Source organism: Capra hircus, assembly GCF_001704415.2.
Source record: "Capra hircus breed San Clemente chromosome X unlocalized genomic scaffold, ASM170441v1, whole genome shotgun sequence".
NCBI lineage: Eukaryota > Metazoa > Chordata > Mammalia > Artiodactyla > Bovidae > Capra > Capra hircus.
Window position 1 is genome coordinate 18,776,544 of NW_017189517.1, and position 144,179 is coordinate 18,920,722.

A 144,179-nucleotide genomic window follows, 5' to 3' on the forward strand; every position below is an offset into this window, starting at 1 on the left:
TCCCATGGACTGTATAGTCCATGATGTCACAAAGAGTTCGACATGACTGAGCGACTTTCACTTTCATTTGGGTTTCCCTTCTAGCTCAGTTGGTAAGAATCTGCCTGCAATGCAGGTGATCTGGGTTCAATCTCTGGGTTGGGAAGATCCCCTGGAGAAGAAATGGCAACACATTTCAATATTCTTGCATGGAGAATCCCCATGGACAGAGGTGCCTGGTGGGCTATAGTCCATGGCATCGCAAAGAGTGGGACACGACTGAGTGACTGAACAACAACAATATGTAAGTATATCCCCTGAGCATGAGGCCATAAATTAGTAAATAAATAAAGTTTTAAAAAGTAAGAAAAATGCATAAGTATAAAGTTGGAAGACAGAGGAAAATCCAGACGCCAATTTTAAAATTGTGTTTATGTAATGATGATTCTTACTCATACCCATTTACCATTAAAAGCTAAAATTCTTGGTAGTGAATTAGGAAAACAACTACAACAATATAGACAGTTAAGAGTTACTTTTATAATAAAAGTAAAAAAAAAATTGCTGGACAAATATATGTTGATCAAATGAAGAATATATTTTAAAGCAAAAACTACTGAAGAGATAAAAAGTATATATTCATAATGATAAAATAATACTATATAATATTAATTCATATTTACCTACCTAATAAAACCAATAATAAAAAATGAGTATGCAGAGAAATTGATATTTTTGGAAAACTAAAATAGCATTACTACTGAAGTATCTAAAAGAAATATAAGAAGAGAATATTAAAAATAGATTTAGTATGATTTAAGTATTATGTGGATATCTGTGGTAGATTGAATAATGGCCCCAAAAAGATATGTTCAGGTCCTAAACACCCAGCACCTGTGCATGTGATTTTATTTAGAAATAAGGTCTTTGCATCTGTAATTAAGGATCTCAAGATGAGATTATCCTGGAGTTAGTCAGCCCTATACACAGTGACAATGTACCTATATGAAACAGAAAAGGAAAAGACACTGAGACACATGGGGGAAAGGTCATGTAAAGACAGAGAAAGAGATTGGAGTGATATATCCACAAAGCAAGGAATGCCAAAGATTGTTTGCTGTGACCAGAAGCTGGGAGAGGCAAGGAATGAATTGGCCCCTAGAGCCTTCAAAAGGAGTGTAGTCCTACCAGCATCTTTTTTTTTTTTTAATTTTTATTTTTACTTTATTTTACTTTACACTACTGTATTGGTTTTGCCATACATTGACATGAATCCACCACGGGTGTACATGCGTTCCCAAACATGAACCCCCCCTCCCCCCTCCCTCCCCATAACGTCTCTCTAGGTCATCCCCGTGCACCAGCCCCAAGCATGCTGTATCCTGCATTGGACATAGACTGGAGATTCGATTCTTACATGATAGTATACATGTTTCAATGCCATTCTCCCAAATCATCCCACCCTCTCCCTCTCCCTCTGAGTCCAAAAATCCACTATACACATCTGTGTCTTTTTCGCTGTCTTGCATACAGGGTCATCATTGCCATCTTTCTAAATTCCATGTATATATGTTAGTATACTGTATTGGTGTTTTTCTTTCTGGCTTACTTCACTCTGTATAATCGGCTCCAGTTTCATCCATCTCATCAGAACTGATTCAAATGTATTCTTTTTAACGGCTGAGTAATACTCCATTGTGTATATGTACCACAGCTTTCTTATCCATTCATCTGCTGGTGGACATCTAGGTTGTTTCCATGTCCTGGCTATTATAAACAGTTGATTTTACACTTTTAGCTTCCACGATTGTAATTAAATCAATATCTGTTGTTCTAAGCCACCCAGCTTGAGGTAGTTTGTGACAGCAAGTATAGGAGACTAACACAAATTTTGGTAGTGGGATTTAGGACACTGTGATAACAAATACCTAAAAATGTGGAAGTGCTTTGGAACTGGATAATGACTGGAGGCTGGGGTTATATCGAGGTACATGATAAGAAAAGTCTAGATGGTTTGGAAGTGGTTGTTGGTAGAAATGTGGATGTTAAAGACTATTCTGGTTAAGGTTCAGAAGGAGGTGAAGAGTACTGTAAAGAAAGCTTCTATACATATGTCATCATGGACCAGATGGTAGAAATATGAATGTTAAGCATGTTCCCGATGAAGTCTCAGATGGAAGTGAAGATTATTGGAAACTATAGGAGAAGGTGATCCTTGTCCTAAAATGACAGAAAAGTCGACTGAATTGTGTTATATTTTGGGATGGAAAACAGAAATTATAAGTGATGAACCTGGTTATTTAGCTGAGATTTCCAGGCAAAGTGTTTCTCCTTGCTGCCTCTGGTAAAATGCAAGAGGAAAGAAATATATTGAAGAAGGACTGTTAAGTAAGAAGAAACAGCACTTGATGATTTGGGCTATTCAAATTGCAAAAGATGCCAACATTGGGAGATTCATTAATTGGAAAGAAGGTCAATTGTGTGGCTGGAAAACTTTACCAAAGAGATGAGGTGTATGACTCATGGATACAATCAGCAATCTCAGTAGAAGTCAGGGATAAAGATAGTTACCCAGGAATGATCTTTGATGAACCCTCGTGTCTAATGGAGTGGGCCCCTTTCACACACACAGAAGACTGATAAGATTTTAAAAAATCTTGTATTAGCAGAAACATTGTCTGCCTGAACTAAAGGGAACAGAGACAGAAAGAACTAAGTGAAAGAAAGCAGCTGGCCTTTCAAAAAATCTCAAGCAAGAAATGGACTGGTATATCCAGGTGGTAGCAAACATGTACTACCTTTCAAGAAAAAGAAGGAATGACTCTGAGGGAAGTCACAGATGCAGAAACAGAGGCCATAGAGACAGGTGCAAAATACATTAAGAATATAACAAACTTCCTTGACACGGGAAAGAGAAACTATTTTCAAAGAAGAGTAGTGGTATACTTAATATTGCTTATTTCTTGTACAAACCCTGGAGATATAGCCACTGGAAAATAGGAAGAAAACACTGCCATTAAAAAGAGGGAAAAAACCCCACTAATGCCCTTTTTTGAAATTGCCTGAAATGATTATTTCCTCAAGCCATGTTATTCCCTATATAAATTAACTATACATTGGAATCATGGGATTTAAACATTAACTCAATGATTGAGTAATATTAATGATGGTGTTATTGAAATAATTTACCCTAATGCCCCATATTTGCGCTGCACAAATATATCTGTCCAAAGTTTCAAAAAGTTCCTGTGAGGTTTTCAGGTCACTTTTCTCTAGATGTGTACTATTTATTAATGGTTTTTAGAATTCTGATTAATGCAGTGAGACTTGAAAAAATAAATACATGGAAAAATATTGTATTAGAAGAAACCAACATGTTCTTATTTGTTGATAACTTGAATGAAACCTGGAAAATCTAAAAGAATCATCTACAAAACCATGTCACTCTGATTTACATGCTAATGTAAATGTTAATTTACATGCTCATATGATAAGTGACTGAACAATAACAATAATGATACCAGTAAAATTTCAACAAAATTTGTTCTAAAACACAGTAATATTCTTCTCAAAATTAATTTTTAAAAAACCATGTGAGGTTTTAAAAATTAGAAAATACTAGAGCAATAGGAGTAATCTGCTGTAGAAGATGTTGGACTATGGTTATTATATTAATAATTTCAGTGAAATAGATTTCTCCTAAAAATCAACCTAATTATGTCATATATATAGGAAGTTGATATAAAAAATCATGCATCCCAAAATATTAATAACACACTAATGGGGAATTATCTAATGATTAGTATTAGGATAATTGGATAGTACCTTTGGGAGAAAAATTTGATTTAAAAGTCTGTTTAGATAAATATTTTATATCAACTCCAAGAAACTCCAGAAGAATTAAACATTACCTATTACATCATGCCATAGAACAGCTAGCAGAAAATATAATAAGATCTTTGGATAGATGATAACTTTCCACAATTTGAAGTAATAAATGTTTAAAGGGGAAGATTGACGAATTCAATTACACAAAGTGTGAAAGTGGCTCACTCATGTCCAGCTCTTTGCCACCCCATGGACTGTAGCCTGCCAGGCTCCTCTGTCCATGAAATTCTCCAGGCCAGAATACTGGAGTGGGTAGCCATATGCTTCTCCAGGATATCTCCCCAACTCAAGGATCAAACTCAGGTCTCCCACATTGCAGGTGAATTCTTTACTGACTGAGCCACCAGGGAAGCCCATTGTGAAACATTTATTAAATGGAACACACAAAATGAAAATAAAAGAACTATATGCTAGTATCAAGTATTGTAGATAGAAAATTAACATCAATAATGAACAAAAAGAGGATTCTAAATCATAAGAATATAATTAAGATGCCAGTGAGTAAAGGGAACCAACAGTCAGTAAAACAGAAAAGAAAAACCAGAGAGGGAACATATGGAAAAATGTTTAGCCTTACTAATAGGTTAAACAATGCAATTGAAACAATAATGAGGTGCCATTTACACCTATTAAATTAGGAAAGTTGAGCCTATCAAACTAGGCAATGCTAAGTCGCTTCAGTGGTGTCCAACTCTTTGTAATCCCATGGACTGTAGCCTGCCAGGCTCCTCTGTCCATGGGATTCTCCAGGCAAGAAGACTGGAGTGGGTTGCCATTTCCTTCTTTGGGGAATCCTCCCCCAAACTAGGCAAACCTGTGGTTAAATTAATGCACCCTAGCCTTGTTGATGGCAGGATTCCCTGGTGGCTCAGTTGGTAAAGAATCCACCTGCACTGCAGGAGACCTGGTTTCAATCCCTGGGTTGGGAAGATTCCCTGGAGGAGGGCATGGCAACCCACTCCAGTGTTCTTGCCTGGGGACTCCCCATGAACAGAAGAGCCTGGTGGGCTACAGTCCACGAGGTTGCAAAGAGTCAGACACAACTGAGCAACTAAGCACAGCACAGCACAGCCTTGGTGATGGCAGTGCAAACTAGTATAATATGTAAAGCAATTTGGCAATATATATAAAGAGCCATAAGTTTTTAACCACTTGTTTTACACTTGGGAACTGAGCCTAAGGAAATATTTGTTAGTGAATTATCTATAATAGCAGAAAGTTGGAACCCAGATACATGTCCAAAAAGAGCTGAATGAGTAAACAAATTATAGCACAGAAATTAGGCACTAAATTATAATTGTAAATATGTAATACCATGGGAAATACATACAAGACATTATTAAATGAAAAAAGTGAAAGTGAATTCGCTCAGTCGTGGCCAACTCTTTGCGACCCCATAGACTGTAGCCTACCAGGCTCCTCCGTCCATGGGATTTTCCAGGCAAGAGTACTGGAGTGGGTTGCCATTGCCTTCTCCAGAGGATCTTCCTGACCGAGGGATTGAACCTGGGTCTCCCGCATTGTAGGCAGATGCTTTACCGTCTGAGCCACCAGGGAGGATATCATTTAGAGGATAATAATGATATACATAAAAATATGAAAGTATAGATGCGGATTTAACAAGTATCTAACACCTTGAATTTTATACTTGGGAGTTTTGTCTAGTATTCAATTATGTATATACTATCATTTCTGGTCAAGATATAAAAATCTGAAAACCAACATTTAAGCTTTGTAAATATTCACATTAAACAGAAGAATAACACATTCTCTAACATATTCTCTTTCCTGCTGTAAGCTGTTGTTAGCTATATGTCTTGCCAATGAACATTAGAAATATCTCAATGAAAATATATAATCATTTCTAAGTATCAGTGGAAGCATTTTTCATTATCTTCAACTTAGTGCTTCAACATGTTGTTTGGCAGTATTAATTAAAACACCATTTTTACGAGTTGAGTGGAAACTTGGTTGTTTGATCATGGTCTGTTGATTTTGGCAATAGTTTGACAAAGGAGTTGCAACTTATATAGTTTATTTTAAAGGTGTGAATTAGTCTTCACTTTTTTCTCTTTGGAATGTTCATTTTTAGCGATGTGAAAATGTGAACTTAATATGTGCAAAGCAGCAGAACTCTTGGTGGCATGCATGGAAACATTTGATCCCATACCATTTGATTTGTAACATGAGGTGAGGTTAGGTGAGGTGAAGTCGCTCAGTCGTGTCCGACTCTTTGCGACCCCATGGACTGTAGCCTACCAGCCTTCTCCGTCCATGGGTTTCTCCAGGCAAGAATGCTGGAGTGGGTTACCATTTTCTTCTCCAGGGGATCTTCCCGACCCAGGGATCGAACCCAGGTCTCCCGCATTGGAGGCAGATGCTTTAACCTCTGAGCCACCAGGGAAGCCCATATTATTAGCTATTTAAAAGAGGACTCCTTTAATCTCTAGAAATATACTTTAAAGCAGACAGAACATTCAGTTGAATGACACATTTAACACATTAAAAATATTGTTTTCCTTTGATTTTTAAATAGAACAACAACAAAAGTAGCCCATTTGTAGTTTTTAACCTATGACAACATTTATGGCAGCTCTGGTACAGTTCTATGCCTACTAGTTTCAGACCCACCATCTCAACTGTCCTCAGCTCTTTCTGCTGCAAGTAAAGTTGCTGATAGATTCATGAGATAGTTACCATGTACGTCTCTTTCAGAGAAGAAATGAAACAAACAATGGAAGGAAAAAGAGAGAAAGCAGCATTATATACTTGTTAAAAGATATGGTCAGTTTTCATTCCAATCCCAAAGAAAGGCAATGCCAAAGAATGCTCAAACTACCGCACAATTGCACCCATCTCACATGCTTGTAAAGTAATGCTCAAAATTCTCCAAGCCAGGCTTCAGCAGTACATGAACCGTGAACTTCCAGATGTTCAAGCTGGTTTTAGAAAAGGCAGAGGAACCAGAGATCAAATTGCCAACATCTGCTGAATCATCAAAAAAGCAAGAGAGTTCCAGAAAAACATCTATTTCTACTTCATTGAGTATGCTAAAGCCTTTGACTGTGTGGATCACAATCAACTGTGGAAAATTCTGAAAGAGATGGGAATACCACACCACCTAACCTGCAACTTGAGAAACCTATATGCAGGTCAGGAGGCAACAGTTAGAACTGGACATGGAACAACGACTGGTTCCAAATAGGAAAAGGAGTACGTCAAGGCTGTGTATGGTCACCGTGCTTATTTAACTTCTATGCAGAATACATCATGAGAAACGCTGGACTGGAAGAAACACAAGCTGGAATCAAGATTGCGAGGAGAAATATCGATAACCTCAGATATGCAGATGACACTACCCTTATGGCAGAAAGTAAAGAGGAGCTAAAAAGCCTCTTGATGAAAGTGAAAGAGGAGAGTGAAAAAGTTGGCTTAAAGCTCAACATTCAGAAAACGAAGATCATGGCATCCGGTCACATCACTTCCTGGGAAATAGATGGGGAAAGAGTGGAAACAGTGTCAGACTTTATTTTTTGAGGCTCCAAAATCACTGCAGATGGTGACTGCAGCCATGAAATTAAAAGACGCTTACTCCTTGGAAGAAAAGTTATGACCAACCTAGATAGAATATTGAAAAGCAGAGACATTACTTTGCCAACAAAGGTCCATCTAGTCAAGGCTATGGTTTTTCCTGTGGTCATGTATGGATGCGAGAGTTGGACTGTGAAGAAAGCTGAGCGCCAAAGAATTGATGCTTTTGAACTGTGGTGTTGAAGACTCTTGAGAGTCCGTCCCTTGGACTGCAAGGAGATCCAACCAGTCCGTTCTGAAGATCAGCCCTGGTATTTCTTTGGAGGGAATGATGCTGAAGCTGAAACTCCAGTACTTTGGCCACCTCATGTGAAGAGTTGACTCATTGGAAAAGACTGTGATGCTGGGAGGGATTGGGGGCAGGAGGAGAAGGGGGCGACAGAGGATGAGATGGCTGGATGGCATCACTGACTCGATGGACACGTCTGAGTGAACTCCGGGAGTTGGTGATGGACAGGGAGGCCTGGCGTGCTGCGATTCATGAGGTCGTAAAGAGTCGGACACGACTAAGTGACTGAACTGAACTAAACTGAACTGAAAAGATATGGATTCTAAAGCTACATTGCTGCAATACAAATGGTATCTCTTCATTTTAATTGCTATTTGGCCTTGGACAAATTACAGTTTCTCACCAATATTTTACAGATTCAGTGAAAAAGGTTTTGTTCTTTCTAGCTGCATTTTTCACAGTTTGACCTTAATTGTTCTTTCATTTCTTTAAACCTCAGTTCGTTATCAGTGAAATACTACCTAATATACCCTGGAAATATGCTTTCTGTTATCACTAAAGAGAGGTACCTATAGTTAACGAAACTATATTATTTACTTAAAATTTTTCTGTCAAGGTAGATTTTATGTTAAGTTCTCTTATCACAAATAAAAAAATTTAAAAAGTGAATAGGAGGTGATGGATATGCTTATGGCTTTCATTGTGGTAATAGTTTCATAGGTATATACTTATCTACAAATTCACTGAGTTGTATACATTAATTATGTATAGTTTTTCACATGCCAATCATACCTAAAGTGTTTTTTTAAGTATCTGTTTAGATGTATTCCACAAGTTTTCATATGAAAAATTTTTATTATACAGTTTTATTTTAAAATTCTTATTATAAATTCTTCTTTGGTAGAATTTTAGCAACATGTTTTTACATTTCCAAATGTATAGGGTTTTGACCATTTCGTTGTGGTGATAGAACATGATCTGTATGATACAAAATCTTAAAGTGTTTTGAGTGTGCTATGTGATGTGATCAATTTTTCAAATATTTCATGTATATTTAGAAGATGGTGTGTTTGAAACTTGGGCACAGGATTCTATATGTATATTCCTTAAATTAAGTGCATTAATTGTGTCATTTAAATCTTCTATATTTTTGCTATTTTAATTTTATCTCTTGGTCTATTGATATTTGAGAGAGGTTTATTGATATCTCCTACTGTGATAAAACAATTATCATTTTTTATTTAGTTTTATCAATTATGTCTTTATACATTCAAGGCTATATTATTAGGCATTACAAGTTTAGATTTGTTATATCTCCCTGATGAATAAAACCTGTTATCATTATGAGTATTTTTTGGCCCTAATAATAATGTCATTCACCTCAATAGTTTTGATATTTACATAGTTACTCCCCCTTTCCTTTGGTTAGTATTTCCTAATATGCCTCAGTTTGCTGTTATCCTTGTCATCTCCCAAATTTTAGCTCTTGGTATCAGTATCTACACCCAGGACATCCTGAGAATTTATATTCTATTATTATTCACCTTTCAAATTTTAGCTCACTGGTATTCTCTTTCTTTTATAGTTTGCTTTGGCCCATGGTGATTTCATTTAGTTAAGGCTCAAAAATACATTTAAATAATATGTATTTGTTTTCATTTGTCTAGTATACAAATGTAGTATGTAGAATATCTTATTTGGTATTTTGCCAGAAGCAGATGTTCTAGCTAGACTTTTGACTTTAGTAATAATCTAAATAAGCTACTTTCTTAAAGCATATGCCCATAGGAGGCATTTTAAATCTCTTATGTTACTTCTTTTTTTAAAGTTGAAAACAGTGTAAAAATCTTCTCAATATAGAAGTCCATCACCAATGTTGCATTTATGAGCTAGCCCATGGATTCCATGTGTGCTCTGCTTTCCCTGTGTTCCACCCCTTGCCTTCAGTTCAGTTCAGTTCAGTTGTTCAGTCATGTCCAACTCTTTGCAACCCCATGAACCGCAGCACATCAGGCCTCTCTGTTGGTCATCAACTCCCAGAGTGTACCCAAACTCATGCGCCATGAGTTGGTGATGCCATCTAACCATCTCATCCTGTGTCATCCCCTCCTCCTCCTGCCTTCAATCTTTTCCAACATTAGGGTCTTTTCAAATGAGTCAGTTCTTCGTATCAGGTGGCCAAAATATTGGAGTTTCAGCTTCAACATCAGTCCTTCCAATGAACACCCAGGACTGATTTCCTTTAGGATGGACTGATTGGATCTCCTTGCAGTACAAGGGACTCTCATCACAGTTCAAAAGCATCACTTCTGCTGCACTCAGCATTCTTTATAGTCTAACTCTCATGTCCATCCATACATGACTACCAGAAGAACTATAGCCTTGACTAGATGGACATTTGTTGACAAAGAAATATCTCTGCTTTTTAATATGCTGTCTAGGTTGGTCATAACTTTCTTTCTAAGGAGTAAGCATCTTTTAATTTCATGGCTGCAGTCACCATCTGCAGGGATTTTGGAGCCCCCAAAAAATAAAGTCAGCTACTGTTTCCACTGTTCCTTCATCTATTTGCCATGAAGTCATGGGACTGGATGCCATGATCTTTGTTTTCTGAATGTTGAGCTTTAAGCCAACTTTTTCACTCTCTTCTTTCATTTTCATCAAGAGGCTCTCTACCTCTTGCCTACTGCATCCTATTACCTATAGTGAAAATCAGTTCAGTTCAGTTGCTCAGTCATGTCCGACTCTTTGTGACCCCATGAATCACAGCACGCCAGGCCTCCCTGTCCATCACCAACTTCCGGAGTTCACTCAGACACGTCCATCGAGTCAGTGATGCCATCCAGCCATCTCATCCTCTGTCGTCCCCTTCTCCTCCTGCCCCCAATCCCTCCCAGCATCACAGTCTTTTCCAGTGAGTTAACTCTTCACATGAGATGGCCAAAGTATTGGAATTTCAGCTTCAACATCAGTCCTTCCAATGAGCACCCAGGACTGAGCTCCTTTAGGATGGACAAGCTGGATCTCTTTGCAGTCCATGGGACTCTCAAGAGTCTTCTCCAACACGACAGTTCAAAAGCATCAATTCTTCGGTGCTCAGATTTCTTCACAGTCCCACTCTCACATCCATACATGACCACTGGAAAAACCATAGCCTTGACTAGACGGACCTTTGTTAGCAAAGCAAAGGCAGTCCTCTGAGTTATCAGTGTGAGTCATGTTCAAAGGTGTGTACCTGAAATCTATTAAATATTAGAATAATGTCTGTAGATCACTGGATAATACTATGTTTTAAATACTCAAGCTATTTATTTAATTGTTGCAATTTGAGATTTGAGCTAGAATTATGCTGTCTAATACAGTAGCCACTAGCTACATGTGGTTACTGAACACCTGAAATGTGGCTAGTTAGCATGATATGAAAACAAACCAAGGGTGATCAACAGGTGAACAGATAAAGAAAATGTGCTATATACACACAATGGAATATTATTCAGCCTCATAAGAGAAGGAAATCCTGACAATTTTGACAACAAGAGAAAACCTGGAGGGCATTATGCTAAGTGAAAAAAGCCAGTTAAAGGACAGATACTGAATGATTCTACTTACATATGTTAGGTAAAATAGTCAAACTCATATTAATACCTACTTCAAATATCTTGAAATAATTTTATATCACTAAACTGAAATCATTTATTATACTTACTGATAGATTTTATTATTTAATATGTTTGCTATTATTAGATAATTTAATTATTTAATATATCAATAAATAAGCACATTGTTTTACTATATGAGTCACATTATTACTGGATAGAACTGGGATTAAAATCATAACACATTAGACTAGACTCTGAATTTTTAACTTAGAACTTATGAATGGACTTTGGGAAGTCTGTAACCTTTCTTGAAATTATATGCAAAATCGTGTGAGATTGTACATATAGGTCCCACTCCAGTACTCTTGCCTGGAAAATCCTATGGACGGAGGAGCCTGGAAGGCTGCAGTCCATGGGTCGCTGAAGGTCAGACAGGACTAAGTGACTTCACTTTCACTTTTCACTTTCATGCATTGGAGAAGGAAATGGCAACCCACTCCAGTGTTCTTGCCTGGAAAATCCCAGGGATGGAGGAGCATGGTGGGCTGCCGTCTATGGGGTTGCACAGAGTCTGACATGACTGAAGTGACTTAGCAGCAGCAGCAGCAGCAGCATACATATAGGTATTTCTTTTTCATCAAGTTCACAAAGTGTTGCAAGGTTTCCGCTGATTAGATTTAGAACAATTAGCCTAGATTGCAAAACTTAGTGATTTTATATAGCCACAAACCAAATCATACAACGTGGACATTCTAAAATACATCTTAAAATTGGTTATAAGTTTAGAAATTCATGCATTCATTCAACTAATACTTATTGCAAACCTACCAGAGTAGCAATTACTGCAGTTACCTTTCATTTCCAGTAACATGTGATTGCATAGCACATCTTTTTTTGTGACAGGGGATATAGAAGTGAATGGTCAGATTCCGGGTTGTCAATAATGATATGGATATTTCAAATTCATGTCAATGTTAGTCAGTCAAGCTAACACTTATATAATGTCTCAAAAAGAGAATTATGCAGTGTGATGGGAAGAGAACAAAAGGAAGTTTCCTGATGGAGAACTGAAAAGGCACTTGTATTGAAACTTAGTTTTAGACAGTGCATTTTAAATAATACAACTCAGAATTCCCTGTGCTTTATTCTTTTTGAAGTGCTTTTAAATACATTATCTCATTTGTTCATTTGATTTTCACAATAAGCCTATGTACCTAAGCAAGGCAGATAGTACTACCTCCATTTGGTTTATGTAGCAGAGGCTTGAATCCTTCTCAAATGTCAGAGAGAAGCTTCTCCAGTCAGCTCAGAAGCAAAAAGTAGCTGCAATATTAGTTTTCTCTTTTCCCCTAATTTCCTCTATATCCTCTTAAATTTTAAAAATGGACTTCTATCTGCCTAAGTGCATCAGCTCATTTACTTGTTTTCTGAGCTTTCTTTTTGCCTCAAGCTCCAATCTGAGATTTGCTCCAAAGATAAACATACAAGGAGAAGGTCTACAGATAAATGTTTTGCTCCAGACAGAGGGGTATACTTAGCTAGAAATAGAGATTTCTACCAGATTTAGACTAGATTTACTGGGCACTGAAGTAGGTAATAAAGCAAAGTTGACATTAATAATTTTTTTTTAATATCCAAAGATAGGAGGAAAAAAAAAAAGAAATGAGGATGTTTAGAAAATGCTGTGACGTACTCCCCCGAACCTCCCTTTGGTAATGACAGCCCTCAGCTTTCAGCCATCTTTGGGAACTTCTTTGGTTACCTTTCCCAAGATCATCTTCCCTTCCTTAGGTGGCCTGTCTCCAATGACTGATGGATATCATCACTTGATCATCCTGCCCTAGCTCAAAACAGCTACAGAGGACCATTTCATCTTCACAATACCCAGTTGGGTTGGTTGGGGCTTCCACTGAGGCTGTTTCACAGCTCAACCTTTTTCTTTTGGCAAATTCTTATTTTTTACCTTCACTTCCACAGTTCTTGTCCCCAGTATCATTCCTTAATAAGCCTGCTAGGTTCTAGTTTTTCAAGCATCTGGTTCCTGGAGAGCTAACTTAGTATAGCTAAGGCCAGGAGTAGTCTTAGAAAGCAAATTTGGGGATGGGATTTTAGTACTGTATCACCTGCTGTCTGGCTGGCAATGAGACTTCTATCAGTGATCATAGATGGAGCTCTGGTGTCTCCTGGCACAGGCTAATGATATAATTGTTAAAAACTTTTACATGTGGTAAATTGGGATCGTATGTTATTAGAAAATGATTTAATGGGATATATCAGGTTTTTGAGAATAATGGGAGGAGATACTAACTGAAGAGTATTGAAATTTGGTTATCTAGTTAAGCTCAATTGATACTTTTGGGAAAAATACAAGAAAACGTTTAACGTGATTAATTGAACATTATCAACTAAGTGCGAATGCCAGAAGGCCTCCTTGACTGTGTTTAAAAGCACTCTGTTCTCCTTAAGCAGAAGGGTAGAGAAAGCTCAGAACGAGACTTAGGACTTAATTGTAAGAATAGCAGAGTTTCAGAGAAGTTAAAGTTTCAACCAAGGCAGGTCTGCTTTAAAAGTTAAGGACTGTGACTGGGAAAGAATGGGACTTTGACACATGGGATGGGAAGATCTGGATTGATGCTCCTGAAAGTCTTGAATCTACAGATTGCCGTGAATCCTGTGAACATGTAGAAGAGGGCCACTCCTTCCCATGAAGACCTGGTATTTCCTTCTTGTTTGGAGACAGTGCAGAAGCCTCTCCTTTACAAGACAGTGTGTGTTCCTTTCATCTTCTCCCACATTTCATCCTGGCCACTAAACTTATGACTTGGGTTATATTTAAACTTAAGCTGGTTAAGAATGTGACAGACCTAGTAAAGGAGAAAGGGGACAGGAATAAATACATATTTTTGGTATAAATTTGCTTCTTCTGCCTGCAGGGCCTCAGCCATCATTGTTATGCAAAGGCTTACAGAAAGTTTGATCCACCATGAGATACCACATAACAACTGCATCGGACCAACTGATCAATTTTACAGCAAAGGTATTGTGGCAGAAATACCTTTATATGATACTGTGTTACAACTGAAAGAATACTTGGGTCTTGGAACCAAAGTAAGAAAGTACAATTGGCCACAGTTACCATCAGACTTAGGGGACAGTTTGGCGAATTTATGCCTTCCATCCATGAAACCCAGGGATCTGGGGGTTTAGAGGTCCTGTTCCCTAAAGGACTGGAGAAGGCGATGGCACCCCACTCCAGTACTCTTGCCTGGAAAATCCCATGGAGAATGTCTCTGCTAGGGGACACAATAAAAGCTCCATTGAACTATAAGCTATGAGCTTGACAAGAAAAAGATCTGAGTTCAGGGAATAGACTGTGGTAGACACCATGATTCACCACAAAGTCCCCCTCCAGGAATGTAGATCTTATTACCCCAGCTGCTGGGAATGCCTTCAGCAGACAGCTACCAGTTATCACCCACCTTTTAGGATTGTCTCAGCTGAAGTGAGTTACCCTCCTTGAGATCACATCTTCTTCCTGAGCAGTTAACATCTAATGACTGACTGGTACAGAGGCATAAAGTCCTGACCCTCTTGTCCTACCTTTGGTTGGCTCTGGAAGATCATCCTATCTTTTTTTTTTTTTAATAAAAAAGTTAAAAATCTATTAACTTTTTATTATTTTTCTTGGTTATGATTAATTTTTTTTTGTTTTGTATTGTGGTAGAATTGATTAACAAACAGCATTGTGATAGTTTCAGATGAACAGCAAAGGGACTCAGCCATCCATGTGCATGTATCCATTCCCCTGCAAACCCCTCTCCCATCCAGGCTGTTACATAACACTGAGCAGAGTTCCATGTGCTATACAGTGGGTCCTTGGTGATCCATTTTAAATATAGCAGTGTGTCCACGTTGATCCCAAACTCCCCAACTATCCTTTCCCTCCGTCCTTCCCCTCAGGAACCACAGGTTCATTCTCAAAGTCTGTGAGTCTGTTTCTGTTTTGTCATTTCATCTCCATAGAGCTCTTTAGAGTCAGCTGAGACTTCCATCTAGGCTGCTCAACCTCTCCCACTGCCCACTCCTACTTCTCATCATTTCTGTAGGTAGGTGATGTTAAAAGCATTCCCTAAATCTTCCCTTATGTTTTATAACATATAACACTGTTTTACAATCTGCTTCCAAAGAAAGTCAGCTTGTAACAGAGTAATTGTAAATCAAGAGAGATAAGATGATATGTTACTTCCATTTAAACAGGAAATACAGGAGAGAAAAGCTAATACATCATGAGTAATTATTTCATGTAGTTCTTGCAATAACCCTATGAGGCAATATGGAAAAAAAATGTTAGTTTTATTACAAATTTAAGCGTTGAGAAGTGAACTTACATGATCAGAATTACATAGTTTGTTACAGAGCTGAACTAGGGTAAGCGCTGATGAGGAACAGTTCTTTTATTCAATTTCAAATGTTAATTACTGAGTGCCCTCTATATATCTGGTAATTTATACAGAAAATTAATATGATTATCTATATTTTATAGATAAATGAACTTAAAAAGATTAAGCAGCTTAATCAAACAATTAGTCATAGATCAAACAACTAGTCATCAAAATCAAACAACTGGTAAGTTGTAGAGCTGAGATTTAAACTCAGGACTCTCTTACTCTAGTCCAGAGCCTTTTCTATTAGATCACAGTTAACTGCCTCTGATTAAACTTTCCATATTTTTCAAAGGAAATGTTATTCAGTTTGGGTTTAGTGGCGTTTAACCTGGATACATTTCTTGATTACAGATCCAGTTACTAGAGTTCTCAAGGTGTGTGGTGAGGAGGTATATAGGTATATGAACACCTGTGGTAACATTTCAAAATACATATTCAAAACTTTGATACAGTTTTATCTTTGGAGACTGAATAGAAATATTGTTTTCATAAATGCTATAGAAAACAAAGCTTAACAACTTCCTTGGCTACTGGAAATATGCCAAAAATACATAAGGGGAATGAATTTCAGAATTTTCAAGCAGAGAGATGAAATTTTACATTTATTAAAAGCTTTTCAAAATATTGAAGAATGCTACTTTATATCATTGTGCTTTCACTTTTAGACAAGCTGACACAGCTTGCATGAAAATTTCACAAGACAAAATTACCATGTGGGTAATTAGTCAATGTTATATCTGATGTTATATCATGTATGTCAAATGTACCTCTTTATATTCTGATAGTAATTAATCCATTCAACAAGTATGTGTTAAGTTATATGCTGAGCCCAGGGCTAAGTGATACAGATACATGAGTGAAATGATCCATGATCTTTCTGTCCTTGTGTCTTCCCTGCGGTTATGCTTTATATATAAAAGTCTTTACAACTGAATTTGCTTAGCTCAAGGGCTATTCTTTTGACTTCTGTATCCCTCATTGTATAGTATAAAACTTTAACCTTTTGTAAGTCTTGGACTTACTGTATTCTATAATTTCTCAAAGACAGAAAAGCAGGGTTAAGCAAAACACCAAACAAAAATCTAAGATTCTCTAGTTCCCCCGCAAAGACCTAAGAAAACAATAAAATCAAACAGTAATTCTCATGAAAGCAAAGAAATTGGTTCAGGAAAAATTGATTCAGGAAAAAATCTAAATAAATTGCCAAGATTAACAGAAATGGATAATTACATTTTTTGGTGTGTCAGCTATACATGATCAGTGAAATTACCAGTACCCAGCACATGTTAGAAGGTGCCCTTTTTCCACCAATCAGATCTGACAATTTTCTTATATTTTTAAATAAAGAAACGTGTGCATTCTGACATACAGGATTTGAGATAAAACAGAGTAATCTAATTATAAAATTACTGTGTTTCCTATTTATTGTAGACTATAGAGTAGGGAGAATAGAAATAATATACTCTTCTGCTTTCAGAACATTTGAGGCAAGTATATTCATACTGCCATGCAGTTGTGGAATAGCTGCAGGAAGGAGATTTATCTGACAAGCAATATGATTAGACAGGTTGACTCCAGCTGTGAATTTGCAGCAGCTAGAGAATTTAGTGTAGCAGTTCTAAATTCAACCTGCACATGTTCTTAGAGAAGTTATTATGTCTCATCAGATAGATCTTTGGTTCAAGCTGGCCTTTGTGGTCTACCCTAATGATACAGTGTTGTAATGATTTTGCCTTCACAAACTATACATTTAGAGACTATGAAGATCACATTGTTCTGTTATTTCTTGAGTTTTCCTAACTCTCATTCACTGACTTTATGGGTTTTTTGTTTTGTTTTGTTTTTTACCTTTTGCACATTCTCCACATACATATAACTGATGGTCAGATGTCACATCATCTCAGAAAGAGAATTTTATAGCTTTATTTATACATTGACAATGTTGTACATTTGCCTTTCAACATTAGCTAATTAATTTTAACTTTAGAATGAAATAATATCTAATGATAAATATGTAGAAAAGACATGCTCAGAAAATGACTCTAGAGAGACATGGACACTTTAGAAGAGCTTAAGTTAAATTGAATTTATTGATATTGTAAGCATTTATTGTATATCAACAGTTTAAATGCACTCAGATGAGAGTACTGTACCCTATTCATGCATACAGATTTTAAAACTCTAAAGAGAGAAAGTATAATATATATTAAGTTGTTTCATCGTTTCCTCACTTTATGTCTCTTGGGCTTTCAATTTCCTGCTTGTCTCAATAAATAACCTTAGATGAAAATTTGATATATTCCCAAGAACATTATTGTGAAAGCAGTTCACCCATTTAGGAGTATAATGCTGACTGTTGTCTTGGTTTAAAGCAAAAGAAACAGAAATAATAAATTTTAAAAATATGGCATAACATGCCAGGGTATAAATTGAAGAGATGGAAAGCATTGGATTGCATGTTATCACTTCAGTTCAGTCGCTCAGTCGTGTCCGACTCTTTGCGACCCCATGAATCGCAGCACGCTAGGCCTCCCTGTCCATCACCATCTCCCGGAGTTCACTCAAACTCACGTCCATCGAGTCCGCGATGCCACCCAGCCATCTCATCCTCGGTCGTCCCCGTCTCCTCCTGCCCCCAATCCCTCCCACCATCACAGTCTTTTCCAATGAGTCAACTCTTCACATGAGGTGGCCAAAGTACTGGAGTTTCAGCTTTAGCATCATTCCTTCCAAAGAAATCCCAGGGTTGATCTCCTTCAGAATGGACTGGTTGGATCTCCCTGCAGTCCAAGGGACTCTCAAGAGTCTTCTCCAACACGACTGTTCAAAAGCATCAATTCTTTGGCGCTCAGCCTTCTTCACAGTCCAACTCTCACATCCATACATGACCACAGGAAAAACCATAGCCTTGACTAGACGGACCTTAGTCAGCAAAGTAATGTCTCTGCTTTTTAATATGCTATCTAGGTTGGTCATAACTTTTCTTCCAAGGAGTAAGCGTCTTTTAATTTCATGGCTGCAATCACCATCTGCAGTGATTTTGGAACCACCCAAAAATAAAGTCTGACACTGTTTCCACTGTTTCCCCATCTATTCCCCATGAAGTGATGGAACTGGATGCCATGATCTTCATTTTCTGGATGTTGAGCCTTAAGCCAAATTTTTCACTCTCCTCTTTCACTTTCATCAAGAGGCTTTTTAGTTCCTCTTCACTTTCTGCCATAAGGATGGTGTCATCTGCATATCTGAGGTTATTGATATTTCTCCCAGAAATCTTGATTCCAGCTTGTGTTTCTTCCAGTCCAGAGTTTCTGATGATGTACTCTGCATATAAGTTAAATAAGCAGGGTGAGAATACACAGCCTTGATGTACTCCTTTTCCTATTTGGAAACAGTCTGTTGGTCCATGTCCAGTTCTAACTGTTGCTTCTTGACCTGCATACAGATTTCTCAAGAGGCAGGTCAGGTGGTCTGGTATTCCCATCTCTTTCAGAATTTTCCACAGTTTATTGTGATCCACACAGTCAAAGGCTTTGGCATAGTCAACAAAGCAGAAATAGGTGTTTTTCTGGAACTCTCTTGCTTTTTCCATGATCCAGAGGATGTTGGCAATTTTATCTCTGGTTCCTCTCCCTTTTCTAAAACTAGCTTGAACATCAGGGAGTTCACGGTTCACGTATTGCTGAAGCCTGGCTTGGAGAATTTTGAGCATTACTTTACTAGCATGTGAGATGAGTGCAATTGTGTGGTAGTTTGAGCATTCTTTGGCATTGCCTTTCTTTGGAATTGGAATGAAAACTGACCTTTTCCAGTCCTGTGGCCACTGCTGAGATTTCCAAATTTGCTGGCATATTGAGTGCAGCACTTGAACAGCATCATCTTTCAGGATTTGAAACAGCTCAACTGGAATTCCATCACCTCCACTAGCTTTGTTCATAGTGATGCTTTCTAAGGCCCACTTGACTTCATATTCCAAGATGTCTGGCTCTAGATTAGTGATCATTTCATCATGATTATCTGTGTCGTTAAGCTCTTGTTTGTACAGTTCTTCTGTGTATTCTTGCCACCTCTTCTTAATATCTTCTGCTTCTGTTAGGTCCAGACCATTTATGTCCTTTATCAAGCCCATCTTTGCATGAAATGTTCCCTTGGTATCTCTAATTTTCTTGAAGAGATCTCTAGTCTTTCCCATTCTGTTGTTTTCCTCTATTTCTTTGCATTGATCGCTGAAGAAGGCTTTCTTATCTCTTCTTGATATTCTTTGGAACTCTGCATTCAGATGCTTATATCTTTCCTTTTCTCCTTTGTTTTTTGCCTCTCTTCTTTTCACAGCTATTTGTAAGGCCTCCCCAGACAGCCATTTTGCTTTTTTGCATTTCTTTTCCATGGGGATGTTATAGGTAGGGCCTTACCTATATTGTTGGCTAAATGTCATAAAACTGTTGGATGTGAAAATTGGATAAGGAGACAAAAGTTCAGGCTTTCAGGCCCAAACACTAATCAGTAATTAATTTTGGGGTGTCAAAGACAAAAGGCAAAATGTCAAAGGAAAAAGTATCATACTTCTGTTTACTTATTTAATTAATATTTAGAATTTGTTCTGCATTGAACAGTTATTCTATACCAGACACTATTTTAATTGCTTTGTAAATATTAATCCAGTCTTTATAATAACCCTCTGAAATAGGTATTATCCCCCAAGGCACATAGGTTATAAGAAAATTGCTAGATGTCACATGCTTAATAAGTGGAGGAGCCTGGATTTAAACCTAACTCTGAAATGGGTACCCTTAACCACTAAAAGTGAAGTCGCTGAGTAGTGTCCAACTCTCTGTGACCCCATGGACTATATATATAGTCCACCAGGCTCCTCCATCCATAGGATTCTCCAGGCAGGAATACTGGTGTGGAGTTGCCATGTCCTTTTCCAGGGAATCTTCCCGACCCAGGGATCAAACCCAGGTCTCATGCATTGAAGGCAGACACTTTGCCCTCTGAGCCACCCGGGAAGCCCTTGCCACTGTGCATTGTACTAATTTTAAAATATTACTATTTATCCATTTCAAACCACCCAATACTGCTTCTTATTCTTAGGAATAAAATGATATTAATGGAGAATCATTCTCCTTTATTCTCAGATTTTTATCAGAAAGCCCCAAAACTGAGACCAATATAAGTTCAGTTCTGTCGCTCAGTCGTGTCCGACTCTTTGCGACCCCATGAATCGCAGCACTCCAGGCCTCCCTGTCCATCACTAACTCCTGGAATTCACTCAGACTCACATCCATCAAGTCAGTGATGCCATCCAGCCATTTCATCCTCTGTCGTCCCCTTCTCCTCCTGCCCCCAATCCCTCCCACCATCACAGTCTTTTCCAATGAGTCAACTCTTCGCATGAGGTGGCCAAAGTACTGGAGTTTCAGCTTTAGCATCATTCCTTCCAAAGAAATCCCAGGACTGATCTCCTTCAGAATGGACTGGTTGGATCTCCTTGCAGTCCAAGGGACTCTCAAGAGTCTTCTCCAACACCACAGTTCAAAAGCATCAATCTTTGGCACTCAACCTTCTTCACAGTCCAACTCTCACATCCATACATGACCACAGGAAAAACCATAGCCTTGACTAGACGGACCTTAGTCAGCAAAGTAATGTCTCTGCTTTTCAATATGCTATCTAGGTTGGTCATAACTTTTCTTCCAAGGAGTAAGCGTCTTTTAATTTCATGGCTGCAGTCACCATCTGCAGTTATTTTTGGAGCCCCCCAAAATAAAGCCTGACACCGTTTCCATTGTTTCCCCATCTATTTCCCATGAAGTGATGGGACCTGATGCCATGATCTTCGTTAGATAGACTTGGATAACTGTGATATTGAATGGTTTGCCTTGGAGACGAAAAGAGATCATTCTGTCATTTTTGAGATTGCATCCAAGTACTGCATTTCAGACTCTTTTGTTGACCATGATGGCTACTCCATTTCTTCTGAGGGATTCCTGCCCACAGTAGTAGATATAATGGTCATCTGAGTTAAATTCATCCATTCCAGTCCATTTTAGTTTGCTGATTCCTAGCATGTAGACGTTCACTCTTGCCATCTCCTGTTTGACCACTTCCAATTTGCCTTGATTCATGGAGCTGACATTCCAGGTTCCTATGCAATATTGCTCTTTACAGCATTGGACCTTGCTTCTATCACCTGTCACATCCACAGCTGGGTATTGTTTTTGCTTTGGCTTCATCCCTTCATTCTTTCTGGAGTTATTTCTCCACTGATCTCCAGTAGCATATTGGGCACCTATATAAAGAGAGGCAAAAAGAATCTCTGCCTCCCAAAACAAGGTGTTAGACCATGTGTTGATCACGGGATGGCAGAGTAGAATGACATGTGCGCAACTTCTTAAGAACTCCAAAATTACAACTTGTTGCTGAACAACCATTTACAGGAGAATGTTGGATTCCACCAGAAAAAAAAACCATCCCATGTCCAAGGGCAAAGGAGAAGCCCAAGCAAGATGGTAGGAGGGGTGAAGTCACATTTAGAAATAAACCCTATACCCACCAGAGACACTTGGAGGGCTCAAACAAACCTTGTGCACACCAGGACCCAGAGACCCCACAGAGACTGAACCAGAACTGTGTTTGAGTGTCTCCTGCAGAGATATGGGTCAGCACTGGCCTGCTGCAGGGGCAGGGACTCTGGGTGCAGCAGACCTGGGTATGGCATAAGCCCTCTTGGAGGAGGTCACCATTAACCCCATCATAGAGCTGCCAGAACTTACAAAGGACTGAGGAAATAGACTCTTGGAAGACACAGACAAAACCTTGTGTGCACCAGGACCAGGAGAAAGGAGCAGTGGCCCCACAAGAGACTTACTCAGACTTGCCTGTGAGTATCCAGGAGTCCCTGGTGGAGGTGTAGGTCAGCAGTGGCCTGCTGCAGGGTAGGGGGCACTGACTGCCGCAGTGCCTGCATGGGACATTTTGAAGGAGGTCACCATTATCTTCATTACCTCCACCATAGTTTGGCCTCAGGTCAAACAATAGGGAGGGAACACAGCCCCACCCATTAACAGAAAATTGGATTAAAGAGTTACTGAGCATGGCCCTGCCCATCAGAACAAGACTCAGTTTCCCCTCAGTCTTTCCCATCAGAAAACTTCCATTAGCCTCTTATCCTTCTCCATCAAAGAGCAGACAGACTGAAAACCATAGCCACAGAAAACTAACCAATCTGATCACATGGACCACAGCCTTGTCTAACTCAATGAAACTATGAGCCATGCCATGTAGGGCCACCCAACGTGGCAGGTCATGGTGGAGAGTTCTGACAAAACATGGTCCACTGGAGAAGGGAATGGCAAACCACTTCATTATTTTTGCCTTGAGAACCCAAAGAACAGTATGAAAAGGTTGTGGATATGGCTGGTGATGAAAGTAATGTCCAATGCTGTAAGAGCAATATTGCATAGGACCTGGAATGTTAGGTCCATGAATCAAAGTAAATTGGAAGTGGTCAAACAGGAGATAGCAAGAGTGAGCATGGACATTTTAGGAATCAGGGAACTAAAATGGACTGGAATGAGTGAATTTAACACAGATGACCATATAATTATCTAATATTGTGGGCAAGACTCCCTTAGAAGAAATGGAGTAGCCCTCAAAGTCAACAAAAGAGTCTGAAATGCAGTATTTGGATGAAAGCTCAAAAGCAACAGAATTAACTGTCTTTGTTTCCATGGCAGACCATTCAATATCAGAATAATCCAAGTCTGTGCCTGGACCAGTAATGCAGAAGAAACTGAAGTTGAATGGTTCTATGATCCTACAAGACTTTCTAGAACTAACATCCAAAAAGATGTCCTTTTCATTATAGCTGACTGGAATGCAAAAGTAGGAATTCAAGAGATACATGGGGTAACAGGAAAATTTGGACTTGGAGTACAAAACGAAGCAGGGCAAAGGCTAACAGAGTTTTGCCAAGAGAATGCACTGGTCATATCAAATATCCTTTTCCAACAACACAAGAGAAGACCTTACACACGGACATCACCACATTGTCAATACCAAAATCAGATGGATTATCATCTTTGCAGCCAAAGATGGAAAAAATAAAGAAAGTGAAAGTGAACTCACTCATTCATGTCCAACTCTTTGCGACCCCATGGATTGGAGCCTACCAGGCTCCTCTGTCCATGGAATTTTCCAGGTAAGATTACTGAAGTGGGTTGCCATTTCCTTCTCCAAGGGATCTTCCTGACTCACGGATCGAACCCAAGTCTCCTGTATTACAGGCAGACATGTTACCATCTGAGCCACCCAAAGATGGGGAAGCTCTGTACAGTCAGCAAAAACAAGACTGGAAGCTGACTGTGGATCAAATCATGAACTTATTGCACAATTTAGACTTAAATTGGAGAAAGTAGGCAAAACCACTAGACCATTCAAGTATGACCTAAATCAAATCCCTTATGATTATACAGTGGAAGTGACAGGTAGATTGAAGGGATTAGATCTGCTAGACAGAGTGCCTGAAGAACTATGGGTAGAGGTTCATGACATTGTACAGGAGGCAGTGATCAAGACCATCTCCAAGAAAAAGGAAAGCAAAACAGCAGAATGTTTTTCTGAGGAGGCCTTATAAATCGCTGAGAAAAGAAGAGAAGCTAAAGGCAAAGGAGAAAAAGAAAGATATACCCATCTGAAGGTAGAGTTCCAAAGAAAAGTGAGGAGAGATAAGAAAGCCTTCCTCAGTGAGCAATGCAAAGAAACAGAGAAAAACAATAGAATGGGAAAGACTAGAAATCTCTTCAGGAAAATGAGAGATACAAGGGAACATTTCATGCAAAGATGGGCTCAATAAAGAACAGAAAAGGTATGGACCTAACAAAAGTAGAAGATAGTAAGAAGAGGTGGCAAGACTACACAGCAGAAATAAATAAAAAAGATCTTCACGACCAAAATAACAATGATGGTGTGATCACTCACCTATAGCCAGACATCCTGGAATGAGAAGTCAAGTGGGCCTTGGGAAGCATCACTACGAACAAAGCTAGTGAAGGTGATGGAATTCCAGCTGAGCTATTTCAAATCTTAAAAGATGATGCTGTGAAAGTGCTGCACTCTATATGTCAGCAAATTTCGAAAACTCAGCAGTGGCCACAGAACTGGAAAAGGTCAGTTTTCATTCCAATTCCAAAGAAAGGCAATGCCAAATAATGCTCAAACTACCACACAATTGCACTCATCTCACACAGTAGCAAAGTATTGCTCAAAATCCTCCAAGCCAGGCTTCAGCAGCACATGAACCATGAACTTCCAGATGTTCAACCTGGTATTAAAAAAGGCAGAGGAAACAGATATCAAATTGCCAACATCCACTGGATCATCGAAAAGCAAGAGTTCCAGAAAACCATCTACTTCTGCTTTATTGACTACACAAAATTCTTTGACTTTGTGGATCACAACAAACTATATAAAATTCTTCAAGAAATGGGAATACCAGATACCTGACCTGCCTGCTGAGAAATCTGTATGCAGGTCAAGAAACAACAGGTAGAACCAGGCATGAAACAGACTGGTTCCAAATCGGGAAAGTAGTATGTCAAGGCTGCATATTGTCACCTTGATTATTTAACTTATATGAAGAGTACATCCTGAAAAATGTCAGGCTGGATGAAGCAGAAGCTGGAATCAAGATTTCTGGGAGAAATATCAATAACCTCAGATATGCAGATGACATTACCCTTATGGCAGAAAGTGAGGAGGAACTAAAGAGCCTCTTGATGAAAATGAAAGAGGAGAGTGAAAAAGCTTGCTTAAAACTGAACATTCAGAAAACTAAGATCATGGCATCCAGTCCCATCACTTCATGGCAAATAGATGGGGAAACGATGGAAACAATGAGAGACTTTTTGGGAGCTTCAAAATCACTGCAGATAGTGACTACAGCCATGAAATTAAAAGACTCTTACTCCTTGGAAGAAAAGCTATGATCCAAAAATCTGCAAGCAATAAATGCTGGAGAGGGTGTGGAGAAAAGGGAACCCTCCTACACTGTTGGTGGGAATGCAAACTAGTACAGCCACTATGGAGAACAGTGTGGAGATTCCTTAAAAAATTGCAAATAGAACTACCTCATGACCCAGCAATCCCACTTCTGGGCATACACACTGAGGAAACCAGAATTGAAAGAGACACGTGTACCCCAATGTTCATCGCAGCACTGTTTATAATAGCCAGGACATGGAAACAACCTAGATGTCCATCAGCAGATGAATGGATAAGAAAGCTGTGGTACATATACACAATGGAGTATTACTCAGCTGTTAAAAAGAATACATTTGAATCAGTTCTGATGAGATGGATGAAACTGGAGCCGATTATACAGAGTGAAGTAAGCCAGAAAGAAAAACACCAATACAGTATACTAACACATATATATGGAATTTAGAAAGATGGCAATGACGACCCTGTATGCAAGACAGGAAAAAAGACACAGATGTGTATAACGGACTTTTGGACTCAGAGGGAGAGGGAGAGGGTGGGATGAGTTGGGAGAATGGCATTCTAACATGTATACTATCATGTAAGAATCAAATCGCCAGTCTATGTCTGACACAGGATACAGCATGCTTGGGGCTGGTGCATGGGGATGACCCAGAGAGATGTTATGGGGAGGGAGGTGGGAGGGGGGTTCATGTTTGGGAACGCATGTAAGAATTAAAGATTTTAAAATTAAAAAAATAAAAAACTAAAAAAGAAAAGAAAAGAAAAGAAAAGCTATGACCAACCTAGACAGCATATTAAAAAACAGAGACATTACTTTGGCAAGAAAAGTCCATCTAGTCAAAGCTATGGTTTTTCCAGTAGTTGTGTGTGAATGTGAAAGTTGGACTATAAAGAAAGCTGAGTGCTGAAGATTTGATGCTTTTGAACTGTGGTGTTGGAGAAGATTCTTGAGAGTCCCTTGGACAGCAAGGAGATCCAGCCAGTCCATCCTAAAGGAAATCAGTACTGAATATTCATTGGAAGGAATGATGCTGAAGCTGAAACTCCAACACTTTGGCCACCTTTTGCAAAAAAGTAACTCACTGGAAAAATCCCTTATGCTGGAAAGATTGAAGCCAGTAGGAGAAAGGGATGACAGAGGATGAGATGGTTGGATGACATCACTGACTCGATGGACGTGAGTTTGAATAAGCTCTGGGTGTCAGTGATGGACAGGGAGGCCTGGCGTGCTGCAGTCCATTGGGTTGCAAAGAGTTGGACATGACTGAGTAACTGAACTGTTAGTGATACTGATAGACCATATTTGTGGAGAATGCTAAAATGCTACATAGTCATTGAGGTTGTAGGAACACAAATAACAGGAGAAAACATTTGATGTGCTTGCCAGTGTTTTATGGAAAAAGAGAAAGCTGCATTTCTCCCTCTCTTTTAGCCAATCAGGAAAGGGGATCTATAATAGAACCACTCAGGGCGGTGGTCATGAGTCTCTCAGTGTCAAGAACGTCCTGGATCTGATGTTGGAAGCACACCTATATATGGCCAACAAGTTAAGTCTGAACCTAGGTGGTAATAAATGATGAAACTAAATGATGCAGCTGTATCAAGCTTTAATTTCCCAAAATGAAAAAGGTCAAATATAGAGCAATGGTTTTATTGTATGGACTAATTTTATGAATAAGGGGGTTATATGATGATAGATGTAGATATACATATAATACATATAGATAGATATAGATATGGTCTGGAAACGTGTCTAGTATTTTTGTTAAAAACATCTGTGCTACAAGAAGTTTTCCTGCATGTAGCTTCACTACACAGCTAAATGGCCATAAGGCAATTTGCTGTAAAATACAAAGGGCTCCCCAGGTGGTGTAGTGGTAAAGAACAAAAGCTATCAATGCAGGAAATGCAAGAGACTCGGGTTTGATCCCTAGTCAGGAAGACCTCCAGGAGTAGAAAGCGGCAACAATTTGAATATTCTTGCCTGGAAAATTCCATGGACAGAGGAGCCTGGTGGGCTACGGTCCATGGGCTCACAAAGAGTTGGGCATGATTGAGTACACACACACACACACATACACACACACATAAAATATTAAAAATAAAATAAAAGACTGGCAGAGACACGTGTGACCAAGGTGGTAGAGTAGGAAGACCCAGAGCTCACCTTGTCACACAGGCATACCAAAATTACAACTACTTACAGATCAACTGTCAATGAGAATGACCTGAGCAGAAACAATCTTCTACAACCAAAGATATAAAGAAGGAACTACAATGAGATGGGTAGGAGGGGCAGAGTTGCAGTATAGTCAACACCGTATACCCTTGGGTGAGTGACCTAAAAATGGAGGAATAATTACAGTTGCATAGGTTTTCCCCTAGGGCTGAGAGGTGTGAGCCCCACTCAGGTTCTCCAGCATAGGGTTTTGCACTAGTAAGAGGAGCCCCCAGAACATTTGACTATGAAGACCACTGTGACTTGCTTTTGGGAGAGTGAAAGGGTTGTAGGAAACCATGACTCTGCTTTTAAACTGTGCACACATTTTCCTTTGTTGTGCAGAAGCTTTTAATTTTAATTAGATCCCATGTGTTTATTTTTGCTTTTATTTCCAGAATTCTGGGGGGTGGATCATAGAGGATCTTGCTGTGATTTATGTCGGAGAGTGTTTTGCCTATGTTCTCCTCTAGGAGTTTTATAGTTTCTGGTCTTACATTTAGGCCTTTAATCCATTTTGAGTTTATTTTTGTGTGTGGTGTTAGAAAGTGATCTAGTTTCATTCTTTTACGAGTGGTTGACCAGTTTTCCCAGCACCACTTGTTAAAGAGATTGTCTTTACTCCATTGTATATTCTTGCCTCCTGTGTCAAAGATAAGGTGTCCATATATGTGTGGATCTATCTCTGGGCTTTCTATTTTGTTCCATTAAGGTGGAAAGACAGCCTTCTGAATGGGAGAAAATAATAGCAAATGAAGCAACTGACAAACAACTAATCTCAAAAATATACAAGCAACTTATGCAGCTCAATTCCAGAAAAATAAACGACCCAATCAAAAAATGGGCCAAAGAACTAAATAGACATTTCTCCAAAGAAGACATACAGATGGCTAACAAACACATGAAAAGATGCTCAATATCACTCATTATTAGAGAAATGCAAATCAAAACCACAATGAGGTACCACTTCACACCAGTCAGAATGTCTGTGATCAAAAAGTCAGCAAGCAATAAATGCTGGAGAGGGTGTGGAGAAAAGGGAACCCTTCTACACTGTTGGTGGGAATGCAAGCTAGTACAGCCACTATGGAGAACAGTGTGGAGATTCCTTAAAAAATTGCAAATAGAACTGCCTTATGACCCAGCAATCCCACTTCTGGGCATACACACTGAGGAAACCAGAATTGAAAGAGACAGTCTTTTCCAATGAGTCAACTCTCCGCATGAGGTGGCCAAAGTACTGGAGGTTCAGCTTTAGCATCATTCCCTCCAAAGAAATCCCAGGGCTGATCTCCTTCAGAATGGACTGGTTGGATCTCCTTGCAGTCCAAGGGACTCTCAAGAGTCTTCTCCAACACCACAGTTCAAAAGCATCAATTCTTCAGTGCTCAGCCTTCTTCACAGTTTAACTCTCACATCCATACATGACCACAGGAAAAACCATAGCCTTGACTAGACAGACCATAGTCAGCAAAGTAATGTCTCTGCTTTTCAATATACTATCTAGGTTGGTCATAACTTTTCTTGCAAGGAGTAAGTGTCTTTTAATTTCATGGCTTCAGTCACCATCTGCCGTGATTTTGGAGCCCCCCAAAATAAAGTCTGACACTATTTCCATTGTTTCCCCATCTATTTCCCATGAAGTGATGGGACCTGATGCCATGATCTTCGTTTTCTGAATGTTGAGCATTAAGCCAACTTTTTCACTCTCCACTTTCACTTTCATCAAGAGGCTTTTTAGTTCCTCTTCACTTTCTGCCATAAGGGTGGTGTCATCTGCATATCTGAGGTTATTGATATTTCTCCCAGCAATCTTGATTCCAGCTTGTGTTTCTTCCAGTCCAGCGTTTCTCATGATGCATTCTGCATAGAAGTTAAATAAGCAGGGTGACAATATACAGCCTTGACGCACTCCTTTTCCTATTTGGAACCAGTCTGTTGTTCCATGTCCAGTTCTAACTGCTGCTTCCTGACCTGCATAGATTTTTCAAGAAGCAGGTCAGGTGGTCTGGTATTCCCATCTCTTTCAGAATTTTCCACAGTTTATTGTGATCCACACAGTCAAAGGCTTTGGCATAGTCAATAAAGCAGAAATAGGTGTTTTTCTGGAACTCTCTTGCTTTTTCCATGATCCAGCAGATGTTGGCAATTTGATCTCTGGTTCCTCTGCCTTTTCTATAACCAGCTTGAACATCAGGAAGTTCACGGTTCACGTATTGCTGAAGCCTGGCTTGGAGAATTTTGAGCATTACTTTACTAGGGTGTGAGATGAGTGCAATTATGCGGTAGTTTGAGCATTCTTTGGCATTGCCTTTCTTTGGAATTGGAATGAAAACTGACCTTTTCCAGTCCTGTGGCCACTGCTGAGTTTTCCAAATTTGCTGGCATATTGAGTGCAGCACTTTCACAGCATCATCTTTCAGAATATGAAATAGCTCTACTGGAATTTCATCACCTCCACTAGCTTTGTTCGTAGTGATGCTTTCCAAAGCCCATTTGACTTCACATTCCAGGATGTCTGGCTCTGGATTAGGGATCACATCATCATGATTATCTAGCTCGTGAAGATTTTTTTTTTGTATAGTTCTTCTGTGTATTCTTGCCACCTCTTCTTAACATCTTCTGGTTCTGTTAGGTCCAGACCTTTTCTGTCCTTTATCAAGCCCATCTTTGCATGAAATGTTCCCTTGGTATCTCTAATTTTCTTGAAGAGATCTCTAGTCTTTCCCATTTTGTTCTTTCTCTCTATTTCTTTGCATTGATCACTGAAGAAGGCTTTCTTATCTCTTCTTTCTATTCTTTAGAACTCTGCATTCAGATGCTTATATCTTTCCTTTTCTCCTTTGCTTTTCACTTCTCTTCTTTTCACAGCTACTTGTAAGGTCTCCCCAGACAGCCATTTTGCTTTTTTGCATTTCTTTTCCATGGGGATGATCTTGATCTCTGTCTCCTGTACAATGTCATGAACCTCATTCCATAGTTCATCAGGCACTCTATCTATGAGATCTAGGCCCTTAAGTCTATTTCTCACTTAAGTCATACCTGAATGGTCTAGCGATTTTCCTTACTTTCTTCAATTTGAGCCTGAATTTTGTAATAAGGAGTTCATGATCTGTGCCATAGTCAGCTCTTGGTCTTGTTTTTGTTGACTGTATAGAGCTTCTCCATCGTTGGCTGCAAAGAATATAATCAATCTGATTTTGGTGTTGACAGTCTGGTGATGTCCATGTGTCGAGTCTTCTCTTGTGTTGTTGGAAGAGGGTGTTTTCTATGACCAGTGCATTTTCTTAGTGAAACTCTATTAGTCTGTGCCCTGCTTCATTCTGCATTCCAAGGCCAAATTTGCCAGTTATTCCAGGTGTTTCTTGACTTCCTACTTTTCCACTCTTGGCGAACCCATGGACTGTAGTCTACCAGGCTCTTCCATCCAAGGGATTTTCCAGGCAAGAGTACGGGAGTGGGGTGCCATTGCCTTTCCATGAAACCAAACTATCAACCAGTTATTTTATCATTTAGGACCAAATTGCCTTATGGCAAATTAATTGTGTGGAAAAACTGCTGTGGCAAAGATTTGTAATAATAGTGCACACTAATAATTATTCTCAATTGATTTCTTAGGTTACCTATCACATCTTCTCCCCTTAATAATACATATTTAATCATGAGATTTTTTCCTGCCAGTGTCAAAAATTATATATTGGTTAGCATAGCAGGATCTCCTAAAATCTGATAGAGCAGAAATCACTTAAAGAATTTTCATTAGAACATTAACATATTTAAATTATAACTCTTGTGTGATTCCATAGCAATTGTGATATTAGAAATGAAATTTCATCAGTATGTGTAAAATAGAAATCATACTTGAAATATGAGCAAGTTGTACATGATAAAAGAGTACTATTTCTCAAAATAAAAAAAATAAAAGAATGATGATGGAACATTTCTTGAAACCCTCTGCTTTCTATGGGAAAGACAGTAAGACTTGGTAGAACAAAATAAAAGCATTTATAATTCAAAATATGTCCAAAATATTAGGATGATTTGTTACTCAAAAAAAATCTTATGCTACATCCCAAATATCTATATTGAAAAATGGGTAGCATATACTTTCTGTCTTAAAGTTATGGGTGATTGCTCTAAAATTGAAACTGACTACTTGCATATACAATTGAACCAGTAAGATAGAGTTGTAATATTTAAAATGTCTGATTTTAAGAAGTGCTAATGGAGGCTTCCCAGGTGGCACTAGCAGTAGATAACCTGCCGGCCAAAAGCTGGAGACTTAACAGACATGGGTTAGATTCCTGGGTTGGAAAGATCCCCTGGAGAAGAAAATGACGACATGCTTGAGTATTCTTGCCTGGGAAATTCCATGGACAGAGGAGCCTGGTGGGCTACAGTCCGTGCCTATGTGCATGCTAAGCCACTTTATTCTTGTCTGACTCTTTGCGACCCTATGGACTATAGCCCCCCAGGTTCTTCTGATCATAGGAATCATGATCCAGGCAAGAATACTGGAGTGGGTTTCCATACCTTCCTCCAGCTGGTCTTCCTGACCCAGGGATTGAACCCACGTCTCTTATATCTCCTGCATTGGCAGGTGGGCTCTTGACCACTGGTGCCACCTGGAAGCCCTAGCACCACCAGCGTGCATGCAGTGGCAGCCCCAAAAATTTCTTGATTCAGAGTTACAAGACATTTTCCATCAATAATTTTAACCATTATTTCAACTTACACTACTGTAAAAATTCCTCCCTGTTTCAGAAGTTTGAATGATACCAAAAGGGGCACATTCCAAGTTTAAATTTCAAGGAACTCCATATTTCTCAAACCTCTCTCTTTCTCTCTCTGGCCCACTATACTAAAATTCCAAAGAACCTTATCACTTATAGTCACTTGTACAGTTCTACATCTAAATCTGAAATCCAGAAAATGATTCCTTTCCAGTATACCTGCTAATAATACATGTCTACTATTGGTGTTTATATATATATTTAATTTTTTACTGAATTGTACAAAGAAGTACACATGTAAGAACTCAATCAGTTATTAAAAAGTTAATACATTTATATGGCCACTTCCCGGATTAGGAAATAAAGCATTGCTAGCACATCAGCTTCCTTCTTCAGTACCTCCCAGTTACTACCTCCACCCTTTTTCAAAAGCAACCACCATTCTAACCCCATAGATTAGGTTTTTCTGAGTCATATGCTGTGGTTTGTTTTTCACTAAACATTATGTTTGAAATATTCATCCATATAATTGTATGTAGTTATTATTTATTCATTTTCACTGTTATTATAAACCATTATATGACTGCTGCTGCTGCTAAGTCACTTCAGTCGTGTCCGACTCTGTGCAACCCCCTAGATGGCAGCCCACCAGGCTCCCCCGATTCTCCAGGCAAGAACACTGGAGTGGATTGCCATTTCCTGCTCCAATGCATAAAAGTGAAAAGTGAAAGTGAAGTCGCTCAGTTGTGTCCAACTCTTTGCGGCCCCATGGACTGCAGCCTACCAGGCTCCTCCGCCCATGGGACTTTCCAAGCAAGAGTACTGGAGTGGAGTGCCATTGCCTTCTCCAATATTACAGCTAATCCCACACGAAATGATTAGCAGAAATGAGTATTAACAATTATATGTGAAAATATTTGACAATGTAGAAGAAATGGATAAATCTGTAGAAACATATGACCTACTAAGAGTAAATCAAGAAGAAATAAGAAGCCCAATGTCACAGGCAACAAAAGAAAAAATATTAATAGACAAATTGAATTCATGAAAATCAAAATTATTTTTTAAAATTTATTTATTTATTTTAATTGGAGGCTAATTACTTTGCAATATTGTAGTGGTTTCTGCCATACATTGACATGAATCAGTCATGGGTGTATATGTGTCCCCCATTCTGAGCCCCCCTCCTTCCCCATCCCATCCCTCAGGGTTGTCCCAGTGCACTGGCTTTGAGTGCCCTGTTTCATGCATTGAACTTGGAGTGATGATCTGCTTCACATATGGTGATATACATGTTTTAATGCTAGTCTCTCAAATCATCCCACCCTTGCCTTCTCCCACAGAGTCCTCTGTTCTTTATATCTGTGTCTCTTTTGCTGTCTCATGTATAGGGTTATTGTTGCCATCTTTCTAAATTCTGTATATATGCATTAATATACTGTATTGGTGTTTTTCTTTCTTACTTCACTCTGTAGAATTTGGCATCAAAACACTCTTAATGCCCCAGGCTATCCCTTCTTGAGCTGAGACCATTCTGTTTGAGTCTGCTTTAACTGCAATAAAAAGCCTGGTGACCTTTAAAAAAAATACTATCAACAGAGTAAAAGGATAACCCATAGAATAGAGGAGAATATTTGAAAATTATGAATCTGATAAGGGATTGATATCCAGAATATATAAAGAACACCAAAAATTCAACAATAAAAATAGAAATGACCTAATTTAAATATTGGTTTACTTAAATGGTTGTCCAAAGAAGATACACAAATGTCCAATAAGCACATGAAAATATGCTCAGCATCACTAATCACTAGGGAAATGCAAATCAAAACTACACTGAGATATCACTTCAGTCCCACTAGGATAGATACTATGAAAAAAATAGAAAATAAGAAAGTTGGTGAGGATGTGGAAAAATTGGAACCTTTGTGGACTATTGGAGTGTGAAGTTGTAAATCCACTATGGAAAACAATGTGGCAGAACTCTCCAAAATTAATAATAGAACTACTATATGATCTAGAAATTCCACTTTTGGGTATATATACAAAAAAATTGAAAGCAGAAGTATATTTATAGGGTATATTTGTACACCCATGTTGATAGCAGCCTTGTTTATTATAATAGCTTAAATGTGGAAGCCTCTCAAGTGTCCATTGATAAATAAATGGACAAGCAAAATGTGATATATACATACATACAATGGACTATTACTCACCCTTAGAAAGAAGAAAATTTTGACATATACTACAATAGGGATCATCCTTGAAGACATTATATTAAGTGAAATAAGTCATTCACAAAAAGACAAATGCTATATGATTTCCCTTATTTAAGGTAATTGAAATAGCCAAAATCATAGAGACAGAAAGTAGAATGGTAGTCCTTAGAGACTAGGGAGAGAGGAAAATGGGGAGGTATTGTTTAATGAGCATGGAATTTCAATTTTACAAGATGAAAAGAAATAGAGATGGATAATGGTGATGGTTGCAATTTATAAATGTATTTAGTGCCACTGAACTGTACAGCTAAAAGTGATTAAGATGTCTTTTTAAAGTAAAGTAAAAATCTATGTGTGTGGGAGGTTATACTTGTGATTCATATAACTGTATATTTATGAATCATGGAGTTGGTGATGGACAGGGGGGCCTGGCATGCTCCAGTCCATTGTGTCACAAAGGGTCAGACACTACTGAGTGACTGAACTGAACTGAACTGATACACCTTGAATACTTCTCTCTGAATTCAAAGAAAGGATAAAAAGGAATTTGTTATACAATTGCTGTATGATTTGTTGCTATTAATAATAAAACTGGCTTTTTAATTTTTCCCCAAATCTGACCTGAGTATATTCAGATTTTAAAATGTAACACAAAATATTACAATAAAACCACTTGAATTCCTAAATTGAAATACCATTTCTTCTCTTTGGTGATGGTGCATAGCATTTACATGGCACTATACAGAAAATGTTTTTTTCAAATATTTGCAGTAAAAGTTTCATATATTTGATTTAAAATGTACTAAAAATTAGTCCATTATAGAAAAATATCCAGTGAATTTTTCACTTCTTCCACAGCATTTAGCAAGTGTACATAGTGTTGCTGAGCAATATTCTCTCTGTTTTAACTTATGAGTGGAGGATCATGTTTTGTAATAAAAATGAAAAAAACTGAGAATGCAAGAACAGGGTTATTTAGTATAGTAGTGAAACTTGCAACAAAGTGAAATTGACATACTTAATCATATGCAAAGTTATTAAAGCTTGAATGATAATTATTCTGAAATATTATGGAAATGACAGTTACTGGTATTGCTTTCCCCTGATCAAATCACTTATTTCTAAAGTTGAGAATATTGTGGGACAACACATTATTTGAAGGTACTTTGTCAAACTGAGCTTTAAAGTTTCCATTGTAACTTTCGTCTAACCATCCATATCTACCTTCTACACTTACATAGACTCTGAGTCACTTAACTTTCTTCATAGCAGTTATCAAATACCTGAAGATATCTATCTTTGCCTTATCTCACCATCATGTTTTTCCTGTTCCAAGCAGAGCAACTCAGTTTCTCTTAACTGTTCATCATAGGATATTTTTTAAGCTCCTAAAACTGTTGATTAAATTCTTATGAATATTTTAATGGTATTTTTCTCTCCCCAAAGAGATATAATCTATTCATATCCTATATGTGATATGAAACTTAGAAATGGTGATGTGATTATTTTATTCCTTGATCTATATAATCTGTTTATTTGCATCTACTGCTTGAATTATACTATTTCCAAACAAACATTTTTTGAAGCATTATTTAACACAGCAAGATGTACCCATTTTAAGAGTTCATTTCTATATGTTTTGACAATTTATAGACAGAGGAACCTGGTGGGCTACAGTCCATGGGGTCGCAAAGAGTCAGGCACAACTGAGCAACTAAGCACAAGCACACATAAAGCATTATGCTTCTTAGGGACTGAATGTTTGTGTCCAGTTAGAATTCATATTTTGAATCCCTAACCTCCATTGTGACTATATCTGGAGATAGGGCCTCTAAGTAATTAAGTTTATATAAGGTAATAAGGGTGGGCCCTTAACCAATAGGATTAATGTCCTCATAAGAAAGGTATTCCAGAGAGCTGTCTCTTTGTGTCTGCATACATGCTTTGAGGAAAGTCCATGTGAGGACACAGCGTTATAAGTCAACTACATACTTCAGTAAAAAATTTTTAATTTAAAAAACAGTTGTGAATGTACTTGAAGTGAAAGTGTTAGTCACTCCATCATGTCTGACTCTTTGCAACCCCATGGATTGTAGACCTACAGGTTCCTATGTCTATGGGATTCTTCAGGTAACAATACTGGAGTGGGTAGCCAGTCCTTTAACCAAGGATTGTTCCTGACCCAGGGATTAAACCCAGGTCTCCTGCATTGCAGGAAGATTCTTTACTGTTTGAGCCACCAGGAAAGCTATTAATTCATCCATATTTTTTGTGTGTTTCAGTAGTTCAGTTCAGCTCAGTTCAGTTGCTCAGTCATGTCCGACTCTTTGCGGCCCCATGAATTGCAGCACGCCAGGCCTCCCTGTCCATCACCAACTCCCAGAGTTCACTCAGACTCACGTCCATCGAGTCCGTGATGCCATCCAGCCATCTCATCCTCTGTCGTCCCCTTCTCCTCCTGCCCCCAATCCCTCCCAGCATCAGAGTCTTTTCCAATGAGTCATCTCTTTGCATGAGATGGCCAAAGTACTGGAGTTTCAGCTTCAGCATCATTCCCTCCAAAGAAATCCCAGGGCTGATCTCCTTCAGAACGGACTGGTTGGATCTCCTTGCAGTCCAAGGGACTCTCAAGAGTCTTCTCCAACACCACAATTCAAAAGCATCAATTCTTCGGCACTCAGCCTTCTTCACAGTCCAACTCTCACATCCATACATGACCACAGGAAAAACCATAGTCTTGACTAGATGGACCTTTGTTGGCAAAGTAATGTCTCTGCTTTTCAATATACTATCTAGGTTGATCATAACTTTCCTTCCAAGGAGTAAGTGTCTTTTAATTTCATGGCTGCAGTCACCATTTGCAGTGATTTTGGAGCCCAAAATAATAAAGTCTGACACTGTTTCCACTGTTTCCCCATCTATTTCCCATGAAGTGATGGGACCTGATGCCATGATCTTCGTTTTCTGAATGTTGAGCTTTAGGCCAACTTTTTCACTCTCCACTTTCACTTTCATCAAGAGGCTTTTTAGTTCCTTTTCACTTTCTGCCATAAGGGTGGTGTCATCTGCATATCTGAGGTTATTGATATTTCTCCCAGCAATCTTGATTCCAGCTTGTGCTTCCTCAGTGAAGCATTTCTCATAATATACTCTGCATAGAAGTTAAATAAGCAGGGTGACAATATATAGCCTTGACGTACTCCTTTTCCTATTTGGAACCAATCTGTTGTTCCATGTCCAGTTCTAACTGTTGCTTCCTGACCTGCATATAGGTTTCTCAAGGGGCAGGTCAGGTGGTCTGGTATTCCCATCTCTCTCAGAACTTTCCATAGTTGATTGTGATCCACACAGTCAAAGGCTTTGGCATAGTCAATAAAGCAGAAATAGGTGTTTTTCTGGCACTCTCTTGCTTTTTCCATGATCCAGCGGATGTTGGTAATTTGATCTCTGGTTCCTCTGCCTCTTCTAAAACCAGCTTGAACATCAGGAAGTTCACGGTTCACGTATTGCTGAAGTCTGGCTTGGAGAATTTTGAGCATTACTTTACTAGCATGTGAGATGAGTGCAATTGTGTGGTAGTTTGAGCATTTCAGTAGTACATTCCTTTATTGGTTATGAGTAATATTCCATTTATGGAAATACCAAAATTGGTTGTATCCATTTGCCTGTTGATGAATATTTGGGTTATTTCCAGATTTGGGGTTATTATATTTAAAGCTGCTATCAACATTAATGTGCAAGTCTTGACTTTGATTTTATTTCCTTGGGGCTAATAACTAATAACAGAATTGATGGGTAGTATAGAAAGTGGAAGGTATGCACAAAAATTTGCCAAAATGGGAGTATCATTTTACACTCCCATCAGGAGTATGAGAACAGAAAGTTTTCCACATAGTCATGAATACTTGATTTTGCAGTCTTTTAATTTTATAAATTTTAGTTTGCATATAATGATAATGTATTGCAATTTAATTTTCATTGCTCTGATGACTGATACTGAACATTTAAAAATTTTCATGTCTGTGGGATGTTTATCTTTTTTGTGCAGCATCTGCTCTAATCATTTGCTCATTTTTAATGAGAATTTTCTTCTGTCTATTTATTATTATATTGTAAACATTATTTTTATACTCCTGATACAAATCCTTTATCTGATATACATATTTTGAGTATTTTCCTTAGTTTTGACTTGTTTCTTTTTCCAGATTGTGTCTTTCTAAAATCAGACATTTTGAATTCTATTCAAATTCAATTTTCTATTTTCTTTTCATAGTTTGTGACATTTGTGCCCTGTTTAGTAAAACTCTGCCTCACTTAGGCTCACAAAAACATTCTTGTTTATTCTGTTTTATAAATATAGTTTTACACCTAAGTTTATCATTGGAGCTCAATATTACCTTTATACCAAAGCCAGACAACAACATCAAAAGAAAAGAAAACTACAGGGACTTCCCTGGTGGTCCAATGTTTAGGACTCAGCACTTTCACTGCTGTGGCCCCAGGTTCAGTCCCTGGTCAGGGATCTAAGACACCATGAGCTGCATGGCACAGCTGAAAAAGGGGAAAAAAAAGAAAACTATAGACCAATATTCTTCTTGAGCACAGACTTAAAATCATTAATAAAATATTAGCAAATCAAATACAGAAAATAATATTAAATAGACAATATATCCTCAACTGGATTTATCCTAGAGATGAAGTTTTCATTCATATTTGAATATTGAATGATATAGTTTTCCATATTAATAAATAATAATGAAAACCCAGAAGGTTGTTTCAATTTAACAAAAGATGTGCAGATTCAAGATCATTGGTACACTGAAAACTAAGATATTGCTAGGATAATGAGAGAAAACCTATACAAATATAGAGATATACCATGCTCATGGATTGGAAACTCAAAGTTACAATATCAGTTCTCCCTAAATTCATATGCAGATTCAGTGCAATTCTAATCAATATTCCAGCAGTCTTCTTCATAGAGATTGACAAGTTGATTCTAAATTTATATGGAAATGCAAATTATTCTGAAAACAAAGGGAAAAGATGGAAGAATTATGCTACCTGCTTCATATTATTTTCCTACAAAAATTCCAGGTAGCATAATTCTTCCATCTTTTCCCTTTGTTTTCAGAATAATTTGCATTTCCATATAAATTTAGAATCAACTTGTCAATCTCTATGAAGAAGACTGCTGGAATATTGATTAGAATTGCACTGAATCTGCATATGAATTTAGGGAGAACTGATATTATAACTTTGAGTTTCCAATCCATGAGCATGGTATATCTCTATATTTGTATAGGTTTTCTCTCATTATCCTAGCAATATCTTAGTTTTCAGTGTACCAATGATCTTGAATCTGCACATCTTTTGTTAAATTGAAACAACCTTCTGGGTTTTCATTATTATTTATTAATATGGAAAACTATATCATTCAATATTCAAATATGAATGAAAACTTCATCTCTAGGATAAATCCAGTTGAGGATATATTGTCTATTTAATATTATTTTCTGTATTTGATTTGCTAATATTTTATTAATGATTTTAAGTCTGTGCTCAAGAAGAATATTGGTCTATAGTTTTCTTTTTTTTCCCCTTTTTCAGCTGTGCCATGCAGCTCATGGTGTCTTAGATCCCTGACCAGGGACTGAACCTGGGGCCACAGCAGTGAAAGTGCTGAGTCCTAAACATTGGACCACCAGGGAAGTCCCTGTAGTTTTCTTTTCTTTTGATGTTGTTGTCTGGCTTTGGTATAAAGGTAATATTGAGCTCCTAGAATGAGTTGAAAACTATAATTCACATCCCTTATTTTCTGTGAAAAAATGATAGGCTTGGCATTATTTCTTCCTTCAGTTCAGTTCAGTTGTTCAGTTGTGTCTGACTCTTTGGGACCCTATGGACTATAGCACACCAGGCTTCCCTGTCCATCACCAACTCCTGGAGTTTACTCAAACTCATGTCCATTGAGTCAGTGATGCCATCTAACCATCTCATCCTCTCTAATCCCTTTCTCCTCCTGCCTTCAATCTTTCCCAGCATCAGGGTCTTTTCAAGTGAGTCAATTCTTCCCATTAACTAGCCAAAGTATTGGACTTTCAGCTTCAGGATCAGTCCTTCCAATGAATATCCAGGACTGATTTCCTTTAGGTTGGACTGGTTGGATCTCCTTACAGTCCAAGGGACTTTCAAGAGTATTCTCCAACACCATAGTTCAAAAGCATCAATTCTTTGGCACTCAGCTTTCTTTATAGTCCAACTCTTATATCCATACATGACTACTGGAAAAACCACAGCTTTGACTAGATGGACCTTTGTTGATAAAGTAATGTCTCTGCTTTGTAATATGCTGTCTAGGTTGATCATAGCTTTTCTTCCAAGGAGCAAGCCCCTTTTAATTTCATGGCTGCAGTCACCATCTGCAATGATTTTGGAGCCCCCAAAATAAAGTCTTTCACTGTTTCTGTTGTTTCCCCATCTATTTGCTGTGTGATAAGACCAGATGCCATGATCTTAGTTTTCTGAATGTTGAGTTTTAAGCTAACTTTTTCACTCTGCTCTTTCACTTTCATCAAGAGGCTCTTTAGTTCTTTTTTGCTTTCTGCCATAAAGGTGGTGTCATTTGCATATCTGAGGTTATTGATATTTCTTTTGGCAGTCTTGATTCCAGCTTTTGTTTCATCCAGCCCAGCATTTTGTAATAATGTACTCTACATATAAGTTAAATAATCAAGGTGACAATATGCAGCCTTGATGTACTCCTTTCCTGATATGGAACCAGTCTGTTGTTCCATGTCCAGTTCTGACTGTTGCTTCTTGACCTGCACACAGACTTCTCAGGAGGCAGGGCAGGTGGTCTGGTATTCCCATCTCTTTAAAAATTTTTCACAGTTTGTTGTGATCCACACAATCAAAGGCCTTGGCATAGTCAATAAAGCAGAAGTAGATGTTTTCTGGAATTCTTGCCTTTTTGATGATCCAGCGGATTTTGGCAATTTGATCTCTGGTTCCTCTGCCTTTTCTCAATCTAGTTTGGACATCTGGAAGTTCACGGTTCACGTATTGTTGAAGCCTGGCTTGGAGAATTTTGAGCATTGCTTTGGTAGCATGTGAGATGACTGCGATTGTGCAGTAGTTTGAACATTCATTCGCATTGCTTTTCTTTGGGAATGAAATGAAAACTGACCTTTTCTAGTTTTCATTTCTTCCTTAAGTATTTTAAATAATTTACCTGTGAAGCAACTTGGTTATGGAGTTTTGTTTGTAAGAATGTTATAAATTATGAATTCAGTTTCATTGATAAATATGACTATCCAAATTTTCTAATTTTTATGTCAGATTTAGTGATTTAAGTGATTTCCAGAAGTGTGTTTATTTCATCTAAGTTGTCAAATTTATTGTTAAAATTTTTTAATAGTCTCATCATTATTTTAAATTCCATATGATTGATAATGGTACTCTTTCTTTTATCTCTCATATTTCTAATTTGTTTTCTTTCATTGACTAGATGTTTTCTTTCCATTAACTAGAGGTTTATCAGTTTATTCATATTTTCAAAAAGCCTGCATTTTTTTCATTAAATTTCTCTATTGTTTTTCTGTTTTCTAATTCACTGATTGCAATTCTGAAATTTATTTCCCTTCTTCTTTTTGCTCTGGTTTAACTTGCTGTTTTATTTCTTTATTTTTAGCTTCATGAGATGGCAATTTAGACAGCTGATTTTAGACTTTTGAAAAAAAGCATTTAATGCTATAAATTTCTTGCTAGGTATTGTGCTATCTGCATTCTACACATTCTGATATATTGTGATTTCATTTTCATTCAACTCAAAGCTTTTTCTAATTTCACTTGTAAATTTTTCTTTGGCCTATAATTTATTTCAAAGTATGTTTTTTAGTTTACTAGCATTTCAAATATTTTCAGATATCTTTTTAGTAATTAATTTGTAATTTAATATTTCTGTTTTCAGCAAACATATACTATATAATATGAATTCAGATTTATTGAGATTTGTTGGTTTAGCATATGGTATGTTTTAAAAATTTTTTATTGAAGTTCAGTTGATATATATATATATATATAATGTTACAGGTGTATAGTAAAGTAGTTTACAGTTTTTAATATTTATGCTTCATTTATAGTTATTATGAAATATTTGCTATATTCCCCACATTGTACAATATATCTTTATAGCTTATTTTATACCTAATAATCATGGTCATTTTTTTAAACTATTTGCACTACCATGAAGTGTATACTTAATGATCTTTTTCACAAAGATGACCTGAAAAGTCTCATCAAATTCCTTTTGAAGAGATTTACTTTGAGCAACCAATCAGAAAAATAATCTGACAGATTTTTAGTGTACCAGTGTTGGCTTCTAGGGGCCTCCATTTATTTTTCTAAGTGATCTTGAATCCTCATATTAATAATATAGAATAGTACTGAAGATTGAGGTCAGTCTCTCCAGACATTCTTAAATTTTTGATAAAGTGACATTCTGAGTCTGGAAGCATCATTCCCATTTTTCCTCTAGTCCTCAGCAGTCACTGATGGAGGTCTATTCAGCTTCTCTAATTTATGCAAATATTTAAAAAATACCAGGTAGATTTATATCCATTTTGACCATTAAGGAGAGCCACCCTCAACAAAGGAGGCTGAATGCAAAGGCGGGCAGTGTTTTTTTCTGGTTCTGAGAGGTTCCCAATCATCTCCAAATTATCTTTTTTTTCAAACTATGCTTCCTTTGGAAAGTTAGACATATAATTCTCTCCTTGTTACAGATGGGAACACAGTCATACTGTTAATTATGGGAATTTATCTATCTCTCAGGTATGTCAGAACAGAAAGAAAGACTTAACAAGGATCTTTCTTTGCCACTGAACAAGGATGATCACTTCCAAACTCCCTGTTGAAAGGAAAAGACCTGGGTTTAAGTGATAATTGTGACACTTCTAGTTGTGAAATTTCAACTACAGTACCTTCTCCACAGTTTGGTTTTCTTTTCCGTGTATGCAGGGTAACAATACTTACTTACTTTGCAAGGATATTGTGAGAATTAAAGGTTATTTATATAGAATGTTTTGCATATACTAGATGTTCAATAATAATAGCTCCTATCAATATTATCAACATCTATTGACTCTTAGAAGAAATGGAGTAGATATCATAGTCAACAAAAGAGTCCAAAATACAGTACTTGGATGCAATCTCTAAAATGAGAGAATGATCTCTGTTTGTTTCCAAGGAAAATCATTCAACATCACAGTAATCCAAGTCTATGCCCCAACCAGTAATGCTTAAGAAGCTGAAGTTGAACAGTTCTATGGAGATCTACAAAACCTTCTAGAACTAACACCCAAAAAAGTTGTCCTTTTCATTATAGGGGACTAGAATACAAAAGTAGGAAGTCAAGAAACACTGGACAGGCAAACTTGTCCTTGGAGTATAGAATGAAGCAGGGCAAAGGCTAATAGAGTTTTGCCAGGAAACGCACTGGTCATAGCAAACACCCTCTTCCAACAACACAAGAGAAGACTCTACGCATGGACATCACCAGATGGCCAACATCGAAATCAGATTGATTATATTCTTTGCAGCCAAAGATGGAGAAGCTCTATACAGTCAGCAAAAACAAGGCTGGGAGCTGACTATAGCTCAGATCATGAACTCCTAATTGCCAAATTCAGACTTAAATTGAAGAAAGTGGGGGAAAACCACTAGACCATTCAGGTATGAATCAAACCCCTAACGATTACACAATGGAAGTGAGAAATGCATTCAAGGGACTAGATCTGATAAAGTGCTTGATGAAGTATGGATGGAGATTCATGACATTTTACAGGAGACAGGGATCAAGACCATCCCCAGGAAAAAGAAACGCAAAAAAGCAAAATGGCTGTCTGAGGAGGCATTACAAATAGCTGTGAAAAGAAGAGAAGAGAAAAGCAAAGCAGAAAAGGAAAGATATACCCAATTGAATGCAGAGTTCCAAAGAATAGCAAGGAGAGATAAGAAAGCCTTCCTCAGCAATCAATGCAAAGAAATAGAGGAAAATAATAGAATGAGAAAGACTAGAGATCTCTTCAAGAAAATTAGAGATACCAAGGGAACATTTCATGCAAAGATGGGCTCAATAAATGACTAAATCGTAGGGACCTAAAAGAAGCAGAAGATATTAGGAAGAGTTGGCAAGAATACACAGAAGAACTGTACAAAAATGATCCTCATGATACAGATAATCACAATGGTATGATCACTCACCTAGAGTCAGACATCCTGGAATGTGAAGTCAAGTGGGCCGTAGGAAGCATCACTACGAACAAAGCTAGTAGAGGTGATGGCATTCCAGCTGAGCTATTTCAAATCCTGAAAGATGATGCTGTGAAAGTGCTGCACTCTATATGCCAGCAAATTTGGAAAACTCAGCAGTGGCCACAGAACTGGAAAAGGTCAGTTTTCATTCCAATCCCAAAGAAAGGCAATGCCAAAGAATGCTCAAACTACCACACAATTGCACTCACCTCACACGCTAGTAAAGTCATGCTCAAAATTCTCTAAGCCAGGCTTCAACAATACATGAACTGTGAACTTCCAGATGTTCAAGTTGGTTTTAGAAAAGGCAGAGGAACCAGATATCAAATTGCCAACATCTGCTGGATCATCACAAAAGCAAAAGAGTTCCTGAAAAACATCTATTTCTGCTTTATTGACCATGCCAAACCTTTGACAGTGTGGGTCATAATAAACTATGGAAAATTCTGAAAGAGATGGCAATACCAGACCACCTGATCTGCCTCTTGAGAAATCTGAATGCAGGTCAATAAGCAACAGCTAGAACTGAACATGGAACAAAAGACTGGTTCCAAATAGGAAAAGGAGTACATCAAGGCTGTATATTGTCACCCTGTTTATTTAACTTATATGCAGAGTACATCATGGGAAATGCTGGGCTGGAGGAAGCACAAACTGGAATCAAGATTGCTGGGAGAAATATCAATAACCTCAGATATGCAGATGGCACCACCCTTATGGCAGAAAGTGAGAAGAACTAAAGAACCTCTTGATGAAAGTGAAAGAGTAGAGTGAAAATGTTGACTTAAAGCTCAACATTCAGAAAACAAAGATCATGGCATCTGGTCCCATCACTTCATGGCAAATACATGGAGAAACAGTGGAAACAGTGTCAGACTTTATTTTTTTGGCCTCCAAAATCACTGCAGACAGTGACTGCAGTCATGAAATTAAAAGATGCTTACTCCTTGGGAGAAAAGTGTTGACCAACTTAGACAGAGACATTAAAAAGCAGAGACATTACTTTGTCAACGAAGGTCCATCTAGTCAAAGCTGTGGTTTTTCCAGTAGTCATGTATGGATGTGAGAGTTGGACTATAAAGAAAACTGAGCACCAAAGAATTGAAGCTTTTGAACTATGATGTTGGATAAGACTCTTGAGAGTCCCTTGGACTGCAAGGAGATCCAACCAGTCATTCCTAAAGGAAATCAGTCCTGAATATTCATTGGAAGGACTGATGTTGAAGCTGAAACTCTAATACTTTGGCCACCTGATGCGAAGAGCTGACTCATTTGAAAAGACCCTGATGCTGGGAATAATTGAAGGTGAGAGGAGAAGGGGACGATAGAGGATGAGATGATTTGATGGCATCACCAATTCAATGGACATGAGTTTTGGTAAACTCCAGTAGTTTGTCATGGACAGGGAGGCCTGGCATGCTGCAGTCTGTGGCGTCACAAACAGTTGGAGAGGACTGAATGATGGAACTGAACTGAACTGATTGACTCTTAGTTCCCTCATATAAATGTTTGTTCAGCTGCTGTTCTGCTGTTTGTTCAGTTTGTTCATGTCTGTTTGTTTCCCAGACATGAAAGGGTACAGTGAAAAATAAGATTGCTATGTGGCAATGAAGGACAAATTTCTCCAATTTTTCCTTTTTATTTGACCAGATGGCTGGATTCATCCACCTTCTCACTCATCAAAATGACTATTTTGCAACTCCTCTATCCTTTACAAACTTCAGTCACCTTCTCTCCTGGTCTCACTCTCATCCTTACTATCTCACTGAGAAAACAGAATCAATCAGAAATTAATTTTCACAAGCTTCAATTACTACATCTATCTGTGGACCTATACAAGCATCTCTACCCAGATGCCTTCACTTCTGTAGATGAACTGGGTTTCTAGAAAGGAATAAATTCTCAATTTGTCCGTTAGACCCTGTTCCCTCTATCTTGTTCAACAACAGGTTTTCAGCAGTTTTTCCTAGTTGTCCCGTATTATTAATTTCCCCTTTGAACAATATCACCTGCTTGAAACTAGATATCCTTTCCTCTTGCAAAAGAACAAAAATTAAAAACCTCTTTGACACCACATTCTTTGATACTCCTCCAGCTGCCATCATATTTTGTTACTTTTCTTGACAACAAAACTCTTTTTAAAAGAATGGCATTTATTTACTATTTTAAGTTTCTCTCATTTGATTCTGGATCCTAATCCAATGAGGCATTTGCCTTTACAACACCACTGTTATTTCTCTTATCAAGGTCACTTATTATCTCCATTTTGTTAAATTCATTGCTTGATTCTTAATCCTTATCTGTCTTGACATAACCACAGTATTTGACACAATTGATTTTCTCTATCCCCAAATCTACTTCTTCTCAGTAAATGATATCTTCAGTTCTATAAGACTTCCCTGGTGACTCAGACGGTAAAGCGTCTGCCTACAATGCAGGAGACTCTGGTTCGATCCCTGGGTCTAGAAGATCCTCTGGAGAAGGCAATGGAAACCGACTTCAGTATTCTTGTCTGGAAAATCCCATGGATGGAGGAACATGGTAGGCTACAGTCCATGGGGTTGGAAAGAGTCGGACATCACTGAGCGACTTCACTTTCACTTTCTTTTATAGTAAAAAACTTTATAGTCATCTTTGATTTCTCACTTTCTTTTTCAGCCCATATCTTACAAATATTTGCATATCCTGTTGGTTTTGCCTTTCAAAGATAATATAATTGAACATTTCACTATCTCTACTGTGCACACTCTTATCCAAGTCATCATTATTTCTCATCTTGATTTCTGTAATAGCATCTTAACCTTGCTACTTCTACCTTTTCCACCATAATCTAGTGTTATAACGGTAGTCAAATAATGCCATTTCTATTCTGAACACATTTAATAGCTTTTCATAACAATGAAAACAAAGCCATGCTCAACCTGGCTCCTTTTAATTTTCTGACATCTCCTGTTATTCTTCTTCTCCCCTCATTCTAATTCAGGCACATGGGCTAATGTATGTCTCCTTAAGCATACCTGGTACACTCTTGTCACAAGGCCTTTGCCCTTGTGTTTCCCTCTTCCTGAATACAGAAAAATGCATATCTAGTGCTCTCATCTCCTTCAGCTGTTTGTTCAAATGCACCTTCTCAGTGAAGCTTTCCTTATCTATGTTATTTTACATTTCAATCTTCAACTTTTGACTCTGTCAACTCTTTGCTTTATTATTCTCTCCAGCACTCATCAGCATCTGACTAACTGTCTAGTTTACATGTGTATGTGGTAATTGTGTCTCCTTTTTCTGGAATATAAGTCCAGAAGCTTGAAGATTCTTGTTTGCTTTATTCCTAACAACATTTTCATTGTTTAGAATAATACTTAACTTACAGTTGTTGTTGTTCAGTTGCAAAGTCCTGTCAGACTCTTTGTGACCCCACAGAAGCATGCCATGTTTCCCTGTCCTTCATTGTCTTCTAGAGTTTGCTCAAATTCATGTTCATTGAGTTGGTGAAGCCATCCAACCATCTCATCCTCTGTCACCCCCTTCTCCTCCTGCCTTCCATCTTTCTCAGAGAGCTGACTCATTGGAAAAGACAATTGATGCTTCATAAATACTTGTTGAATAACAAAATATTGTCCTAGTGTTACCTGGTTTTCCTCTTTTTTCCCCCAAATAAAGTAATCAGTGTGTTAGTTGCTCAGTTGTGTTTGACCAGGATCCTCTGTCCATGGGATTCTCCAGGCAAGAATACTGGAGTGGGTTGCCATTTCCTACTCCAGGGAAAATAATCAGTAGTAACATGTAAAATTTCTGAATTATTGTGCCATTTTCACCTATATCTTCTTAAAATAGTTCAATTTACATATAGTAAAAATTTCCCTGTTAATTGTGAAGTTCTGAGAATTCACAGACATGTAAGTTGTGTAACCACCACCACAATCAAGATAAACAATTGCATCATCTCCAAATTTTCCTTGTATCCTTTTGCACTATATTCTTCCTCCATATCCCCAACACCTGGTGACTAGTGTTTTTGTTTCTATTTTATATCTATAGTTTTGTCTTTCCAACAATCTCATAAATAGAATCATGATGTATGTAGCTTTTAGACTCCAGTTCCTTTCATTTAATTTAATTAGAGATACATCTCAGTTAATTCGTTTATTAGTAATTTGTTCTTTTCATTGCTGAGTAGTATTCCATCCCATTGGACAGATAAGCCACGATTTGTTTATCCATTTCCCAGATGAAAACTATTTGTGCTGTTTTCATATTTTGTTGATTACTAATAAACATTCATGTGTGGATTTTTGTGCAAATTTAAGTTTTAATTTCATTTGTGTGAATACTTAAGAGTGGGGTTTATGGGTTATGTGGTAAGTTTATGTTTAAGTGTATATGAAGTTTCCACTTGGAAAAATATTTTCAGTCCATCCAATGAATAGGAGTTATAGTTACTTCATATCCTTTCATTTGGTATCGTTAAGTTTTTTTTAAAGCTGCGACCCTATGGACTGCCAGGCTCTGCTCTCCATGGGATTCTCCAGGTAAGAATACCCGAGTGGGTTGCTGTGCCCTCCTCCAGGGGATCTTCCTGACCCAGAGATGGAACCTGTGTCTCTTAAGTAGTTTCCTGCATTGGCAAGTAGGTACTTTATCACTAGCACTACCTGGCAATTTCCTTAATCATTAATGATGTTGAGCATGATTACATGTGCTTATTTCCCATCCATATACCTTCTTTGGTGAAGTGATTTTTCACATCCCTTCTCTTTTTAAATTGTGTTGTTGATTTTTCTTTTACTGAATTTTGAGTGACCTTTATAAATTCTGGATACAAGTCCTTTATCAGATTTATGATTTGGAAAATATTTTCTCTTAGTCTGTTGCCTGTCTTCATTCTCCTAACATGACTTTCAAAGAGCATATATTTCTAATTTTGGTAAAGTCCAGTTTATCATTCTTTTTCTTTTTAAAGATTGAACTTTGGTGTTATATCTGAGAAATATTTGCCTAAGTCAAAGTCAAAAATTTTCTCTAAGCTTTCTCTTAGAAGTCAATTTTAAGTGTTTTGGTTTAATTGAATTTTTATAAAAACATCTATATCTTTGAGCTGAATGTGGCTTGTGGGCTGTATTTTGTCACCTTTAGTCTATGGTTTAATCTGGAAGCCATCAATAGGGAAAAGAATCCAACAACTCTCTTTCCTAGGGCAATCAAATAATGACCTTAAAAGCAAGTACTTTTAAAACAGTACATATTTTTACTTTTAAAATATACCTTAAAATATTTAACAACTAAAATCATAGAATGTGCACTTTTGTACATTGGGAGAAAAGCATTCAAAATCAGTAAATATAAATTAAGCTAACTAATGATCAGAAAGAAAGGTTTATTTTATAAACATGGCTTATATTTTTAAAAATATAGTTTTGTACCTGAGTTATTTTTCAGTACTGTTTTTTTAGTACTGTCCAAGTTTGTTTTGAATTATCATTTTATATGGATTATTTTATTGTTAACTTTTATTTTCCCCCAAATTGAAAAATGCCATTCTGTGTACCAAATGCATATAACAGTTTTCTCTTACAGATTTAAAAATTATTCAGTGAAGGCATCAGTCACTATCGAGGTGGTAGAAATAATAAAGCTTCTGATATTAGTTATATAGATACATGATAACAGGGGAGAGAAGATTGTAACTACAATTAGACAGTAACTCCATTGCTCCCATTCCTTACTATGGAGTTAATGACTATCTCGAGGGTCCATGAAAAGCAGGGAGCGAATGATGTTTAATGATCCAACAAGTTATTAAGTGCCTAAAAAGGAACCACAATGTCAGGTATCATTGCCCTTTTGAATGTACACTGGTACAAGAATAACATTTGAAGTTTACTTGCGCATACATTTCCATGTTAATATAACTCATTCTGTTGGAAAAAAATTTTAAAAAATATTTCTGGAGCTCTGATCTGTCTGTTGGCATTTTTGTTCCTCACTTATAATAAACCAACCAGTTTCACTGGGATTAAAGTGTCATCTTTATAATTAAATTTTAGGCGACACAGCAAAATCAGTAATGAATCTGAGCTAGTAGAAACTCTGCTTTCAAATGTTAAAGGACTAAAATTTAATTTTAAACATGTTCCAGAGATCTGAAAGATATATTTTATTTGAGAGGACAAATAATGAGAAGTTTAAAATGTAGGCATCTTAAAGTAAAGAGTAATTAATCAGACAGAGATAGCCATCCAGTCATAATAAATCAGTTCCTCCTTTACCGACCTCTTATTTCTCAGCTATCTTTTAGGGGAATGAGAGACAATTCTACCTCAGTTTAGACTAGATTTGGAAATGGATCAAATAAGGTAGTCCAGTATGTCTTGAATGTGACAAAATGATTAATATTGTAGTTTATTGTTCCAAGAATGGGAAGTTGTGATCTAATTAGAATTTACAGCCTGCTATATACATTAGATATCATCATTTATACATGAATATTGAAAAATGGCTAGATCAAGCAATAGGCAAAACACATTATATAAACTGTGTGCTTACTGGTCCCCTAAAAATTAGATAAACCACTGATGTCATTTTAACCAGCATTGGGGTATGTTCAGTTTATAAAGTTCTCCTTTACTCCTGTCTTGTTTCCTTTTATTATTAAGATTCAGTCTGTTTAACAAAAACATCTATAATTTATTAATATTTATTTGAAAAATGCAAGACAGATTTGGAGACAGATGGAGACAGAACTGTTCAAAGAAAACCATCAGCAGAATACATAGTGGATGAGTATTATTCGGCAAGCCAGGACCATTCAAATTATTCAAATCCAGTCAGGGAACAAAAGGGATAAAAGTTTTAATTCTTCTTTTACCAAAACTATCTGTGAATAATTTAGACATATTGAATTAAAATTTTAATATTCAACATTATTTTTAAATGGAAGTTAAAAAAGAAAAGCAGACAGAGATAATTCATTTTATCAAGGCATTATTGATCCAGTAAAATATTAAGATTTGTTATAAAGCCAAAACAGAGGTATTTCAGAGAGTAAAATATAAGTCTGTGAAAAGTTAAAATATTTAAATATTTGGATTGCACACTAAAGACAATTATGGATGAACAGATGATAACTTTAATGATTATTATATTTTGAGCCCTATTGTTTATTGGCACACTGGTTATTTACATCAACAATTTCTAATCCTATAGGTCTTATTATTCCAGAAGTGTTTTTATCTTAATGTGAAGAAAGTCAAGCTCAGAAATGCTAAACAAATTGCTCAAGTTCACATGAGCAAGTAGAATCAAAATTTGGTCTCAGATCTCTGTTGTCTTTTCTATTTCCACTGTGCCATATTATCCTTCTACAGATGGCATGCAAGTGAGATACCACTTTAATTATCCCAGAAGTTTATTACTCAGAAACATACAGCATTTTCTGTTGACAGGAAGAAAGCACAAAATGCATCTAGGAAATAAATGTGTCCATATAATAACATACTTTTTATTTTTTGGATGTGAGAATTCCTTATGATTAGGATTTAGTTCATAGTCTTATCTATTACTTTCCAGATTATTCTAAGAAACTTAGTAGTATGTTTTCCTAATTCATAGAATGTTAAGTATGATATAGTAAAAATTTGAGTGGCAAAACCGTGGAGAGACACATGGTTTTAGCAATAAATGTTAGCTGATAGCAAGCAAGAAAATAAGAAAATGATAGCCATAAGGATTAAAAAACCCCAGCAGTCTGAGTTCATTTACTAGAAAGACAAACTTCCTTAGATATCTTGATAGCTTCTAAATGCATCACTTTATTAAAGCACAGCATAAAAGTGACACATATTGAAGTTCCTGAGTCATTAAGGAAAAAGTGAAGACATCAACAGCTCACATTTATTGAATACTTACTATGTGCCAAGAACTTTTCTAAGTCTTTCTCATTTATTGACTTATATTGACTTCACAGTGGTGGTGGTGGTGGTGGTGATGAAGTCGTTCAGTCGTGTCTGACTCTTTGTGACCCCGTGGACTGTAACCTACTAGGCTTCTCCGTCCGTGGGATTCTCCAGGCAAGAATACTGGAGTGGATTGCCGTTTCCTTCTCCAGGGGATCTTCCCGACCCAGGGATCGAACCTAGGTCTCCCGCATTGGAGGCAGACGCTTTAACCTCTGAGCCACCAGGGAAGCACAGTACCTCTTATTAAATCTGTTCTCCTATTGTGTCCATTTTACAGATGAAGAAAATGAATCTTAGGAGAGTTAAGTAACTTTCACAAAAATGTGTGAACAGTATGTGAGAGGATAAGGCTCCAAGCTCAGTTTGGCTGCTCCCACAACACATGGTTTTTATCCAACAAGACCAGTAGAATTTACTGTCTCTTGCATTCAGTATTTTGTTTAATTTTTAAGAAGGGGAGCATAATACATTTTTAATAGAGTTTCATTGAATATATACATAGCTTAAAATAAAATTTTCCTGGAGTTAGAAGCAGTACAAATTAATTTATCTGGAGAAGTCATCATATCCATTTTCAAGCATTTATTAAATTTCTACAATGTTTCAGACCTTGTGCCATATACATGCATGCTAGGTCTCTTTAGTCACATCCTACTCTTTGTGACCCTATGGACTATAGCCTGGCAATCTTCTCTGTCCATGGAATTCTCCAGGCAAGAATACTGAAGTGGGTTGCCATACCCTCCTCCAGGGGATCTTCCTGTCCCAGGGATTGAACCTGGATCTCCTGCATTGCAGGGAGATTCTTTATTGCTGAGCCAGCAGGGAAGCCCATGTGCCAATAATATGGGATAAATTGGAGAAGAACAAGATACTGTCAACCCCCTTGGGGAAACTCGTAATTGTAGTAGAGGAAACAGACATATTTGTGCCATTTAGTAAGTTCACAAGGGAGAGCATGCTTAACTCAGACTGGAAATGAGGGAAGCCTGAAGTTCAGAGAAGACTTCTCTGAAGCAGTGGACTTTGATAGGGCGCTCAGTCTCTGCACTGCATAAGAAATCAGGTCATTGTGTGTGTGAGTGTGAGTCCATGTCCCTCTTACTATCTCCTATCCTATACCTTCATTACCACTGCCAAACCGTCACTTTGGATACAGGTCAGAGGACAGGATAAGGACAAAATGCAGGGGCAGAGGAGGTTCTGAGAAGGAGTGAAGAAGAGCACCAGAAGTGCGGGCAAAGGATGAGGAGGGTTGCTGTAGAAGTGTCTTTTCATGAAGGAATGGAAATAAGAACACTTTCTAAAATCCTACACAAAGATAAATTTGAGATGGATTCAAGACCTAAGTGAAGTCGCTCAGTCGTGTCCGACTCTTTGCGACCCCATGGACGGTAGACTACCAGGCTCCAGGTCCATGGGATTTACCAGGCAAGAATACTGGAGTGGGATGCCATTTCCTTCTCCAGGGGATCTTCCCAACCCAGGGATCGAACCCAGGTCTCCTGCATTGCAGACAGATGCTCTACTGTCTGAGCCACTAGGGAAGCCTAAATGTAAGACTAAAAACTATAAAACTCTTAGAAGAAAACATGGGCAGAACACTGTGTGACATAAATCATAGCAAGATCCTTTATGGATCCTAGAATAATGGAATAAATATATGGATATAAATGGAATAATGGAATATAATATAATTTGATAATGGAATATAATGGAATATAATAATGGAATAATGGAAATAAAAGCAAAAATAAATAAGTGAGACCTAGTTAAACTTAAAAGCTTTTGCACAGCAAAGGAAACTATAAACAAAGTGAAAAGACAACCCTCAGAATGGGAGAAAATAATAGCAAATGAAATGACTGACAAAGGATTAATTTCCAAAACATACAAGCAGCTCACACAACTCAATACCAGAAAAACCCAATCAAAAAGTGGGCAAAAGACCTCAACAGACATTTCTCAAAAGACATATATATGGCTAATAAACACATGAAGAGATATTCAACATCACTCATTATTAGAGAAATGCAAGTCAACTACAATGAGATATCACCTCACACCAGTCAGAATGGCCATTATCAACAATCCACAAACAACAGGTGGTGGAGAGAGTGTGGAGGAAAGGAAATCCTATGACTGAAGCGATGAGGCAGCAGCAGCAGCACTACTCAACCATAAAATGGAGACTGAGGTTAAATTTATTACAAGGAGAATGAGAATGCCTAACACTTGTTTGCTTAGTTACTCACTTTGAGATAAAAATGGTTATGTTGGATTCTGTTTTTAGTGTTCAGTAGTTTCTGAGAAAGTGACTATCCTCAATTAAGGAAAAAATCCTAGTTCAAATAATTTGTTGCACTATTCATTCGCTACTGGCTGCTTTGTCTATTGGGAATTTCATGAAACAATGTGGTCACGTGAAGCATGGGACTAATATTAATGCTAGTGGGCACCGGTATTAAATCAGGCCCTGTGCCTGTGATGCTGTTAAGGGCTTTCTGGGTTCTAGAAACAGTAAACTCAACCTGGTGAAAGTCCAGGCTGGGGAGAGGTGAGGAGAGTACCAGGGAAGTTTCTGTGGTAATCAGTAAAAGTGAACTGGTCAGGTGACGGGAAGACTAAGAATCAAGTTAGTTCCAGGGCTGGTGATCTTCCCATTTCCATCTCTGTCTCTTAGAGGGTATCTCATCTCTCAGAGTCAGCATCAGTGTCTCCATGTCCTGTGTCTTCATTTGTCTCTTTTTTTGTCTGTGGCTCTTTTTTTGTGTCTTTCTTTATCTCCTTTGTTTTTTGTCTGTCATATTCTATGTAGTCATTCTCTCTGTATATTTTTGTGAGAATGTGTTTTTTCTTCCTCTCTCTTTTTCTCCAGGTCTCTATTTTTCTGTTTCACTTTGTGACTCTCCCTTCTGTCTATTTCTGTTGCTTTTCCCTTTGTGTCTTTCTCCTATTTATGTCTGTCTCTTAGGCTGTCTGTTTCTGTCTCTTTCTTTAAGTCTGTGTATCCCTTTATGTCATTCTGTATGCATCGATTGTTTCTGAGTGTCTCTGTATGTCTTTGCTTCTCTGTATGTCCATCTCTCTGTGTATCTCTAAGTGGTCTCTGGGTCTGTTCTCCAAATAGCTCTTTGGCTTTCTATGTGAGTATTTTTCTGAACCCCAATCTGTATTTGTCTGTGTGGTCACATCTCTTTCTCTCTGTCTCTCTCACTCTACACACACACACACACACACACACACACACACACACACACACACAGACCTCTTTATATCTCTGTCTCTGTCTTCCCTTGTTTCTTTAGCCAGAGGAGCAGCAATGACAGAAAGATATGACAGATAATCAGTGGCCACGTAAGTAAGAGATATCTACCTGTTCTTCCTTTGTCTGTCTAACTCTCTCTATATCTATCCATCTCACATCTTCCTAACTTTCAACACTTCTGAAAAACCAGAGCCTAGGGGAGAAAGAAGGAGTAGATCTTCTAGAGGTTGACCACCTCAAGGCGAAGAAGAGGTAGGAAGAGACAATATCAGACTGTGCATTCCTCTCTGCTTTAGGTTCCTGTATGTATACTATATTGGTTAGCAATGGGAGATGTATATCAGTTATAAAATGGTCTAAACTGAGCTTTTAATAGCCACTCTTGACTGGGAGTTTTGTAACTTATTTTAGGTGTTTAAAGAAAAGGAAAGGGAGATATAACATAACTCAGGTGCAGGCAGAGTTTGGAGAAAAACTCCACAAAATCATTTAACATTTATATGTAACCAATTTGAAATGACTGAATAAATTACACTGGACCATAAGCAATACACCATTTCATTTTGTTTCAGTAGCCAAGCATAGTACCAGTCATACAATAAGAACCAAAAGTATTGCTACTTTTACATAACTTTATTCAGCAAGAAGAAATTTTAAAATTGTAATCATCAGAAAGACTTTTCTTTTGAATTACAAATGACAAGATAGATGAAAGAGATGAACTGAAATAGTCCAGGTATGTTGTTCAGGATGACCCCAATCAGGCACAGGACAGAGTGATATGAGAGAAAAATACCAGCAAAGAAGAGCTAGAAAATTTACTTTTGACATTTCTGACCTAATATTAAAATCAATATGAGATTAGGAAGAGAGGATCAGACCTAGAAAAATGTCCCCAGAGACCGTAATATCCAGTACCCTGCCTTTAGCCAGGTGAGAATCTTCAACATCTAGGGCAATGTATCATAGATATGAAATATTTATTTAAGGATGTTATACTGCTTAGGGCATCTTCTTGATAAGCATTTTCCCCAACATTTTTGATAGACAGCAGTTTTCTTTCTTGTACCTACAATACCACTGATATTCTGCATTTCATATAATTCAATTAATGTTCTGAGGATAAATTTCTCTTAAATTTTATTGAATCATATCGGCATATTAAAAATTAAGGACTTTGATGAACAGATCAAAGAGTACACATAGAACAAAATACTATGAGGTACAGCTAATACCCTGTACTTGTCATGTGGCTATGTTACTTTTCTAAGAATGGGCTAACTGAATCATATCTCATGAATGTCTTGTTTTAATGTTGTAGCATTTGGCAAAGCTACATTAAAGAAAAATGACTAATCTGTTTGGATATATTGTACTTTCAAAAAATATTTTCTAAACTGGAAGTCTGAGTGTGGTAGTAAAGAAAATTCATGTAACTCAACTGAAAACTAAACATGAATTTAAAAAAGGAAAAATACATTAAACAATATAAAATCTAGTTTTCATTTTTTCTCCTCCCTAAAATCACTACAGGAGAGGAATTAATTTTTAAATCTTATTAGAGTGGTAGGCATCAGTTGGATCTATTTGATATATAGGTCTATTCCTTTAAATAACATGTTTTCTGAAAACAGATTTTACACTAAAAGTTTCCTGAAAATAGATTTTAATATTTTGTTCATATCTATATACCTTGATCTAATTTATAATGCAATTATTTGGAAATTTGCAACCAAAGGGAAAGTGAACTGATGGTTTTTCTTACTTTGAAACTCTCCCTTAAATCCCCCACTCTTATGCTCTATGCCCATGAGTTTCAAAGGCCTTTAGGTCAAGGTTAGAATATTATGGCAAACCTGCCTCTACTTGGGAGAACTAAGAATATTGAAGAGTAAATTTAGAGTGACTAGGTGATCAGCAAAGCATGGAGAATAAACATATCTGGATATAGTTGATCATATTTTGATATATTGATCATCAATCAGGTGCCACCTTATTCAGGTTTTCCTTGGAAAGACCTTATCTTTCTTTCTAATGCTTTTCTGTTTTTTGGGTTCCTAGACCTGAAGAGACAAGTTTCTTAACCACATTGTGAAGGATAAATTTGGGTCAAACATCCCCTTCCAGTTTTAGTGATATGATTGGATGGGGCTGATCTCATGCTCTAGTCTCAGGGAGAGACATGACCCAGATCTAGAAATTGCTCCTCTTTCTGGTTGTTGTCATCATTTTAAAAAAGAACCTGTACCTATACTAGGCCAATGAAAGACATGACTAGAAAATAAGGTTCTAAGAATTGCTAAGTATAAAGATAATGCATACTGAAGGCTTCTGGTAACTATCTTTACTACTATATGGCAGCAGCCTGCCTAAGAATATAGCCAACAGGAAGAAAAGCAGAGCAAGGGTTGGAGAGAGAGATTGAGTCCTGCTGACCTCATTTGACCCAGTTTTTAGTCATGTAAATCAATATAGTCCTCTCTGAGTATTTGAGTGGGCAGATCAGCTTAAACTAATCTGATTCAAAAGAATCTTGAGCACTACAAGGCTAAAATCCATTAAGTGCTTACTACCTTGTACACACCATGCTAAATTCTTCATATCTATTACCTCATTTAATCCTTTTAGTGACCTAGAAAGGCAATTTAGTGTAGCTTGTATCCTGGACTGAGACCCTTTGGATTAAAATCTCAACTCTCTCTCTTCCTCAGTTTTATGATTTGAGGCAGTTTGTTCAAACTCTGTATGCCTCTGTTTGAAGGAGGGGGCAGGGTATTAACAGTACTCACACCAAAATTTATGTAGTTAGCAAATAGTTTAATGTATATACAGTTCTCAGAATAGTTTCTGACTTTTACTAAAGATGAGCTATTACTTCACATTTTACAAATGAGGAAACTCAGTACCAGAGAGGTTAATTTATCAACTTTAACACACTCAGAAAACATTAGAGATGTGATTTGAACTGAAGTCTGTCTGCTCGAATCTAAAATTCATTTTCTTAACCACTGTTAAAATTTCAATATTATGACTGCTTGAATGCATACTATTTGGTAGGGGATTTTCTTATATCATCTTTAAATCTACAAAAACTTTGAATTATTATCTCAATTTTTTATTTTTTTATTTTTATTTTTTTGCAGAACCTCTATTCTTATAATGAATATTTTCCCAGGGGATTCTGAAATTCATACTATAATTTTATTTTATTTTATTTTTTAATTTTTTATTTTTTTTTAAATTTTAAAATCTTTAATTCTTACATGCGTTCCCAAACATGAACCCCCCTCCCACCTCCCTCCCCACAACATCTCTCTGGGTCATCCCCATGCACCAGCCCCAAGCAAGCTGCACCCTACGTCAGACATGGACTGGCGATTCAATTCTTACATGACAGTATACATGTTAGAATGCCATTCTCCCAACTCATCCCACCCTCTCCCTCTCCCTCTGAGTCCAAAAGTCCGGTATACACATCTGTGTCTTTTTTCCTGTCTTGCATACAGGGTCGTCATTGCCATCTTCCTAAATTCCATATATATGTGTTAGTATACTCTATTGGTGTTTTTCTTTCTGGCTTACTTCACTCTGTATAATTGGCTCCAGTTTCATCCATCTCATCAGAACTGATTCAAATGAATTCTTTTTAACGGCTGAGTAATACTCCATTGTGTATATGTACCACAGCTTTCTTATCCATTCATCTGCTGATGGACATCTAGGTTGTTTCCATGTCCTGGCTATTATAAACAGTGCTGCGATGAACATTGGGGTACATGTGTCTCTTTCAATTCTGGTTTCCTCGGTGTGTATGCCCAGCAGTGGGATTGCTGGGTCATAAGGTAGTTCTATTTGCAATTTTTTAAGGAATCTCCACACTGTTCTCCATAGTGGCTGTACTAGTTTGCATTCCCACCAACAGTGTAGGAGGGTTCCCTTTTCTCCACACCCTCTCCAGCATTTATTGCTTGCAGATTTTTGGATCGCAGCCATTCTGACTGGTGTGAAGTGGTACCTCATTGTGGTTTTGATTTGCATTTCTCTAATAATGAGTGATGTTGAGCATCTTTTCATGTGTTTGTTAGCCATCCGTATGTCTTCTTTGGAGAAATGTATATTTAGTTCTTTGGCCCATTTTTTGATTGGGTCGTTTATTTTTCTGGAATTGAGCTGCAGAAGTTGCTTGTATATTTTTGAGATTAGTTGTTTGTCAGTTGTTTCATTTGCTATTATTTTCTCCCATTCAGAAGGCTGTCTTTTCACCTTGCTTATATTTTCCTTTGTTGTACAGAAGCTTTTAATTTTAATTAGATCCCATTTGTTTATTTTTGCTTTTATTTCCAGAATTCTGGGAGGTGGATCATAGAGGATCCTGCTGTGATTTATGTCTGACAGTGTTTTGCCTATGTTCTCCTCTAGGAGTTTTATAGTTTCTGATCTTACATTTAGATCTTTAATCCATTTTGAGTTTATTTTTGTGTACGGTGTTAGAAAGTGATCTAGTTTCATTCTTTTACAAGTGGTTGACCAGTTTTCCCAGCACCACTTGTTAAAGAGATTGTCTTTACTCCATTGTATATTCTTGCCTCCTTTGCCAAAGATAAGGTGTCCATATGTGTGTGGATTTATCTCTGGGCTTTCTATTTTGTTCCATTGATCTATATGTCTGTCTTTGTGCCAGTACCATACTGTCTTGATGACTGTGGCTTTGTAGTAGAGCCTGAAGTCAGGCAAGTTGATTCCTCCAGTTCCATTCTTCTTTCTCAAGATTGCTTTGGCTATTCGAGGTTTTTTGTATTTCCATACAAATCTTGAAATTATTTGTTCTAGTTCTGTGAAAATTGTGGCTGGTAGCTTGACAGGGATTGCATTGAATTTGTAAATTGCTTTGGGTAGTAACTCATTTTCACTATATTGATTCTTCCGATCCATGAACATGGTATATTTCTCCATCTATTAGTGTCCTCTTTGATTTCTTTCATCAGTGTTTTATAGTTTTCTATATATAGGTCTTTAGTTTCTTTAGGCAGATATATTCCTAAGTATTTTATTCTTTTCGTTGCAATGGTGAATGGAATTGTTTCCTTAATTTCTTTTTCTACTTTCTCATTATTCGTGTATAGGAATGCAAGGGATATCTGTGTGTTGATTTTATATCCTGCAACTTTACTATATTCATTGATTAGCTCTAGTAATTTTCTGGTGGAGTCTTTAGGGTTTTCCATGTAGAGGATCATGTCATCTGCAAACAGTGAGAGTTTTACTTCTTCTTTTCCAATTTGGATTCCTTTTATTTCTTTTTCTGCTCTGATTGCTGTGGCCAAAACTTCCAGAACTATGTTGAATAGTAGCAGTGAAAGTGGACACCCTTGTCTTGTTCCTGACTTTAGGGGAAATGCTTTCAATTTTTCACCATTGAGGATAATGTTTGCTGTGGGTTTGTCATATATAGCTTTTATTATGTTGAGGTATGTTCCTTCTATTCCTGCTTTCTGGAGAGTTTTTATCATAAATGGATGTTGAATTTTGTCAAAGGCCTTCTCTGCATCTATTGAGATAATCATATGGTTTTTATTTTTCAATTTGTTAATGTGGTGAATTACATTGATTGATTTGCGGATATTGAAGAATCCTTGCATCCCTGGGATAAAGCCCACTTGGTCATGGTGTAAGATCTTTTTAATGTGTTGTTGGATTCTGATTGCTAGAATTTTGTTGAGGATTTTTGCATCTATGTTCATCAGTGATATTGGCCTGTAGTTTTCCTTTTTTGTGATATCTTTGTCAGGTTTTGGTATTAGGGTGATGGTGGCCTCATAGAATGAGTTTGGAAGTTTACCTTCCTCTGCAATTTTCTGGAAGAGTTTGAGGAGGATAGGTGTTAGCTCTTCTCGAAATTTTTGGTAGAATTCAGCTGTGAAGCCGTCTGGACCTGGGCTTTTGTTTGCTGGAAGATTTCTGATTACCATTTCAATTTCCGTGCTTGTGATGGGTCTGTTAAGATTTTCTATTTCTTCCTGGTTCAGTTTTGGAAAATTGTACTTTTCTAAGAATTTGTCCATTTCTTCCACATTGTCCATTTTATTGGCATACAACTGCTGATAGTAGTCTCTTATGATCCTTTGTATTTCTGTGTTGTCTGTTGTGATCTCTCCATTTTCATTTCTAATTTTATTGATTTGATTTTTCTCTCTTTGCTTCTTGATGAGTCTGGCTAATGGTTTGTCAATTTTATTTATCCTTTCAAAGAACCAGCTTTTGGCTTTGTTGATTTTTGCTATGGTCTCTTTTGTTTCTTTTGCATTTATTTCTGCCCTAATTTTTAAGATTTCTTTCCTTCTACTAACTCTGGGGTTCTCCAACTCTTCCTTTTCTAGTTGCTTTAGTTGCAGAGTTAGGTTATTTATTTGACTTTTTTCTTGTTTCTTGAGGTATGCCTGTATTGCTATGAACTTTCCTCTTAGCACTGCTTTTATAGTGTCCCACAGGTTTTGGGTTGTTGTGTTTTCATTTTCATTAGTTTCTATGCATATTTTGATTTCTTTTTTGATTTCTTCTGTGATTTGTTGGTTATTCAGAAGTGTGTTGTTCAACCTCCATATGTTGGAATTTTTAATAGTTTTTCTCCTGTAATTGAGATCGAATCTTAATGCATTATGGTCAGAAAAGATGCTTGGAATGATTTCGATTTTTTTTGAATTTATCAAGTTTAGATTTATGGCCCAGGATGTGATCTATCCTGGAGAAGGTTCCATGAGCACTTGAAAAAAAAGTGAAATTCATTGTTTTGGGGTGAAATGTCCTATAGATATCAATTAGGTCTAACTGATCTAATGTATCATTTAAAGTTTGCGTTTCTTTGTTAATTTTCTGTTTAGTTGATCTGTCCATAGGTGTGAGTGGGGTATTAAAGTCTCCCACTATTATTGTGTTATTGTTGATTTCCCCTTTCATACTTGTTAGCATTTGTCTTACATATTGCGGGGCTCCTATATTGGGGGCATATATATTTATAATTTGTTATATCTTCTTCTTGGATTGTTCCTTTGATCATTATGTAGTGGCCTTCTTTGTCTCTTTTCACAGCCTTTGTTTTAAAGTCTATTTTATCGGATATGAGTATTGCCACTCCTGCTTTCTTTTGGTCTCTATTTGTGTGGTATATCTTTTTCCAGCCCTTCACTTTCAGTCTGTATGTGTCCCTTGTTTTGAGGTGGGTCTCTTGTAAGCAGCATATAGAGGGGTCTTGTTTTTGTATCCATTCGGCCAGTCTTTGTCTTTTGGTTGGGGCGTTCAACCCATTTACGTTTAAGGTAATTATTGATAAGTATGATCCCGTTACCATTTACTTTATTGTTTTGGGTTCGAGTTTATACACCCTTTTCGTGTTTCCTGTCTAGAGAATATCCTTTAGAATTTGTTGGAGAGCTGGTTTGGTGGGTGCTGAATTCTCTCAGCTTTTGCTTGTCTGTAAAGCTTTTGATTTCTCCTTCGTATTTGAATGAGATCCTTGCTGGGTACAGTATTCTGGGCTGTAGGTTATTGTCTTTCATCACTTTAAGTATGTCTTGCCATTCCCTCCTGGCCTGAAGAGTTTCTATTGAAAGATCAGCTGTTATCCTAATGGGAATCCCCTTGTGTGTTATTTGTTGTTTTTCCCTTGCTGCTTTTAATATTTGTTCTTTGTGTTTGATCTTTGTTAATTTGATTAATATGTGTCTTGGGGTGTTTTGCCTTGGGTTTATCCTATTTGGAACTCTCTGTGTTTCTTGGACTTGGGTGATTATTTCCTTCCCCATTTTAGGGAAGTTTTCAACTATTATCTCCTCAAGGATTTTCTCATGATCTTTCTTTCTGTCTTCTTCTTCTGGGACTCCTATAATTCGAATGTTGGAGCGTTTCATATTGTCCTGGAGGTCTCTGAGATTGTCCTCATTTCTTTTAATTCGTTGTTCTTGTTTCCTCTCTGATTCATTTATTTCTACCATTCTATCTTCTATTTCACTAATCCTATCTTCTGCCTCCGTTATTCTACTAATTGTTGCCTCCAGAGTGTTTCTGATCTCATTTATTGCATTATTCATTATATTTTGACTCTTTTTTATTTCTTCTAGGTCCTTGTTAAACCTTTCTTGCATCTTCTCAATCCTTGTCTCTAGCCTATTTATCTGTGATTCCATTTTGATTTCAAGATTTTGGATCATTTTCACTATCAATATTCGGAATTCCTTCTCCGGTAGATTCCCTACTTCTTCCACTTTTGTTTGGTTTGGTGGGCAACTCTCCTGTTCCTTTACCTGCTGTGTATTCCTCTGTCTCTTCATCTTGGTTATATTGCTGCGTTTGGGGTGGCCTTTTTATATTCTGGGAATTTGTGGAGTTCTCTTTATTATGGAGCTTCCTCACTGTGGGTGGGGTTCTATCAGTGGCTTGTCAAGGTTTCCTGGTTAGGGAGGCTTGTGTTGGAGTTTTGGTGGGTGGAGCTGGGTTTCTTCTCTCTGGAGTGCAATGGAGTGACCCGTAATGGGTTACGAGACATCAAAGGTTTTGGGATAATTTTGAGCTGCCTGTATATTGAAGCTCAGGGGAGTGTTCCTGTGTTGCTGGAGAATTTGCGTGGTATGTCTTGTTTTGGAATTTGTTGGCCCTTGGGTGGAACTTGGTTTCGGTGTAGGTATGAAGGCATTAGATGGGCTCCTATTGCTTAATGTTCCCTGAATTCAAGAGTTCTCTAATGTTTTCAGGCTTTGGATTTAAGCCTCCTGCTTCTGGTTTTCAGTTTTATTTTTACAGTAGCCTCTAGACTTCTCCATCTATACAGCACCGATGATAAAACATCTAGGTTAGAGATGAAAAGTTTCTCCACATTGAGGGACACTCAGAGAGGTTCACTGAGTTATAAGGAGAAGAGAAGATGGAGGGGGTAGTTAGAGGTAACTGGAATGAGATGCGGTGAGATCAAAAGAGAAGAGAGCAAGCTAGCCAGTAGTCACTTCCTTATGTGCGCTCTATAGTCTGGACCGCTCAGAGGTATTTACAGAGTTATACGGGGAAGAGGAGAGGGAGGAAGTAGACAGAGGTGACCAGGAGGATCAGAGAGAGGAATGAGTAGGAGCGAGACAAATCCTGCCAGTAACCTGTTCCTTAGGTGTTCTCCACCGTCTGGAACACACAGAGATTCACAGAGTTGGATAGAGGAGAGATGGGGGAGAAAAGAGACAGAGGCCACCTGGTGGAGAAAAAGGAGAGTCCAGAGGAGGAGAGAGTGGTCAAGCCAGTAATCTCGCTCTCAGGTAAACTGGGATAGTGAAGTTTGGGGTTTTTAAATGTACAAAATTGACCACAAAAACCTAAGAGCAAAGATTAAAAATCTGTTTTTGAAGACAATGATCTGCTTTTCTGGTTGCCTGGTGTCCTCTGCCAGCCTACAGAAGTTGTTTTGTGAAGTTTGCTCGGCGTTGAAATGTTCTTTTGAGGAATTTGTGAGGGAGAAAGTGGTCTTCCCGTCCTATTCCTCCGCCATCTTTCCCTCTCCCCTATCTCAATTTTTTAGATAAGAAAATGAAGGCTTCTAAGTAACTTGCTTAAAGTCATACAGTTTAGACTTCTACATAACCCATTCACTTTCAAAGCCCAGTTGTGCAACATGGTAGCCCTGGAACAGTAGGTAAATGTACAGCATCTTATTGCAAACTAAGCCTAGCTGCTCCCACGTTTATATTCTTTTAGTTGCACTGTCTTTTTCTCCCAAGGGCTAAATATTCCCACATCAATCAACTGTTATAGTTCATAGTTTCAGCAGATACTTCATCAGCATTCTCAAGGCATTCTAATTAATCAGTTTTGCTCTTAAAATGGGGCATCTGAATATAAAAGACATAGATATATAAGGTCAGAAGTAATTGATGCTATTAAATCCTGTGATCTAGACAGTGTGCCTTTCTTAGCTTAATCTTAAATTTTTATTAGCATTTTTTCAAACTCATGACATAGTTGGTTATGTGGGATTCATCACAAGTCTTTGGAGTTGGTGCACCAATTTATACTCCAACCAGCAGTGTACAAAAATTTTTTCTACATCTTCCTCAATACTTGGATCTGTCAGACTTTATAATTTTTGGCAATCTCAGGGGAAAAATAGTATCTTATTTTTATTTTAGCTTCTATTTTCCTAATTCCTAAGAATAATCCAGATTTTTTTTTAACCTTAAATTGCCATTTTCCATTTCCCTATTGGTTTTTTTTTTTCTTATTGGTCTGTAGGAGCTCTTCACATCTTCCAGATACTAAAACTTTGTTAAATAGGTTATAAATATTTCCTCCCAGTATCTGACTTATCTTTTAATTTTTAAAGTGTATATTCACCTTATTTTAATTGTCCTTTACTCAAAAATCAGAAGTTAGCCAAATATGTCTGACTGGGTCAAGTTCAGGCAACCGTCTATTTAGAATGGCCCATGATGATTTTTTTTTATTTGCAAAGATTTATATATATATATATTTATATATATATATATATATAATACAACCTGTGTGTGGTATATAAACCCAAAATATTTATTATCTAGCACTTTACAGAAAGTTTGTGGACCTTTGTTGTTGATTATAACAATATTCTTCAAACATTTACTCTAATAGTTTTTAATTATTTTTCATATGTAAATCTTTGAAGCCCCTGTAATTTATTTTGGGGTATAGTTTGAGAAAGGAATATTTTTTTTAGATGGGGAACCAATTTCCATAATACAGCTTATTAAATGGTTTATACTTCCCTTTTGACTTGTGATACCACTTCTCTCATATGTTCATATACTTTCTTCCATATGTTCATAAATTTGAATCTATTTCCAGTTCTTCATTCTGCTCCATTGGTCTATTTGCCCATTCTTGTACCAATACCATATTTTAAATTACTATAGCTTCATAATAAATCTTTTTTTAAGCAGATTTAGTAGATTAAGTAGTAAAATTAAAAAAAAAATTTTGGTGTTTATTGCTTGTGTGATTATATATCTACCCCAAAGAAGTTAAAATCTACTTGAACAAATAGGCAAATTTAACAGACACAGATTGCAAGATCAATATTTACTTATAATGGGTGTCAAGAAAATCAACTTAAAATATTCATAATAGTATGAAAGTAATCAAATATATTGGACTAAATATAAAATATGTACAAAGTTTATACTAAAAATTATAAAGTAATGCTGAGTGAATTTAAAGACATAATAAATCTTGATATATGGTAGAGTCAGTCTTCCATGCATGTCGTTCCTTTTCAAAATTGTTATTGACATTTTGGATCTTCACTCTTCCATATGATTCAGTTTAGAATTAGTAAAGTCTTGTTCTGTGAAAAGCCCTGTTAGGATATTGAGTGGAACTGCATTAAACTGTTAAATAAACCCATTTGGGGAAAAAAATACCATCTTTATAATATAGAATCTTTCCAAATTTAATTCAAAATGTATTTCATACTTTTTTTCCCTCTCCTATTATAAAATGGAATGTTTTAACTATTACATTGTTTAATTGATCATTGGTGATATATATTGCTGTGATTATTGAGTTTGCATTCAGCAAATTTGATCAAGGTTTTTATTAGTTATATTATATATCTGTAGATTCTTAGATTTACAATATAGAAAATGACTTCCACTACAAAAAACAATTAGGTTTTCCCTAATTCTTAAAAATCTTATGTCTTCTTTTCTCTCATGTAGAGGCTAGACTATCTACTAAAACTTTATTTAGTAAGTATGTTAGCAGGAATCCTTGTCATATTCTGATGTCTATGAGCATACTCTTACGTTTGGGGGGCTTCCCAGGTGGCTCAGTGGTAAAGAATCCTCCTGCCAACGAAAGAGAATGCTGGAGACACGGGTTCAATCCCTGGGTCAAGAAGACCCCCTGGAGAAGGAAATGGCAACCCACTCCAGTATTCTTGCCTGGAGGATTCTATGGACAGAAGAGCCTGGCAAGCTACAATCCATATGGTCCCAAAGAGTCAGACATGCCTGAACAACTAGCACTATTTGTTGAGGGACATGAAGCTTACAAGGGAATTCTCCCACGTGTTAGCTGTTTTTCATAACAGTGTTTTTCTCCCTGCTGTGAACTTTTATTTTACAGTCTCATCTTGGGTGGGGCTTTCTTTTGTTTGAAAATCTTTTGATGAATGAGTTTATCTCCACTTTCTGTCCTCTTCATGTCTAGGGATTTTACATTTGCCTCCACCAAGGCCATTAGGCTTCTCCTGGATTAAAACCAGGTTTCAATTTCTTGCCTGGAGATCTCTCACCCTGAAAGAAAATTACAAAGCTTATTCTAGAACAGAAGGTAACTTTCTCCCTCCTACCTCTTCTGGAAACACATCGACAATGGGTACAACCACTGGCAGTGACCCCAGAATTTTGTAGCCAGGGACCCAGATACCCAGCTTCCAGATACCCCAGTCAGCATGGGGAGGCTTCCATTTCAGGAGTGGAGCTCTGTGCCATCTCTTTCTGGTTATAGCTTCAGAGACCAAAGAGTCCAGGTATTGAATTTAGAGATCTAACCTCTTCTTGCTAAAGTATGAATCTATTCTCTACTCAATAGCCAGTTTTCCTGTGAAAATATAATTCAGACCCTGTCACTCCCCGAAGTTCTTACATTGGCCTACATGGTTCTGCATGATCTTGCCCCCAGGTTTATCTCTCTGATCTCATCTCCTACACCACTCTTACTTTTGTTCTTTGACCTCAAACTATGCAGGCCTTGATGTCTTTTAAGTACACTAACCAAGAAGGATTCTATCTCAGGGTTTTGAAATTGTAGTTCTCTCTGTCTAGTAATCTCTTTCACCGATATTTGCATGGCTCAAACCCTCTTCTCATTCAGATCTCTGCCTAAGAGATCTGTCACCTTGACAGAGGAACTTTCCTTGCTTCCTCTTCATTCTCTCACCCAGCTGCATGAAACCAGGGCTTCCTAACAGTCACTGCTATATCCTCACCTCCCAGAACCATAGCTGGCACACAATACAGTAATGACTCGAGAAGTAATAACTCATTGTTGAATTAATAAATACAGTATAAAATTTAACCCTCAACCACTGTGAGGTCAGTGTGATTATTTCCAGTGCTTCAGAATCAATGAAGTTGCTGATATTCAGAGAGATTAAGTAGCTTGCCTAAGGCTTCACTGCTAATATGTGACAACACTGACTTTATGTTACATACATGTCTTTCCAGAAAGCAAAGAGTATGAAAATTTGATTAAAAATAATGAGTATCCATAGGTATCCCTCATCAGCTTATTTCGACTTTCGTCTCATTATAAATTAGTTCCTGTAAACATTTTGCTTAACAACCTTTCAAGAGTTTTCCATTGCATTTAGAATAAAATCCAAACTTTCAAAATGGCCTTCAAGGCTTTACTTGATATGCAACTTCATCTGGCTCCGATTAAAAAAGTAATTAGACATAGTTCCAAATTAACTACATAGATGAACTAGGTTATGATTAATCACATAAAAGTTTTCTTATAAATTTGTAACTATTCCAATACATTTAAGGTATAATGTATTTGCCTACAACTTTTCAGGAATTCACCTACATGTACAAAACAAAGTACATCTTTAAAGACCTACAGAGGGTGCATTAATGACCAATTTTCTAAGTAATGAAGAAATATTATTTTACACTATATTGCAACTCTAACTTTTCAAGTATAGTTTTACTTTAGTTGAATGACACAGTATTTAAAATGAGTACTTTATTATTTTTTTTTTCTAAGTAGAGGCAATATCTAGATTGGAGTATAATTTGGGCAATTGTTGTAGGGATCAGAATACACTATCAGGCAGTTGTTCTTGTTGATTTTATTATGCCTATGTTATGCATCTCATTTTCTCCTCAGTTGTTTGAATAATTTTATGTAAATAAGCATTCTTTATTCATCCTCCAATTCTCATTTTCCAGTCCAAGTCTATATTTTGGCACAAGTACAGCTTTTGGAAGCTTTTAGAAGGAAGTTGAGATACATACATGATTTTAGGAACTACCTAAATATAGATAATTACTAGATGCACATCTCCAATGCTAACCTCTCTTGCTCTGTTTGTCCCACATCCTCAGTCAACCCCATGACATTTCTCTTTGGAATCTAAATGATACTTCAAGTTTACTATACTCCCCAGTCTCCTGCCAACAGTCAACCCCTTAATAATTTTCTCATTAAAGCAATTGGCTGCACTAAATCTCCCAGCTTCCCAAATTCTACTGTCCTTCATCTTTTCACACTAGCAAGATCAGCCATTTCCTCCCCTGAAATATATTTTGACTTCTGTGCTTCCATTCTACATTTATGCCATCATTCTGGTACTAATGGGCTTCCTTGGTAACTCAGATGGTAAAGAATCTGCCTAGAGTGCAGAAGACTTGGGTTCAGTCCCTGAGTTGGGAAGATCCCCTTCAGAAGGGAATGGCTACCCACTCCAGTATTCTTGCCTGGAGGATTCCATGGACAGAGGAGCCTGGCGGGCTACAGCTCATGGAGTCACAAAGAGTCGGACACAACTGAGTGACTAACACTTTCACTTCACTGTTTCTGGTCCTTCTAGCAGTTAAGTCATCTCTAGCATCTCTTCACTCCAATATATGTTACATAATTGTGAAAAGCATCTTTGGCAAATTAAATTTATATCAACACACTTTGTTTCCATTATTCTGAATATAAAATTTAATAATAACAACAACAACCAGCATTGGCATGATACTTAATTTTCTAGGGCATCTTAAGTGCTTTATATGTAATGATTCCATTAATTTTCAATAATGATAAATAGGTTACTATTATTATTTTCAATTTAAAAGAAACTAGAGGAACAGAGAAGTTAAGTAACTTGCTAGATTTCAAAATCAATCAGTACATTTTTCTGCTTTATCAAACTCTTCTGCTTATTACTTTTGACCACTTACCACATTTATTCCCCTCACTACCTCATGGATCTTATTTCTTCAGGACTGAATGCACATCCCATTGAAAGACTATTCAAATGGAAGATTTCATCAATAAAGAAAGGGCCCATAAATGGAAATTATGAGAGCCACCCAAATTGTTTAAAACACAAGCACACCTACACTTACTCTAAGGGCAGCAATATGTTTCTGTTTTGGTCATGGCATATTTATCCCTTATTTAAAGAGAAGGGAAAACACTAGATCGTCACACTGATTTACAAATGGGGAGCTTTCCTCGGTGGATGTTGACGGAGTCTTAACCCTCTCCAGGCTTAGCAGCTGGACTCAGACACAAATGATTGCTGTGTCACTCTCCAGTTTGTTACTAATCCAAACTGCCTCCTGTTCTTGGTGCAACCAGTTATCTTTGAACTTAGTGATTGGTCATATCAATCTTTTGTTACAAAGCTCTCATTTGCAAAGACCTATCCCTGCCAGCTCACCTAGAGAAAGCTGTCAGAAGTCAAACTCCTACTCCAAACTCCCCAGAGTCAGCATTGCCAACACAGATGAGTCCTTACTTAGCTCTCTGCATACCCCCTTTGTGCCTCCTGTCATTTCTAAAAAATGTTAGATTTCTTACCAAATAGCAATACAGGAGATTGGATACTAAATTCTCTGAACTCCTGAAGAAAAACAATATAATATAGCAAGGAGGATAAATAACAAAGAAACATGAACCAAGCAGACATAGCTTTGATTTCCAACCCTTGTATTTACTGGCTCTACCATCAAGAATAAACTGTATAATTTTCCTCAACCTCATAAACTCATCTGTAAAATGGGGACAGGTCCTGTTTTTTGGACTGCTATGTGGATCAAGTGATATAACATGTAAAGTACCTTGCACAGTACCTGGCATTCAACAAATGAAAGATGAAAGTGAAAGAAAGTATTAGTTGCTCAGTCGTGTCTGACTCTTTAAGACCCTATGGACTTTAACTCTCCAGGCTCCTCTGTCCATGGAATCCTCCAGGCAAGAATACTGGAGTGGGTAACCATTCCCTTCTCCAGGAGATCTTCCCCACCCAGGGATCAAACCCAGGTCTCCTGCATTGCAGGCAGATTCTTTACCATCTGAGTCACTATACTACATGCAAAAAGTACATTTAAAAATCTATACGGAACTTCTGGTCTCCATTTGGCATGTAAAAACCTGAGGAGAGCATCATTTATACTCTATGACACCAACAATAAAACTGAACAAAATAGAATTCACAGTTTTCTTGATCTCATTATCAAGCTGAGGTCACAGGGCAACCAATTAATCTACTATCTAAGAAAACCAAGACATTTTCAAGAGTAGACAGAATACAAGTTCTTTTTTCTTACCTGGAGCAGACATAGACCCTTGTAAGAAGATTTCAGCTAAAATTGCTAACAAACTTGTAAAAGCCAAGTCTGGGTTAGCAAAGGAATATAGAATCTTTTAAGGCTACACAAGTAAGGGGAATGTGGGCTCATTTAAAGGCTACTCTTCCATGAACCTAACTGGGTTAGAATAGCAAGTGTCAAAAGAAGCACTCCTCATTGTGAAGGCCTCAGGGAGGAGAACAGCAGCCATTGTGGAAAAAGCAGGAGAAAAACAAAACAAAACAAAACATAAGATCCCTCTCCCCTATAAAACAGAAGACTCAAACAGTGGGCAAAAGCGACAACCAACACTGTCAACCATAGGGTACTCCTTCTCTTTGGGAAACAGGGAAAGTTTATGAGGATTTGAGAATTTTCAGAGGAATAAATATGATTTTCTTTGTGCATGTTTTTAATTGGGCTATTTTACTATTGTTGAGTTTTGAGAGTTCTTTGAATATTTTAGATGAAAACCATTTGTCGGATAGGTGATTTGAAAATATTTCTTCTCAGTCTATTGTCTTCTCATTTTCTTTTTTTTTCATAAACAAATGTCTTTTAACTTTTATAAATCAAAATTTATAATTTTTCTGTCATGGACTGTGCTTATAGTATCATGTCAAAAAAACAATGCTTGCCTAACATAAGATCACAAAACTTTCTCCTATGATTTATTCTGTAAGGTTTAGAGTTTTACATATTTAGTTATGTGGAGGGAGTGTGTAATTTCCTCAGTTCTGCCTTGCAGTAGCAAAGATTTGAAATGGCAGACCAGTATTACACCTCAGTTACAGCTCAGTTTTATTTGGCAAGCAAAGGAAAATACATCCTCGAGGTGTGAGGGTGGGCTGACCTAAAAGAAGAGAGAGGCTCAATCTTGGCTCCTCTTTTTATGTTTTGTCTCCTCCCCCTGATCCTGCCCTTTGTAAATTGGGCTAGCCAGGAGGGCTGTTTGTTTCACCTGAGTTTCTCACTCTGGTCCTTGGATTTTCTTTTGTTCCATTTTTGCAGGCTTTTTCCTTTCTTTGTCTTTTAGCCACCGCCATTTTGGACTCTTTTTCCTATTCTAACTACATAACAGTTATATCTGTGATCCACTATGAGTCAATTTTTTTAAGGTGTGGAGTTAAAGCTTAGGTCAGTGTTCGTTTTACTCATGTGGATATCCAGTTTGTTGAAATGATTGTCATTGAATTGCCATGGATGATATTTTTGTGTGCCTATTCCTGGGGTCTCTTCACTTTCATTGATCTGTGTATCTATTGTTTTCCCAATATCACACTGCTTTTGTTACTGTGTGCATATATATATATTTCTATATATGCATGTGTGCATGCTAAGTTGCTTCAGTTGTGTCTCACTCTTTGTGACTCCACGGACTGCAGCCCACCAGGCTCTTCTGTCCATGGAATTCTCCAGGCAAGAATGCCAGAGTGGGTTGCCATTCCCTTCTCCAGGGGATTGTTCCCACCCTGGGATCAAACCTGCATCTCCTGTGTCTCCTGCACTGCTGGCATATCCTTTACCATTGCGCCACCAGGAAAGCCTGTGTATATGATATATATATTTATATACATACATTATGTATATGTATGTAAATCTTAAAATCACAATTGAAATCAGTTAGTGTGAGTCCTCCAAACTGTTTTGGTTACCCTATTTCTCTTAATTTCTGTATAAATTTTAGAATCAGCTTATTAAAATCTGCCAAAACTCCTTCTGGGATTTTGACTGAGATCACATTGTATCTGCAGATCAACTTGGGGCAAATTAGCACCTAAATAATATTGTCACACAACATATGAACATTGAATATATCTTCATTCATTTAGATCTTTGATTCTTTAATTCATCATTTGTAATTGTAAGCATTCATATTCTATTCTTAGGTTAGAATAAGAGAAGATTTGGTTAGATATGTAACTAAGGATTTTATTTTTTGGTGTTATTGTAAGTGGTATTGAAAAACTTTTGAATTCCAAATGTTCACCATTAGTTTAAAGTAAAAAATAAAATGTTTTTATATATTGACCATGTGTCCTGTAACTAACCTCCCAGTTCTAGTGGTTTTTGGTAGATTCTTGGAATTTTTTTTTCCATATGGAATACTGTGTTATTAGCAAAAGGTTACATTTTTTTCTAATTTCTATATTATTGATTCATCTATTTAGCCTTGTCACACTGGCTAGGATTTCTACTACAATGTTTACTAGTAGAGGTGAAGGAACATTTTTGCCATTTTACCAATCTTGGTAAGAAAACAATTAGTCTTTCACCATTAAGTAGAATGTTAGGTGAAGCTTTTTGTAGTCACCTTGTGTGATACTGTGATATATAATAAATATACATATTGATTTTTCTCTACATTCTGGTATAGAGCTCCTAATACTCTTACTAAGATGTGTGCTAGTTGTTCAGTTGGTTAGAGGGTTGGAAGTTTCAATTCCAAGCTCCAAGCTCCAGGGAGTTGAGGGGTGGGGGGCATAGATATTGACTTAATCTCCAGTAGCTAATGATTTAACCAACCATGTTTAGGTAGTGAATTCTCTATAGAAAGGACTAGTTTTGGAGAACTTTCAGGTTAGTGAACATGAACCCATGTACTCCACACTCCCTGGGAAAAGAACTCTGTTCTCTGGATCCTTCCAGATCTTACCCTAGATATCACTTCATCTGGTTGTTTATTTGTATCCTTTAATATCCTTTGTGACAAACCAGCAGGTAATTTAGTAAATAAACTTTTCCTGAGTTCTTTGAGCTATTCTAGCAAATTAATTGAACCTGAAGTGGAGGTTGTGGGACCCTCTAATTTATAGTCAGTTGATCAGAAGAACCAGAGAAGGCAATGGCAACCCACTCCAGTATTCTTGCCTGGAAAATCCCATGGACGCAGGAGCCTGATAGGCTGCAGTCCATGGGGTCGCTAAGAGTCGGAAACGATTGAGCGACTTCATTTTCACTTTTCACTTTCATGCATTGGAGAAGGAAATGGCAACCCACTCCGGTGTTCTTGCCTGGAGAATCCCAGGGACGGGGGAGCCTGGTGGGCTGCCGTCTATGGGATCGCACAGAGTCGAACACGGCTGAAGCGACTTAGTAGCAGCAGCAGCAGCAGCAGCAGATCAGAAGAACAGGTGATAATCTGTATTTAAAATTAGCATCTGAGGTGGAGACAGTCTTGTGAAGCTGAAATCTTAGCCTGTGAAATCTGGTGCTCTCTCCAAATGAACGATGTGAGAATTGACTTAAAATGTAGGGAACATGGCTTGTATCTGTTGGAATTGCTCTATTTGGGAAAAAACCCAACACATTTGGTGACCAAAAGTACAGAAGTGAAGTACTGAGGGTGAGTATTAAGGAAAATGCATGAGTGTTTTTCCATATTACCCTCTACTAGATTTTAACATGTTTATTTCTAGTTGTTTGAGAATTTTTATAAAGTATGGCTGTAGGATTTTGTTTACTGCTTTTGTTGTATTGAGATGATCGTATGATATGTTAATATGGTGAATTACATTGATTTTTGAATGTTAAAACAATCTTGCATTTTGAGACAAACTCCATTTCACTGTGATGTATTATTTTATTTTACCTTGCTAGTTTCAGTTTACTAATACTCTGTGGAGGATGTGTGCATCTATGTTAATAAGAGGTATAGATCTGAAAATTTGAGACTTTTTTCCCCTTCAATTCTATTTGCTTGTTTCTGTTTTAAGGTAATGGTGACATCACAAAATGATTTGGGAAGTGCTTCCTTCTATATTCTGAAAAGATTGCATAGAAATGGTGTTGCTCTTAATTAAAATTTATCGTGGTAAAAACTTAGAATATCTATTTGAGATATATTTTTCTTTTTCAATATAAGCACCTAATGCTATAAATTGTCTTCTAAGAACTATTTGAATATTATGGTATCCAAATTTTGGCATTTTGTATTTTATTTTCATTTAATTGAAACATTTAAAAATTTTCCTTTGATAGTCACTTTTTGACCTTTAGGTTATATAGACATGTTATTTACTTTCCCAATATTTGAGGATTTCCAGAATATATTTATTGATTTCTAGTTTCTCTTATAGTCTAAAAACTAAACAGGACATGACTTCTATTGTTTTAAATTTTCTAAAGTTTATTTTGTTACCCAAATAAGATTTATCATAATGACTTTTCGATGTGCTGGAAAATAATGTGGATTTTGCTGTGGGTTTTTTTTTTTTTGTCATTGAATTCTTGATATATATCAATTAGGTCAGGTTGATTGATACTATTATTTGGTTCTTCTATATCTTACCTGGTTTTCTGTGTATTTTTCTATTACTGAGAAAATTATGTTGATGTCTAAAAGTATAATTACAAATTTTTCTAATCTTTATTTCAGTTCTATAAGTTTTTGCTTTGGGTATTTTGAAGCTCCATTGTTATGTACATACATAGGTAGGATCATTATATCTTTTTGGAGAATTGATCTCTTTATCCTTGTGTGATGCCTCTCTTTATTCTATCGTAATATCACTTGTTCTGAAGCTTGCTATGTCTGATAGAAATATAGCCTCTCTCATTTTCTTTTGGTTAATGCTTTCATGATATATTTGTATATCTATGTCTTCATAGGTAAAGGGGGTGCTTTTAGACAATATTTAGTTGGACCTTGCTTTTTGAATCCAATATGGCAACCATTTTAAAACTAGTTTTTAAACATTGACATTTAATATAATTTTTGTATGACTGAATAAAAATCTACCATCTTGTTAGCTATTTTCTGTTTGTTCCATGGATTGCTATATTTTTCCCCTGTTCTGCCTGCACTTGATCTAATTTATCATTCCTAGGACTCTATTTTATCTTCTTTATTGGCTTATTGATTGTATATATTAAGAAATAATTTAGTGGTGCCTTAGGGTTATAATATACACCTTTAATTAATCTGTATCTGCCTTTAGGTAAGACATTTTCACATGTAGTGTTAGAACCTTTCAACATTGTGTTCCCAATTCCTCCTTCCCATGCTTTGTGCTATTTTGTGTTATCTGTGTCATTTTCACTTATGCTATGAACAGAGAAGGTATTGATACTACTTTTGTCTTAAACAAACAGTTATGTGTTAGAGTAGTTAATGCAGGAAATATTAATTTTATTTCTATCTTCATTTATTCCTTTTCAGAGACCCTTATTTCTTCCTATAGGTCCAGTTTTCTACCTAATATCATATTTCTTCTTCCTAAACAAATCCCTTTTAAACTTCTTATGGTGCAGGTCTGCTGGCAATGTTTTGTTTTTCAATATTTATTTATTTTGTTTGTTTTTGGGTGCATCATGTCTTAGTTGTGGCACGTGGGCTACCTAGTTATGGCGTGGGGCCTCAGTAGTTGTGGTGCATGAGTTTAATTGCCCCACAGCAGGTGGGATCTTAGTTCCCTAACGAAGGATCAAACCTTGCATTGGAAGGTAGATTCTTAACCACTGGATCACCAGAGAAGGTTCTCTCATTTGTTTTTTGTTTGTGTGTTTTTAGAAATTCTTTGCTTCTCTTTTATTTTAAATAACATCTTTATTCTGATAGAATTCATACAGTATAAAAGTTAACCTCCAATTAAAATAAATAAATATATATTTTTAAAAAATTCACCATTTTTAAAGGGTATGATTCAGTGGCTTTTAATATATTAGCAAAATTGTGCAATCATAACCATTATCTAGTTCCAGAACATTTTCATCACCTGGAATAGAAACATGCACCCATTAGCAGTCACTCCTTATTAGCAGCACTCCCCATTTCTCTTTCCCTTTATCCCTGGGAAACTACTAACCTACTTTCTATCTCTATGGATTAGCCTGTTCTGAATATTTCATATGGCCTTTTCTGCTAGCTTTCTTTACTTAGCATAATGCATTCAAGTTCCATCCATGTTTTAGTGCTGAAGAATGTTGGTGAAGAGACTAACTGTTAACCCGTTATTAACACTGCTATTTGGGGGTCAAACCTATTTTATAGTTCCAGTAGTATCCTACATGGACTTAATTGACTTTCTCCTCAAACCATTAAAATATGTTTCTTCATGCTCAATCTACATAATGTCTTGGTCATGGAGTAAAGTTAGCTCATGGAAGGAAGGGGTAGAAATTAAACAGAAAAAAAAAAACACTTATTGAACACATTGAAATGGAAAAAAAATTAATTGAGGACCTATTATTGCTCAGGACTTGCATATATGTGATTTTATTTAATGCCATAAAAACTCTGAGATAAGTACTAAGTATATCTGCATTTGTATAAAACTATGCCCAAATTTGCACAGCAGATAAATGAAGGTTTCAATCTCAGGTTTCTTGGAATACATGCAATATTCATTGAACCTACTTGAATAGAAATTTTTAAAAGGAACAATGATATTAATAATAAATAAAATTACTGAAAGTACTATACTTCTCAGTAGGCTTATAGTACCTAATTATGCATAACAGTTATAAAATAGTTATTTATATACACTTATTTCAAATAATCATGATAATTTTGAATATACCAAGTTCTGTGCTCTTAATAAACATTGATAGTCAAATAAATTTTCTCGTTCTTTGTCATTCAGGAAGGGATTTGAGCAAAGACCCACATTGCACAGTGTGACTTAGATAAGACTTTTGGATAACTCCCCTCTTTATTGAGGACAGGGCCTGACAGATCTTCCAAATTCCCTGGCTTTTCCTCATAAATGATAGCCAAATTGTTTGTGTTGACTGAAAAATGAGAAGAAAATGCTTGTAAACTTAACCAAAACTTAAGCTTCGCTCCTTCCCTTAGGGACCTTAACTTTGACTCACTCTTAACCTGAACTAGCATTGGAAAGTGGACTACCTCCTTGTATTAGGGCTCTCCAGAAAAAAGAGCCAATAGAATGTATGTGTATGTATACATATATGGGGGTGTGTGTGTATATATATGTATGTATGCATGTATTTGTTTATAAATTTTAAGGAATTGGCTCTTGCAACTATGGAGGCTGTTAAGTCTAAAATTTTTAGGGTGGACCAACATGCTGGAGACCCAGGAAAGAGGCTGTTTTACAGTTCAGAACCAAAGGTGTTCTGCTGGCAGAGTTCTCTATTTCTTAGAGGTCAATCTTTGTTCTAATTAGGTCTTCAGCTTATTGGATAAGGCATACTCCCATTATGGAAGGCACTCTTCTTTATTCAAGGCCCATCAATTTAAATGTTAATCCCATCTGAAAACATCCTCATAAAGATAGCCAGAGCATTTGTCTACATTTTTTGTCACTATAGCACAGCTGATTTGACATGTAAAACTAACCATCGTCCATCTCCTTAAGGACCTCTCCTGGAAGTTGACCATAAAGAGAGGCATTCCTTGATTAATTGTGAATCTTGATTCTTTCTAGCCTTGTTTTCTCCTCCTTGTAAAAGAAAAGTCCTTTACTGCCTGACCTTTGAGAAGTTTACAGATCTTATGATTAGAGAATTTTCCATATTGCACTAGTCCCTCTGCCCTATTGCAATAATCTTTTTGAGTAAAATCTCTCCTTACCTAAGTCCACATGTTTTTTTTTTAATTTGCCAATATCATGTAGCACATAAAAACTTGTGAATTCCAAATTAATGGCAGGATTATTATCCTGGTTTGTCTATTTTTTGGTGATCCCTGAATGTGCTTCCGAAGTAGGCAGCTCCATTATTGATTAGAGACAATTGCTTAAAAGTGGATGACTGCATGAAATCAATAGTTCTAATGATTTTTTGAACTGGGTTGCAAATAACGTCTGACTAGACTTTTGTACACTAAAGTTCTTTTTGAAATTCTGCTGATGGGAAATGAATATAAACTAGAATTACCAATTTTAAGGCCTCTGCTGAGATTTATTCTTTGACAGTTGACAGAAATACTCAGAAATTAGCATTTTGGTAAAATCCTTTATTTGTTTAAGATGCCTCTTAGCCAAAGAGACTGTCTGTACAAAAGGATTAACCTATTGACAATGACTTTCTAAATCCAAACCCATTGAATAACAAGCACTAAAAGTGTTTACCTTCCTAATGCACCACAATTCAGTATGAAGCTGGCTTTCTTGAAAAGGTCAAAATGCGTGAAGAGCTGAATTTCAATAGAAATACATACAGAAATTTGAAGCTGAATGAAATCGGGTTTGTTGAATATAAAGAGAAAATAAATTATATGAATTGGGGTCATCTAAGTGGATAGTTCAGTTCAGTTCAGTCGCTCAGTCGTGTCCGACTCTTTGCGACCCCATGAATTGCAGCACGCCAGGCCTCCCTGTCCATCACCAACTCCCGGAGTTCACCCAAACTCATGTCCATTGAGTCGGTGATGCCATCCAGCCATCTCATCCTCTGTTGTCTCCTTCTCCTCCTTCCCCCAATCCCTCCCAGCATCAGAGGCTTTTCCAATGAGCCAGTTCTTCACATGAGGTGGCCAAAGTATTGGAGTTTCAGCTTTAGCATCAGTCCTTTCAAAGAACACCCAGGACTGATCTCCTTTAAAATGGACTGGTTGGATCTCCTTGCAGTCCAAGGGACTCTCAAGAGTCTTCTCCAACACCACAGTTCAAAAGCATCAATTTTTCTGTGCTCAGCTTTCTTCACAGTCCAACTCTCACATCCATACATGACTACTGGAAAAACCATAGCCTTGACTTTGTTGGCAAAATAATGTCTCTGCTTTTGAATATGCTGTCTAGGTTGGTCATAACTTTCCTTCCAAGGAGTAAGCGTCTTTTAATTTCATGGCTGCAATCACCATCTGCAGTGATTTTGGAGCCCAGAAAAATAAAGTCTGACCCTGTTTCCACTGTTTTCCCATCTATTTCCCATGAAATGATGGGACCGGATGCCATGATCTTAGTTTTCTGAATGTTGAGCTTTAAGCCAACTTTTTCACTTTCCTGTTTCACTTTCTCTCAAAAAAAAAAACCAAACTTATTTTTTAGGCTATTTTATTTCATTCCATTGTCAAGCACATTAGTCTCTTAAATAAGTCTCTTAAATAAAACACCTTATATTGTTCCAGGGACCTCAAAAACTGCACTGCTATTCTTGCAAACCAAGTCTCAAAAATTCCCTACATAAAAAGACCAATAGCCTCTTTATGTACCAAACACTTCCAAGTATACTAAGTATATTTTGATGTTCACTACAGAGAAATATTACTCTTACATAGGTAGACCAGGAAAAGAAGAGATTGATGAAACTTGTAGAATTACGTTTTGGCTTTTTCCTGTGTGTGCACCCTCAGCCGCTCAGTTGTGTCTGACTCTTTGTGACCCACAGACTTTTACCCGCCAAGCTCCTTTGTCCATGGAATTTTTCAGGCAAGAATACTGGAGTGGGTTGCCATTTCCTCCTCCATGGAATCTTCCTGACCCAGGGATTGAACCCATGTCTCCTGCATTGGCAGGCAGATTCTTAACCGCTGAGCCACCTGGGAAGCCCCTGCTTTTTCCTGGGAAACATTTTTTCTGACCTGACTTTTGTGGTTCTTCTAGAACTGTTTTTTGGCACAGGTAAATCATACATATACACAACGTGACTCCTATTGTGCATTCAAAACAGGTTTTTATCAAGACTGGTGACTTAGATTTATAGTGACCACTTTAAAGTAGGAAAAATGAGTGATTTTTAATTTCTATAACCGACCTCTGGTGCAGAAACACTACCATTTCTCAGGGGGGAAAAAAATTCATTTTAAGGACTGTAAACATGTCTTCTTCCTCTGACAGTTAAAGGCCTGTAGTGCTTCTACAGCTCATTGGTAACTGACTTAGTGCTTATGTGATAAGATCCAGAGTTCTGTCTTTGAATAATAATTTTTCAAGAGTTTTACAAAAAATAAATCAGACATACTTCCCCATCTTTGTAGACTCAGTTGTGAGAATATATTGGAGGTTACATTATATACCTAGCTAGTGCAATTATTTTTTCTTAAACCTATTGGATGCCTCTATGTAGACAGGACAGAGCTCATTTTCCACTAAAAAACAGATACCAATAAAATTAAAGACAGTGAGAACTGCATGTAATATTTACTAATCAAGTTGTGTATCTTGTCCTTCACATATAAACATGGTATTATGCAACCCCTCATTACAAAGGCATGCACTTTGAATTATTTTGTAGGTAAGGAGATATGCCTACACCAAGCCCTCCCTGTGAATAGTAACACATTGTTTTGAACAAGCTGGCTTATATGAAGAGTGCAATCTATAGTCTTGGAGCAGGGATTATTTTCTTTTTTCTTTTAATGTGTAAGCAAACTAGCTCACATAGAAAACAAATACAGAATTTTGGGTTTCTTTGGCACTGTGGCATAAGAGTTGCACTAATTGGTTCAGTTTATGGTCATTAGGTGACCAAAGCATCCTCTGGTCTTCTGTTTGGCTGTTAATATTTTTTAAAACAGGTATACCTTAACAATACTTCATAGATTCTGTGACTTTTATTTTTTAATTTGCAATTTTTTGGTATATGCCATTATTTTTGTTAAGATAGTTGATTTACAATATTATATTAATTTCAGGTATACAACAGAGTGATTCAAAAAATTTAAAGATTATACTTCATTTAAAGTTGTTTTAAATATCGGTTATATTCCCTGTACTGTACAATATATCCTTGTAGCTTATTTATTTTATACACAGTACTTTGTATTTCTTAATCTGCTACTCCTACCTTTCCCCTTTCCCCACTGGTAATCACTAATTTGTTTTCTCCATGAGTGAATCTATTTCTTTTTTGTTGTGCTCACTACATTGTTTTAATTTTTAGATTCCACATGGAAGTGATATCATACAGTATTTGTCTTTCTCTTTCTGATTTATTTTACAAACGTGATGCCCTCTAGGACTATCCTTGTTGCAATCCATCCATCTTCTGATGTACACTTAAGTTTCTTCCATATCCTAGCTTTTGCAAATAATGCTCTTGTGAACCTTGGGCTGCATGTATCTTTTTGAATTACTGCTTTTGTTTCCTTTGTATATATGGCCAGGAGTGGAATTGTTGGATCGGATGGTAGTTCAGTAGTTCTATTTTTAGTTTTTTGAGGAACCTTTAAACTGTTTTCCACAGTGGGTGCACCAATTTATATTGCCACCAACAGTGTACAAGGGTGCTCTTTTATTCATATCTTCACCAACATTTGTTATTTGTAATCTTTTGATGCTAGCCATTCTGACAGGTGTGAGGTGATATTTAATATTTCATTGTGGCTTTGATTTGCATTTCTCTGATGATTAGTAATGTTGAACATCTTTTCATGTGTCTATTGACCATTTGTATGTCTTCTTAGGAAAATTGTCTGTCCTGGTCTTCTGCCAATGTTTTATTTGAGTTGTTTGTTTTAATACATTGAGCTATATGAACTGTTTATATTGTTTAGATATTAACCTCTTATCAGTCATATCATTTGCAAATATTTTCTCCCATTCAGTAGGTTTACTTTTTCTTCATCTTGTTGATGGTTTCCTTTGGTGTGTAAACGCTTTTAAGTTTAATTACATCCAATTTCTTTATTTTTGCTTTGATTTCCTTTGTCTTCTGAGACAGATCCCCAAATATATTTGTATACTTTATGTCATAGAGTATTCCACTTGTGTTTTCTTCCAGAAGTTTTATGGTTTCACTTCTTACATTTAGATCTTTAATCCATTTTGAGTTTATTCTTATATATGGTGTAAGAAAATGTTTGAATTTTACTCTTTTACATGTAACTGTCCAATTTCCCCAGCACTACTTAATTGAAGAGACTGTCTTTTCTCCATTGTATATTTTCCCTCTTTTGTCAGAGATTAATTGACCGTAAGTACATTGGTTTATTTTTCAGCTCTTTATTCTGTTGCATTAATCTATGTGTCTGTTTTTGTGTCAATACTATATTATTTTGATTATTGTTTAACTTTGTAGTATAGTCTGAAATCATGATGTATGAAACCTTGGGCACTTTTTTTCCTCCTCAGTATTGTTTGGTTATTTGGGGTCTCATCTGTTGCCATAAAAACTTTAAAATTATTTGTTCTACTTCTGTGAAAAACCGTCATTGGTATTTTGATAGAAATTGCACTGAATCTGGAATTTGCCATGGGTATTATGGTTATTTTAGCAGTATTAATTCTTCCAATCCATGAACATGTTATATCTTTCTATCTGTGTCATCTTCAAATTCTTTGATCAAAGTCTTATAATTTTCTGAGTATGATCTTTTAGCTCCTTAGGTAAGTTTAAGGTTTTTTTTTTGACACTATTTTAAGTGAGATTGTTTCATTAATTTCTCTTTCTGATATTTTGTTGTTACTGTATAAATGCCACAGATTTTTATATATTACTTTTGTATTCTGAAACTTTACCAAGTTCATAGATGAGCTCTGATAGTTTTTTTACTAGTGTCTGTAGGGTTTTCTATAGATATTATTATGTCATCTGCAAACAGTGACAGTTTTAGTTCTTGCTTTCCAATTTGAATTCCTATTTCTTTTTTGTATATGATTATTGCAATGAGGATTTCCAATACTATGTTGAATAAAAGTGGTGATAAGAACATCCCTGTCTTGTTCCTGATCTAAGAGGAATTATTTTCAGTTTTTAACAATATAATGTTAGCTGTAGGCTTATTATATATGGCCTTTCTTATGTCGAGGTATGTTCCCTCTATGTCCACTTTATGGAGAGTTTTTAATCACAAATGGATATTGAATTTTGTCAAAAGCTTTTTGATGCATTTATTGAGACAATCATGTGGTTTTCATTTTCAAATCACTAATATGGTATATCACATTGATGGATTTTCAGACAGTGAGCCATCCTCGCATCCCTGAGATAAATCCCACTTGATCATATTGTGTGATCCTTCTAATGTATTGTTGGATTCAGTTTGTTAATATTTGTTGAGGATTTTTGCATCTATGTTCATCAGTGATATTAGCTTATAATTTTATTTTTTTGTGATGTATTTGTCTGATTTTACTATCTTGCTGATATTGGCCTCATAGAAGTAGTTCAGAAGAATTTATTCCTCCACAATTTTGGGGAATATTTTGAGAAGGATAGATGTTAACTCTTCTCTAAATATTTGGTAGGATTCACTTATGAAGTCATCGGGTCTTGGACTTTTATTTGTTGGTAATTTTTTAAAATTAATGATTCAACTTCATTAATGGTAATTAATCTGTTTATATATTCTATTTCTTTCTGGTTTAGTCTTGAGTGATTGTACATTTCTAGGAATTTGTCCATTTCTTCTAGGTTTTCTATTTTATTGACATATATCTGGTTGTATTGATCTCATAATCCTTTGTATTTCTATGGTATTGGTTATAACTTCTCCATTTTCATCTTTGATTTTCTTGATTTGGGCCCTTTGTTTTTCTTGTTGAATCTGACTGAAGTTTATCAACCCTGTTGATCTTTTCAGAGAATGAGCTCCTAGTTTCATTGATTTTTTCCTATTGTTTTTTGAGTCTCTATTTCATTTATTTCTGCTTTGGCCTTTATGATTTCTTCCCTTCTACCAACTTTGGGTTTTGTTTGTTCTTTTTCCAGTTCCTTTAAGAGTACAGTTAGAGTGTTTATTTTATATATATATATAGTTTCCTGAGGTAAGCTTATGTTGCTATAAATTTCCTTCTTAGAACTGCTTTTGATGTTTGCTATAGATTTTGGATCAATCATATTTTCATTCTCATTTGTCTCCATGTATTTTTAAATTTCTTCTTTGACTTTCAAGGAACCATTGGTTATTTAGTGACACACTGTTTAGCCTCCATGTGTTTTTTATTTTTGCAGTTTTTTTCTTGTAGTTGATTTCTAGTCTCATAGCATTGTGATTGGGAAAGCTTTTGATATGATTTCAATGTTCTTAAATTTATGAAGTCTTATTTTGTGACCTTACCCATGATCTATCCTGGAGACTGTTCCATGTAAACTTGAAAAGAATGTATATTCTGCAGCTTTCAAATGGAATATTCTCTCTATTTCTATTAAGTTTGTCTGTTTACTTCCTTAATTGATTTTCTGTCTGGATGATGTGCCCATTGATGTAAGTGGGGTGTTAGAATCCCCTATTACTCTTGTATACTGTCAATTTCTTCTTTTATATCCATTAATATTTGCCTTGTATATTTAGGTACTCCTATGTTGGGTGCATATATACTTATACTTTTTATGTTTTCTTCTTGGCTCAATCGCTTATCATAATGTAATGTTCTTCTTTGTTTATTATAACTTTTTTTTTGAAGTCTATTTTGTCTGATATAAATATTACTCTACTGGCTTTATTTTGATTCCCATTTGCATAGAATACCATTTTCCATCCTCTCTTTCAGTATGTGTGAGATGGAGTTGTCTCTTATAGGCAGCATGCATACAGGTGATGTTTTTGTATCTGTTCAACCACTCTATGACTTTTAATGAGAATAACAGTCCATTTATATTTAAAGCAGTTGTTGATATGTATGTAGTTATTGCCATTTTGTTAATTGTTTTGTGGTTATTTTTGTAGCCCTTTTCTTCCTTTCCTCTTTTGCTCCCTTCTGTTGTGATTTGATGACTATCTTCAGTGTTTGGATACCTTTCTGTCTTTTGTGTGTGTATCTGCTATAGAAATGTGCTTTGTTTGGTTGTTGCTGTTCAGTTGCTAAGTCATGTCTGACTCTTTGTGACCCCATGGACTGCAGCATGCCAGGCTTCTCTGTCCTCGACCATCTCCTGGAGTTTGCTGAAATTCATGTCCATTGAGTCAGTGATGCTATCTAATCATCTCTTCTTCTGCCAACCCCTTCTCCTCCTGCCTTCAGTCTTTCCCAGCATCAGAGTCTTTTCCAATGAGTCAGCTCTTTGCTTCATGAGGCCAAAATATTGGAGCTTCAGCTTCAGCATGAGTCCTTCCAGTGAATATTCAGGGATGATTTCCATAAGGACTGACTGGTTTGATCTCCTTGCTGTCCAAGGGATTTTCAAGTATCTTCTCCAGCACCAAGTGTTCTGTAAATCATTGTAATTTTGATGTGTCTGAGAGAGACAGTGAGCTTGTTGTCTTTCTACTCCACCATCTTGGCTGATCTCTCTATGCACTTTAATATTTTAAATAATATAACATCTTTTAAAAATTATAAAGTATCCATAAAATTGTTTAAAATATCCATAAAATTGTATAAAATTTAATAAGTACTTCAAATAACTGCTTTTTAAAATTTTTTATAGTTAAAAATTTTTTTTTAGATTTTACTTTACAATACTGTATTGGTTTTGCCATACATTGACATGAATCCGCCACGGGTGTACATGAGTTCCCAATCCTGAACCCCCTCCCACCTCCCTCCCCATACACTTGATACAATTAGGAAGACTCAAAATTACCAATTATATTTCAATTATAAACCTTATTTGAGATATGCAATTATATGCCTATGCACACATATACATATACACATATTCTCACACACACACACACACATACAAACAAAAGAGTGTTTTAAATTTTCTACCTGGAACATTGGCAGGTGAAGAACTGAGTAGTGGAATTTTCCCTCAGGTGTTCTGATGTAGCTGATCTCAGCCAGATTTTCTGTCTGCACTGCAACCTACTGTACCTAAGGGGGTAAATAAATATGAAGTGATGCACTGCCCAATTTAGTTCTTCTGAGGCTCATATTCTAAAGAAGAGTATATAGCTGGTCTTGTTACATTGTTAAAGTCAGTCGCAGTTTTGCTGACAAATCAGCACAAAACACCAGTAGCTTATAAGTCTCTGCCAGTGTATAAACATACATGAAATATATTTGAAAAATATAAAAAAATTTTATCAATGAAAAACTAGGTTTTCATTAGACAAAAATTGGCAAGTTTCTTCTTATCTATTTATAATTACCTAAAAGTTATTTTAATGTCCTCAGATATCTATATAAATATAATATATAAATGTCTTATATGAGTAACAGAACCCAGTTCTCTTTTTATTTCTGGCATCTATATATTCTGTTCATTTAAATGTTTTCTTGTTATGAAATGCCAACCAATCAATCACATTGGCCTGGTTTATAATATCTATAAGGGTGCCATATAAGTGCAAAAACAATATGAGAAAGAATGCTAAAATGCATGCATTAGGAAAATTTAAAATTATGTTTAAAATACTAAAATGCTATAGGTAGACTTATGAAATCTTTGGAAATAATAGGGCCTATTGGGTCAGACGGAGAAGGCAATGGCACCCCACTCCAGTACTCTTGCCTGGAAAATCCCATGGGTGGAGGAGCCTGGTAGGCTGCAGTCCATGGGATCGCCAAGAGTCGGACACGACTGAGCGACTTCACTTTCACTTTTCACTTTCAAGCATTGGAGAAGGCAATGGCAACCCACTCCAGTGTTCTTGCCTGGAGAATCCCAGGGACGGGGGAGCCTGGTGGGCTGCTGTCCGTGGGTCACAGAGAGTTGGACATGACTGAAGTGACTTAGCAGCAGTAGCAGCAGCATTGGGTCAGAAATAAAAACCCAAAAAGTACTGAACTCCAGATGGTAGATGTTTCAAAGCAGAATGCTGTAGTTACTGCCCAGTAATTTATAAGAACTATCTTTGCCATCATCTCCACCAACATATTCATTTCAGAATAAGAAGTTGACATTGGGCTTCCCTGGTGGCTCAGATGGTAAAGAACTCATCTGCAGTGCGGGAGACCTGGGTTTGATCCCTGGGTTGGGAAGATCCCCTGGATGAGGACATGGCATTCTTTCCTGGAGAATCCCCATGGACAGAGGAGCCTGGCGGGCTACAGTCCATGGGTTGCAGAGTCGTACATGACTGAGCAACTAAGCACAGCACAAGAAGTTGACATTACTCTTCAAACTTGGAGGAAAAAGACTGAAACAGGTAGCTCCTTCAAGGTTAGATTTTAACATACAATCATCTCAAAACAAGAGTATTGCTATAGTTAGTGACAAGTATAAACTATAGAATTTAGGATTACAGTCAAAAGTATTTGTTTAATCACTTCTGTGACTATGGGTCTGCATTTCACTCACTTTTGGGAGAACCGGTTGTTTTAAAATAAATTCTAAAAATTATTTCTTAGAGGTAAATTTCCTCTTTGTGATTAAAAAATTATATAAAATCATAAAATTAAAAATTGTTCATATGCCAGCTGGTAACCTAGTGGCTCCAATTATTGTAGAAAACTAATAAGACTTAAATTACCTTCTTGTCACTAAACATAGAGTTTGATTCAAGGTATACACTGAATTTTCTAATGTGGGACCTATACGTAAGGAGTCAACTTATATTTTCATTTATTCTGCAACTCAATAGTATGGAAAAAGCACTGGGAGGCAGAGAACCTTGATTTTATTCATATGTGACCCTCCTGGAGATTTTGAACGAAACACTTTAGGTTTCTATCCAAAGAGTGATTCAGAGGCTCTGCTAAGCATGTCTCCATATTAAATCCATTAGATCTGAAGAGCGTTCTTTTGGTTAAGATGTTCCACATCGCAGGCTCTTTACTTTTCTTAGAGAAACACTAAAAAATAAATGGTCTTTTCTACATTTTTCTGAGATAATTCTTATGAAAATCATCCTAACCACCTAAGGTTGGTCTCTGCCTGAGGTTAAAATAGAGAAAGATAATTTTGTTTCCCCTTGATATAATTTCATTCTGACATATCTCTCAAACTGTTTGCATACAATAGCCAGAGGTTCAATTTTAGGACATAGATATATCATCTTTTATCACAATGAATTAAACAGAAAGTGCCCATCTTAAATTTTGCTTGTTGCTTGTCATGACAAAGATGTGAAGAATGAATTAGGATTTATTATCCCATATATTCAACATCTATCTTAATATACCCAGAAAGAGCTAATGCACAAAGCATGATTAACATTTATACTTAAACAAGAAAAAAACAAATTTCCTTTCTTCCCTGCAACACTGCTTTAACACCTCCTCATGACACATTCTTAATTCTGATGTTCTGTTTTCATGCCATATATAGAATAGGTCAATCAGATTTTGGAAAGAGTTAATGAAAACTATAAAGTATTACAATAAAAATCTGATATAATCTCCTGGGAAGTTTGCGATTCAATGAGGAAGGCACAAAACATACAGCCACAAAGAAACACACACACACACAATCAAAAATAACAAAGATAAAAAATACACCTAGGAGTATTGGCTGCAGAGATGCATGCTAGGCTAAGTCACTCAGTTGTATCTTACTCTGCAACCCCATGGACTGTAGCCCTCCAGGCACCTCTGTCCAAAGGAATCCTCCACTCAAGAATACTAGAATGGATTGCCACGCCCTCCTCCAGGGGGTCTTCCCAACCCGGGGATTGAACCCGTATTATCTCCCATATTGCAGGCAGATTCTTTACTGACTGAGCCACCAGGGAAGCCCAAGAATCCTCGAGTGGGTAGCCTATCCCTTCTCCAGGGGATCTTCCTGACCCAGGAATTGATGTATACATGGATTACATATGAAACTAAGTTAAGATTAAAGTATTCCCAGAAAATACCACATATAATCAACTAATCAAAATCTCTGCTAAAATACCAATAAAAGGCAATTTAAGAAATGACATTTATAAGCTTATGTAAGACCTACCGTGTATTTATAATAGGTATTGGTTTGTGAAAATATTGGCTAAGGCTTTGCTAAGAAATGCAAATTGTGAAATTCTAACATAAGTTGTGAACTGCAAACAGATTATCATTCACTAAAAGTCACTGTTGACTATAATAAAAGGAGATGTTCAAACAATAAATGATTTAAGTTCATAGTGAAGATGAAAATGGGGCCCTAACTGATGGACTTGATAATAGTATAAGACTGCATGAAGAGATTCACTTCAATGAATGTTTTAAAACAAAGAAGAAACATAGGACGCTGCTATGAAAAAAGAGATACTATTCTAGATTAGTAAAAATGTCAGATGGGGAGTCCATTTGTAATATACTAGAGAAGGAAAGTAGTTGTGTTTTTAAAAGAGAGTAAAAGCATATGGATGTAAAAGCATATTTGCCACTTCATGGCAAATAGATGGGGAAACAGTGGGAACAGTGGCTGACTTTACTTTTTTGGGCTCCAAAATCACTGCAGATGGTGACTGCAGCCATGAAATTAAAAGATGCTTACTCCTTGAAAGAAAAGTTATGACCATCCTAGACAGCATATTCAAAAGCAGAGACATTACTTTGTCAACAAAGGTCTGTCTAGTCAAGGCTATGCTTTTTCCAGTAGTCATGTATGGATGTGAGAGTTGGACTATAAAGAAAGCTGAACGCAGAAGAATTGATGCTTTTGAACTGTGGTGTTGGAGAAGACTCTTGAGGGTCCCTTAGACTGCAAGGAGATCCAACCAGTCCATCCTAAAGGAGATCAGTCCTGAATATTCATTGGAAGGACTGATGTTGAAGCTGAAACTCCAATACTTTGGCCACCTGATGTGAAGAGCTGACTCATTTGAAAAGACCTTGATGCTGGGAAAGATTGAGGGCAGGAGAAGGGGACGATGGAGGATGAGATGGTTGAATGGCATCACTGACTCAATGGACATGGGTTTGGGTAGACTCCAGGAGTTGGTGATGGACAGGGAGGCCTGGCATGCTGCGGTTCATGGGGTCGCAAACAGTGGGACACGACTGAGCGACTGAACTGGAACTGGAAAAGCATATGGATACTAAAACAGGGTAACATTTGCTACTTACCCTTTAAATACTTTCCTTCATTTTAACTACATAAGCCAGTGATTAAAACCGCATAGCCAGGGTACTCAGGGCTGGTACATTGGGATGACCCTGAGGGATGGGATGGAGAGGGAGGTGGGAGGGGGGTTCAGGATGGGGAACACACATACACTCATGGCTGATTCATGTCAATGTATGGCAAAAACCATTATAATATTGTAAAGTAATTAGCCTCCAATTAAAATAAATAAATAAAAAAACCACATAGCCATATATATATATATAGAAAATCTTAATGATTTCCTGTTACTTGAACTATTCCCTCCAAGGGAACCAGTGATAATATTTTTTAATATAACCTGTTTAGGTTATACATTGTATTGAATATAACCTGTCTTATAATTGCTTATCTATGAAAGTGAAAGTTTTAGTCACTCATTCCTGTCTAACTCTGCGATCCCATGGACTATAGCCCACCAGGCTCCTCTGTCCATGGAATTCTCCAGGCAAGAATACTGGAGTGGGTAGCCATTCCCTTTTCCACTGGAATCTTCCCAACCCAGGGATAGAACTCTGGTCTCCTGCATTGCAGGCATATTCTTTACCATTGGAATCACCTCTGAGCCACAAGGGAAGACCATCCTGTAATTGCATATCTATATCCATACATTTTCTTTGTATTCTTAATGCAATCAGAGCATTAATTTTTTTGTGATTTTTTTTTTCTTTTTACTCAAGATGTCCAGGATATCACTTTGGGTAAATTCTTACAGATATAGCTAAATCCAAAGAATGAATGTACTGCGCCTTTTTAATATTATGTTCCCTTAGAAGTGTCTTCATGGGATTATTTGGAGGGAGGGAGGAGTGATAGTTTTGACACTGACAAAGTAGTTGCTGAGTTTGCTACCAGTGTTGAGAAATGCATCTAATGGCAACAGATGCTTAAGGTGATTTTTGGCCTGTCACTGGCAGTTTGGTGTGGCAATGTAGAAATGCTCATATTCTATGCTGTTTTCTCAAATAATTGTCTGCCAGATAGAAGTTGCTGTTTATTACCTGAAACTAAAATCTTGAATATAATTATTTGAAGAGTGTGAAGAGTTTCAGTGACATAAAAATGGAATGGTATGAATGGATCATCAATGTGGAGGCTTTACCTTTTTTTTGAAAGAGGGTAATACTGAATAATGGCATGATTTACTGAAAGAGCATCTGAGATTGAACATGAAATTCAAATTGCAGAAAGCTTGTAAGTTCATGAATTACAAGAATATAATTTGAAAAACAGAAGGGAAAGCTTTGGAAAAGGGCTAATACAACATGAATGCTGTATAGTACATGGTCGATCTCTTACATTATTCTAAAAACTCCCACTAAATGGAACACTCTTTAGAAATGAAAGCTGGGACAAAGAATAAAATTGAATGCATGATTACAAATGATATGGTATTCTTATCTGTGACTTCCAAATGAATAGCAACTGATTATACCTGTGGATTTCACTTTTAAGAATAGTAATATCACTGTGTAACATTTGAATGAACTTCTATTCCAACCATGAATGATTAAAAATGAAAAATGAAACCTCAATACTAAAAAAATAATAAAAATCACCAACTAGCCTTACATATAAAACAAAAAGCAAATAAATTTGCCTTTAATGCTTTGATATATCATACTTTTTTCTTCATTTATTCTAAAAGAATTCAAATTCTCTAATTTAATATTGACAAACCAATTAGGAAACCCATCATGGGATCAAGTATTTAATACATCCATAGTAAGCAATAAAACCTAAGTATCACATGATTGTAAAGATGCCACAGAACTAAAAGAACCATACAAATGTTATGAATACAACTCAAGGTTCATAGGAATAGGAAAAAGAAAACCTCTATTATATATAGAAAAAATTATCAAAACTAATTTTTGACATTTCTAAAGAGATCAAATAGGAAATTTTTTCATTATTTCAATATCACTTAATTTATATGTTTACTTAACCAACCAAGTAATAAATCAAGAAACCATCCTCAAGTAAAAGAAATACACAAAGGCAAAATGGTTACCTGAGGAGGACTTACAAGTAGCTGAGCAAAGAAGGGAAACAAAAGGCAAAGGAGAAAAAGAAAGATATGTTCAGCTAAATGCAGAGTTTCAAAGAATAGCAAGGAGAGATAAGAAAGCCTTCCTCAGTGAACAATGCAAAGTAATAGAGGAAAACAATAGAATGGGAAAGACTAGAGATCTCTTCCAGAAAATTAGAGATACCAAGGGAACATTTCATGCAAAGATGGGCTCAAAAAAGGACAGAAATGGTATGGAGCTACCAGAAGCAGAGGATATTAAGAAGAGGTGGCAAGAATACACAGAAGAACTATGCAAAAATGATCTTCATGACCCAGATAATCATGATGGTGTGATCACTCACCTAGAGCCGTATATCCTGGAATGCGAAGTCAAATGGGCCTTAGGAAGCACCACTATGAACAAAGCTAGTGGAGGTGATGGAATTCCAGCTGAGCTATTTCAAATCTTAAAAGATGATGCTGTGAAAGTACTGCACTCAATATGCCGTCAAATTTGGAAAAATCAACAGTGGCCACAGGACTAGAAAAGGTCAGTTTTCATTCCAGTCCCAAAGAAAGGCAATGCCAAAGAATGCTCAAAGTGCCGCACAACTGCACTCATCTCAAATGCTAGCAAAGTAATGCTCAAAATTCTCCAAGGTAGGCTTCAGCAGTACACACACTGAAAACCTCCAGATGTTCAAGCTGGATTTAGAAAAGGCAGAAGAACCAGAGATCAAGTTGCCAACATCTGTTAGATCATCAAAAAAGCAAGAGAGTTCAAGATAAACATCTACTTCTGCTTTGTCTACTCCATAGCTTTTGACACTGTGGATCACAACAAACTGTGGAAAATTCTTCAAGAGATGGGAATATCAGACAACCTTACCTGCCTCCTGAGAAATCTGTATGCAGGTCAAGAAGAAACAGAGCCAGACGTGGAGCAGCAACAGACTGGTTCCAAATTGGGAAAGGGGTGCATCAAGGCTGTATATTGTCACCCTGCTTATTTACCTTCTATACAGAGTACATCATGAGAAATGCTGACCTGGATTTAGAACAAGCTGGAATCAAGATTGTCGGGAGAAATATCAATAACCTCAGATAAGATGACACCACCCTTATGGCAGAAAGTGAAGAGGAACTAAGGAGCCTCTTGATGAAGGTGAAAGAGGAAAGTGAAAAAGCTGGCTTAAAACTCAATATTCAAAAACAAAGAGCATGGCATCCAGTCCCATCCCTTCATGGCAAGTAGATGGGGAAACAATGGAAACAGTGACAGATTTTATTTTCTTGGGCTCCATAATCACTGCAGATAGTGACTGCAGCCGTTAAATTAAGACGCTTGCTCCTTGGAAAAAAAACTATGACCAACCAAGACAGCATATTAAAAAGCAGAGATATTACCTTGCCAACAAAGTTCTGTATAGTCAAAGCTATGGTTTTTCCAGTAGTCATGTATTGATTTGAGAGTTGGATCATAAAGAAAGCTGAGAGCAGAAGAATTGATTCTTTTGAACGGTGGTGTTGGAGAAGACTTTTGAGAGTCCCTTGGACTGCAAGATCAAACCAGTCAATCCGAAATAAAGTCAGTCTTGAATATTCATTGAAAGGACTGATGCTGAAGCTCCAATAATTTGGCCATCTGATGTGAAGGGCTGACTCATTTGAAAAGACCCTGATGCCGGGAAAAATTAAGGGTAGAAAGAGGAGGGGATGACAGAGGATGAGATGCTTGGATGGCATCACCAACTCTATGAATATGAGTTTGAGCAAGCTCAAAGTTGGTGATGGACAGGGAAACCTGTCGTGCTGTAGTACATGGGGTTCCAAAGAGTTGTACACGACTGAATGACTGAATTGAACTGAATGAATCAAGGTTGGCTACTAGAAAAAAAAATTTTAACAATGCATTTCCCTTGATTTCAAGTAGTTGCAAATTAGTGGGAAAGAAAAAGCTGTGGAAAAATTGCCATAAGTGTATTATACTATGGAATGCAAGCACCACCAAGACAGAGGTAAGAAATCCCAAGAGGAGGAAAATATTACTTCCATTTAGTTGAAGGTTGGTCTCCTTGGGAAACAGTCTCTGAGGCAAAGATAAGCATGCTGGGATTATATTAGGGAGTTCTTTCAGAATTAACACCTTTTGGATAAAAGTGAGAAAATGAGATTAGTCAGAGATGTTAACTAGACTTATTGTGTTGATCATTTTGTTATCAAATCATTAGTGTACACATGAAACTAATGTAAAGCTATATATCAGTTCAGTTCAGTTCAGTTTAGTTCAGTTGCTCAGTCGTGTCTGACTCTTCCCAACCCCATGGACCACAGCACGCCAGGCCCCCCTTTCTATCACCAACTCCTGGAGTCTACTCAAACGTATCTCCATTAAGTCGGTGATGCCATCCAATCATCTCATCCTCTGTCATCACCTCCTCCTACCCTCAATCTTTCCCAGCATCAGGGTCTTTTCAAATGAGTCAGCTCTTCGCATAAGGTGGCCAAAGTATTGGAGTTTCAGCTTCAACATCAGTCCTTCCAATGAATACCCAGGACTGATCTCCTTTAGGATGGACTAGTTGGATTTCCTTGCAGTCCAAGGGACTCTCAAGAGTCTTCTCCAACACCAGAGTTCAAAAGCATCAATTCTTCAGCACTCAGCTTTCTTTATAGTCCAACTCACACATCCATACATGACTACTGGAAAAACCATAGCCTTGACGAGATGGAACCTTGTTGGTAATGTCTCTGTTTTTTAATATGCTGTCTAGGTTGGTCAGAACTTTCCTTCCAAGGAGAAAGTTTCTTTTAATTTCATGGCTGCAGTCACCATCTGCAATGATTATGGAGCCCCCAAAAATAAAGTCTGCCACTGTTTCCACAGTTTCCCCATCTATTTCCCATGAAGTAATGGGACCAGATGCCATGATCTTAGTTTTTTGAATGTTGAGCTTTAAGCCAACTTTTTCACTCTCCTTTCACTTTCATCAAGAGGCTCTCTAGTTCTTCTTCACTTTCTGCCATAAGAGTGGTGCCATCTGCATATCTGAGGTTATTGATATTTCTCCCAGCAATCTTGATTCCACCTTGTGCTTCATCCAGCCCAGCATTTCTAATGATGTATTCTGCATATAAGTTAAATAAGCAGGGTGACAATATACAGCCTTGACGTACTCCTTTTCCTATTTGGAACCAGTCTGTTGTTCCATGTCCAGTTCTAACTGTTGCTTCCTGACCTGCATACAGGTTTCTCAAGAGGCAGGTTAGGTGGTCTGGTATTCCCATCTCGTTCAGAATTTTCCACAGTTTATTATGATCCACACAGTCAAAGGCTTTGGCATAGTCAATAAAGCAGAAATAGATGTTTTTCTGGAACTCTCTTGCTTTTTCCATGATCCAGCGGATGTGGGCAATTCGATCTCTGGTTCCTCTGCCTTTTCCAAAACCAGCTTGAACATCTGGAAGTTCACAGTTCATGTATTGCTGAAGCCTGGCTTGGAGAATTTTGAGCATTACTTTACTAATGTGTGAGATGATTACAATTGTGCAGTAGTTTGAGCATTCTTTGGCACTGCCTTTCTACATGTCAATTATACCTCAATTTTTTAAAAAAGGATCGGTTAGGCTGCAAAAGTTGCCCTCAGAACAGAAGCCTTACCCAACCTCACAGTAGTCTGTGAAACTAGGATGGCTTCAGCATATTGACAATATTATACCACTTTCCTTTGATTTGCATGATTTCTGATGAGAATCCACAATTAAAATTTATCTTAGTTTGATAGGGCTTCCATGACAAAATATCACAAACTGGATTGCTTGAACAACAGATTTATTTTTATCACAACTTTGGAAGCTAAAAGTCTGATATCTGTGTCGTGGCAGAATTAAACTCTTCTGAGACACTTCTCCTAGGCTTTAAATTGCTGTCTTCCCTCACTGTCTTTACATCATCTTCCTCTTTATGTATGTGTATTTAAGTTTCCTTTTATAAGGACACCAGTCATCTCTATTGCAGCATGCATAAGCACTTCATTCCTTTTTGTGACTGAATGATAATGTATTATATGGCTGTACCACCTATTATTTATCCATGTATCAGTTGATAGGCATTTGGATTGTTTTACTTTATGGCTAATACGAATAATGCTACAGTGAGCATTCAATGACAAATTTTTTGTGCATGTTTATTTTCAGTTCTCTTGGTAGTAAAGTTGCTATGTCATATGTTTAACTTTTTGAAGAGCTTCTGGGCTGTTTTTCAAAGTGGCTGCACCATTTTACGTTATCACCAGCATATATGAGGGTTCTGATTTCTTTTTTTATTATTACCATCATAGTGGTTGTTTTTTCCTTGCTACTCTATAATGCTCACAATACTTCTTTTTAATGGCAACTTCCTCCCCCCGCCCCCCATATTCATTAAAGCAAACATTATGGCATGAGTATCCTGGAAACTGGAAATAAATGTTGACCTCTGTTTACAAAATGTCCTGAATCACTTCTGGATAGGCAGGCAATGAAATGTTAAATGGGCATGTTTATAGCCATAGATATGCAATTGTATGTAAAGGAAAAGAACATCACAAATTCCAACATTTTCTGACTTCTAAAGGGAGTTGATAGTTCCTAAATAAAGTTTTCAGCACCTCTATTAACACTTCACATTTTCAAGAAATTTTAAAGTTCTTTTTCAGAGATTGGGAATTATCATCAATAATCTCATTTTAAACTAAGTCTTGCTTCTATCCTCTTATTTTCATTCCTTTCTCTAATTCATTTCATTGCCAGCACCCAGTTGTCTAATATTGTAAGCAAACAGCTATATCACATCACATTTCTGGAAAATAATTATTTTTGTCTAGCTTGTGTTACCTCTAATTTGTGGAAAGAGGAGAGAGTAGGGGTTTTATGATGCAGATTACTCAAGTATAGTAAATTCAACTATAGTAATTAAATTTCTATTTAATTCAGTGTGTTATAAAGGAATAGCTGATGCAAGTGTTTTCTATCTATGGCTGTGCTGTGCTGTGCTTAGTCGTGTTTGACTCTTTGGAACCCCATGGACTGTAGCCCACCAGGCTCCTCTTCAATGGGGATTCTCCAAGAAAGAATACTAGAGTGGGTAGCCTATCCCTTCTCCAGGGGAATCTTCCTGACCCAGGAATCAAACCGGGGTCTCCTATACTGCAGACAGATTCTTTACCAGCTGAGCTACCAAGGTAGCCCCTGTCTATGGCTCTCTCCCTACCATCTATCTATCTGTAATACCTGAGAACTACTGAGATTAGTATAACCTCAGATTATAAATCAATATAAGATTCTATTCATTAGTGTTTTGTTGGTTTTGGTACACTCTGTCTATAAATTCACCATAAGGTTTTGAAATATGAATGAGAAAAAAAGGAGGAGGCATTTTCAAAGTTACTGTCTGTCTGTTTTACCTAGTAGTGGCAGCAACTTAAATCATCTTCAGAGAAGATGGTTTCTGAGTCTTTTAAGTATATAAAGTAGGTGCACTTCCAAATGTCTTTAGAGAGATTGTAAAGTCCTGGTAACCTGAATATAATCCCAAGTATTCCATTTTGGTCATGTAGATTGTTGTGCATGCTTGAGATTATGCAGAATTATGTAGCTTTCTTTTTCTTTTTTCTTTTCTTTTTTTTTTCTGTAGCTTTCTTTTTGAAAGGAAGATGGAAGTGGGGAAAATAATGTCCTGGGTGCAGACAAATGGCAAAGTGTTTTAACAGATTATGAAAATAGTGATGCTTTAGGAGTACTGGGAAATAGCACTGTGACATGGACACTGCAGTCGCAATGGAGGCTTTAAGTTAGGAAGAAATTGGCTGAGGGGAATTAGAACTGGAGAGGAAATATACTGCAGGCCCTCCTAATAGGTAAACTGTAACATAAAGCACCCTTCTGAGTACATGTATGAATAACAGTAAAATCCTAGAGGTGAAGAGATTTGGATGAGTCTCGAGGAGTTCACTGGTAGAGTTTAGAGCTGTGCTGCTCAAAAGAGATTTTGGTAATAATGGAACAGCTCAGTTCAGTTCAGTCGCTCAGTTGTGTCCAACTCTTTGTGACCCCATGGACTGCAGCATGATAGGACTATCTGTCCATCACCAACTCACGGAGTTTACTCAAATGCATGTTCATGGAGTCGGTGATGCCATCCAACCATCTCATCCTCTGCCGTCCCCTTCTCCTACCACTTTCAATCATTCCCAGCATCAGGGTCTTTTCAAATGAGTCTGCTCTTCGCATCAGGTGGCCAAAGTATTGGAGTTTCAGCTTCAACATCAGTCCTTCCAATGAACACCCAGGACTGATCTACTTTAGGATGGATTGGTTGGATCTCCTTGCAGTCCAAGGGACTCTCAAGAGTCTTCTCCAACACCACACTTCAAAAGCATTAATTCTTCAGCGCTCAGCTTTCTTTATAGTCCAACTCTCACATCTATACATGTACTGGAAAAACCATATCCTTGACTAGACGGACCTTTGTTGACAAAGTAATGTCTCTGCTTTTTAATATGCTGTCTAGGTTGGCCATAACTTTCCTTCCAAAGAGTAAGCATCTTTTAATTTCATGGCTGCAGTCACCATCTGCAATGATTATGGAGCCCAAGAAAATAAAGTGTCTCACTGTTCCCACTGTTTCCCCGTCTGTTTGCCATGAAGTGATGGGCCCAGGTGCCATGATCTTAGTTTTCTGAATGTTGAGCTTTAAACCAACTTTTTCATTCTCTTTTTCAGTTTCATCAAGAGGCTCTTTGGTTCTTCTTTGCTTTCTGCCATAAGGATGGTGTCATCTGCATATCTGAGGTTATTGATATTTCTGAGGTTATATTTGGAATAGTAGAATGGATAAAGATAATGGAAAAGACTAGATCTATACTGTCCAATGCAATCTGGTAAACGCTAGACACTGGTGGCTATTGAACACTTGAAATATGCCTGGTATGATTGAGAAAAAAATTTCAAAATTTGACTTAATTTTAATTACTTAAATTTAAGTAGCCACACTTGGCTAATTGTTATTTATTGGACAGCACAGGCCTAGAATATAAAAAATAACTAAGACATCATATACTTAAAAATAGTAGAAATATGAACATTTCAATTACACATCTAAGACTACTGAGTCATAAATTGAACTGAAGATGCATCTTTATAGTATAGTTATTGGTGAAAAATATTTTTAAATATGTCATTTACCACTGCATGTTAAAAAATTCAAAATCTTTAGCTGAATATAGGAAGCTCTCTAAAATTCACTCCCAAGTCACTGTTCCAACCTTAAATCCAGCAATCTTTTAATACAAAACCCCTGTTGATGAAGCCACTCTGTACTATCTGCCATTTCCAAATAAATGAAGAAAGTGCAGTTTAGAGAGATTAGATTACTTATCCCCAGGTTGCAAAGGTGATAGATGTTCAACTCTAGGCAGTATGATCCAGAGCTCTTGCTTATCACTATACCAGTTTCTTTATTTTCAAAATAAACATAATAATAGCATTGACTCCATAAGATTGCTTGAAGATTAATGAAATATTCATATGACAAGCTTGACTTTCACCTAATACAAAGCAAGTTCTCAATGAAAATTAGCTATCATTGTTGATGCTACATTGGCATTGTGGCTTGCAATCATTATTACTTGCATCACATAGAATGAAACAAAGGAAATGATTTTTCTTGTTTAAGTCCAATAAACTATTTTTGCTTTTGACATATATTATCTTGATGAGCATTATAGCATTTACAGAGATTTCAAATAAAAGTTAGTTCATGGATTAGTTTTATATCACTCTGCAAAAGTTCTACCATCCCAAAGCCACCCGAATTACAAAGAAATGAAATGGCCTAGCAAAGTGCTACAGTGCTGAAATAATACAGTTTCAAAATGTACACTTGTGCATAAACAAACAAAAAAAAAGAATCAAAAACTAAAAACCATAAAAAACCCAGAATAAATGAAGAACAGTCACTGAAAGACATAGTGGACTATAAACAAAAAATGAGTCTCAAGCAAGATCATTCCTCATGCCTTTTTATCATGGAAAAGACAAAATGTGAAAAGGAGACAATGAAATGCAATTGCAAGAAGCCAGACAAGTAAGGCTATTTAGCTTGTATCTCCGTCAGAGAGGCAATAGCCTAAATATGCTCTTGAGTATACACAGTAAAGTTATTATTTGCTTTTTGAAAGTATGTGGCTCTGGCCATAAGAAAATGCAACATAAAAATAGAATTTATTATGAAATATAATTTAAGAATGCTGTCATCAGTTTGGAAATTTATCATTAAAATTTTTCCTACAAAAAAGAAGGGATTTAAGAAAAAATGTAGTTTCCATTGAGATTTTTGTGCTCATGGGATTTATTCAGAAGGCAAATGTTTATAAAAAATGAAAATATAAAAAGAGAACATGCACATTAATAGTTTCTAATATTCATTAATTATTTTGAATGCTCCATATGTATCTTAGAAAACTGAGGCACTGCTTATGAGATTGTGCTATATGAATATTGATTGTTTTAATAGTAGAATATAATATCTAAAAATATGATGCTTGGTAGGTAAAATTTATGAAATAAAGAATAAATCTATAATATAAATAAAATCTAAAAAACAAGATGCCTTTCATGCATGTCATGATTTATTTCCTGAAAACTTCTACTTCTTTACCAACTGGTATAAGGAATTTTATTTCTCCCAGATTGCAAGAAAAATAAACCAGATATTGTTAAGGCTTTCATAGCTAGACACAAAATTCAATGAACTCATTTGAGTCAAAGTTAAACAATTGGATGAAATTTTTTATGTTAATGTTACTTTTATATTCTTCTAGATATTATAGAATACTATTTTATGGATCTGATTGCAGTAGATTCTTGAATAAATAATATCAGAGGAATGATTTGATCTTCATGTTATTTTACAAACTTTTATTATGTAAGGGATTGAATTAAATCAAGATAATACTTTGTATAATATTAATTGGCTTTCTTGTACTTTTATTTGTAATTTTAAAAAATAGGAACACCGCAAGAAGTTGGTTTAATAGTATAGCATTGTAAAGTAAAAGGAATGAAAAGAATCCTTCTTTGGGAGAATTTCAATTTCTATATATTATTTAAAAGTTTGAAGCTATCTGACTTTTTTCTTTGTGACCTTATTTCTGATTTTGCAAAATCTTTTCCCAAGTCTTCCATAAAGCCTCTCAAGATAAATCAAAGGATAACCTAAAGTTAAGAAGTCAGTGCTTTTGACCTTTGGACTCCTGAAACTGTAAATATAAGAAATTTGTTACAATGATGAATTTAGATCAGGTCAAAAAGGTAAGGTAGCTGAATGTGTTTATTTTTCTTTACAGTTGTGATATAGTTGAATGTTTTTTTTTCTTTAAGCTCTTTGCTTCTATCACATCTTATCAGTTGAGAGGATTCAGGAATTTTAGTACTGAGGGTCAGACACTACTAAGCACTAAGAGTCTTTATTTAACTAAAACAGGGAAAGGAGAAAATATCCAATTTAATTCAGACATTTGTGACCTCAACTTACATCCTCATTTTTATGCTCAGTTCAAATGTGTTGAATCTAAAATCAGAACAATATATTTTGTTCTGCTCTAGATTAACATAAATTGTGCTGGACATGATTTGTAATAGTTTTTAATATGTGTCTCATATCAGCCTACCTCCTGTTAATAGGTTAGTAAGCTTCTATTTCTCTTTACCACTGTAACCAATAAACACTACCTGTTATAAGAATATAGTACTAATACAAGGCAACCTGCCTTTCGTGCTCATGATAAAAAATTTCTAATATGAACATGTTGTGTACATAATCAACCCTTCCATTCTAGGGGAAAAAGGGAGGAAAGATGATAAATTGGTGCATAGAAGTCTTTGTGGCACTAAATGACTCAAAGTAATGAGATATTATAATTCAGGACACAATAATAGCCCAACTGTTTGAAATGTCATAATATACTATATTAAACTTTTTAGTATCTGCTATTGGTTTGGATATTATCTAAGATTCAGAGTTAGCATTCACAAGGAAGCACCCAAGCATACAGATCTAAATAAATAAATAAACTGCAATAGTACAAGTTGATTTCCCAAGGATGCAAAGAGAATAATTTTCTACAGATGAAGCATACCTTTATGTACTCTATTGAAAATTAGGCATAGTGTTATACATTCATAATACGTCTTGTAACTCCTCAAGTACAAAGAGTGGGTTAGAGCTAAAGTGTAAATCATATGCTTGTTTTTGGATTGCTTTATCTAATCCTTTATACATATATTAGTCCCATTGTAAAACAGAGATGTGATTTTCCTTTCAGAAGTCTAACTAAATCTTCATATTATGCAAATACACATCTGTTCAGAAAACAAAGCTAAAGAAACAATCCACATTTACTACAAAACAACAAAGATTTCAAGGATATTGGAGTATAATTTTGTTTTTGCTTTGTTTGTTTCAGTTGCCTCAAGGTCTAACGGTGATGTACTTTACTACTGTGCTCCAAACCACCACAACAAAATTCCTTTAGACTGTATCAATCACAGTTTGAGCAACATACTTAAAGATAGCTATTTTAAACCAACAAACCTCAAAGGCAAACTAATTAAATATATTTTACATATCAGTAACCTGTAAAAAGGGAAATCTAATATAAAATACAATCTTGAATACACAAGATCAACTGATTTTATCAATTCTTAATCCCATCAACAGTGGGTTCAACTATAAATGTTATTCATCAATAGGGTTATTTAAAATGAGACCCCTAAAATATTCCACTTAGAGCTTGTTTAGATTTGGCAAATGTTTAATTTCTTGACTTCACCCTCCTCCTCATGTTTCTTCACTTGAGTAATTTAGTTTAGTGAGAGGCACTTTGATCAAACAATCAACATATACATAATTCCTACTACTGTAAGGCATTATATGTAATGAAGACAAAGTAAATAATTTTATTAATGAGTCTAAACAAGGGAAAAGAAGATACTTGGAGAATAACATGTACCTGGAAAATGAGTAACAGGAGAGCTTTAGAGTGTGTAATCATATTCCCTTTGGGGATATTTGTCTAATAAAGAAATATTGTGTTTTCTTTTCAAAAGATAACCTCTTTATTAAAGGAATTAATTTGTTCCTGAGATCAATTAAGAAGGCAGTTTTATGGATTTAATCAATTGTGTTCTCTATCATTCATTCAACAAGTATTTATCAAACATTGCACTGTGCTAATATTTAATTTTATCTTTCAAATTTTAGCACAATTATTCAGCTTGGTATGAAATGTTATTGTTATAAAAGATATTTGTAGTGAAATCTACTCTAAAAACTGAATTTCCTGAATATGTCAAGAAAATTACCACATTCTTTGATTTTCAGAAAGATCAGAAACCTCAGTACAAGCAGACTGTTTCTACCACATGCCCAGCAAAAGGTTCTAACTACTAAATTCCACTATATATTCAAGATCCACTTTTAAGAAGAGGCAATACAAAAAAAATCTGGGCTTATAAAATATTAGGAGTTAATTGTGCACATTATAGAAAGGTATTTTAATTTTACAAAATTATAGTATAAGACTTATATGTACTACTTACTGAATAAATGTATTGTATTATTATTCTCCCTTTCAGTATTAAAACTTAAGCAAGACACCAATATCTAAACTTAGATGAAACCCAGACTAACTTCCTGAACCATGCAATAAATATTTAAATGTTCTTTACAGTATTCATTTAACTTTAGTTTTTTAAAACACTTTTAGTGCAAGAGAGCATGTTTTGTTTTAGTTTGGTTTCAATTCTTTTAATTTTTTCAATCTACTGGGCATTGTTCAGCAGCATTAAGTACAACAAGATTAGGTCTTTGAGAAACACAAATATTTTTGCAACATTTTTTGCTAATGTCATTTTCATGAACAGCAACACCCTCTTTGATTTGGAAAGACAGTTCTATTTTACACAAGGGCACATATACACACATATATTTCAATAAACAAGTATTTAAATAAAGACATAGAGACACAAAGATTGAGTTAGAGTATTAGGTTTCACATGCTCATGAGTTAGGACGTACTGCACCTACAGCTTTGATAAGTAATGCATGTATCCGTAAGATTAAATCAGTCTTTGCAAACTGAGTAATTTACCAGCAAAAGTGACAGTAGCCATGACTGTCCAGTTTGTTTTAATCCCCTACTGGAACCACTAGGGGGATGTCTGTCCATGAATCTAAAGATCAACAATTGACTTGACTTTGGAAGACAAGTAAATTTTTAATTTCAATGGGTCAAAAATTCTATGCTGTAAATGATTTAGGAGTTTAGTCAAATGCATTCCAGATACTTCCTGGATAAAATGGCAGACCAGGCAGATTACCATGCACAGAAAAATATAGACTAATTGAAAAAAATAATTTTAATTTTAATAGGTATCTCAGTAGTAGTTACTCAGAAGAGACACATGTTTTATCTAATATAAAATAATCTATTCTATGGAAGAATATTGTACTTTCTTTATTGTATCCCCACAGAATTATGTGTATATTTTTAGGCACAAAAGACTACCTCTAGTTGATTTTCTTCTAGAGAGTTTGATTTGAAAAAAAAAATGATAAATATAAGCCATTTAACATTGTTTTTGGATTTCAATTTAGAAATGGAATTAGCAAGATCAAGGTTGGTGCATGCTTAAAATACAGCAATAACAACCAACATTGCATCAAAATTATACTAGTTACTTTTCTGACTTTTTTCATCATTGTGTCTTAATAATTTATAATGAGTGCATTTTTCCTGATGACTTGCTTAGTCAAACACTTTTAATCATATCATTCTGTAAGTAGAGATTCTCACTTTAAGTATAGATATTTAAAAACAGTAATATCACTTCTTTATACTCTAGGTGCCTATAGATATTTGGATCAAAGTCTCAGAATTAATGCAATGGGACTGATTCTGAAAAGGGGTGAAATAAGAGATAGTAAGGCAAAAATACAGAAATTCCATTTTATTCTAGCTATTATGTGTGTGAAATTATAATTTGGAATTATTGGATTCAGTATCCTAACTCTTCAATGAAATATAGAATCTTTACCTTCCAATTAGGTTCCTATAACTTCTGCACTTCTAAAATATAAATATCTTAAGAATTTCTTCCTTAAGCATTGAGTACCACATAAGATGATGTTACTGTGTTTGCCTTAATCATAAAATATTGCTAAAGAAATTCATGTCATAAAATATAGTCTATCATTTCTCTTTTTACTTAGTCCACTATTCTGTCATTAGTGAAGGATCAAGTCTTAATTTATTATCATTATCCTTCTGTTTGGTGAGGTTCCTTTATCCTTCTTTAAGAGTAGAAATGATAGCTTTAAGGGTAGAAATGATAGCAACACATTCTTATTATTCTTTCATTTAAGAATGTCTTTATTTTCTCTTCATATTTTAAGGATGTGTTATAGTTTTATATTGATAGTTTTTTTCTAGGTCTTCTCCTGTATTATATTTTAGAAGTTCCTTAGTTTAGTTTTATATTTAGGTATGTATCCATTTTGAGTTAATTTCTGTGAAGGCTGTAAGGTCTATAGTTTGATCCATTTTTATACATGTGGGTGTCCAGTCATTATAGTTCAGTTCAGTCACTCAGTTGTGTCTGATTCTTTGCCATCTCATGATCAGCAGCATGCCAGGCCTCCCTGTCCATTACCAACTCCTGGAGTCTACACAAGCGCATGTCCATTGAGTCAGTGATGCCATCCAATCATCTCACCCTCTGTCATCCCCTTCTCCTCCGGCCCTCAATCTTTCCCAGCATCAGGGTCTTTTCAAATGAGTCTGCTCTTTGTATCAGGTGGCCAAAGTATTGGAGTTTCAGCTTCAACATCAGTCCTTCCAATGAACACCCAGGACTGATCTCCTTTAGGATGGACTGGCTGGATCTCCTTGCAGTCTAAGGGATTCTCAAGAGTCTTCTCCAACACAACAGTTCAAAAGCATCAATTCTTTGGCACTCTGCTTTCTTTATAGTCCAATTCTCACATCCATACATGACTACTAGAAAAAGCATAGCCTTGACTAGATGGACCTTTGTTGGCAAAGTAATGTCTATGCTTTCAATATGCTATCTAGGTTGGTCATAACTTTCCTTCCAAGGAGTAAGCGTCTTTTAATTTCATGGCTGCAATCACCATCTGCAGTGATTTTGGAGGCCCCCCAAATAAAGTCAGCCACTGTTTCTCCATCTGTTTCCCATGAAATGATAAGACTGGATGCCATGATACTCGTTTTCTGAATGTTGAGCTTGAAGCCAACTTTTTCACTCTCCTCTTTCACTTTCATCAAGAGGCTTTTTAGTTCCTCTTCACTTTCTGCCATAAGGGTGGTGTCATCTGCATAACTGAAGTTATTGATATTTTCCTGGCAATCTTGATTCCAGCTTGTGCTTCTTCCAGCTTAGCATTTCTGATGATGTACTCTGCATATAAGTTAAATAAGCAGGATGACAATATACAGCCTTGATGTACTCCTTTTCCTATTTGGAAACCATCTGTTGTTCCACGTCCAGTTCTAACTGTTGCTTCCTGACCTGAATACAGATTTCTCAAGAGGCAGGTTAGGTGGTCTGGTATTCCCATCTCTTTCAGAATTTTCCACAGTTTATTGTGATCCACACAGTCAAAGGCTTTGGCATAGTCAGTAAAGCAGAAGTAAGTGATTTTCTGAAACTCTCTTGCTTTTTTGATGATCCAGAGGATGTTGGCAATCTGATCTATGGTTCCTCTGCCTTTTCTAAAACCAGCTTGAGCATCTTAAAGTTCACAGCATACATATTGCTGAAGCCTGGATTGAAGAATTTTGAGCATTACTTTACTAGCGTATGAGATGAGTGCAATTGTGTGGTAGTTTGAGCATTCTTTGGCATTGCCTTTCTTTGGGATTGGAATGAACAGTGACCTTTTCCACTCCTGTGGCCACTGCTGAGTTTTCCAAATTTGTTGACATATAGAGTGCAGCACTTTCACAGCATTATCTGTCATTATAGCACTATATATGGAAAAGACTATGCTTGTTTCATTGAATTGCCTTTGCTCATTTGTCAAAGATTGGTTGACTATATTAATATGGTTATATTTCTGCTCTCTCTGTTCTAACCCATTGATCTGTTTTTTTGTGTTCTTTTGCTAATACCACACTGTATTCTTTTGCTAATACCACAGGGCTTCCCTGGTGGCTTGGAGTGTAAAGAATCTTCTGGCAATGTGGAAGACCTTGGTTCAATACCTGGGTCGGGAAGATCCCCTGGAGAAGGGAATGGCAACCCACTCCAGTGTTCCTGCCTAGAGAATTCCATGAACACAGGCTACAGCCCACGGAGTCGCAAAAAGTCATGACTAAGTGACTAACGCAATTAATGTGTGTGTGTGTGTATATATATATATGTGTGTGTGTGTGTGTGTACACACACCATATCTTTATCCATTCATCTCTTATCAGACACTTAGGTTGCTGTCATATCTTGGCTGTTGTAAGTAATGCTTCTATGAACACTGGGGTGCATGTATCTTTTTGAGTTAGTGTTTTGTTTTCTTCAGATATATACCCGAGTGGAATTTCTCAATCATGTAGTAGCTCTATTTTTAGTTTTTGAAGAGCCCCCATAGTGTGCTCTACAGTGACTGAACCAATTTACATTCCCATCAACTGTGTCCTATGGTACCATTTTCTCCATATGCTAGTGAACATTTATTATTTGTGGCCTTTTTGATGATAAACAGTCTGACAGATGTGAGGTGATATCTCATTGTTGCTTTGATTTGTGTTTCTCTGATGATTAGTGATATTTAGCATCTTTTCACATGCTTGTTGGCCATCTGTATGTCTTCTTAGGAAAAATGTCTATTCATGTCTTCTAGCGTGTGAACATGTTAACTGTTTAGTCACATCTGACTCTTTTGTGATACCATGGACTATAGACCACCAGGTTTCTCTGTCCATTGGATTTCCCAGGCAAGAATACTGGAGCAGGTTGCCCTTTCCTTCTCTGGAGGATCTTCCCAACCCAGGAATCAAACCCAGGTCTTCTGCATTGCAGTCAGATTCTTTACAATCTGAGCTACCAGGGAAGCCTATTCAGGTCTTTTACCCATGTTTTAATCAGGTTTTGATTTTTTATTGAGTTGAATGAGATATTTATATATTTTAGGTATTAATCTATTATCAGTCATATCATTTGAAAATATTTTCTCCCATTTAGTAGATTGCCTTTTCACTTTATAGATTGTTTCCTTTGATATACAAGTTTTTAAGTTTAATTAGGTCCCATTTATTTTTGCTTTTGTTTCCTTTGCTTTAGGAGACAGATCTAAAGAAATATTGCTATAATTTACATCAAAGAGTGCTCATCCTATGATTTTTTTTCAGGAGATTTATCTTTTTAGGTCTCACATTTATGTCTTTAATACAGTCTGAATTAAAAAAAAAAGCTGTCCAAATATCATTCTTTTACCTGTAGCTTTATGATTTTCATGGTACCACTTATTGAAGAAACTGTCTTTTCTCTATTGTATATTCTTGCCTCTCATACTGTAGATAATTGAGCATAAGTGCATGGGTTTATTTCTCAGCTCTTTGTTCTTTTCCATTGATCTATATGTCTATTTTTATTTTTTTGCCAGTGCCATGTTGTGTAGATTAATATAATTTGTAGTAAAGTCTCAAGTCAGAGAGTATAATGTCTCCAACTTTATTCTTTTTTCTCAAGATTGCTATGGGTATGCAAGGTCTTTTGTGGTTCCATACAATTTTTAGGATTATTTGTTCTAGTACTGTGAAAAATGTCATGGGTATTTCGATAGGGATTGCATTCAGTCTGTACATCTGTTTGGGTAGCATGGATATTTTAGCAATATTAATTCTTTCAATCCATGAACACAGGGTATCTTTAATTTTCTTCATCAATATATTATAGTTTTCATAGTGTAGGTTTTTCAACCATTTGGTTAAGTTAGTTCCTAAGTAGATGTTGCATTTTTTAATTTCAAATTCCACTTGATCATTGCTGGCATATAGAAAAGTAAGTGATTTTTATATATTATCCTATATCCTGCAACTTTGCTATGATTACTTGTTAGTTCCAAGAGTATTTTTACTGATTCTTTTGGAATTTCTGTAGATGATCATGCCATCTGCAAACAGACTATTTTATTTCTTTTTTCCTAACCTGAAAATATTTCATTTCCTTTTCTTGTTTTATTGCATGAGCTAGAACTGTCAGTATGATCTTGAAAAGTAATGGTGAGAGTACCTGATCTTAGTGGGAAAGCTTTGTTTCTAACATTAAGTATTATGTTAACCATAGGATTTTTGTAGATTTTTGTTTTTATCAAAGAAAAGAAGTTCCCCTCTATTCCTAGTTTATATTTTATCCTGAATGGATATTGAATTTTTTCAAATGCTTTTTCTGCATCTGTTGATATATTCAAGTAATTTTTCTTTTTTAACTTATTGAAGTGATGGGTTACATCAATTGATTTTCCAGTGTTGGACCAGCTGTACATAACTAGAATAAATTTCACTTGATGTTGGTATATAATTCTTTGTATATATTGCTGGATGTAATTTGCTAATATTTTATTAAGGGATTTTATAGCTATATTCATAAGAGATAGTCATCTGTTGTTTTCGTTTTTTAATGTCTTTGTCTGGTCTTGGTATTAGGGTAATGCTGGCCTCATGGAATGAGTATTAAAATATTCTCTCTGCTTCTGTCCTCCATAGGAGATTGTCAAGATTTAATATAAATAATTTCTCCCTTAAATATACAGTAGAATTCACCGGTGAACCCATCTGGGCCTGATATTTTCTATTTAGGAAGTTTAATTATTGATTTGATTTCACTGATACAGGTCTATTCAGATTTTTCTGCTTCTTTTTGTGTTAGCTTTATCAAATTGTATCTTTCAAGGAATTGGTCCATTTCATTAAATTTATCAAATTTGTGCACATAGAATTATTTGTAGCATTCCTTTATTATCCTTTTAATGTCCATAGAATCTGTGGTGATATATCCTCTTTCATTTCTGATATTTGAAATTTTTGTCTTCTTTCTTGTTTTATTAGTCAGCTTCTCTAGATACTTCTCAATTTTGAGCTATTCAGAAAATGAAATTGGCTTTCTTGATTTTCTCCACTCATGTTCTGTTTGCAACTACACTGACATTTAACTAAATCTTATTTCTTCACTTATATCTACTTTGGATTTAATTTGTTCTTTTTCTAGTTTCCTAAGGAAGAAGCTTATCTTATTGATTTTAGATCATTTTATCTTTTGTAATTTGTGCATTCAGTGCTATAAATTTCCTTCTAAGCTCTTCTTTTGGCTCATCCCACAAATTTTGGTAAATTATATTTCCATTTTCATTTCGGTTCAGTTCTGTTGCTCAGTAGTGTCCAACTCTTTTGTGACCCTTTTGATTGCAGCATGCCAGGCCTCCCTGTCCATCACCAACTCCCAGAGTTTACTCAAATGCATGTCCACTGAATCGGTGAGGCCATCCAACCATCTCATCCTCTGCCGTCCCCTTCTCCTCCCTCCCGCAATCTTTCCCAGCATCAGGGTCTTTCCAAATGAGTCAGTTCTTCACATCAGGTGGCCAAAGTATTGGAGTTTCAGTTTCAACATCAGTCCTTCCAATGAACACCCAGGACTGATCTCCTTTAGGGTGGACTGGTTGGATCTCCTTGCAGTCCAAGGGACACTCAAGAGTCTTCTCCAACACCACAGTTCAAAAGCATCAATTCTTCAGTGCTCTGCTTTCTTTATAGTCCAATTCTCATATCCATACACGACCACTGGAAAAACCATAGCTTTGACTAGACGGACCTTTGTTAGCAAAATAATGTCTCTGCTTTTTAATATGCTGTCTAGGTTGGTCATAACTTTTTCCCAAGGAGCAAGCATCTTTTAATTTCAGGGTTACAGTCACCATCTGCAGTGATTTTGGAGCCAAAAAAAAAAAGAAGTCTCTCACTGTTTCCATTTTTTCCCCATCTAATTGCCATGAAGTGATGGGACCAGATGCATGATCTTAGTTTTCTGAATGTTGAGTTTTAAGCCAACTTTTTCACTCTCCTTTTTCACTTTCATCAAAAGACTCTTTAGTTCTTCTTCACTTTCTGCCATAAGGGTGGTGTCATCTGCGTATCTGAGGCTATTGATATTTCTCCCGGCAATCTTCATTCCAGCTTGTCCTTCATCCAATCTGGCATTTCACATGATGTTCTCTGCATAGAAGTTAAATAAGTAGGGTGACAATATACAGTCTTGATGTATGCCTTTCCCTATTTGGAACCGGTCTGTTGTTCCATGTCCAGTTCTAACTGTTGCATTCAGTTAGATGTTAAATAAGTAGGGTGACAATCTGGCATTTCCATTCTGCATAGAAGTTAAATAAGTAGAGTGACAGTCTTGATGTATGCCTTTCCCTATTTGGAACCAGTCTGTTGTTCTATGTTCAGTTCTAACTGTTGACCTGCATTCAGATTTCTCAAGAGGCAGGTCAGGTGGTCTGGTATTCCCAGCTCTTGAGGAATTTTGCAGTTTGTTGTGATCCACACGGTCAAAGGCTTTGGCATAGTCAATAAAGTAGATGTTTTTCTGGAACTCACTTGTTTTTTTGATGATGCAGTGGATGTTAGCAATTTGATCTTTGGTTTCTCTGCCTTTTCTAAATCTAGCTTGAATATCTGGAATTTCACAGTTCACATATTGTTGAAGCCTGGCATGGAGAATTTTGAGCATTACTTAACTAGCATGTGAGATTAGCACAGTTGTGCAGTAGTTTGAGCATTCTTTGGCATTGCCTTTCTTTGAGATTAGAATGAAAACTGACCTTTTCCAGTCTTGTGGCCACTGCTGAGTTTCCCAAATTTGCTGGCATATCGAGTGCAGCACTTTCACAGCATCATCTTTCAGTATTTGAAATAGCTCAACTGAAATTCTGTCACCTCCACTAGCTTTGTTCCTAGAGATGCTTCCTAAGGCCCACTTGACTTCGCATTCTAGGATGTCTGGCTGTAAATGAATGATCACACCATCATGATTATCTTGGTTGTGAAGATCTTTTTTTTATAGTTCTTCTGTGTATTCTTGCCACCTCTCCTTAATATCTTCTGGGCTTCCCTTGTGGCTCAGCTGGTAAAGAAGCCACCTGCAATGCAGGAGACCTGGGTTCGATTCCTGGGCTGGGAAGATAGCCTGGAGAAGGGAAAGGCTACCCACTCCAGTATTCTGGCCTGGAAAATTCCTTGGACTGTATAGTCCATGGGGTCACAAAGAGTTGGACACGACTGAGCGACTTTCACTTCACTTCTCCTTAATATCTTCTGCTTCTGTTAGTTCCATACCATTTCTGTCCTTTATTGAGCCCATCTTTGCATGAAATATTCCCTTGGTATCTCTAATTTTCTTGAAGAGATCTCTAGTCTTTCCCATTCTATAGTTTTCCTCTATTTCTTTGCAATGATCACTGAGGAAGGCTTTCTTATCTCTCCTTGCTTTTCTTTGAAACTCTGCATTCAAATGGGTGTATCTTTCTTTTTCTCCTTTGCCATTCGCTTCGCTTCTTTTCACAGCTATTTTTAAGGCCTCCTCAGACAACCATTTTGCCTTTTTGTGTTTCTTTTCCATGGGAATGGTCTTGATCCCTGTTTCCTATACAATGTTACAAGCCTCTGTCCATAGTTCTTTAGGCACTCTATCAAATCTAATTCCTTGAATCTATTTCTCACTTCCACTGTATAATCATAAGGGATTTGAATAGTCTTGGGCTTCCCTCATAGCTCAGTTAGTAAAGAATCTGCCTGCAATGCAGGAGACCCCAGTTCAATTCCTGAGTTGGGAAGATCCGCTGGAGATGGGATAGGCTACCTGCTCCAGTATTCTTGGGCTTCCCTTGTGGGTCAGCTGGTAAAGAATCTGCCCGCAATGAGAGAGACCTGGGTTCGATCGCTGGGTTGGGAAGATCCCTTGGAGAAGGGAAAGGCTACCTACTCCAGTATTCTGGCCTGGAGAGCCCCATGGATCAGTCCATGGGGTCGCAAGGAGTCGGACATGACTGAGTGACTTTCATTTTCACTACACTTTCACTGAGTGGTCTAGTGGTTTTCCCTACTTTCTTTAGTTTCTAACTCATTGAAACTATGAGCCTTTTTCATTTAGTTCAAAATATTTTAAAATTTATCTTGAGATTTCTACTTTGTATGTGCTATGCTTAGTCACTCAGTCATGTCCAACTCTTTGCAACCCTTTGGACTGCAGCCCTCCAGGCTCCTCTGTCCATGGGGATTCTCCAGGCAAGAATACTGGAGTGGGTTGCCATGCCCTCCTACTGGGGATTTTCCCAACCAGGGATGGAACCCAGGTCTCCCACGTTGCAGGCAGATTCTTTACCGACTGAGCTACCAGGGAAGCCCAAGAATACTGAAGTGGGTAGCCTATCCCATATCCAGGGGATCTTCCTGGCCCAGAAGTAGAATTGGGGTCTCCTGCATTGCAGATAGATTTTTTTTTTTAACCAGTTGAGCTACCAGGAATATTTAAAAATTTATCTTGAGATTTCCTCTTTAGCCTATGTGTTATTTAGAAATGTGTTGTTTAATCCCTGTCTTTCTGTTTTTGATTTCTAGTTTAACTCCATGGTATTCTAAGTAGACATTGTTTAATTTCTACACTTTTAAATTCTTTAATGTGTTATGATGTTAAATGCATACATATTAAGAATTGCTATATCTTTTTTGAGAACTGACCCCCTTTATCATTATGTAATGGTCCTCTTTGTCTTGATAACTTTCCTTGCCTTAAAGTCTGCTCTAAAATTAATATTTTTACTACAACTTTATTTGATTAGTGATAACATTTTATATATTTCTCTATCCACTTGCTTGCCATCTATATGCATTTATATTTAAAGTGGGTTTCTTAAAAAAATCAAGTTCATGTATATACAAAGAACAGATTGGTGACTACAGGAGGCAGGGGGTGTGAGAAATATAAATTTTTTAAATTTAGTTTAAATGGATTAACACATTTTAAAAATAAAGTGATTGTACCTAATGCCACTAACCTTTATACTTAAAATCATCAAGGTGGTAAATTTTATGTTGTGTGTATTTTACTATAATTTTTAATAAGAAACAGATCCCCAAATAATACATACAATAAAATTCCAGTTATATAAAATTCAAAACCAAGCAAACTTGCTTTCTTAGATTCCAAAATTGCAAAGAAATGTAAGAAAATGATTCTTAGAAAAGTAAAGATAAATGGATATTGGGGACAGGAATGCATGAGGTTGGGACTTTTGTGGTGCTGGCTGTATTTTGTTTATTGGTTTGAGTTGTTATGTGGATGTATTTTTATTACTCTCTTCAACTGTATACGTATTTCAGATATTTATATATTTCACAGTTAAAAAGGGAACAAAAAAGTTTAAAGCACTTAACTGCTATAGATTATTCAGTCACACAGTACCGTGTAAAGACCAACTGATGGTTTGCTGGAAACCTTTCAGCTTCCTACCAAACGGTGTTAAGATTTCTTCTTTTTGTTCTCCACGGTGGGTTTGGAATTGACTGCTCTTCAGCAGTCAGTATAATGCAGGGCTGGTCAGGCAGTGTGGGAGGAGGTACAAGAAGCTGCAGGGATCACCAAAAGACTGATTTTCAAATGGATCTGGGGCTTGACTTTGATTTTATACCTCTCATGGCACTACTACAGTCACAATTTTTCAGTTGTTAAAAAGCATCAGATAAGTTTTTTAACATTAATAATTCAGTTCAGTGTGGAAAAGAAAGATATGCTTTAAAAATATATAATTCAAAACTCTGCTTTAAAGTCATTCTCATGACTGACCAGGCATAGTTAGTATTATCACCTGGAAGAATTTGCTGGCCACTGACTATGTGCCTTATCTGAGACGAGTGCTGCAATTGCAGGGAAAAAAAAAAGTCTTTAAAACAATTATTCATTAGTAACCAAGCAACTCTTCACATTCCAAGAACTTTGAGCGTGTATAAATAACTCCAGATTCACTTGAGTGCAGAAGACAAAAATAAAATATGGCCTGTGCATAGCTTTTAAGGAGATGGATATTCACCCCTGTGGTACAGGGGTTAGGAAGCACAATGGTAAATATCAAGGATTTGGAGGAGGTAATTGTCATAAAATATGGTGGAACAACAATAGAATAAGTAAATAAATCATGCTATAGTCATAGGGTGATTACTAATAAATGAATTACAGCTACACTTAACAATCAGGGTGAACCAATGCTAAGGCAAAAACAAATCACAAAAGAATATAAACATCATTATGTTATTTGAAATTCATGTAAAGTTCACAAAGAAATAAACTGTTTTGTTTATCATTTAAAATGCATGGGGGAAATAATGAGAGTAGTGACCTACATAGGGAGAGAGGAAACGGTGGCCAGGAAAGGCAGACGCAAGTGCATACGCACACACACATGCATGCAGACAAACCCACACTAAATAAATAAAGTGGGGTTTTTGTAGACAACATTTAGTTGAGTCTTGTTTTTTTTCCTCTCTCTTTTTTTTTTAATTTCTAATTTCACTCCATTGTGATGTGGTATGATTTCAAATGTTTTGAGATGTGGAGTTTTTTTTTCCCTAACAGTTCATCTGTCATTTAAAATGTCTGTATGTATTTGAGGAGAATGTGTATTCTGTTGGTGTTGGGTGGAGTGTGCTATTTATATCTGTTAGTTCTTGTTGGCTTATAAGTGTTGTTCAGTTCTTCTAATTCCTTACTGATTTCCTATCAAGATTTTCTACTTGTTATTGAAAGTGGGGTTATAAAATCTCCAACCATAATTGTAGAATTGTTTCTCCCTTTAACTCTATCAATGTTTGCCATATGTATTTTGAAACTCTTATTTGATGTGATGTGTTATAGTTATTGAAACTTCTCAATGAGTTTACGCTATTATCGATATGCTGCTACTGCTGCTGCTAAGTCATTTCAGTCGTGTCTGACTCTGTGCGATCCCATAGACGGCAGCCCACTAGGCTTCTCCGTCCCTGGGATTCTCCAGGCAAGAACACTGGAGTGGGTTTCCATTTCCTTCTCCAGTGCATGAAAGTGAAAAGTGAAAGTGAAGTCGCTCAGTCGTGTCCAACTCTTGGCAATCCCATGGACTGCAGCCTTCCAGTCTTCTCCGTCCATGGGATTTCAGGCAAGAGTATTGGAGTGGGGTGCCATTGCCCTCTCCATATCAATATGCTATATCCCTCTTTTTCTTATAATAATTCTTTTATTTAGTCTATTTTTTTAATTACAGTCCCTTTAGCTCTTGTGGTTATTTGATTAGAGCATCTTTTCCCATCCTTTCACTTTCAAGCTACTTGTATCTGTGGAGTTAAAGTGACTCTCCTATAGACAGTAATAGTTAGCTTCTATTTTTTAAATCTACTCTTCCTTTTATATGTGTTTTAAATATATTTTCTTAGTGTGTACATTTAATACCCTAAATTTAAGAAAGGTGCAATATTCTAGTTTGAATTGATATCAACTTAATTTCAATAGCCTTCAAAATATCTGCTCCTGGATAGCTCCACTTCTCCCCCTTTTGCTGTTATTGTATTAAGTATGTCTTTATTGTTTGGCCATCAGTGGCAAGGAACCCACTTGCCAATGCTGGAGATGTAAGGAGACATGGGTTTGATCCCTGGGTCGGGAAGATCACTTGGAAGAGCGCATGGCAACCCGCTCCAGTATTCTTGCCTGGAGGCTTGGGCAGAGGAGCCTGGGGGCTACTGTGCATAGGGTCGCAAAGAGTCAGACATCACTGAAGCAACTGAGCATGCACAAGCACACATAGTTTCATATATTTGTGTTTTATATCATGTAGGAAATAAAAACAGAAGTTATGAACTAAAAATACAACAATACTGACTCTTTCCTATATATTGGCCTTTATTTCTTCATATAGTTTTGAGCTACTGTTTAGTTTCTTTTTATTTCAGTCTGATAGATTTCCTTAGCATTTCTTGTGGGGTAAATTTACTATTAAACTCTCTCAGAGTTTTTTTCATCTGGGAATATATTGATTTCTCCTTTATTTTTCAATGATTACTTTATCAGATATAGTATTCTTGATTGACAGTTTTCTTCTTTTAGCACTTTAAAAATATCATCCCACTGCATCTGTCCTCTATGAATTCTATTGCAAAATCCAATGTTAATTTTATTAAGGATCTCTTGTACATGACAAGTCACTGGATAGTTTCAATTCACATATTTTCAAGTTCATTGTTCTTTCTTTTGCCTTCTCAGATATGCTTTTGAAAGCTTCTAGAGTGATTTCACTTCAATTATTATGCTTTTCATATCCAGAATCTATTTAGTTCCTTTCTTTGTAATTTACATCACTTTATTGATATTCTCTACTTGTTTATGCATTTTTCTACTGATTTCCCTTAATTCTTTGTTTATATTTTCCTTTAGTTATTTGAGTATATTTGAACAGATAATTTAAAGTCCTTTTCTTCTAAATCCAATGTGTTTATCTCCTTGGGGACAGTTTCTCTTTAGTTTCTTTGAATGGGCATCATGTTGTTTCTTTACATGCTTTGAAATGTTTTCTTGAAAACCAGATATTATGAATAATATTATTTTGTGACTGAAATAAGATTCTTCCTTAGTCTTTGATTTGTTGCTGTTTAGTGAATTTTTAAAATCATTTTTGTAATATCTGAATTATTTGTCATGTGTAGTCACAAAGTCTCTGTTATTTTAATTTGTGTTTTGACAGAGACCTGCTTGAATGCCAATAGCCAAATAAAAGGGGAAATAATTTTTAAAAATCCCCTAGTCTTTGCAGATTGGTTTTGTGGTTTTAGTGTGGTTATTTACAATTTTGTCTTAGTTCTCACTTCCTGCTTGTACTGAGCCTAATGATTAGTCACAGTTGAATTTGTAGGATCTTATCAGGTCTTTTCTGAGCATGCGTCCTAACCTGGACATGCACATGGCCTTCCAAATTTCCTGGTATATTAGGTATGTCTTCAGTGCTCTAATATTACAAAGAATATCTCTCCCTTGAGCTTTCTTCCCTGGTTTTTGGTGTATTTATTGTTTGCTTCAGCTGCAATGTGTGCCTCAGGTGGCAGTGGATTATTCGTTTGCCTTTTGCTGTTTTTAAGGCATGCTTTCTGGGTGCCCACTTTTACGCCCTAAGAAATTCTAAGTTAAGAAAAGTAAGTCAAGTCTTTCAGGTAGCCATCAGACATGTAAGAAAACATAAACGCAGTGATTAGAAAATAAAATATGCTCTGCTCCATCTGGAATTAAGGACCAGTGTCTAATCTTGGAAACTTGACAGCTGTCTTAAGACTATTTCTATGCAGGAGAGGAGAGTGGGTAAGAACAAGTAAAATATTACAAAGCTTTCCTACCATTTTTAAGTTGACTTTTCCTTGATTCCTCATTTGCTTGCTCATTGTAAACCTTTGACTGCTTCCCAGAGTTCTAACAAAGTTGATTCTGTTTTGCTGGGTTTTCCAGTGTTTCTGTGGAGAGATGGCCTTTTGGAGCTACCCACTCTGCAATGTTTGTTGACAACACTCTCAAGGGTTGTTTTTTTTTTTTTTTTGTCTTTGTTTTTCAGAAGTTTAACTATAATGGGTTTCTGAATTATTTTGTTTCAGTGTATTCTATGTAGAGTTCATTCAGCTTCTCAGATCTATAGGTCTATATCTTGTTGCTAAATTTGGGAGATTTTCTGCCACTGTGTGCCTTACTCTTTTAGCTCCACTCTTTTCCCTCTCATTCTGATAAAATTTTAAATCAATTTTTTAAAATGTTTTGAAAATCATTGTTGTGCTCATTTTTTCAGTCTGTTGTTTCCTCTGTTGTTTATATTGAATACATCCTATTGATCTATCTTTAAGTTCACTGTTCATTGATTCAATTTTCTGTCCTCTCTAGTCTACTACTGAGTAGAGTTTTAAAAATTTTGGTCATTGCATTTTTTTTAATTCTATAATTTCTATTCAGATATTTTGCAATTTCTGGTTTCTTGCTAAAATTATCTATTGTTCTTTTAAGAGAATTTGTAATTAATGGTTGAGGCATTTTTATGACTTCTGCTTTAAAATGCTTTTAAACTAATGAGAAGTTAAGTGTATAGCAAAGGGAACTCTACTCAATGCTCTGTGGTGACAAAGAGGGAATCTATGTATATGCATTGTTGATTCATTTTGCTGTACAGCAGAAACTAACACAACATTATAAAGCAGCTAAACTCCAATACAATAAATTAAAATTCTTTTCAGATAATTTTAACATGCAACTCATCTCAGTATTACCACCAGTTAACTGTTTTTTTCTCATTCAAATTACAAGTTTCTTGGTTCTTGGTGTAATGAGTGATTTTTAATTGTATCCTAAATATACTGATTATTATACTAGACTTTTGATCCTATTTAAAACTTTTGTTTTAGCAGGCACTGACCCTCCTTTGGTTTAGTCTGTAGATTCTTTCCACTTTTGTAGACTTTAGTTCCAATGATAATTTAGTTTTCTAAACGCTTGCAATGTTACCTGGCCTGCATCATTCATCCAAAGCCACTGGAACTCCCACTCAAATCTGATAGTGCCTCTATCAGGACAGAAGGTACTTTCCTGTACCTGCACTTTGCTATTTACCCGTTATAAAGACAAATAGAAATTTAATTTTCTGTGTTACAGAAATGGAAAGAATGTTTTCCTCTTACCATTTTTTCCCCTCTCCTTTATAGCTTTTCTATGAGAAACCTAGTAGTTGTAAATTCTTTCTCTAAAGTAACCTTTCGATATGCATGTGTATATTTTTAGAGGCTTAGTAACCCTATTGTCAGGTTTACAACCTAAGATTTTTTTTTCCTTTTTTTAGTGTCTAAGAGTTATTCTTCTGTAATGTAAAAATTTACAAAGATAGCATCTCTGCTACCTGTCATGGTGGGAGTTTCAGCTAGGCATAAGTTGCTCTGAGCTATAACCATCTGCTTGTCATAGAGATAAGAAGTTTTAATATATCTTTGGAGAAATGCAATTAATGGTTACCTTAATTCCTAAGTAAACATAGAAGAAATGTTATGAACAAATTTGTAGCAAATGATGGTGTTAAGTCCTATTAGAGGGACTTGAGAACATATGCACATAATGGGTTGTGACTGTTTGGCTGTATAAATAAGGTGGGAATTTCTTTGGCTTACTTATGAGGCAGTGTAATCTGGATGTGCTTATTCAATAATAAAACTTTCTGTCTTTTCTACATTTTGAGGGAAAGACTCTCTAGGTTGGCAGGATTGTTATTTCTCCAGAACTATATATCCATGACCTGGCTATGATTCTATGAATATTGAAATGACACATTTGCCAGAATTCAGTCAGGGAGAGTGCTTTTCATCTCCAGGTGTTTAATTAGTTGGCATTCCAAACCCATTGAATCCTCCTGAGTGATCTCCTCCCTAAACTACAGTGTTCCAAATTCCATCTACTGTGTTATCCTGGGATTCTGCCAATATGAAATGGAAATACCCTGTACCAGCAAAATAACAGCCCAATGAATAAATACACATCTGAAAGGAGGAAATATAAAACAAAAATGCCATTGGTTAGAAGAAATATATTTTTGTACTCTTACTCACACTGGATCAAATTAACAAAATCTATTCCACTTTTCTTGTTTTATTTGTTCTACATTAAATTAATTTTATTATACTCTCAGTAGTACTTTTAACTTTTGACTCATAGTCTTGATTGAATACAGGTGATACATGGGAACATGTGAGCTCGTATATAAATTGAAATTTTTGTAAAATTTCGCATAGATTTTGTATTATGCAAGTTGATGCATATGCTGTGTTTTACATCAGAATTCCTGGGAAAATCACTTTGAATTTTTGGTACAGAAATGAATGGAAAATGAGTTGTTATGTAAAATTTATATTTTTTTCGAATGAAGAAAATGTACAGTTTGCCTTACCAATTTAAGGAGAAATACTCTTTTTTGTTTGTTTGTTTTAATAACTAAAGATAAAATGTGCTTGTACCCTTCTCCCCAAGAACTGAAAGTCACTCAGTTGTGTCTAACTCTTTGCAACCCCATGGACCATGGGATTCTCCAGACCAGAATACTAGAATGGGTTGCCATGCCCTTCTCCAGGGGATCTTCCAGACTGAGGGATTGAACCTGCATCTCTTACATCTCCTGCATTGGCAGTCAGGTTCTTTACCACTAGCACCACCTGGGAATAGCTAATGCCAACTTTCAGGGTCTCTTAGGTGACTATAAAATCAGTGCTCATTCAAATTGAACTACTTGTAACTTCCACATGCATAGTGCAATCAGAATTTAGGATTACAGTGAGTACTATGAAGCACTGCAAGACTATGAAGTGACTTGTGAATTTTGAAAAGGTTTAATTTATATTTAGTCTAGTTGCAGAGTTAAGTGTATTTAAATACTTTCTAATTTTATTAATTGTATACTCTATTGGAAAGATTGTAGAATGTGTTCAGGTGCTAAGAATCCCATTCTTGACTCCCCTACAGAATTGATGTGAAAAGAAATTCTGTGTAGTCCAGTGCATTGAAAAAAAAATAGAAACTTATTTCTGATCCTGGCAGAAATTGATAGCCTTTTTTTATGGATAATTTGGATATGTTTACTTTCTGAAGCCTACATAGTCCTTTATTCCAGCTCTTAAAGTAACTCAGGTTGCTATCCTGGGTTACTCTATCATTGATAATAACTGTTCTTCAGTGGTCATCAAAAGGCCACACCCTGAAACCTTATTTGCCTCAGAATTTTTTAAGCAGTGTGTTTGAGCCACTAACGACATTCCATTTTTTTAGTTAAAACGAGGTTCTACTTATCAAGGATGCTTCCAATGGACCATACCCTAATGTGCATTTGAGTTGCTTGGTCTCACACTTGGAGAAGGAAACTAGCATTTGCTGAATCACTGCTATCTGCCAACAATCTATGCATGCTGCAGGAATCTGCTTTGATAGCGATAAACAATAGACTTAACACTGGAGAAAGTTGAATCAGTGATACAAAGAAAAAAATTTTGAACCAATGTGAGAATACAGGAGAAAATAAAGAAAGGAAGGGGCAAGAAGATAATGGGCACAAAAGATAGATTATATAGGTTCAAATGGCAAATAATATGTATTACTAAAGATGAGAGAAGGATGGATAAAACCAAATAATCAGAGAACAAAACTGCTATTGCATATTAAGACACATGAGGCAAGTGAAATTTATGGATAAGAATCTATAGTATGAATGTGTGTTTCCAGTATAATTTAGAAACATAATTTGATAAGGCCACAGGACTAGGTGGGAACCAAGCAGAAACTAAACCTTTGGGGAAAGGTAGATAGTAGGAAGACAGTAGAAGTTTCAGTTCAGTTCAGTCGCTCAGTCGTGTCCGACTCTGCGACCCCATGAACCGCAGCACGCCAGGCCTCCCTGCCCATCACCAACTCCCGGAGTTCACTCAGACTCACGTCCATCGAGTCAGTGATGCCATCCAACCATCTCATCCTCTTCTGTCCCCTTCTCCTCCTGCCCTCAATCTCTCCCAGCATCAGAGTCTTTTCCAATGAGTCAACTCTTTGCATGAGGTGGCCAAAGTACTGGAGTTTCAGCTTTAACATCATTCCTTCCAAAGAAATCCCAGGGTTGATCTCCTTCAGAATGGACTGGTTGGATCTCCTTGCAGTCCAAGGGACTCTCAAGAGTCTTCTCCAACACCACAGTTCAAAAGCATCAAGTCTTTGGTGCTCAGCCTTCTTCACAGTCCAACTCTCACATCCATACATGACCACAGGAAAAACCACAGCCTTGACTAGACAGACCTTAGTCTGCAAAGTAACATCACTGCTTTTGAATATGCTATCTAGGTTGGTCATAACTTTTCTTGCAAGGAGTAAGTGTCTTTTAATTTCATGGCTGCAGTCACCATCTGCAGTGATTTTGGAGCCCCAAAAATAAAGTCTGACACTGTTTCCACTGTTTACCCATCTATTTCCCATGAAGTGATGGGACCAGATGCCATGATCTTCGTTTTCTGAATGTTGAGCTTAGGCCAACTTTTTCACTCTCCACTTTCACTTTCATCAAGAGGCTCTTTAGTTCCTCTTCACTTTCTGCCATAAGGGTGGTGTCATCTGCATATCTGAGGTTATTGATATTTCTCCTGGCAATCTTGATTCCAGCCTGTGTTTCTTCCAGTCCAGCGTTTCTCATGATGTACTCTGCATAGAAGTTAAATAAGCAGGGTGACAATATACAGCCTTGACATACTCCTTTTCCTGTTTGGAAACCATCTGTTGTTCCATGTCCAGTTCTAACTGTTGCTTCCTGACCTGCATACAGATTTCTCAAGAGGCAGGTCAGGTGGTCTGGTATTCCCATCTCTCTCAGAATTTTCCACATTTTATTATGATCCACACAGTCAAAGGCTTTGGCATAGTCAATAAAGCAGAAATAGATGTTTTTCTGGAACGCTCTTGCTTTTTCCATGAATCAGCGGATGTTGGCAATTTGATCTCTGGTTCCTCTGCCTTTTCTAAAACCAGCTTGAACATGAGGAAGTTCACGGTTCACATATTGTTGAAGCCTGGATTGGAGAATTTTGAGCATTACTAGTGTGTGAGATGAGTGCAATTGTGTGGTAGTTTGGGCATCCTTCCTAGTTTGGGCATCCTTTGGCATTGCCTTTCTTTGGGATTGGAATGAAAACTGACCTTTTCCAGTCCTGTGGTTACTGCTGAGTTTTCCAAATTTGCTGGCATATTGAGTGCAGCACTTTCACAGCATCATCTTTCAGGATTTGAAACAGCTCAAGTGGAATTCCATCACCTCCACTAGCTTTGTTCATAGTGATGCTTTCTAAGGCCCACTTGCCTTCACATTCCAAGATGTCTGGCTCTAGATGAGTGATCACACCATCGTGATTATCTGGGTTGTGAAGATCTTTTTTGTACAGTTCTTCTGTGTATTCTTGCCACCTCTTTTTAATATCTTCTGCTTCTGTTAGGTCCATATCATTTCTGTCCTTTATCAAGCCCATCTTTGCATGAAATGTTCCCTTGGTATCTCTAATTTTCTTGAAGAGATCTCTAGTCTTTCCCATTCTGTTCTTTTCCTCTATTTCTTTGCATTGATCACTGAAGAAGGCTTTCTTATCTCTTCTTGCTATTCTTTGGAACTCTACATTCAGATGCTTATATATTGCCTTTTCTCCTTTGCCTTTCACTTATCTTCTTTTCACAGCTATTTGTAAGGCTTCCCCAGACAGCCATTTTGCTTTTTTGCATTTCTTTTCCATCGGGATGGTCTTAATCCCTGTCTCCTGTACAATGTCACGAACCTCATTCCATAGTTCATCAGACACTCTATCTATCAGATCTGGGCCCTTAAATCTATTTCTCACTTCCCCTGTATAATCATAAGGGCTTTGATTTAGGTCATACCTGAATGGTCTAGCACTTTTCCCTACTTTCTTCAATTTAAGTCTGAATTTGGCAATAAGGAGTTCATGATCTGAGCCACAGTCAGCTCCTGGTCTTGTTTTTGCTGACTGTATAGAGCTTCTCCCTCTTTGTCTGCAAAGAATATAGTGAATCTGATTTTGGTGTTGACCATCTGGTGATGTCCATGTGTAGAGTCTTCTCTTGTGTTGTTGGAAGAGGGTGTATTTGCTATGACCAGTGCATTTTCTTGGCAAAACTCTATTAGTCTTTGCCCTGCTTCATTCCGCGTTCCAAGGCCAAATTTGCCTGTTACTCCAGGTGTTTCTTGACTTCCTACTTTTGCATTCCAGTCCCCTATAATGAAAAGAACATCTATTTTGGGTGTTAGTTTTACAAGGTCTTGTAGGTCTTCATAGAACCATTCAACTTCCGCTTCTTCAGCATTACTGGTTGGGGCATAGACAGTAATATTGAATGGTTTGCCTTGGAATCGAACAGAGATCATTCTGTCGTTTTTGAGATTGCATCCAAGTACTGCATTTCGAACTCTTTTGTTGACCATTATGGCTACTCCATTTCTTCTGAGGGATTCCTGCCCACAGTAGTAGATATAATGGTCATCTGAGTTAAATTCATCCATTCCAGTCCATTTTAGTTTGCTGATTCCTAGAATGTCAACGTTCACTCTTGCCATCTCTTGTGTGACCACTTCCAATTTGCCTTGATTCGTGGACCTGTCATTCCAGGTTCCTATGCAATATTTCTCTTTACAGCATCGGACCTTGCTTCTATCACCAGTCACATCCACAGCTGGGTAGAAGTTTACGAGCACATTATATGAAAAGTGTTCTTGAGAATGCAGCTTTAATCAGAGGTTGTGTGCATGGGTAGGAGGAAAAAAGCATATACTTAGTTCAGCTTAGCCAAGTATGGAGACGTGATGGGCATTGTAAGACAACACATAGCATGTTGCAATCACAGTCTCCGAAGTAAGACTCAGATATAAAATACTGTCTTTGTTTGTCAGCAATACTGTCTTTATTTGCCACAAATACTGTCTTTATTTGTGAGATCTTGGAAATTTACTCTCTCTAGACTTCAGACTAGAGCTTTGATTGTATGTCTATAAAATTCAGATAATACTGATGCAGCAGCAGTTCTGAAGACAGCAGCCAGCATTCTAGTTGTGAAACCTGCTTTCCTTCTTGCTCCCAAAGAATTGTGTTCATCTGTTTTAAGTTATATCTGTTCAGTTCATTCGCTCAGTTGTGGACAACTCTTTGCAACCCCATGGACTGCAGCACACCAGGCTTTCCTGTCCATCACCAACTCCCAGAGCTTAGTCAAACTCATGTCCATTGAGCTGGTGATGCTATCCAACCATTTTATCTTCTGTCGTCCCCTTCTCCTCCCACCTTCAATCTTTCCCAGAATCAAGGTCTGTTCCAATGAGTCAGTTCTTTGCATCAGGTGGCCAAAGTATTGGAGTTTCAGCTTCAGCATCAGTCCTTCCAATGAATATTCAGGACTTATTTCCTTTAGGATGGACTGATTGGTTCTCCTTGCAGTCCAAGGAACTCTCAAGAGTCTTCTCCAACACCACAGTTCTAAAGCATCAATTCTTCGATACTCAGCTTTCTTTAACTCTCATATCCATACATGACTACTGGAAAAAGTTCTCTGGGGGTTCCCTAAAAGACTAATGCAAGACGTTTGCCTTTGTTTCACCTATCTCAAAAATTTTTCAGGTTAGAAAAGTAGCTAAGCAGAGGACATTCATTGAACACAATGAAAGGCAGATAGCAATCTGCTGCCACCTGTGGCACAAGATTACACTAGGTGTGAACAACTGACCTTATGAAAACCTAGTAGAAACACTGAAAAAAGCGTTCCTTTTAGGAATAAAAGATTTGAAGTGGTCTTGTGTATTGAGTTGGCAAAAAAGTTTGTTCAGGGTTTTCTTATGGCAAAACCTGAATGAAAGTTTTGGCCAAACCAATGTAACAGGGAATCCAGAAAGTCAAGTGAACACCCAGCACAGGAAGAATGGTCAGAAAGTCAGAGGTGATCCTAAGCTTCCACCTTGGGCTGAATTTTAAACTCATGGTAAGTGGGAAAAGAAGGGTAAGGTAAAATTATAAATGGCATGGCTAAGCCTTGAAAGAATGCCCCCAAACAGAGGCATTCTGCAAAACTGTAAAGTTTTTCTTCATTTTTCTTTTTTTCCCCCTCTCCCTTTCCTTTTGTTTCCTTGCTTTTCTTTTCTTTACTCTCTGCATTAAGTGAATATCTGTCAAATCACTAGCTGACACCTAGCTAAAGGAACCAAGACTTGATACAACAAACACACCAAAAATATAATCTTTAAAATTTTGAAAATCATTAAAAAAAAAAAACACCTAAAACCCATAGCAAGCAACAATAAACCCTGAAGACAGGATATATCCTGATTTCTAGAGATACCAAGTTATAATATTTATTTTTTATGAGCTGCCACTTTATTAAAGAATACAATCTGAGGCAAGGAAGGGTGAGGAAAAAGAGGATGAGGCAGATATGTTACTAAGGTGTCTACTGCTTGGGATTAAATCAATTGATGTCCACAGAGAGTTTGTTGTTACAGTGGCAACTGGATTGGAACAAGTGGTCAAGGGTTCCCAAAACTGGTGAGGTTTAGAGACTCTGAGGTATCACAAAGTAAGTATCTGACAGTGTAACATTTGCATCATTAAAGTCCACCAAATCATATTTAAAACTCCAATTTTCAACAAAAATTATGAGGCATGTGAAGAAACAATACTGTGGAACATTCAAAGGAAAATAAGACATTAACAGAAACTTTTCCTGAGAAAGTAGATATTTGACTTACCAGATAAATACTTTAAATCAACTGCCTTAAATATACACAAATAGTTTTAGGGAACTATGTACAAAGAAATAAAGAAAGTAAGAGCAATGTTTCAACAAATAGAGTAGATCAATAAGGAGATCAAACCTATGTAAAAAAAGAATCAAATATAAATTCTGAAAATTAAAAGTACAATAAGTGAAATGAAAAGTTTATTACAGGGTTTCAATAGCAGTTTTGAGCAGCAGAAGAAAGATGCAGTAAATTTGTATATAGGTAAATCAAAATCACCCTATGTTATGAACACAAAAAGGAAGAAGAAAAACAAACAGAGCCTTTGAAATAAGTGGAATACCACTGAGTGTACCAACATATGCATAATGAGGAAACTAAAGAAAAGGAGAGAAATAGCCAACAACTTCTCAAATTTGATGAGACAAGAATCTACACGTCCAACAAACTGAATGAATTCCAAGGATAATAAATGTAAAACGATGCACACAGAGACATATCAATATCAAACTTTGAAAGCCAAATCAAAGAGAGAACCTTGAAAGGAGAAACAAAGAAGTCTTCTGTCAGATATAAGGGAACCTCAATAAGACTGTCAGCTAATCTCTCATCAGAAATCATGCAGTCCAGACTGCAGCAAGATGACATATTTAAACTGCTAAAAGAAAAAAGAAAAGAAAAGAAAAGAAAGAAACCTGTAACTGAGAATCCATATTGGGGAAAACCATTCTTCAGAAATGAATGGGGAATATTCAAAAATTAAGACATTCTTGGATAAATAGGAGTGGAGTGTTTGTCACAGTAGAATGGCTGTGCAAGAAACGCTACTGGAAGTCTTTCAGGCTTAAATGAAAGGACACAAGAGAGTAACTCAAAGCAATACAAAGAAATAAAAGAAATTGGTAAATATAAAGCAGATATTCTTGTAATTTTGGTTTGTAGCTTTTCTTTTTGTTGAATGTGATTTAAAAGGTAGGGTCATGAAAGTATAAATAGAAAGTTATGCTAATGGTCACACAGTGTAGAAAGATGTTGTTCAGTTGCTCAGTTGTATCTGGCTCTTTGGAACCCCATGGACTGCAGCACACCAGGCTTCCCTGTCTTTCACTGTCTCCCTGAACTTGCTCAAACACATGTCCATTGAGTTGGTGATGGCATCCAACCATGCCATCCTTGGTCGTCCCCTTGTCATCCCCTTCTCCTTTTGCCTTCAATCTTTCTCAGCATCAGGGTCTTTTCCAATGAGTTGGCTCTTCGCATCAGGTAGCCAAAGTATTGGAGCTTCAGCCTCAGCATCAGTCTCTCCAATGAATATTCAGGATTGATTTCCTTTAGAATTGACTGGTTTGATCTCCTTGCAGTCCAAGGGACTCTCAAGAGTCTTCTCCAACAACACAGTTCAAAATCATCAATTCTTCAGTTCTCAGCCTTCTTTATGGTCCAACTCTCACATCCATACACAGCTACCATAAGGATGTAGAAAGATGTAATTTATGACAATAACAGCATAAGGGAGGTATGAGATAGTAGAATTTTTTCATGTGAATGAAGTTGTTATTAATTCAAATCTTTTATATAATTTTTAAGATATTAGTTGTAATCCTAGGATATTGACTAAGAAAATAACTAAAATATGCAGAAAGTAAAATGAGAATCAAAACAGTACACTAGAAGAAAAATCAATTAAACACAAAATAAGATAGTAATAGAAGATTTGAGGAACCAAAAATATATTGCATATAGAAGATAAATAGCAAAATTACAGAAATAAATCCTTTCTTATTAGTAATTTATTAAATATAAGTTGATTAAATTTCAAGTTAAAAGGTATTGATTAGCAGAATGAAGTTTTAAAAATCATCCTTCTATATGCTGTCTAGGCTTCCCTGGTGGCACAGACAGTAAAGAATCTGCATGCAATGCAAGAGACCTGGGTTCGATCCCTGTCTGTAACATACTTGCTTTAAGATCTAAAAAAAGACACAAATAACTTGAAAGTAAAAGATTGGAAAAATATATCTCGTGCAATGGTAACCAAAAGAGTTTTGGTGGTGTTCATTCTAATATAAGACAAAATAGACTCTAAGTAAGAATTATTACAAGAGACAAAGAAGGATATTATATATTGACAAAAGGGTCAATGTATGAACAATATGAACATTTATTAGCATATACACACCAAAGAGCAGAATTCCAAAATATATGAAGCAAACACTGACAGAATTGAATGGAGAAATACTTCTAGAATAATAGATGGAGATTTCAATTCCCCAATTTTAATAATATAACAACCAGACAGAAGATCAGTAAGTAAAGGGCTTGAACAGCAGTATAAATCAAGTTAGACCTAATAGACATATAGAGAAAACTCCACCCCAAGTGAGTAGAATACATATTTCTCTCAAATACATATGGAATATTCTGAAAGATAGACCACATGATCAGTCATAAAACAAGTCTCAATACATTTTTAAAATTGAAATCATACTAATAATTTTCTCTGATCACAGTGGAATGAGACTAGAAATTAATATCAGAAAGGAAATTGGAAAAATCACAAATAAGTGGAAATTAAACAACACATTCTTAAGCAACCAATAGATCAAAGAAGTCACAAGGGAAATTAATAGAGACAAATGAAAATGAAAGCACAAAATACCAAAACTTATAGAACATAGCAGAAGCAGTGCTCAGAGGGAAATTTATTTCTGTAAATATTTATATTTACAAAGAAGAAAAATCTCAAATTAATAACCTAACTTTACATCTTGAGGTACTAGATAAGTAAGAGCAAACTAAATCTAAGGCTAGCCACAGGAAGGAAATAATCAAGACTCACATGGAGATAAACAAAATAGAGTATTAAAAAAATAGAGACAACCCAAAAGTTGGTTCTTTGATCGACAAAATTGACAAAACTTTAGCTAAAATTGCTATGAAAAAAGAAAAGACACAAATAATAAAATCAGAAATGAAAGTGGGGAGATTACTACCAGTTACTGAGATTTAAAAAAATATATGAGAATACTGTGAACAAATTGTAAACCAACAAATCAGATAAACTTTTTTTTTAAAAAAAGCACCAATTTTCTAAAACATATCCCCCCAAAATGAGGAAGGAACATGTAACAACACATTTAATGAGGCAAGCATTACCCCAATGCCAAATGCAGACAAAGTCTTTGTAAGAAAAGAAATCTAAAGACCAATATTCTTTTGAATATTGATGCAAGAATCCTCAGCAAATACTAGCACATTTTCACAACCAAATTCATTAGCATATTAATATTATAAAAATTAAGAATCTACACCACGACCAAGTAAGATTTATCTAGGAATACAAGTATGTGTCGACATTAAAAAGTCAGTCAGTGTAATCCATGTATTAATAAAATGAAGAAAAGCAACAACATAATCATCTTAATTGATGATGGAAAAGGTCCAGTATTTGATAACATTCAAAATTATTCTGTGATAAAAACATTCAGCAAACTAGGAGTAGAAGAAAAATTCCCAACCTGACAAAATGCATATATGATAAACCTACAGCTAACATAACATTCAATGGTTTATGAAGCTTTTCCCTTAGACCTTGAATAAGACAAAGATATGAACTCTTATCACTGAGCCAAATAGTGTATAATGGTCTTAACTTCTTTTTGAACAACTTTAAGAATATCCTGGAAGATAAACATCACATCATTTTCTCCATTTGCTAAACTGTCTGCCTACCCCTCTACCAAAATCCTTCAACAGAAACTTTAAGTCCCTGTCATGACTCAAGAATGATCCATCTCATCAGTTTATTTATTAATCCTGAACACTTTCTTCCTGGAGTCCTCTGTATTCCTGTTTTAGTAAGGACTGTTGGTTTTCTCATACTCTTGCATAGGTCTTGGGTCTTTATGGTTGAGCTGAAAATCATCTTCATTGCTCTAGAGGAACTATGCAATTTGTAGTTGCCCAATACGTTTTGAAAAACCCCTTTCTGTTTTAGTAGTTTCCTAAATTTGCCTTTCACACAAATAAATTTAAATAAATTTTCAGTATCTTTTTTTTTTAACTGAGTGTAGTCATATGACTAGCTTCTATCAAGCAGATGTGCCTGAGCGATATACGGAAAGATCTGAAGTTGTAAGGATCTCTCAATAAGCAGGGACATTCTGAACATGAGCATATTGCTTAAATTTGGCAGCGTGGGCCAACCTAGCAGAGATAAATTGTGAGAAACTATTATTTCCATCCATTTGCCACCAAGCTATTTCCTCTGGTGAATAGTTCATTCTTTAAGGACTTCTCTCTATTAAAGATGATGCTCCTACTGCATCCTGTCACACTCATTTTTACATGTTTGCCTTCATTCAAACTACAGAGGTCACTTTTCCCTCCTTTCCTGCTGTGAAATATGTATTCTTCTTTGGCAAGTATTTCCAGGTCTACAAACAAACAAACAAAAATTTCAGAAGGGCTACCCTTTGTTGAATGAAAAAGTAACAGTCCCACAGCGTTGATAGGGTGTTTTTGCTTCATGTCTCACACATCTCACTTAATGTATTACCTGCTTCAGAAATATTATTACTGTTTACAGTTACCCTTCAACTGTGTCTCCACAGCTTTCTCTGTGCTTTGTATTGCTTTTCTCACAAAATATTCAACTTTTTTCTGTCAATTATTTCTAAGGAATTTTTCTCTAAGTTGAGGAGTTAGGAAATATGTGTCAAAATGCTGTGGGATTTTGTGTAGTCATTGTTTATTGAATTTGTAAACTCTTCATGCCATAGGAAGGACAAAAAAGAATAATCTGTAACAAGCCATCCTGACTAAAATCACTCATAGAAAAGAAGGTCAGGGACAGTTTGTTTCAGAAAGGTACTCAGTTCTATATGCCCCATTCCTCAACCATACATTCCACATTTGCTAGACCTTAGTTAAAACTAAACTCAGTCCCATTAAAAGCAAGGGTATTATTATCATTAGAGAAATCTTTCACAATTATAATTATGAGGGTCTTTGACCCTTCACGTTAGAATATACTTTGTATATAAAGTGACAGCCTAATTTGGCTAGAGCAAGTCTCTGTGTAAGCTAATTACATGTGGTAATTTTGCTTGAAAGGAGACCGACTTGAAAGTGAATCCAATTTAACGGTGAGGAGATTGTTATAAGAAACATTTCATTGTGGGTTTGGAAGTCCCTTAAAGTGCTAATTTTTCACTTGAATAACCATATTGCCATAGCGAGGATTTTTCAAATTACTTAATATTTGTGAGGTATTATTTAAACTAAGAAAAAATAAAGACAAATAGTGAAGATTGTTTTTTAAATTTTATGGGAACAATTTAAGATTCTAATTATTATTCACATATTAAAATTAGCTTCTATTTCCTTCTTCCCACTTATTCTTAAGAAATGGTGGGCCATCTTGCTCTCTTAAAGGACAAATCCAATTTCTTAATTACATATTCAACTCAGAAGAAGCATAGTTTGTCCATTTTTCTCAATCTTTCTGAGTTTTACTTTTTAAAAATATGGTCTCCTCTCTCGGGCATTTTAATAATCACTTCTCAGAAAATCATACATGCAGCTAGCAGCTATTGTATGGTGAATTGAAATATGGCAACTACAAGAAGAAAGGGCAGAAGAAATGCTATAAGGAGGACTGTGAGCATGGCTTTAAACACTTATCTGGCTGTGGATGGCTAGGCAGAGGAGCTCTTTGGAGCACAGTAATTAAGATCAGGACCTTTTTTTTTTTTCCAGCAGAGACTCTCATATAAGTTCAAGTCAAACCCGATACAAACCCTACAAATGGCAGCTACAGGTTTGCATTATACTTTACACAATATTAGGGTTTGTATAAGGTTAAAAGCTGGCAGGGATGCTTCAGACCCCAGCAGGACACCCTGATCTACACCACCAAGTATACCACCTGTCCTAAAATTCTCTTTACTTTCAAGTTACCTCAATTCTTAGAATCACTGTCACAAGTTATTCCAAATGATTAAAGCCCAAGGCTTCCAGAAACCCCCTGTAAAATTTCAAATCTTCTCTGAGAATGTGGAGTGGGTGTTGTAGTGATCTGTCCAACTCTCCCCTTCAGGAAGAGGCAGTAAAGACCCCAGCTATTTGGAGAGTTGGTGACTAATATCTCTTACTTTAATCTCTCTACGAATTGACCTCAGCAAAAGATAGCTGTGTCGCTGAAAAGCTTATCTCTTCCAAGGGGTCAGATCACATTCAGCTGCTTTTCAAAAATGGAGCATAAACACCTGACCTTCTTGTTTCATGGGCAAAAAACTCTGAAGGGCCCTTCCAGCACTAGAGCTCCCTATAGGAACAGTGGAGGCCACTGGTGCAACTGCCTCTCAGTTCTACTTCTCCCTCTGCTCAGTTCAGTGTTGTTACCCAATAAAACTCCAGCAAGCAACTGTGAAAGCCTCAGAATCTCTTTCCTGAGGAACCTAACATGAAAGAATTGAAATTAGGAAGTTTCCTGGGAACAAACTCTAAAATGTGATGGATAACTGGCAGGAGATAAATAACTGACACCCCATGACATATGGTTGTTGAACAACACAAACTTTTCATAGGTGATAAACTGGGGTGAAATGCTAAAGGAAGGGAGTGCCCTGGAAGGCATGAAACCCCAGGTATTTGAGAGTTTGCAGGGAGAGTGGTGAGAAAGAAAAATTATAAGAGCTTTTCAATATGATGGCTGTGCTACAGGTCATCTATGTATTGGAGAAAGACAATGAAAGGCTAAGGATGATTCATAAGTGATATTAGGTGAAGTATGAAAGCCAGAGAATTTCCTTGGCAGCATACAAAGAGGTTCTCATCTCCTCAACCTGGCATGAAGTAAATAGGGAGAATGAGACCCAGTACTTATTTATAAAAGTATCAGCACTCCAGAAGGTTGAATTCTCATCCCGGGCAGGTCTGATATGCCAGAGTCAGGGTCCTGATTGAGAAATGTTGTGTTTTCAAGACTTGGGATGAGTATATCAGTGCACTTGAAAACCATGAATCTCAGTATCACCTTGAACTCTCTCAGTCCAGTTCAGTTGCTCAGTCGTCTCTGACTCTTTGCAGGCCCATGAACTGCAGCACACCAGGCCTCCCTGTCCATCACCAACTCCCAGAGCTTGCTCAAACTCATGTCCATTGAGTCAGTGATGCCACCCAACCATCTCATCCTCTGTCATCCCCTTCTCCTCCTGCCTTCAATCTTTCCCAGCATCGGGGTCTGTTCCAATGAGTCAGTTCTTCACATCAGGTGGCCAGACTATTGGAGTTTTAGCATCAGTCCTTCCAGTGAATACTCGGGACTGATTTTTGTAGACCTATATAAGATTGAAGGCTTCCCTGGTGGCGCAGAGGGTAAAGCATCTGCCTGCAAGGCAGGAGACCTGGGTTCAATCCCTGGATTGGGAAGATCCTCTGGAGAAGGAAATGGAAACCCACTCTATTACTCTTGCCTGGAAAATCCCTTGGACAGAGGAGCCTGGTAGGCTATAGTCCATGGGGTTGTAAACAGTCAGACTTGACTGAGCGACTTCACTTTCTTTAACTTTTCATATAGGATTGAACCCTATATATAGCCTGCTTTTTCATGTTAAAAGCAGCCCCCTTGCTTAGAGACAGCTAAGAGGACCATCCCTCCAAATGTAACACCTTGTCCCTTCAGAATCTGCCTCCATGCCTCCTGGATAACAGGCTTATTAGTTAGAATCAAGTTATAATCAAATATAAAAGGAGTTCTAGGCATCCTAAAATAAAAGTGTTTATATTCTGAAATTACCTCAGGATCTAGCCAACATGTTATGTATCAGAATGAACTCAGAATATATTAATGAGGCTGGATCTTAAGGGTATTGAATCAAATGTAAAAATATAAAATTAGATAAGGAAGAGTATCAGAATAAGGTCACTCTCTTATAATACAAGGTTTAATTACAAGGATCATAGGTAACGGTGCTAATACACTGTTAGGTGGCCTCTCGTAGGCTTTGAAAAAGTGATAGCTCTCACAAAGTGAAGTAGACATGCCATGACTTACCTGGAAAACATTGGAAGAAAGAATCAAAGGCTCAGAGAAGTGAGCATGCTGATATGGATAGTCTGTGTATGTCCAGGTAGCATTTTCTGTAGGAAGTCCCAGGAGACACTCAACTGACCAAAGTGGTAAGGAATGCACTGGTCCTGTGGCACAAGTGTTGAGATGCTCAGATAAGGCTATCCTCTGAATTCCTGGGCTGAGAGTAGGAGATACTATTACAGAACTGACCTTGATATCAATGGATGTGATAGAATCCCAAAATAACAGATGCCAAGTACTGGTGTATAGGGGCTTACCAGGTGGCCCAGTGGTAAAGAATCCACCTGCCAATGCAGAAGACACAAGAGATGCAGTTTGATCCTTGAGTCAGGAAGATCTGCTGGAGAAGGAAATGGCAACCCACTCCAGTATTCTTGCCTGGGAAATCCCATGGACAGAGGAGCCTGGCGGGCTACAGTCCATAGAGTCACAAAGGGTCAGACATGACTGAGCACACTGTGTGCAACTAGTGTATATCAACAGAAGCAAGGTAGGCATGACGCTGTAATAAGAGGCAGGGTCAGAATGGTAGCCTGTAGCACCTGAACTGCAGAGAGCTATGCTGCTAAGTCACTTCAGTCGTGTCCGACTCTGTGTGACCCCATAGACGGCAGCCCAAAAGGCTCCCCCGTCCCTGGGATTCTCCAGGCAAGAACACTGGAGTGGGTTGCCATTTCCTTCTCCAATGCATGAAAGTGAGAAGTGAAAGTGAAGTCGCTCAGTCGTGTCTGACCCTCAGCGACCCCCATGGACTGCAGCCTTCCAGGCTCCTCCGTCCATAGGATTTTCCAGGCAGAGAGCTATAGATATGGTTAATAAAATACAGTATGCCCAGAAGCAACCTAAATGGGCAATCAAAAGGGGGATTATCCAATCTATACACCACAAAATAATCGAGCATGGTTGATTATGAGCTGAGGCCAGCTGCTTCAATAAAATATCCTGGTCCTAGTTTTGGAAAGTAAGCCGATTCTCATGCCAAGACCCATTAATAGAAGGGGATGCTGGGTCTCCATTAAGAAGAACTCTGAAACATGTCAAGTCTGTCTAGTATTGATTCCCCAGTCCTTCTCCAAAGGGACCTATGACCATTTGCTTGTGTAGCTGTACATTGGGAAAAAAGGACTATTTAACATTTCAAGGACTGTTGGACCCAGAATATGAGTTGACACTGGTACCCAAAGATCTCTGTCTAGGTAGGGGGCATATGAAGGACAGATAAATAAAATTTTCTCCTATACCTAAATTATGCATTGTGTGTCTAGTGGATACACAGACTTGCCTGGTGGTCATATTCTGATCCCCAAATATATATTTACACTTGAAATACTTTAGAGTTGCATTGACATACTTTACCCTTGCATTGATTCCTTGCTCTGTGACTTATGGGATGCTCTAACTCTGATATCTACACTTCTGCAGCTGTTAAGTTTCAGAAGCATCTTGAGAACTTAAGGACATAGGAAATGAACAATGGAAATTGTCAATATAATGGTCTGATATTTTGTCATAGAACAAGTAATTATCCTCTATATACTTAACTCCTAAGTTTAGAAATATGTCCAAGCTATCTCTGGTCTTTCAAACAAATCCAAAACCCGCTATGACCTTGTTAGCCAAGAACGCATTTATTTGTTCTTTCCTTCACTGAACCAAATATTTATTGAGAACTCTCAGGTAGTACATGAGATGTTAAGTTAAATGGGGGGTAAAAATACCTAAGTCCTTCTTGAGTTAGGTCAGAATTCCAACTGATACTATCCTTTCAGAATAAATTTATTTCAACAATTCCTTCAAGCTTCAAAGGGGGATATTAATAACAGTCATCTTAGTATTGTATGAAACATGCTGCTTTGTCTTTGACTATTCTGCACATAGTGATCTGATGAGATTGATGAATGACCAGAAGAGGGGACAAGGAATATCTACCTTTTCTTTTTGGAAAAAAATAATTTCACAAAATAATTAATTGCAACCTAAAAACATTTGCAGAATGAAAATAGAGATGCATTATTAGGATCAGTAATAATGTGTGCATTTTTTCCATATAATCTCTCTTCTGTCATAGTCACAGTGGAATATATGATTTGACCTATTATACAATTTATATGGCCTTCTATTACTAAGACTTCCCTGGTGGCTCAGACAGTAAAGTGTCTGTCTACAGTGTGGGAGACCTGGGTTCAAGCCCTGGGTTGGGAAGATCCCCTGGAGAAGGAAATGGCAATCCACTCCAGTACTATTGCCTGGAAAATCCCATGGACAGAGGAGCCTGGTAGGCTACAGTCTATGGGGTTGCAAAAAGTCTATTACTAAAGACCTTTCAAATAACAGACTTTGAGAAACTTGCAATTAGCAAGGATGACACCGACTCAATGGACATGAGTTTGAGTAAACTCCAGGAGTTGGTGATGGACAGGGAGGCTTGGCGTGCTTCAATCCATACAGTTGCAAAAAGTCGGACATGACTAAGCGACTGAACTGAATGGTTTTAAAGTTTTGTCATTTAACATGGAAAATATTTAATCAATGTTTAGATGATAAAAACATTAATACCCTTTGGTATATGGATTTATTTATATGCAAATATATACTATACATTAAATTATGCATATATTGATTGATATTTGAGATCTTCATCATTCTTAGATTGTTCTGTTCTCCATTGCATTAATGAAACTAAGTCATTTCAATTAACTTTCACCTAATTGAATGAATAATTCCCTATGTGTATCCAGCATTTAATTTCTAATTATGCTTCCTTTGCCTTAGAAACTAAAATATACAAAGAGCATGTTTTTCTTTGCTCTCAAATAAATCTCAAACCTTGCTAATTTGTGTAAAATGACAAAGTCTGTTTTATTAAACAATGACATAGGATTGATGGAGACACATTTGTTCATACCTTTCCAGGCAGAGCTAGCCACTTCTTCCTCAGTGCTACCACACTGGATACTCTGTTGTCATACTCTTCATGATCTATCATGCTTTCTATTTGTTGCTCTTTCTCCTGCAGAAATATATACCTCTCAAAGACAGAGAACTCATACATTAGTGATCTTTGGTTCATTAATATCTAAAATAAACAAAACTATATACATATATATTTCTTTTATCTGTACTTCAGTATTCCTTTTCTGAAACAACTTCATTCTAGATTTTAAATCCTCTTTACTAAATACTAACCAAAACTCATTAGTGTTTCAGTATAACCTAGCGTTTCTCCTGGAAAAAAGAACATGTGCAATCAAAATTGCTACAATTATGACAAATACAAATTGCTATGTAGGGAAAATAATTCTTAGCAAACATAAAAGCTGGGAGCCTATTATGTAGGCTGTGCTAGTATGAAGTTCTGTGCTAACTTCTGTGAATACCAAATTCTGTAGTAGAATTTGGTTCTGTCCCTGTCCTCAAGTAGCTCATGGTCTAGTGTGGAAACAGAGAAGTGAATGAGAACAATGAAAGCTATAATAAAAATATGCTTGGTATTCTCTGGTACACCAGGCATATCTGTTCCTTAACTAGTATTCACTTCACACTTAAATATTTTGCATTATTACATATGTTTTCTTGTCAGATGGCTATATGCCCAAGTGTATGTTATGTTCCATGAGGGCAAGGATTGCACCAAATGCTGTTAGTACCCTAATTGTTCTAAGCGAAGCCCAGTGTACAGAGCAAGTAAGATAAGGGACCTTTCTTTTAGTAGAAATATAGTCAATTCATAAGTCTAAGATGTAAGGTCAAGTCTAGCTCTACTTTTGTTAAATGGTTATGTTACTTTGAGCATATTATAAGCATAATCTCTTAAAATAGTAAAAACATGTTTTCTTCCAGGTCTTTCTTTGTGTGGGTTAAATAAAATAAATTTGTGAAGTACATAATGGGTAATTAAAAATATCCTTCTTTTAATAAGTATTCATTTAATGCAGTTAGGCTAAGAACTTAAAGAAGATTCACAAAAGAGCTCAAATAATTTAAGTCATAGTTGACCCTAGTTGTCAGTGTCAACAGGTAAGGTATTGTCTCAAGGCCATCTTCCTGAAACATGCATAAGCTATTCATCTTTGCCACTGTTCGTCTTCTCTTCATTGTGAAACAAATATTTATTGTGGTTACCAGAATTCTGAGAAATTCTGAGGTGACCGTTAAGACTCTTTTTCCTTGGTATATATGCCATGTATAGCCCCTCCACTTGAGTTGGTCATGTCATATAATACAAGTGAAGGGATTATGCTGATGTAATTAATGTCCCATATCAGTTGACTTTTGAGTTAATCAAAAGGAACATTATTGAGGGTATGCCTGATTCAATCAGGGGAGCCAAAAAAGGGACTGTGCCCTTCTTGAAATTAGAAATTTGAAGCAAATGAGATTTTCCTTCTGGTTTCAAAGGAAAACAAAAACTGCCTTATTGTGTAGAGATCCACATGGGAGGGAATCGCTGGTGGCCCAAGGAAGTGAAATGACTCCCAGCTGATAGCCCCAAGAAAATGGAAATTTTAATTTGACAGCCCCAAGAAATGAAATCTGCCAAAAGCGACGTGAACTTCAGTTCAGTTCAGTTTAGTTCAGTCACTCAGTCGTGTCTGACTCTTTGTGACCCCATGAATCACAGCACACCAGGCCTCCCTGTCCATCACCATCTCTCGGAGTTCACTCAGACTTACATCCATCGGGTCTGTGATGCCATCCAGCCATCTCATCCTTGGTCGTCCCCTTCTCCTCCTGCCCCCAATCCCTCCCAGCATCAGAGTCTTTTCCAATGAGTCAACTCTTCGTATGAGGTGGCCAAAGTACTGAAGCTTCAACTTTAGAATCATTCCTTCCAAAGAAATCCCAGGGTTGATCTCCTTCAGAATGGACTGGTTGGATCTCCTTGCAGTCCAAGGGACTCTCAAGAGTCTTCTCCAACACCACAGTTCAAAAGCATCAAGTCTTTGGCGCTCAGACTTCTTCTCAGTCCAGCTCTCACATCCATATATGACCACTGGAAAAACCATAGCCTTGACAAGACAGACCTTAGTCAGCAAAATAATGTCTCTGCTTTTGAATATACTATCTAGGTTAGTCATAACTTTTCCTCCAAGGAGTAAGCCTCTTTTAATTTCATGGCTGCAGTCACCATCTGCAGTGATTTTGGAGCCCCAAAAAATAAAGTCTGACACTGTTTCCACTGTTTCCCCATCTATTTCCCATGAAGTGATGGGACCAGATGCCATGATCTTCATTTTCTGAATGTTGAGCTTTAAGCCAACTTTTTCGCTCTCCTTTTTAACTTTCATCAAGAGGCTTTTTAGTTCCTCTTCACTTTCTGCCATAAGGGTGGTGTCATCTGCATATCTGAGGTTATTGATATTTCTCCCGGCAATCTTGATTCCACCTTGTGCTTCTTCCAGTCTAACGTTTCTCATGATGTACTCTGCATATAAGTTAAATAAGTAGGGTGACAGTATACAGCCTTGATGTACTCCTTTTCTATTTGGAACCAATCTGTTGTTCCATGTCCAGTTCTAACTGTTGCTTCCTGACCTGAATACAGATTTCTCAAGAGGCAGGTTAGGTGGTCTGGTGTTCCCACCTCTTTCAGAATTTTCCACATTTTATTGTGATTCACACAGTCAAAGGCTTTGGCATAGTCAATAAAGCAGAAATAGATGTTTTTCTGGAACTCTCTTGCTTTTTCCATGATCCAGTGGATGTTGGCAATTTGATCTCTGATTCCTCTGCCTTTTCTAAAACCAGCTTAAACATCAGGGAGTTCATGGTTCACGTATTGCTGAAGCCTGGCTTGGATAATTTTGAGCATTAATTTACTAGCCTGTGAGATGAGTGCAATTGTTTGGTAGTTTGGGCATTCTTTGGCATTGCCTTTCTTTTGAATTGGAATGAAAACTGACCTTTTCCAGTCCTGTGGCCACTGCTGAGTTTTCCAAATTTGCTGGCATATTGAGTGCAGCATTTTCACAGCATCATCTTTCAGGATTTGAAACAGCTCAACTGGAATTCCATCACCTCCACCAGCTTTGTTCGTAGTGATGCTT

The 144,179-nt window shown here is 36.7% G+C and overlaps 2 non-coding genes across 2 annotated transcripts; one reads left to right on the forward strand and one right to left on the reverse strand.

The window, feature by feature from the left end:
* The first annotated feature begins 39,356 nt into the window (after positions 1-39,356).
* On the forward strand, positions 39,357-39,429 carry TRNAE-UUC. Its single transcript has one exon. It is a non-coding gene; the product is annotated as a tRNA-Glu (tRNA).
* Positions 39,430-40,544: 1,115 nt separating this feature from the next.
* On the reverse strand, positions 40,545-40,617 carry TRNAE-UUC. Its single transcript has one exon. It is a non-coding gene; the product is annotated as a tRNA-Glu (tRNA).
* Positions 40,618-144,179: the final 103,562 nt, after the last annotated feature.